At 39.9% G+C, this 119921-nt stretch overlaps 15 protein-coding genes and 1 pseudogene across 18 annotated transcripts; 8 read left to right on the top strand and 8 right to left on the bottom strand.

Annotated features, from left to right (window-relative positions):
- Window positions 1–3922: 3922 nt before the first annotated feature.
- Window positions 3923–6181, bottom strand: LOC137199984 (tripartite motif-containing protein 16-like). The gene has a single exon (XM_067614631.1). It carries the CDS (start codon window positions 6136–6138, stop codon window positions 4465–4467), a length of 1674 nt encoding a protein of 557 aa, XP_067470732.1. The 5' UTR covers window positions 6139–6181; the 3' UTR covers window positions 3923–4464.
- A 1820-nt stretch (window positions 6182–8001) lies between these two features.
- On the bottom strand, window positions 8002–10523 carry LOC137199987 (tripartite motif-containing protein 16-like). The gene is made up of 2 exons (XM_067614633.1): window positions 10074–10523; window positions 8002–9737 (listed from the first exon to the last, which is right to left on the bottom strand). The coding sequence occupies exons 1-2, from the start codon at window positions 10474–10476 to the stop codon at window positions 8467–8469; spliced, it is 1674 nt and encodes a 557-aa protein (XP_067470734.1). The 5' UTR covers window positions 10477–10523; the 3' UTR covers window positions 8002–8466.
- Window positions 10524–15011: 4488 nt separating this feature from the next.
- LOC137199985 (tripartite motif-containing protein 16-like) lies at window positions 15012–17298 on the bottom strand. Its single transcript, XM_067614632.1, has one exon. It carries the CDS (start codon window positions 17191–17193, stop codon window positions 15526–15528), a length of 1668 nt encoding a protein of 555 aa, XP_067470733.1. The 5' UTR covers window positions 17194–17298; the 3' UTR covers window positions 15012–15525.
- A 6160-nt stretch (window positions 17299–23458) lies between these two features.
- Window positions 23459–26084, bottom strand: LOC137200196 (tripartite motif-containing protein 16-like). The gene has a single exon (XM_067614838.1). It carries the CDS (start codon window positions 25995–25997, stop codon window positions 24243–24245), a length of 1755 nt encoding a protein of 584 aa, XP_067470939.1. The 5' UTR covers window positions 25998–26084; the 3' UTR covers window positions 23459–24242.
- A 1329-nt stretch (window positions 26085–27413) lies between these two features.
- On the top strand, window positions 27414–34584 carry yipf6 (Yip1 domain family, member 6). The gene is made up of 2 exons (XM_067615174.1): window positions 27414–27969; window positions 30119–34584. Exons 1-2 carry the CDS (start codon window positions 27631–27633, stop codon window positions 30464–30466), a joined length of 687 nt encoding a protein of 228 aa, XP_067471275.1. The 5' UTR covers window positions 27414–27630; the 3' UTR covers window positions 30467–34584.
- A 294-nt stretch (window positions 34585–34878) lies between these two features.
- On the top strand, window positions 34879–41431 carry LOC137200394 (uncharacterized). The gene is made up of 4 exons (XM_067615173.1): window positions 34879–36280; window positions 36745–36942; window positions 37948–38158; window positions 39130–41431. Exons 1-4 carry the CDS (start codon window positions 35575–35577, stop codon window positions 39380–39382), a joined length of 1368 nt encoding a protein of 455 aa, XP_067471274.1. The 5' UTR covers window positions 34879–35574; the 3' UTR covers window positions 39383–41431.
- Window positions 41432–42224: 793 nt separating this feature from the next.
- LOC137200393 (uncharacterized) lies at window positions 42225–61274 on the bottom strand. Of its 2 annotated transcripts, XR_010931951.1 has the most exons (20): window positions 60874–61274; window positions 59726–59849; window positions 58282–58418; window positions 57969–58138; window positions 56906–57098; window positions 55088–55353; window positions 54922–55007; window positions 54752–54813; window positions 54335–54573; window positions 52908–53097; window positions 52697–52738; window positions 52360–52480; window positions 51615–51756; window positions 51093–51248; window positions 50551–50686; window positions 48710–49332; window positions 47775–47892; window positions 46184–46253; window positions 43643–45474; window positions 42225–43577 (listed from the first exon to the last, which is right to left on the bottom strand). XR_010931951.1 is itself a non-coding variant. In XM_067615172.1 (19 exons), exons 2-19 carry the CDS (start codon window positions 59847–59849, stop codon window positions 45146–45148), a joined length of 3204 nt encoding a protein of 1067 aa, XP_067471273.1. In that variant the 5' UTR covers window positions 60874–61274; the 3' UTR covers window positions 42225–45145. The 2 variants fall into 2 exon arrangements, 1 of the variants encoding a protein (XP_067471273.1); XM_067615172.1 differs by having other exon boundaries at window positions 42225–45474.
- A 1875-nt stretch (window positions 61275–63149) lies between these two features.
- LOC137200396 (D-aminoacyl-tRNA deacylase 2-like) lies at window positions 63150–63727 on the bottom strand. Its single transcript, XM_067615175.1, has 2 exons — window positions 63497–63727; window positions 63150–63376 (listed from the first exon to the last, which is right to left on the bottom strand). The coding sequence occupies exons 1-2, from the start codon at window positions 63588–63590 to the stop codon at window positions 63150–63152; spliced, it is 321 nt and encodes a 106-aa protein (XP_067471276.1). The 5' UTR covers window positions 63591–63727.
- Window positions 63728–64918: 1191 nt separating this feature from the next.
- Window positions 64919–67352, top strand: LOC137200039 (tripartite motif-containing protein 16-like). The gene has a single exon (XM_067614713.1). The coding sequence runs from the start codon at window positions 64996–64998 to the stop codon at window positions 66664–66666; it is 1671 nt and encodes a 556-aa protein (XP_067470814.1). The 5' UTR covers window positions 64919–64995; the 3' UTR covers window positions 66667–67352.
- A 5261-nt stretch (window positions 67353–72613) lies between these two features.
- Window positions 72614–74880, top strand: LOC137200038 (tripartite motif-containing protein 16-like). Its single transcript, XM_067614712.1, has one exon. The coding sequence runs from the start codon at window positions 72630–72632 to the stop codon at window positions 74379–74381; it is 1752 nt and encodes a 583-aa protein (XP_067470813.1). The 5' UTR covers window positions 72614–72629; the 3' UTR covers window positions 74382–74880.
- Window positions 74881–80363: 5483 nt separating this feature from the next.
- LOC137200076 (tripartite motif-containing protein 16-like) lies at window positions 80364–82360 on the top strand. Its single transcript, XM_067614758.1, has one exon. The coding sequence runs from the start codon at window positions 80369–80371 to the stop codon at window positions 82040–82042; it is 1674 nt and encodes a 557-aa protein (XP_067470859.1). The 5' UTR covers window positions 80364–80368; the 3' UTR covers window positions 82043–82360.
- A 6269-nt stretch (window positions 82361–88629) lies between these two features.
- LOC137200107 (uncharacterized) lies at window positions 88630–97902 on the top strand. The gene is made up of 2 exons (XM_067614782.1): window positions 88630–90408; window positions 95574–97902. Exons 1-2 carry the CDS (start codon window positions 88759–88761, stop codon window positions 97311–97313), a joined length of 3390 nt encoding a protein of 1129 aa, XP_067470883.1. The 5' UTR covers window positions 88630–88758; the 3' UTR covers window positions 97314–97902.
- On the bottom strand, window positions 93822–94819 carry LOC137199672 (D-aminoacyl-tRNA deacylase 2-like). The gene is made up of 2 exons (XM_067614122.1): window positions 94617–94819; window positions 93822–94496 (listed from the first exon to the last, which is right to left on the bottom strand). Exons 1-2 carry the CDS (start codon window positions 94708–94710, stop codon window positions 94165–94167), a joined length of 426 nt encoding a protein of 141 aa, XP_067470223.1. The 5' UTR covers window positions 94711–94819; the 3' UTR covers window positions 93822–94164.
- Window positions 97903–100871: 2969 nt separating the features above from the next.
- On the bottom strand, window positions 100872–106397 carry dtd2 (D-aminoacyl-tRNA deacylase 2). Of its 3 annotated transcripts, none has more exons than XM_067614119.1 (4): window positions 106333–106397; window positions 106057–106249; window positions 101667–101736; window positions 100872–101546 (listed from the first exon to the last, which is right to left on the bottom strand). In XM_067614119.1, exons 2-4 carry the CDS (start codon window positions 106156–106158, stop codon window positions 101215–101217), a joined length of 504 nt encoding a protein of 167 aa, XP_067470220.1. In that variant the 5' UTR covers window positions 106159–106249; window positions 106333–106397; the 3' UTR covers window positions 100872–101214. The 3 variants fall into 3 exon arrangements, with proteins under 3 accessions (XP_067470220.1, XP_067470222.1, XP_067470219.1); XM_067614121.1 differs by having other exon boundaries at window positions 106324–106362; XM_067614118.1 differs by lacking the exon at window positions 106333–106397 and having other exon boundaries at window positions 106057–106316.
- On the top strand, window positions 102277–105053 carry LOC137199670 (tripartite motif-containing protein 16-like; annotated as a pseudogene).
- Window positions 106398–106999: 602 nt separating the features above from the next.
- On the top strand, window positions 107000–113114 carry nubpl (nucleotide binding protein-like). The gene is made up of 11 exons (XM_067614607.1): window positions 107000–107180; window positions 108648–108792; window positions 109167–109201; window positions 109958–110048; window positions 110217–110256; window positions 110385–110475; window positions 110577–110670; window positions 111603–111688; window positions 111969–112089; window positions 112488–112570; window positions 112752–113114. Exons 1-11 carry the CDS (start codon window positions 107052–107054, stop codon window positions 112812–112814), a joined length of 978 nt encoding a protein of 325 aa, XP_067470708.1. The 5' UTR covers window positions 107000–107051; the 3' UTR covers window positions 112815–113114.
- Window positions 113115–119921: the final 6807 nt, after the last annotated feature.

Below are 119921 nucleotides of genomic sequence, written 5' to 3'. Positions count from 1 at the left end.
ACAGTTAGCTAGTTTAGTCCAGTGGTTCCCAACCTAGGGGTCGGGCCCCTCCAAAGGGTCAGCAGATAAATCTGAGGGGTGGTGAGATGATTAATGGGAGAGGAAAGAAGAAAAAACAATGTTCTGATACACAAATCTGTTTTCAGTTTTTGGACTTTTTCTCTAATCTTTGATTTTTGCTGAAATATTGGATCATTTGAACATTTATTGAAATGAAAGCATGTGAGAAGTTTAGAGGGAAAAATCACTATTTGGTGGAGCTGTTAACAACTCATAGACATGTGAAATGTGACCCCGACTACACACTGCTTTTTGTAAGGCGTCAAAAGCCAAAAAGGTTGGAAACCACTGGTTTCATCTTTAACAATGTGTTGTATTTTAAAAGCTTGTTATATTATTCGTTGTGTCAAATCTTCATCTGAAAAGTAACTAAAGCTGTCAAATAAATGTAGTGGAGTAGAAAGTACAATATTTCCCTCTGAAATGTAGTGGAGTGGAAGTATAAAGTAGCATCACATGGAAATACTCAAGAAAAGTACAAGTACCTTACAATTGTACTCAAAAACAGTACTTGAGTAAATGTACTTAGTTCATTTCCAGCACTGGTCAGTACTTTGAATATCTGGGAGCTGTGAGTGATGGACTGTCATGATTTGCGGAGCAGGTGGACCCAAATGCAGAGACTTGGGAGGCACAAGGAACTGAAGAATATATTTATTCACCAAAACAGGAACAGGATACAGAAGTGCAGGCAGGAAACTAAATCAAACAAATGATCCAACAAAAACTGAACAGAAAACCAGGACTAAAAAAACTAAATGAACTAACGAGGAGATGAGGTGCAGGTGGGGAGATGGTTGGAGAAACTCCAGAGAGGGGGGCGAGGTCATGAAACAGGTGAACAGACAGGACATTGGGAACCAGGGAGGCAGCACTCAGGTTGGGTGGCCTGGGGGCTGAACAGGGGTGGAGCAAGACAGTTCAGGTGGGCGGCCCAGGGCCAGACAGAGTGAGAGCGAGAAGCCACCAGCAAGCAGTCTTAGACAAGCAGCCTGGGGCCAGGACCAAGGGAAAGCTGAGGACCTATGACAGGCAACCACAGGGCAGAGGCAATGGCTGAAGCTACTCTGCAGGACGAGCAGGAGTCGCTCGGGGAGGCGACTTGGGGTGTATGACAGATGGCCGGTGTCACTCAGGAGGGTGATCAGACATGGGGAGCCACTCTGAAGATTGGGTAGGGTGCTGGCAGCAATGGGAGAACCCCTCTGGAGGTCGGGCAGGGTGCTAGCAGCAATGGGAGAACCCCTCTGGAGGTTGGGCACTGTGCCGGCGGCAAAGGTGGAGCCCCTATGGAGGCTGATCTGGAGGTTGGGGATGAAGGCTAAGCCCCTCAGGAGGTCGACAGCGAAGGCAGGACCCCCCGGGAAGTTGACAGCAAAGGCTGGTCCCCTCGGGAAGTCGATGGCAAAGGCTGGGCCCCTTGGGGGGGTCGGGCAGTGTGCCGGCGGCAAAGGTGGAACCCCTCTGGGGGTCATTCAGAGGGCCGGCAGTGAAGGTGGAACCCCTCTGGAGGCTGATCTGGAGGTTGGTGATAAAGGCTAAGCCCCTCAGGAGGTTGACAGCGAAGGCTGGACCCCTTGGGAAGTCAACAGCAAAGGCTGGTCCCCTCGGGAAGGCAATGGTAAAGGCTGGGCCCCTCAGGAGGTCAACGGCGAAGCCAGAGGCCAGGAAGGGCAGCAGGCATCAGAAGACACGGCCGCAGGTCGGGGCAGGGGGCAGGAGAGGCAAACCGCTGGAGTGCAGAGCAGGAGGTGGGCAGCTGAGAATCTGACTTGGCGTTGGGGAAGATGATTGATTGACGATCTGGGAGGTCTGGCAGTGGGTTGTTAGAGACGGCCAACTGGAGGTCTGGCTGAGTGTTGGCGAAGATGGCCAAATGGAGGTCTAAAAAGTCTGGAAGATCTGGCAGGTCTAGAGGGTTTGGGAGGTCATTGGCTGGTGCACTGGGTAGTGGAGACATGGGGAGCTGAGCCACTGGGGGTGTAGCCAACTCTGGAGGAGGATCCAGCGGGGATGCTGCAGACTCAGGAGGCAGAGCCACTGGGAATCCAGGAAGTGGCCTTCTTGGGAAAGCTGGAATTGGGAAAACTTGGCAGCCAAAGGAAACATCTCAACAGGAACCAAAGAACCAGGGAATCCATGACTTCAGGCAGACAGGGACAGGACGGTTGCAGCTCAGGTCCAGGAGATTGCTGGGGCGGCCCAGCAGGAACAGGAGGTTGCTTGGGCTGGTGTGTGAGCTGAAAGCTGGGAACCAGGGGCTGAGTCTTTGTGACACTGGGGAGCAGAGGCTCTGTGGCGTTGGGGAACGGAGGCTCTGTGGTGCTGGGGAGCAGAGGAGTAACCTTGGTCCAGACAGACATGATGGCAAGGTGACCCAAGGAGAGGTTACGTTGTTGATGTTGATGCAGTTTGTCCTCATCAGCTGTCCTGCGTTGTTTTTAACACTATGTGGTGAAGCCAAAGACGTTTCTACAATCTGACTAACTAACTAACTAACTAATTACTTATAGCACTTTGACACCATTTACCATGATGAATGACAAGATACATTCTTATTATCATGGTGTTTTTTAATCGGCCTAAAAACATGTTTTTGACTAAAACTGCAGACAGACTGAGTGGAGGAGCTTTAACCTCCACTACATCCCTGGTTAGCAGGATGAAGGCGCCCTCTTGTGTCGTGCATCAGTTTTGAGATTTCAGTTGTTGACCTGCTGTGATGTTCACTGCAGGAAGACATGTAAAAACTCTACTTAGCCTTTGGCAGCTTCAAACAATATCAGTAAAGACAGGTTTTAATATATGTAATATCACACTGTGTCAGTTTGTTGACAGAAGTCACACCCTGTAACACTGACGCTGCATTCAGGTCACATGGGAAAGATGGGAGAGAAGAGTTTCCAGTCTGCAAATATTATTCACATCAGCTTTCAGGTTGTAAACAGAACTTGTGAATGTGAGATTTGATACTGCAGGCTGTGATTTCTCTGACTCCTTGAAATCTGAGTGACGGACATAGAAATACATGTGACCGGATCTGAATAATTATATGTTGTGTTTATAATTTAATCATTTTATAACTGGATTTGATGGAATCCACATGTTTAATTCAGTGTTGATGCTCAAATATGAGTTTTTTTAGTAAAAGCTGTAACACTCAGTGTTTGAGTGATGACTGAGAAAACAAACATCTATTATGGAGTCTTCACGGCTTCAAACTGGAGTGAACATGTTATTTCCTTCTGATGTGTATCATGATTGAACTGAACTCAGCATCTCATATGTGCAGAGTTTTGATCAAATGATTCCTGAATGACTTCTGCAGTAGAAAAGGTGGATTAATGTTACCCGTGATGGTGCAATAAATCAATCACAGCTGTCAGGAAACTAATCACCACTGTTTTAGATGCATTTCAATTGTCAATTAATTAGTTATCAATTAATATAAATAACAAAAACTCTTCAGCACAGCAGCAGTTTGTGGACTGAGAGATTACACCCTGAACAAAATCAGTCACAAGAAGTTTTAATCAAGTCTGGATTTAAACTTTACAAACTCGTCTTCATCCCTGAATGACACTTGAGAAAACTTAAGTACAAACTTGAGAACTAACTTCAACTAAATGCACAAAGAAAATCTTGTTTATAAAAGCAACAAGTGATAGAAAACTCTGCTCTTTTCTCTGTGACAAAGCTGCTTTAGTGAAGAAAACTGAAAGTTCAGAGACTGACTGACAAATGTTTGTCTGCTCTGAACATGAACTCTGTACTTTGAGGTGTTTCAGGAGGAAAACTGCCTCAAATAAACTCTCATTTTAGTTTCACATTTTCTCTAGAAGCTTTGAATGAGATCCTGAGATGAAGACAGAAGAAAATACTTTGCTCTCTGTTGAAAAAAAACATCTTTATTGATTATGTAAAGCTTCAGATTGTTCACACATACAATCAGTAAAGTCTGTTAAATGACTCTTGTTCAATAATTTCATGTTCAGATTCACTTCATCCACACAATCAGTTAGTTTAACCCAGAATGTCAGCTATGTACAAGAACATAATAAATGATTATTATCGTGATAATTACAGTTTGATTGTACATTTCTTTATGAATTTACAAAGTGATGAGAACAAAATATCTACCTAGTGAAGGTAAAAGACGTCATCATGAGCAGCGATAGCCTCCATGGATAAAAACACACAGCAAAAAGTGACATTTAAAAAAACTCAAAATATCAACAGAACAACAAATGAAAAGAAAAAAAGTGTTGATAATCCCAGTTTGATTGACAGCTGATCTCTGTGCAGTTCAGAAACACCACAGCAACGAGCTCTCAGAAACAATGGAGACAAAAACATGAAGAATTACAACAGAATCTGACACATGAAGTCTGAAATGACTTCTGTCTATTTGAGTTTACACAACTCAGCTGTGACTCCATCATATGAAAACCAAAGTCCAGCATAGAGAGGCTGAGTGAATGTGGTCTGGACTCTGTGGAGGAGAGTCATGGTTTCAGAGATGCTGTAGAAGGACAGAATACCTGCTCTGTGATCCAGGTACACTCCTATTCTGGAGGAACCAGGACCTGAGACGGGAGTTGAGATTTTGTTGAACCAAAATGTATAACTGTTAGTGTCACATCTTAAAGCCCAAGATTTGTCATTGAATCCAAATACACATTCATGCAAGCTTCCTGCTCTGCTGATATTCTTGTATGCGACTGCTACATCAACTGCTCCTCCTCTCCACTCCACCTCCCAGTAACAACGTCCAGTCAGACTCTCTCTACTCAGGGCCTGAGGATAATCAGTGAATCTGTCTGGATGACTAGAATAAGACTGTCGTTGACTCGTTCGTTCTGCTTTTCTGTTCCCATCAGATAATAACAGATATGTGTTTGCTGTGTTTGGATCCAGAGTGATTTCACATGAATATTTTAAGAACTCAGCTCTGGTCTTGGGTTCTGCTTCTGACAGTAAAACGTCCACTTCAGTCACTGTCAGTGAGATGTTTGTCCATTTCTCCCTCAGGATGTTCTGTAGTTGATCTCTGAGCTCTGACACAGCTGCTGTCACATCCTGAAAGTACCTCAGAGGACGGATATTGATGCTGGATGAGTCTGTAGGTTCACTGAGTTGTGACAGTGAGGGGTAGTTGTGTAGAAACTGGATGTGATCCTCTGTGTGTGAGAGCTGCTTCAGTTCAGCGTCTTTCCTCTTCAGCTCAGTGATCTCCTGCTCCAGCTTCTCCTGAAGCTCTTTGACTCGACTCACTTCAGTTTCCTGCTGGGATCTGATCTGCTGCTTCACATCAGAGCTTCTTTTCTGGATGAGACGGATCAGCTCAGTGAAGATCTTCTCACTGTCCTCCACTGCTTTATCAGCAGAGCGACTGACGGCCTTCACCTCCTGTTGAAGCACCTTCACATCTTTCTCTCTGTCCTGGATTCTCTGCTGGTTGTGTTGTCGACTCACCTCGAGCTCTCTCTGCCTCTCAGTCCTTTCTGCTGCAGCTGAGACTGTGTCGTGGCCTTTATGTTCATCCACAGAGCAGAGATAACAGATACTCTGCTGATCAGTACGGCAAAACATCTTCATCACCTCATCATGACGAGAGCAGATGTTCTCCTGGAGCTTCTCCGAGGGGTCGACCAGCTTGTGTTTTTTAAATTTACTTGATTCAAAGTGAGGTTGAAGGTGTTTCTCACAGTAAGAGGCCAGGCACTGCAGACAGGACTTGAGGGCTTTCAGCTTCCTCCCAGTGCAGACATCACAGGCCACATCTTCAGGTCCAGCATAGCAGTGATCAGCAGGAGCAGCTTGGAGTCCAGTCTTCTTCAGCTGCTCCACTAAAGCTGTAAACATGGTGCTTTTCACCAGGACAGGCCTCGGTGCGAAGGTCTGTCTGCACTGAGGGCAGCTGTAGATCTTCCTCTGATCCTCTCCATCCCAGAAATTTTTAATACAGCTCATGCAGTAGCTGTGTCCACAGGGAATAGTCACCGGATCCTTCAGTAGATCCAGACAGATCGAACAAGTGATTGTTTCTCGGTCCAGCTGATCTCCTTTCTGCGCCATTTCAGCTCTCAGTGGCAACGACTGTCTGAGTTTCACTTCCTGAGAAGTTGAACAGGTTTTACAGCTCTTTACATGTTGGTTACACCCATCTATAAACTGTAGATCTGAAGGGGAGGGAACAAGGAAATATGACCACAAAGTGGAGCTTGTTGTGTTAGAACAGGGAGGAGTTATCAGGACGAGGAGCAGCACCGTGAATTAAAACTGTGTTTCCTCATTTACAGTGAAGTCTCAGTTAAAACCTGCTCACCATCTGAAAACATTTTACCATTTAGTTGTAAAATACTTGTTGGCATGTCAGGGTTTGGTGATGCCTCCATATTCCTCTAACTCTTCTTTAAAATCAGATCAATTTCTATTTATTGGTTAAAAACAATTGACTGACAACAGGGAGTTATTACATTAAAATGTCATAAAATAATTTAATCGTTGTATCATCATTTTCTCACATGTTTAATAAACTTATCTGAAGCATTTTGGACTGTTTTTGAAATAAAAGCAAATAAAACCAGAGAGCTCATCTTATCCAGCAACACTCTGCTGATAAATATCAACATTTGACAGTCACATGATCCTCTATAGAAACTGTCAGCAGCAGTGGAAGAAGTACTCAGATCCTTTACTGCAGTAAAAGCACCAATACAGCAATGTAAAAATACTCCATTACAAGTAAAAGTCCTGCATGAATTCTACTATGAAGGCGCCCTCTTGTGTCGTGCATCAGTTTTCAGGTTTCAGTTGTTGACCTGCTGTGATGTTCACTGCAGGAAGACATGTAAAAACTCCACTGAGCCTTTGGCAGCTTCAAACAATATCAGTAAAGACAGGTTTTAATATATGTAATATCACACTGTGTCAGTTTGTTGACAGAAGTCACATCCTGTAACACTGACGCTGCATTCAGGTCACATGGGAAAGATGGGAGAGAAGAGTTTCCAGTCTGCAAATATTATTCACATCAGCTTTCAGGTTGTAAACAGAACTTGTGAATGTGAGATTTGACGCTGCAGGTTGTGATTTCTCTGACTTCTTGAAATCTGAGTGACTGACATAGAAATACATGTGACTAGATGTGAATAATTATATATTCAGTTTATAGTTTAAGCTGAGTTAAACTGAGCGTGAGCAATAAGACACTTTTATCAAGTGATGTACTCCTACTCACAGCAACGTGGAAAAGTGATGACTGATCACATGACTGATCACATGAAGGAATAACCAATCAGAAATATGGATTGACCCGACAACTACTGTATTGTACATTCTTTAAAAAAAACATCCTTACAGTTAACTCAGTGGTGAGTTATTCTGCAAGAACATATTTAATTATTAGTTTTATTTGTGTGAAATCATCAACTCTCTATGAATGAAAGGAAATTTGTTGAAATGGAAATAAAATGTGCTGCAGACGTTCTGCTGTTGGTAGACGAGGTGATCATGACCAACGATATTTAGTCCAATCAGACAGAAAACAGAGTTTCTGTCCTGCAGTCATCAAAGATCTACTCTGAACCTCTTTAACAGCATTAAAGCCAAAACTAGTTTGATCAACAGTTTTCATTCTTCTGTTTGTGTTTGTTAAAAGCAACAAGTGATAGAAAACTCTGCTCTTTTCTCTGTGACAAAGTTGCTTTAGTGAAGAAAGCTGAAAGTACAGAGACCGACTGACAAACGTTTGTCTGCTCTGAACATGAACTCTGTACTTTGTGGTGTTTCAGGAGGAAAACTGCCTCAAATAAACTCTCATTTTAGTTTCACATTTTCTCCAGAATCTTTGAATGAGATCCTGAGATGAAGACAGAAGAAAATACTTTGCTCACTGTTGAAAAAACATTTTATTGATTATGTAAAGCTTCAGATTATTCACACATCCAATCAGTAAAGTCTGTTCAAAGTCTGTTCAATGATTTCATGTTCAGATTCACTTCATCCACACAATCAGTTAGTTTAACCCAGAATGTCAGCTATGTACAATAATATAATAAATGATTATTATCATGATAATTACACTTTGATTTTGCATTTCTTTATGAATTTACAAACTGATGAGAACAAAATATCTACCTAGTGAAGGTAAAAGACGTCATCATCAGCAGCGATAGCCTCCATGGATAAAAACACAGCAAAAAGTGACATTTAAAGAAACTCAAAACATCAACAGAACAACAAATAAAAAGAAGAAAAAAGTGTTGATAATCCCAGTTTGATTGACAGCTGATCTCTGTGCAGTTCAGAAACACCACAGCAACGAGCTCTCAGAAACAATGGAGACAAAAACATGAAGAATTACAACAGAATCTGACACATGAAGTCTGAAATGACTTCTGTCTATTTGAGTTTACACAACTCAGCTGTGTCTCCATCATAATCAAGACCAAGTCCAGCATAGAGAGGCTGAGTGAATGTGGTCTGGACTCTGTGGAGGAGAGTCATTGTTTCAGAGACGCTGTAGAAGGACAGAATACCTGCACTGTGATCCAGGTACACTCCTACTCTGGAGGAACCAGGACCTGAGACGGGAGTTGAGATACTGTTGAACAAAAATTTATAACTGTTTGTGTCACAATATAGCATCCAGGATTTGTCACTGAATCCAAATGCACATTCATGCAAGTCTCCATCTCTGCTGATATTCTTGTATGCGACTGCTACAAAAATTGCTCCCCCTCTCCTCTCCACCTCCCAGTAACAACGTCCAGTCAGACTCTCTCTACTCAGGACCTGAGTCCAATCAGTGAATCTGTCTGGGTGACTAGAATAAGACTGTTGTTGACTCATGAATGTTGCTTTTCTGTTCCCATCAGATAATAACAGCTGTGTGTTTGCTGTGTTTGGATCCAGTGTGATTTCACATGAATATTTTAAGAATCCAGCTCTGGTCTTGGGTTCTGCTTCTGACAGTAAAAAGTCCACTTCAGTCACTGTCAGTGAGATGTTTGTCCATTTCTCCCTCAGGATGTCCTGTAGTTGATCTCTGAGCTCTGACACAGCTGCTGTCACATCCTCAAAGTAGCTCAGAGGACGGATATTGATGCTGGATGAGTCTGTAGGTTCACTGAGTTGTGACAGTGAGGGGTAGTTGTGTAGAAACTGGATGTGATCCTCTGTGTGTGAGAGCTGCTTCAGTTCAGCGTCTTTCCTCTTCAGCTCAGTGATCTCCTGCTCCAGCTTCTCCTGAAGCTCTTTGACTCGACTCACTTCAGTTTCCTGCTGGGATCTGATCTGCTGCTTCACATCAGAGCTTCTTTTCTGGATGAGACGGATCAGCTCAGTGAAGATCTTCTCACTGTCCTCCACTGCTTTATCAGCAGAGCGACTGACAGCCTCCACCTCCTGTTGAAGCAGCTTCACATCTTTCTCTCTGTCCTGGATTCTCTGCTGGATTTGTTGTCGACTCACCTCGAGCTCTCTCTGCCTCTCAGTCCTTTCTGCTGCAGCTGAGACTGTGTCGTGGCCTTTATGTTCCTCCACAGAGCAGAGATAACAGATACTCTGCTGATCAGTACGGCAGAACATCTTCATCACCTCACCATGACGAGAGCAGATGTTCTCCTGGAGCTTTTCCGAGGGGTCGACCAGCTTGTGTTTTTTAAATTGGCCTACATTGTAGTGAGGTTGGAGATGTTTCTCGCAATAAGTGATCAAACACTGCAGACAGGACTTGAGGGCTTTCAACCTCCTCCCAGTGCAGACATCACAGGCCACATCTTCAGGTCCAGCATAGTAGTGATCAGCAGGAGCAGCTTGGAGTCCAGTCTTCTTCAGCTGCTCCACTAAATCTGCTAACATGGTGTTTTTCACCAGGACAGGCCTCGGTGTGAAGGTCTGTCTGCACTGAGAGCAGCTGTAGATCTTCCTCTGATCCTGGAGGACAGGCCAGATGTTCTCCTGAAGCTTCTCCGAGGGGTCGACCAGCTTGTGTTTTTTAAATTTACTTGATTCAAAGTGAGGTTGAAGGTGTTTCTCGCAGTAAGAGACGAGACACTGCAGACAGGACTTGAGGGCTTTCAGCTTCCTCCCAGTGCAGAAATCACAGGCCACATCTTCAGGTCCAGCATAGCAGTGATCAGCAGGAGCAGCTTGGAGTCCAGTCTTCTTCAGCTGCTCCACTAAATCTGCTAACATGGTGTTTTTCACCAGGACAGGCCTCGGTGTGAAGGTCTGTCTGCACTGAGAGCAGCTGTAGATCTTCCTCTGATCCTCTCCATCCCAGAAGCCATTAATACAGCTCATGCAGTAGCTGTGTCCACAGGGAATAGTCACCGGATCCTTCAGTAGATCCAGACAGATCGAACAGCTGATTGTTTCTCGGTCCAGCTGATCTCCTTTCTGCGCCATTTCAGCTCTCAGTGGCAACGACTGTCTGAGTTTCACTTCCTGAGAAGTTGAACAGGTTTTACAGCTCTTTTACTGCATCACATGTTGGTTACACACATCTATAAACTGTAGATCTGAAGGGGAGGGAACAAGGAAATATGAGCACAGAGTAGAGCTTGTTGTGTTTGACAGAACAGGGAGGAGTTATCAGGACGAGGAGCAGCACTGTGAATTAAAACTGTGTTTCCTCCTTTACAGTGAAGTCTCAGTTCAAAGCTGCTCACCATCTGAAAACATTTTTGCATTTAGCTGTAAAATACTTGTTGACATGTCAGGGTTTGGTGATGCCTTCATATTTCTCTAACTCTTCCTTAAAATCAGATCAGTTTTTATTCATTTGTTTAAAACAATTGACTGACAACAGGGAGTTATTACACTAAAGTGTGATAAAATCATTAAATGGCTGTATCATCATTTTCTCACATATTTAATAACCTTCTTTGAAGCATTTTTGATTGTGTTTGAAATAAAAGCAGATAAAACCAGAGAGCTCATCTTATCCAGCAACACTCTGCTGATAAATGTTGACCTGACAGTCACATGATCCTCTGTAGAAACTGTCAGCAGCACCTAGCAGACCTAGAGGTCGGGCCCCTCCAAAGGGTCAGCAGATAAATCTGAGGGGTCGTGAGATGATTAATGGGAGAGGAAAGAAGAAAAAACAAAGTTCTGATACACAAATCTGTTTTCAGTTTTTGGACTTTTTCTCTAATCTTTGATTTTTGCTGAAATATTGGATCATTTGAACATTTATTGAAATGAAAGCATGTGAGAAGTTTAGAGGGAAAAATCACTATTTGGTGGAGCTGATAACAACTCATAGACATGTGAAATGTGACCCCGACTACACACTGCTTTTTGTAAGACGTCAAAAGCCAAAAAGGTTGGAAACCACTGGTTTCATCTTTAACAATGTGTTGTATTTTAAAAGCTTGTTATATTATCCATTGTGTCAAATCTTCATCTGAAAAGTAACTAAAGCTGTCAAATAAATGTAGTGGAGTAGAAAGTACAATATTTCCCTCTGAAATGTAGTGGAGTGGAAGTATAAAGTAGCATCAAATGGAAATACTCAAGAAAAGTACAAGTACCTTACACCTTGTACTCAAAAACAGAACTTGAGTAAATGTACTTAGTTCATTTCCAGCACTGGTCAGTACTTTGAATATCTGGGAGCTGTGAGTGATGGACTGTCACGATTTGCGGAGCAGGTGGACCCAAATGCAGAGACTTGGGAGGCACAAGGAACTGAAGAATATATTTATTCACCAAAACAGGAACAGGATACAGAAGTGCAGGCAGGAAACTAAATCAAACAAATGATCCAACAAAAACTGAACAGAAAACCAGGACTAAAAAAACTAAATGAACTAACGAGGAGATGAGGTGCAGGTGGGGAGATGGTTGGAGAAACTCCAGAGAAGGGGGCGAGGTCATGAAACAGAACAGACAGGACATTGGGAACCAGGGAGGCAGCACTCAGGTTGGGTGGCCTGGGGGCTGAACAGGGGTGGAGCAAGACAGTTCAGGTGGGCGGCCCAGGGCCAGACAGAGTGAGAGCGAGAAGCCACCAGCAAGCAGTCTTAGACAAGCAGCCTGGGGCCAGGACCAAGGGAAAGCTGAGGACCTATGACAGGCAACCACAGGGCAGAGGCAATGGCTGAAGCTACTCTGCAGGACGAGCAGGAGTCGCTCAGGGGGGCGACTAGGGGTGTATGACAGATGGCCGGTGTCACTCGGGAGGGTGATCAGACATGGGGAGCCACTCTGAAGATTGGGCAGGGAGCCGGCAGCAATGGGAGAACCCCTCTGGAGGTAAGGCAGGGTGCCAGCGACAAAGGCGGAACCCCTCTGGAGGTCAGGCAGTGTGCCAGCGGCAAAGGTGGAGCCCCTATGGAGGCTGATCTGAAGGTTGGGGATGAAGGCTAAGCCCCTCAGGAGGTCGACAGCGAAGGCAGGACCCCTCGGGAAGTTGACAGCAAAGGCTGGTCCCCTCGGGAAGTCGATCGCAAAGGCTGGGCCCCTTGGAGGGTCGGGCAGTGTGCCGGTGGCAAAGGTGGAACCCCTCTGGGGGTCGTGCAGAGGGCCAGAAGTAAAGGTGGAACCCCTCTGGAGGCTGATCTGGAGGTTGGTGATAAAGGCTAAGCCCCTCAGGAGGTTGACAGCGAAGGCTGGACCCCTTGGGAAGTCAACAGCAAAGGCTAAGCCCCTCGGGAAGTCAATGGTAAAGGGTGGGCCCCTCAGGAGGTCAACGGCGAAGCCAGAGGCCAGGAAGGGCAGCAGGCATCAGAAGACACGGCTGCAGGTCGGGGCAGGGGGCAGGAGAGGCAAACTGCTGGAGTGCAGAGCAGGAGGTGGGCAGCTGAGAATCTGACTTGGCGTTGGGGAAGATGATTGATTGATGATCTGGGAGGTCTGGCAGTGGGTCGTTAGAGACGGCCAACTGAAGGTCTGGCTGAGTGTTGGCGAAGATGGCCAAATGGAGGTCTAAAAAGTCTGGAAGATCTGGCAGGTCTAGAGGGTTTGGGAGGTCATTGGCTGGTGCACTGGGTAGTGGAGACATGGGGAGCTGAGCCACTGGGGGTGTAGCCAACTCTGGAGGAGGATCCAGCGGGGATGCTGCAGACTCAGGAGGCAGAGCCACTGGGAATCCAGGAAGTGGCCTTCTTGGGAAAGCTGGAATTGGGAAAACTTGGCAGCCAAAGGAAACATCTCAACAGGAACCAAAGAACCAGGGAATCCATGACTTCAGGCAGACAGGGACAGGACGGTTGCAGCTCAGGTCCAGGAGATTGCTGGGGCGGCCCAGCAGGAACAGGAGGTTGCTTGGGCTGGTGTGTGAGCTGAAAGCTGGGAACCAGGGGCTGAGTCTTTGTGACACTGGGGAGCAGAGGCTCTGTGGCGTTGGGGAACGGAGGCTCTGTGGTGCTGGGGAGCAGAGGAGTAACCTTGGTCCAGACAGACATGATGGCAAGGTGACCCAAGGAGAGGTTACGTTGTTGATGTTGATGCAGTTTGTCCTCATCAGCTGTCCTGCGTTGTTTTTAACACTATGTGGTGAAGCCAAAGACGTTTCTACAATCTGACTAACTAACTAACTAACTAATTACTTATAGCACTTTGACACCATTTACCATGATGAATGACAAGATACATTCTTATTATCATGGTGTTTTTTAATCGGCCTAAAAACATGTTTTTGACTAAAACTGCAGACAGACTGAGTGGAGGAGCTTTAACCTCCACTACATCCCTGGTTAGCAGGATGAAGGCGCCCTCTTGTGTCGTGCATCAGTTTTGAGATTTCAGTTGTTGACCTGCTGTGATGTTCACTGCAGGAAGACATGTAAAAACTCTACTTAGCCTTTGGCAGCTTCAAACAATATCAGTAAAGACAGGTTTTAATATATGTAATATCACACTGTGTCAGTTTGTTGACAGAAGTCACACCCTGTAACACTGACGCTGCATTCAGGTCACATGGGAAAGATGGGAGAGAAGAGTTTCCAGTCTGCAAATATTATTCACATCAGCTTTCAGGTTGTAAACAGAACTTGTGAATGTGAGATTTGATACTGCAGGCTGTGATTTCTCTGACTCCTTGAAATCTGAGTGACGGACATAGAAATACATGTGACCGGATCTGAATAATTATATGTTGTGTTTATAATTTAATCATTTTATAACTGGATTTGATGGAATCCACATGTGTTTAATTCAGTGTTGATGCTCAAATATGAGTTTTTTAGTAAAAGCTGTAACACTCAGTGTTTGAGTGATGACTGAGAAAACAAACATCTATTATGGAGTCTTCACGGCTTCAAACTGGAGTGAACATGTTATTTCCTTCTGATGTGTATCATGATTGAACTGAACTCAGCATCTCATATGTGCAGAGTTTTGATCAAATGATTCCTGAATGACTTCTGCAGTAGAAAAGGTGGATTAATGTTACCCGTGATGGTGCAATAAATCAATCACAGCTGTCAGGAAACTAATCACCACTGTTTTAGATGCATTTCAATTGTCAATTAATTAGTTATCAATTAATATAAATAACAAAAACTCTTCAGCACAGCAGCAGTTTGTGGACTGAGAGATTACACCCCAAACAAAATCAGTCACAAGAAATTTTAATCAAGTCTGGATTTAAACTTTACAAACTTGTCTTCATCTCTGAATGACACTTAGGAAAACTCTCGAGTACAAACTTCAGAATTAACTTCAACTAAATGCACAAAGAAAATCTTGTTTATAAAAGCAACAAGTGATAGAAAACTCTGCTCTTTTCTCCGTGACAAAGCTGCTTTAGTGAAGAAAGCTGAAAGTACAGAGACTGACTGACAAATGTTTGTCTGCTCTGAACATGAACTCTGTACTTTGTGGTGTTTTAGGAGGAAAACTGCCTCAAATAAACTCTCCTTTTAGTTTCACATTTTCTCTAGAAGCTTTGAATGAGATCCTGAGATGAAGACAGAAGAAAATACTTTGCTCTCTGTTGAAAAAAAACATCTTTATTGATTATGTAAAGCTTCAGATTGTTCACACATACAATCAGTAAAGTCTGTTAAATGACTCTTGTTCAATGATTTCATGTACAGATTCACTTCATCCACACAATCAGTTAGTTTAACCCAGAATGTCAGCTATGTACAAGAACATAATAAATGATTATTATCATGATAATTACAGTTTGAGTGTACATTTCTTTGTGAATTTACAAAGTGATGAGAACAAAATATCTACCTAGTGAAGGTAAAAGATGTCATCATGAGCAGTGATAGCCTCCATGGATAAAAACACACAGCAAAAAGTGACATTTAAAGAAACTCAAAACATCAACAGAACAACAAATGAAAAGAAAAAAAGTGTTGATAATCCCAGTTTGATTGACAGCTGATCTCTGTGCAGTTCAGAAACACCACAGCAACGAGCTCTCAGAAACAATGGAGACAAAAACATGAATAATTACAACAGAATCTGACACATGAAGTCTGAAATGACTTCTGTCTATTTCAGTTTACACAACTCAACTGTGACTCCAGACCCAAGACCAAGTCCAGAATAGAGAGGCTGAGTGAATGTGGTCTGGACTCTGTGGAGGAGAGTCATGGTTTCAGAGACGCTGTAGAAGGACAGAATACCTGCTCTGTGATCCAGGTACACTCCTACTCTGGAGGAACCAGGACCTGAGACAGGAGTTTTGATATTGTTGAACCAAAATATATAACTTTTAGTGCTACAATATAACATCCAGGATTTGTTATTGAGTCCAAATATACATTCATTCGGGCCTCCTGCTCTGCTGATATTCTTGTATGCGACTGCTATATGAACTCCCCCTCTCCACTCCACCTCCCAGTAACAACGTCCAGTCAGACTCTCTCTACTCAGGACCTGACTCCATCCAGTGAATCTGTCTGGGCGACTAGAATAAGACTGTTGTTGACTCATGAATGTTGCTTTTCTGTTCCCATCAGATAATAACAGCTTCTTGTTCGCTGTGTTTGGATCCAGTGTGATTTCACATGAATATTTTAAGAATCCAGCTCTGGTCTTGGGTTCTGTTTCTGACAGTAAAACGTCCACTTCAGTCACTGTCAGTGAGATGTTTGTCCATTTCTCCCTCAGGATGTCCTGTAGTTGATCTCTGAGCTCTGACACAGCTGCTGTCACATCCTCAAAGTATCTCAGAGGACGGATATTGATGCTGGATGAGTCTGTAGATGCACTGAGTTGTGACAGTGAAGGGTAGTTGTGTAGAAACTGGATGTGATCCTCTGTGTGTGAGAGCTGCTTCAGTTCAGCGTCTTTCCTCTTCAGCTCAAAGATCTCCTGCTCCAGCTTCTCCTGAAGCTCTTTGACTCGACTCACTTCGGTTTCCTGCTGGGATCTGATCTGCTGCTTCACATCAGAGCTTCTTTTCTGGAGGAGACGGATCAGCTCAGTGAAGATCTTCTCACTGTCCTTCACTGCTTTATTAGCAGAGCGACTGACGGCCTCCACCTCCTGTTGAAGCAGCTTCACATCTTTCTCTCTGTCCTGGATTCTCTGCTGGATTTGTTGTCGACTCACCTCGAGCTCTCTCTGCCTCTCAGTCCTTTCTGCTGCAGCTGAGACTGTGTTGTGGCCTTTATGTTCATCCACAGGGCAGAGATAACAGATACTCTGCTGATCAGTATGGCAGAACATCTTCATCACCTCATCATGACGAGAGCAGATGTTCTCCTGGAGATTCTCCGAGGGGTCGACCAGCTTGTGTTTTTTAAATTTACTTGATTCAAAGTGAGGCTGAAGGTGTTTCTCACAGTAAGAGACGAGACACACCAGACAGGACTTGAGGGCTTTCAGCTTCCTCCCAGTGCAGACATCACAGGCCACATCTTCAGGTCCAGCATAGCAGTGATCAGCAGGAGCAGCTTGGAGTCCAGTCTTCTTCAGCTGCTCCACTAAATCTGCTAACATGGTGTTTTTCATCAGGACAGGCCTCGGTGTGAAGGTCTGTCTGCACTGAGGGCAGCTGTAGATCTTCCTCTGATCCTCTCCATCCCAGAAGCCTTTAATACAGCTCATGCAGTAGCTGTGTCCACAGGGAATAGTCACCGGATCCTTCAGTAGATCCAGACAGATTGAACAGCTGATTATTTCTCGGTCCAGCTGATCTCCTTTCTGCGCCATTTCAGCTCTCAGTGGCAATGACTGTCTGAGTTTCACTTCCTGAGAAGTTGAACAGGATTGACAGCTCTTGTATTACATCAGATTTTTTTTACACCCATCTATAAACTGTATATCTGATGGGGAGGGAACAAGGCTGTAAGATGTTAATGGCATGTCAGGGTGTGCTGATGACTCCATATTTTTCTAATTCTTCCTTAAAATCAGATCCGTTTCTATTTATTGGTTAAAAATAGCTGACTGACAACAGGCAGTTATTACGCTTAAGTGTGATAAAATCATTTAATGGCTGTATCATCATTTTCTCACATATTTAATAAACTTCTTTGAAGCATTTTTGATTGTGTTTGAAATAAAAGCAGATAAAAGCAGAGAGCTCATCTTATCCAGCAACACTCTGCTGATAAATGTCGACCTTTGACAGTCACATGATCCTCTGTAGAAACTGTCAGCAGCAGCAGTGGAAGAAATATTAAGATCCTTTACTGCAGTAAAAGTACCAATACAGCAATATAAAAATACTCCATTACAAGTAAAAGTCCTGCATGAAAAATCCTACTTAAGTAAAAGTACATAAGTATTATGAGCTTGATGTACTTAAAGTATTGCAGTAAAAGTACATAAGTATTATGAGCTTGATGTACTTAAAGTATTGCAGTAAAAGTAGTGGTTTGGTCCCTCTGACTGATATATTATTATATATGACATCATTAGATTATTAATAGTGAAGCATCAGTGTTACAGCAGCATGTTACTGTTGTAGCTGCTGGAGGTGGAGCTAGTTTCAACTACTTTATATACACTTAGATAGTTTAGTCCAGCGGTTCCCAACCTAGGGGTCGGGGCCCTCCAAAGGGTCAGCAGATAAATCTGAGGGGTGGTGAGATGATTAATGGGAGAGGAAAGAAGAAAAAACAAAGTTCTGATACACAAATCTGTTTTCAGTTTTTGGACTTTTTCTCTAATCTTTGATTTTTGCTGAAATATTGGATCATTTGAACATTTATTGTAATGAAAGCATGTGAGAAGTTTAGAAGGAAAAATCACTATTTGGTGGAGCTGTTAACAACTCATAGACATGTGAAATGTGACCCTGACTACACACTGCTTTTTGTAAGACGTCAAAAGCCAAAAAGGTTGGAAACCACTGGTTTCATCTTTAACAATGTGTTGTATTTTAAAAGCTTGTTATATTATCCATTGTGTCAAATCTTCATCTGAAAAGTAACTAAAGCTGTCAAATAAATGTAGTGGAGTAGAAAGTACAATATTTCCCTCTGAAATGTAGTGAAGTGGAAGTATAAAGTAGCATCACATGGAAATACTCAAGTAAAGTACAAGTACTTCTAAACTGTACTAAAGTACATTACTTGAGTAAATGTATTTAGTTAAATTCCAGCGCTGATCAGTAGTTTTAAATATCTGGGAACTGTGAGTGATGGACACTTTATCTAAACAAAAAATACGATTATATTCATGTAGGAATTTGTGCAGTCAAATATCTTTATTATTTTATGGGGGAATTATGAGTCATTATTGTGCACAGCTCCAATATGAAATTATTCGTCCAGCGACATAACTCGTATTAGAGTAAGTATAATAATGGGGAAACAGTCCTCCATGTTGGCCACAAAAGAGAGGTCATTTAGAATTATGATTGTTATAAATCTTAATTATGATTTTGCAAAGGTTAAGTGAATGACATGCAAGCACAAGAAAACACCAACAAGTTCACTTTAATTACATACACATTCATTACTAATACTACACCTACAAGTACTAAACACTACAACTTTTACAGACAAGACACAACAGGAAAAGGGAAACTAGTACACAAGTCTATGGCTGGTGAATGATTTTCAGGACGCAACAAAACTTCTTCACACCCAAACTTGATCAAATGAATTCTTACAATTTTCCAGTTTTTTAGGCCTGTATAACAAAGACTTCATCAACTAAATGCACAAAGTAAATCTTGTTTGTTAAAAGTGTTATAAAATTCTGCTCTTTTCTCTGTGACAAAGCTGCTTTAGTGAAGAAAGCTGAAAGTACAGAGACTGACTGACAAACGTTTGTCTGCTCTGAACATGAACTCTGTACTTTGTGGTGTTTCAGGAGGAAAACTGCCTCAAATAAACTCTCATTTTAGTTTCACATTTTCTCTAGAATCTTTGAATGAGATCCTAAGATGAAGACAGAAGAAAATACTTTGCTCACCGTTGAAAAAACATTTTATTGATTATGTAAAGCTTCAGATTGTTCACACATCCAATCAGTAAAGTCTGTTAAATGACTCTTGTTCAATGATTTCATGTTCAGATTCACTTCATCCACACAATCAGTTAGTTTAACCCAGAATGTCAGCTATGTACAAGAACATAATAAATGATATCCTCATTAATTATTATCATGATAATTACAGTTTGATTTTGCATTTCTTTATGAATTTACAAAGTGATGAGAACAAAATATTTACCTAGTGAAGGTAAAAGACATCATCATGAGCAGTGATAGCCTCCATGGATAAAAACACAGCAAAAAGTGACATTTAAAGAAACTCAAAACATCAACAGAACAACAAATAAAAAGAAGAAAAAAGTGTTGATAATCCCAGTTTGATTGACAGCTGATCTCTGTGCAGCTCAGAAACACCACAGCAACGAGCTCTCAGAAACAATGGAGACAAAAACATGAAGAATTACAACAGAATCTGACACATGAAGTCTGAAATGACTTCTGTCTATTTGAGTTTACACAACTCAGCTGTGTCTCCATCATTATAAAGACCAAGTCCAGCATAGAGAGGCCGAGTGAATGCGGTCTGGACTCTGTGGAGGAGAGTCATGGTTTCAGAGACACTGTAGAAGGATAGAATACCTGCACTGTGATCCAGGTACACTCCTACTCTGGAGGAACCAGGACCTGAGACGCGAGTTGAGATACTGTTGAACCAATATATATAGCTGTTAGTGCCACAATACAACATCCAAGATTTGCCATTGAATCCAAATGCACTTTCAATCCCTGCTCTGCTGATATTCTTGTATGCGACTGCTACACGAACTTCTACCCCTCTCCACTCCACCTCCCAGTAACAACGTCCAGTCAGACTCTCTCTACTCAGGACCTGCCACCATCGAGTGAATCTGTCTGGGCGACTAGAATAAGACTGTCGTTGTCTCGTTAGCTCTGCTTTTCTGTTCCCCTCAGACAATAAGAGATCTGTGTTTGCTGTGTTTGGATTCAGTGTGATTTCACGTGAATATTTTAAGAACTCAGCTCTGGTCTTGGGTTCTGTTTCTGACACTAAAACGTCCACTTCAGTCCCTGTCAGTGAGATGTTTGTCCATTTCTCCCTCAGGATGTCCTGTAGTTGATCTCTGAGCTCTGACACAGCTGCTGTCACATCCTCAAAGTATCTCAGAGGACGGATATTGATGCTGGATGAGTCTGTAGATGCACTGAGTTGTGACAGTGAGGGGTAGTTGTGTAGAAACTGGTTGTGATCCTCTGTGTGTGAGAGCTGCTTCAGTTCAGCGTCTTTCCTCTTCAGCTCAGTGATCTCCTGCTCCAGCTTCTCCTGAAGCTCTTTGACTCGACTCACTTCAGTTTCCTGCTGGGATCTGATCTGCTGCTTCACATCAGAGCTTCTTTTCTGGATGAGATGGATCAGCTCAGTGAAGATCTTCTCACTGTCCTCCACTGCTTTATTAGCAGAGCGACTGACGGCCTCCACCTCCTGTTGAAGCAGCTTCACATTTTTCTCTCTGTCCTGGATTCTCTGTTGGATTTGTTGTCGACTCACCTCAAGCTCTCTCTGCCTCTCAATCCTTTCTGGCCTCGGTGTGAAGGTCTGTCTGCACTGAGGGCAGCTGGAGATCTTCCTCTGATCCTCTCCATCCCAGAAGCCTTTAATACAGCTCATGCAGTAGCTGTGTCCACAGGGAATAGTCTCCGGATCCTTCAGTAGATCCAGACAGATCGAACAGTTGATTGTTTCTCGGTCCAGCTGATCTCCTTTCTGCGCCATTTCAGCTCTCAGTGGCAACGACTGTCTGAGTTTCACTTACTGAGAAGTTGAAATAAGCCCGACAGCTCTTGTACTGCTTTACATGTTGGTTACACCCATCATCAAATTATAGATCTGAGGGGGAGGGAACAAGGAAATATGAACACATAGAGGAGCTTGTTGTGTTTGAAAGAACAGGGAAGTTTATCAGGATGAGGAGCAGCACTGTGAATTAAAACTGTTTCCTCATTTATAGTGAAGTCTCAGTTAAAACCTGCTCACCATCTGAAAATATTTTTGCATTTAGCTGTAAAATACTTGTTGGCATGTCAGGGTTTGGTGATGCCTCCATATTTCTCTAACTCTTCCTTAAAATCCGGTCAATTTCTATTTATTGGTTAAAAACAGCTTTATTGATCATTGTGAAGAAAATGATTCACATTAAAGCATCAAGGTGAAATAAAAGCTGCTTCAAACACACCGTGTTCAACTTGAACTTCAGTAGCTGTTAACACAAACTAAAATCACTGCAAAATAAACCAGAACGCAGTGAAAACTAAAGTCAAACCTCCAGTAAGTGAGGATCATAATCCAAACCACCAATGAAGACTTTAATAATAATTACTAATAAAGGCTTTAATTTCAGCTTTTTTTATTTAAAAAATGCAATCCTTAAGTGTGTGTAAAAGTTGGGCTGTCAGAGATGTTTCTTCTACACACAGACGCACCACAAGCTGCCATTTTATCTCCTGTGTTGTTTTCTTTGAATGCAAAGAATTTAAAATCCACAGACTCACACATTAACTGACTAAAGTCTGTTGACGATACAGCACTGGTGGGTTTGTAGAGTTAGTGAGGAAAGTATAGAAATGTTGGCCAAAAATATTGGTACCTTCCCACCTTTTTTAAAAAAAACTAAATTTCCTCTGTATTAGCACTGACAGAAGTATTTGGTATTCATCATTCTGTCTTTAACATTGAATATAACTGAAACTTTGCTTTTGATGTACAACATAACATATTATTTAACGCAATGAAACCAATGAAAATGTCATGGCTAAAATGCAGGTGGAAGAAGGCTGTTCGTGTTATATAGTTGATATGTGGCTAAAATGTAAGGGATCGATCAAATACTATTCCCAAATTCTTGATTGTATGGGTCTGAGAAATTGTGCAACCGTCAAGATTAATGTTTAAGTCTGTAAAAAACGATGTGAATCTAGCTGGACCAACGAGCAGCATTTCAGTCTTGTGTGCATTCAAATGCAGGAAATTATTGCACATCCAGTGATGGACTTCTGACAAACATGTCTCTAATTTAGCCAGCTGGGAGGAGTCACTGAATGTTACAGGAAGAGAGATTTGTGTTCACTGCAGGAAGACATGTAAAAACTCCACTGAGCCTTTGGCAGCTTCAAACAATATCAGTAAAGACAGATTTTAATATCTGTAATATCACACTGTGTCAGTTTGTTGACAGAAGTCACACCCTGTAACACTGACGCTGCATTCAGGTCACATGGGAAAGATGGGAGAGAAGAGTTTCCAGTCTGCAAATATTATTCACATCAGCTTTCAGGTTGTAAACAGAACTTGTGGATGTGAGATTTGATACTGCAGGCTGTGATTTCTCTGACTTCTTGAAATCTGAGTGACGGACATAGAAATACATGTGACCAGATGTGAATAATGATATGTTCAGTTTATAGTTTAATCATTTTATGTCTGGATTTGATGGAGTACACATGTGTTTAATTTAGTTTTGATATTAAAATATGAGTTTTTTAGTTAAAACTGTAACAGTGTTTGAGTGACGACTGAGAAAACTTCACCAAACATCTATTATGGAGTCTTCACGGCTTCAAACTGGAGTGAACATGTTATTTCCTTCTGATGTTCATTACGATTGAACTGAACTCAGCGTCTCATATGTGCAGAGTTTTGATCAAATGATTCCTGAATGACTTCTGCAGTAGAAAAGGTGGATTAATGTTACCCGTGATGGTGCAATAAATCAATCACAGCTGTCAGGAAACTAATCACCACTGTTTTAGATGCATTTCTTTGTTGCCAGTTAATATAAATGACAAAAACTCTTCAGCACAGCAGCAGTTTGTGGATTGAGAGATTAAACCTCGAACAAAATCAGTCACAAGAAGTTTTTATCAAGTCTGGATTTAAACTTTACAAACTTGTCTTCATCAAACTTCTCTGAACGACACTTAAGAAAAGTCTCGAGTACAAACTTGAGAACTAACTTCAACTAAATGCACAAAGAAAATCTTGTTTATAAAAGCAACAAGTGATAGAAAACTCTGCTCTTTTCTCTGTGACAAAGCTGCTTTAGTGAAGAAAGCTGAAAGTACAGAGACTGACTGACAAATGTTTGTCTGCTCTGAACATGAACTCTGTACTTTGTGGTGTTTCAGGAGGAAATCTGCCTCAAATAAACTCTCATTTTAGTTTCACATTTTTTCCAGAAGCTTTGAATGAGATCCTGAGATGAAGACAGAAGAAAATACTTTGCTCACTGTTGATAAAAAAACATCTTTATTGATTATGTAAAGCTTCAGATTGTTCACACATCCAATCAGTAAAGTCTGTTAAATGACTCTTGTTCAATGATTTCATGTTTAGATTCACTTCATCCACACAATCAGTTAGTTTAACCCAGAATGTCAGCTATGTACAAGAACATAATAAATGATTATTATCATGATAATTACAGTTTGAGTGTACATTTCTTTATGAATTTACAAAGTGATGAGAACAAAATATCTACCTAGTGAAGGTAAAAGACGTCATCATGAGCAGTGATAGCCTCCATGGATAAAAACACACAGTAAAAAGTGACATTTAAAGAAACTCAAAACATCAACAGAACAACAAATGAGAAGAAAAGTGTTGATAATCCCAGTTTGATTGACAGCTTATCTCTGTGCAGTTCAGAAACACCACAGCAACAAACTCTCAGAAACAATGGAGACAAAAACATGAAGCATTACAACAGAATCTGACACATGAAGTCTGAAATGACTTCTGTCTATTTGAGTTTACACAACTCAACTGTGTCTCCATAATTATAAGGCCGAAGTCCAGCATAGAGAGGCTGAGTGAATGTGGTCTGGACTCTGTGGAGGAGAGTCATGGTTTCAGAAACACTGTAGAAGGACAGAATACCTGCTCTGTGATCCAGGTACACTCCTACTCTGGAGGAACCAGGACCTGAGACGGAAGTTGAGATACGGTTGAACCAAAATTTATAACTGTTAGTGTCACAACGTAACATCCAAGATTTGTCATTGAGCCCAAATATACATTCATGCAAGGCTCCTGCTCTGCTGATATTCTTGTATGCAACTGCTACACCAACTGCTCTCCCTCTCCACTCCACCTCCCAGTAACAACGTCCAGTCAGACTCTCTCTACTCAGGACCTGAGGATAATCAGTGAATTTGTCTGAGTGACGAGAATAAGACTGTTGTTGACTTATTTGTTCTGCTTTTCTGTTCCCATCAGATAATAACAGCAGTGTGTTTGCTGTGTTTGGATCCAGAGTGATTTCACATGAATATTTTAAGAACTCAGCTCTGGTCATGGGTTCTGGTTCTGGCAGTAAAACGTCCACTTCAGTCACTGTCAGTGAGATGTTTGTCCATTTCTCTCTCAGGACGTCCTGTAGTTGATCTCTGAGCTCTGACACAGCTGCTGTCACATCCTCAAAGTATCTCAGAGGACGGATACTGATGCTGGATGAGTCTGTAGATGCACTGAGTTGTGACAGTGAGGGGTAGTTGTGTAGAAACTGGTTGTGATCCTCTGTGTGTGAGAGCTGCTTCAGTTCAGCGTCTTTCCTCTTCAGCTCAGTGATCTCCTGCTCCAGCTTCTCCTGAAGCTCTTTGACTCGACTCACTTCAGTTTCCTGCTGGGATCTGATCTGCTGCTTCACATCAGAGCTTCTTTTCTGGAGGAGACAGATCAGCTCAGTGAAGATCTTCTCACTGTCCTCCACTGCTTTATCAGCAGAGCGACTGACAGCCTCCACCTCCTGTTGAAGCAGCTTCACATCTTTCTCTCTGTCCTGGATTCTCTGCTGGATTTGTTGTCGACTCACCTCGAGCTCTCTCTGCCTCTCAGTCCTTTCTGCTGCAGCTGAGACTGTGTCGTGGCCTTTATGTTCATCCACAGAGCAGAGATAACAGATACTCTGCTGATCAGTACGGCAGAACATCTTCATCACCTCATCATGACGAGAGCAGATGTTCTCCTGGAGCTTCTCCGAGGGGTCGACCAGCTTGTGTTTTTTAAATTTACTTGATTCAAAGTGAGGTTGAAGGTGTTTCTCACAGTAAGAGACGAGACACTGCAGACAGGACTTGAGGGCTTTCAGCTTCCTCCCAGTGCAGAAATCACAGGCCACATCTTCAGGTCCAGCATAGCAGTGATCAGCAGGAGCAGCTTGGAGTCCAGTCTTCTTCAGCTGCTCCACTAAAGCTGCTAACATGGTGCTTTTCACCAGGACAGGCCTCGGTGTGAAGGTCTGTCTGCACTGAGGGCAGCTGTAGATCTTCCCCTGATCCTCTCCATCCCAGAAGCTTTTAATACAGCTCATGCAGTAGCTGTGTCCACAGGGAATAGTCACCGGATCTTTCAGTAGATCCAGACAGATCGAACAGCTGATTGTTTCTCGGTCCAGCTGAACTCCTTTCTCCGCCATTTCAGCTCTCAGTGGCAACGACTGTCTGAGTTTCACTTTCTCAGAAGGTGAAACAAGTTTGAGCTCTGATCTGAACAACATGTGTTCCTGCAGTGAATGCAGCCTGACATGTTGGTTAGACCCATCTGCAAACTGTAGATCTGAAGGGGAGGGAACAAGGAAATATGAGCACAGAGCGGAGCTTGTTGTGTTAGAAAGAACAGGGAGGAGTTATCAGGAGGAGGAGCGGCACTGTGAATTAAAACTGTGTTTTCTCATTCCTCACAGTGAAGTCTCAGTCAAAATTCACAAATAAATTAAGGAGAGAAGGAAAATACAAAAAATGCTCATAGCATTTATTCAGGGCTACAACTAAAAATAATTTTCATTACTGATTGATCAATTATTTTCTCGATCAATCAATTAGTTGTCAGAAAACGGTGAAAAATGTCGATCACTGCTTCCCAAAGCCCAAGATGATGTCCTAAAATATCTTGTTTTGTCCACAACCCAAATTCATTTAGTTTATTGTCATAGAGGACCAAAGAAATCAGAAAATATTCATGTAAAAGAAGCTGGAATCAAAGAATCTGGACATTTTTTACTTAAAAAATAACTCAAACTTTAATAGTTGGAAACTAATAAATTAATCATTGCAGCTCCAAATTTATTATCTTGTTATTTATTAGTAGCAATAGAAATAAATAAATAATGAAAGAGAATAAATAAAAAAATACATTGTGCAGGGTTTGATAAAGAAAGTGAAGTTAACTAGCAACCGTGAAATTTGAGACAAATATAGTTAAAAAGTGTGTGGTAGACGCGCACATACAAAAACCTTTAAAACAGGTGCAACAATATATAAAAGAAAAAAGAAAGTCTTCACACTGTAGCTTCTTTCTTTTCTTCTTTACACATATGTATTGACACTTTTATATAAGATGGTGATAGAATGGGTTTGACATCTTATGTGACTGTCATGTGACCAGAGCCTAAGATCTATTTTTAAATACAATCAATAAATACAATCAAGATGGCGACTATATATTTTGTTTTAGTTTAAAGAAGAGCTTTTTGCCCGAAACGTCACTTGTGAATTTCCCATTAAACTGCATCTAAGAAAAAGGTGTGCGGACTTTCTTTTTTCTTTTAAACAAATATAGTCAAAAATTAAGGGAGGAGACAAAATGAAAATAAAAAAGAATAAAGTGAAAATAAATTGCACTGTTATCGAGAGAATTAAATCAGTTGTTGAGTGTTAAGAGTCTGCTGATAGTAGTGTCTGATAGTTAAGAAATTACATTTTTTATTCATTAAGGCCAATAAAAATAAATCAATCAATAATAAAATGGAATAAATAACATAAAACATAAAATATACTGTGCATGAATTCCATAAAGAAAGTTCAGGGTTCACCAATAAAAAAAAATATCATTAAAAACACTTTTTTACGTTATTGTTTTTGTTGTTCCGAGTTCAGCAGCTGTACCTGAACGCAGCACACGGATGTGCGTGTCTTACGTCCTGCGGAAGTAAACAATCCTCAGCTGACGTGGAGCAGACGGACCTCAGCAGCAGTCAAACTGGATCAACCGGAGCTGAGTCCGCAGCTTTAGGGAATATTTGACGCTTCTGTCGCTGTGTTGTGGTGAAATACAGTAAACAGGTCGTGTTCGTGTTAGTTAAACTCCCGGAACAACTAACGGCTCGTTAAAACTTGTTTTTCCAGAGCACGATGGCGGCAGCGGAGGAGGCCAGCAGGCCGTTCGCCGGGCTGTCGGATGTCTCCATCTCGGAGGACATCCCGGTGGAGGGGGACATCGCCGTGCCCATCGGCTCATCTCGGCGGGAGGATGAGTTCTCCACGCTGGACGAGCCGGTGAAGGAGACCATCCTGCGGGACCTACGGGCGGTGGGGAACAAGTTCGTCCACGTACTGTACCCGCAGCGCAGCTCGGCGCTGCTGCGGGACTGGGACCTGTGGGGCCCGCTGCTGCTGTGCGTGACGCTGGCGCTGCTGCTGCAGGGCGGCGCGGCAGACAGCGACGAGCAGGGTGGCCCGCAGTTCGCCGAGGTACCCCTAACATTTATTTATCTCATTATTATCATTTCCAGTTAGTTTAAACGACGCTAAAGTTAGCATCTGATGTAGCAACTTGGTCCCTCCAGACGTGTTTTGAGATGTTTATAAAATACTTTGTATAATAATTTGTGTAATAGTGATAATTATATTGTAAAAATCCTTATAATTACATCTACTCAATTCCTCAATCTATAAATATGCAAATATATTCCATCTCAAAAGTTTTCCTGGTGGATACAATATATAATAAACTTTATTTATACATCACTTTTCTTTACAAAGTTACAAAGTGTTTAACAGAAAAGAAAAAATAATTTAAAGAACAGCAATTAAAGCAAAAGAACGATAATGAAACAGCAACACATCAAACATTCATAAAAGCTTTCTGATAAAAGAATGTTTTAAGAAATTTAAAAGACATTAAAGATGTTGCCTGTCTGATCTGAACAGGCAGTTTGTTCCACAGTCTGGGGCTCTGAGATGAAGAGACCCCCCAACTGTGAAGTCCATTCTCAGTGTTTGTTCACTGCAGGCTTCAAGTTTCCACATCACACTAGTGGAAGTTGAATATTGGACCAGAATTGGCTTCAAAACTAGTTGTGATGTCACAAATCGTGCTCGTAGGCCCCTTAAAATCACTTTCAATGAGCTCAGAGAAACTTTCCTCCATCAGCAGATGAAAGTCAAAACAAACTCATACAACATCCAACAACATCCAACGGTAGGAACACGAAGAAAAACATGTTTCTGAGTGGAGGACTTTATGTTAAACTAAGTTACAGTGCTATTTAAAGGACGGGTTCACCATGTTTCAAGTCTGTCTCAAAACAACAGTCAGGTTTTTATTTCATTTGCACACACATAAGACGGCATAAAATCTAGATAATAAAAATAAAAGATGTGACAGGGGAGGTGAAGTAAAACAGACCTGCCCTCGACTTCAGGAGAAAAATAAACATAATTTTGAAAAATACAATGAAAAAATAATAAGAAGCACATAAAATGAACAGGAAACAATCCAATAAAAACAAAGAAATATATGAGCGACAATGTGGAGAAAAATGAAAAAAATAGATCAAGAAATAATTATACATCATGAATTAAATGTGATGACAAATGCAATTATTTCCCTAACAATACCTATATATATATATATATATATATATATATATATATATATATATATATATATATATATATATATATATATATATATATATATATATATATATATATATATATATATATTATTATATCCATTAGAAAGCTGAACAATGAAGCTGTTTGAGTTTTAATCTATTTACTGCACAGTTGTGTATTATTGTGGACCAGAATGTGTACGTTCAAGTGCAATACTGACTGATAGTGAGTGAAATACTATTTAACTTGTTTTATTTAATTGGATGTCTAATTTATACACTTAACCACTTTTGCACATCTGGTTTTCACGTTTTTATTGTTTAAATTCTTTGAAATATGCTCAGCCACTTTACGGACCAGAGGTCATTGTGTTCTATCATTTGAGGAATAGTGTTTACTCTGAGTACTAGAGGTACAACAGTGTATTGTGTGTACTGTGTATTTTTCTACATGCAGCTGTACTCAAGTTTCTCTCTTAGACAATAAAGTGTATTTTATCTTATCTTAAGTCATTGTTTGATAAAAGTTGGTCGACATCTGTGTTTTTCTGCGTGTTTGAAACACGGCGCAGAGGCTGAATTTTCACATTTGAGAAGCTTCGACGAGAGAATAACTTATTCTAATTATCAAAATAGTTGCTTATTAATTTTCTGATGATTGATTAATCTGCACCCAATTATATTTTTTACTTGATTTCACCCGATCAGCCTCTCAAATGTGATAATTTCCTGTTTTTCTTCGTCACATATGACAGGAAATTGAATATCTTGAGGTTCTGGACTGTGGCTGCAACGATTAGTCAATTGACAGAAAATTACCGCCATGATCATCAATTTCTAATCAGTTAATCATGAAAATAATCGACAGATTAATCGATAATGAAAATGATCATTAGTTGCAGCTCTCCTCTAGATATTTTGAAGGTTGTCAGTAGTTATTGGACTTCATTGATCTCTGCTGACTCTGCACTCACTTGTTGAACTGAATTCTCTCGTCTCAGGTCTTCGTCATCGTCTGGTTCGGCTCCATCATCATCACCCTCAACTCCAAACTGCTGGGCGGCACCATCTCGTTCTTCCAGAGCCTGTGCGTGTTGGGATACTGCATCATGCCTCTGACGGTGGCCATGGCCGTGTGCCGGATCGTCCTGATCGGCGGCTCGGGCACGGTCAGCTTCGCCGTGCGGCTGGCGGTGGTCATTGCGTCCTTCAGCTGGTCCACCTTCGCCTCCACGGCCTTCCTCGCCGACAGCCAGCCGCCCAACCGCAAGGCGCTGGTGGTGTACCCGGTGTTCCTCTTCTACTTTGTGATCGGCTGGATGGTCCTGACGTTCTCGCCGTCGCAGTAGAAGGAAAAAAAACAGAAATACTGGATTTGAGTTTGAACTGACAGAAAAGAGTGACAGAACTCAAACCGACACCAGAATCTGCCTTTTGAACGAAGACGAATGACTACTGAACTGACTGTGAGTGTTTGTGGGCCTCTGATAAAGCATTTAGACTCATGGGACTCTTTCAGGGGGGGGGGCGGCGGCGGCCGCTTGTACATGGACTCAAAGAAGTCCAGCTGACGCCGCGCCGCAGACGGGGAGTGAAAAAGCTGATGAATATGTTCATATTTTTCCAGTTTGTCTCCTAAATATGTTTACGAGTTGTGCAAAATAAAAGTCTAAAGGCTTGTAAATAGAAAAAAAACGCTCAATGAATGTTTGAGGAGCAAATACCAGGGCTACTATTATTCTTTTCTTATTCACTCGGATGTGTTTGAAACCTCATACTGTCTGAAAAGCAAAAAAAAAACAAAAAAACAAACTAAATGAATGACAGCTTAACCCTGAATGTCCACTGGATGCAGCAGCTTGCATTTCAGAAGTAAACTTACTGAATATACGTTTGCAGCTCAAAAACGACAGAATAGGTCAATGACTCCCAAAAACGACATATATGAGTGTTTGCAGCGCCCTCTAGAGGACGGATGGGGACCAGAAGAACGACCATTTTTTAAAAATATAATGATGTTTTATGATGTGACGACACTGTGGTTAAGGTCTGGTTAGGTTTAGATACACTTGGTTAGGGAAAGATTGTAGTCGTGGCGACTCACGGTGTCTTTCGCCATCTCAGCGAACTATCCAGCCATCCGCCGTACCCGCGTCCTCCTCATGAGGAAGTCACCTTATGTCGACGTCACCTGAGCAGCGTCACTTCCTCCGGTCGTAATTACAACGTGAACGTAACTATAAGTCGTTTTTTGCCGGAGAGAATTTTCGACTTATTCTGTCGTTTTTTTCTGGTGAGGACGAGCTGTTTGTGTTTCATGTGGTAACAGATACTCTGTGGCTGTATTTTACTTATTTTAACGACCGAACGCAGCATGACGCTCATTTCTTATTTCTGTTTTTCCTGAATAGTTTATATTAGCGGAAGTAAAGCAGCAGCATCACTTCCTGCTGCGTCGCAAACTTCAGAGAAGAGTCAAATAAATATGAAGAGCCGAGAAATGAAACGCATCAGTAGATATTAGAACCACGTCATTTGTCAATAAATACAGACATTTATATACATTCATAAGTGAATTTCATGCTTCGGCAAAAAGACACCAGACGCACAAATAATTATAATTATCTTTATGTATAGAGCAAATTTCATATGAAAAGATGCAATACAATCTGCTTCACAGAACATAAAGAGAAATATGCAAGAAACAGGAACATAAAAAAACATTTGAGAGGATTTTAAAATGACTAGTAAATAAAATGACAATTACAACTGAAGGTGAAAACATAGTGAAAGTTTCAGTTGATTTAAAATTAAAACATGTTTTAGAAGTTGTCAGTGAGGCCGGTCGTGCATCACGTCGTGCATCACGTCGTGCATCAGTGGACATTTATAAGGCTGCAACTAATGATTCTTTTCATTATTGATTAATCAGCTGATTCTTGGTTAATCAATGAATCATTTGATCTTTATAACATCTGAAAACACTTAAAATAACTTTTTTTTCGTCCGACTAACAGTCTAAAACTCCCAAAACATGAAATTGACGAAACCATTAAGATGTTAAGATACTGTTAGAAGCTCAAACAAGCAAATGTTTGGATTTTTTTTATTTTAAATTTACTTTTTTTTACTTTAATACTTTAAATATTCGATCAATTATCAAAATAGTTGCTGATTAATTTTCTGTTGAATAATCAACTAACTATCGCAGCTCTAGATATTCTTGGTAGGTCGTCAGTCCTGCAAAGCCACATGTCCAGTGATCATGTGATCATCTGGGTTTATATTCACACACTACAGTCTGTGTTTTAGACGTTGTTGAGCATCATCACCAGCGTGTTGAGTCTGTGATGAAGAGTTATTTTGTATTTTCTCTTATTGTTTTTCTCTTGAGTTTAACTTTTCTTCTTCCAGAAATAAGCGAAGAAAAAGCCAGAACAAAGTGTCAGCTGCTTATTCTGACATATAAAAATATCAACTCAACCATTTAAACAGATTCACAGCAAATACAAACTACTGACTTCTTGTTTCTAGACGTCTCAGATTTTCATTCAGTGATTCGAGCAGAGTAATGAAGTGAAAACACAATAGTTACGTCTGATTATCAGGTTTCTTATTTCCTCTCGTTCGGGTGCGAAACGTTCTTTATGTGCGTGTTTTAGGGGGTCAGCTGACAGTCAGCTGTGGGGTTTTTTGCATCGTGTTAAAGTGAGAGAAAGAACTCGATGTGACGAGAGAAGAAACTTTCAAGATTCAAGAGCTTTATTGTCACATCAGCAGCAACACTGAAAGCAGCGAAATTTGGCTTCTTCAAGCTCTAATTCCAATTAGAGTATAAAAAAAAAGGAGCGAGAGAGACGAAGAAGATAAGAGAGAGGAGAAATAAAAATGTAAATATATAGAAATACACATTATAATGTATTGTACAATATTTGCAAATACCTAGCAGTGATGAGGTCAGAGCATCCTGTTAGGAGAGAAAAATAAGGAGAGATTTGTGATGATGAATTGCATCATTAAACACTCAGACTGGTGATTTCTCTACTAATCATTAGACTACTTTGTGTTTCTTCTTCCTGTAGAAAACTGCAGACGACATCAAGTCATGTCCGGGGGGGAAATCTGATCGCAGAAACAGTTTCTCAAACAGCTGCAAACAGATTTTAGTTTTCAATCCCTCAGAATCAACGAGCGAGAGATTATTGAGCTGCAGTTTTGCACCGATTTGTTAATAATCTGACCAGCAGACAATTATGGGTTTGAGTTTAGAGTTTAAGGGTGATTTTCTTTAGTTGGATGTAGGGACTTTATGATTATTTTTTAATGGATTAATCATTTGCCTAATTTAACATCAGAAAACAGTTAAAAACGTCCATCGCCATTGCTTGAAAACATGAGGGAATTACTGGGAAAATGGGGATATTTTCCACTGGTTCAGCAGCTGAGTCACATTAATCACAAAAAACAAACAGCCTTAAAAAATTATTTTAAAAAACGTAATGTTTCAGATCACAAGGTGATGTCATCAAATGTCCTTTTGTCTGAACAACAATCCAATAACAGTAAATATTAAATTTACTATAATGTTCAATAAAGCTGCAATAAGTTGATTAATTAATTAGTCAACGGACAGAAAATTAATTGGCAACTATTCTGACAATCACATAATCATTATAGTCATTTTTACAGCAATTAAGCTAAAAATTATCTAGTTTTAGCTTCTCAAATGTGACGATTTAATGCTTTTCTTTCTCATACTTCATGATAAACTGAATATCTTTTGGTTTTGGACTGTTTGGACTAAATAAGACGCTGGAAAAGTATAACAGCATTTTCACTATTTCTGACATTTTATTGACAAAACATTCATCAATAAAATAATTGACAGTTTTAATCGATAATGCAAATAATCATTAGTTGCAGCCCTACTGTTGAGACAAATTACAGCAGCAAGTTTTCTCATTTGAGACACTCGAACAGGAGAATGTTTGGATTTTTTTGCATGAAAAATGATTCGATTATCAAAATAGTGGCCGGTTAATTTTCGACTAATTGATTAATCGCTGCAGCTCTACTTCTAGCTCAACTTTTACTGTCATGATCCCAAAACCCACAACTGAATGATCACATTTCAGTGTGTTTTCATGATTAAAAGCAACAACTCTGCGCTCTCTGCAGGGTTAAAAAGGCATTCTGGGAATTGTAGGAACTGGTAGAAGGTGACAAAAGAAAATGACAAAAAATTACTTCTTTTTTTTTTTTTTTTTTTTTTTTTTACAAAGATTTCCCTTTGAATGAACTGAACTCAACAGACTGGTGATACTGCAGCAGTTTTGTCCTTAAAACGTCAAAGTTTCATCCTGATCTGGATGACGTTTGTTCTGTATTATTCTTCAACAACTCGTCTCTGTTCATGAATTATCTGTCCTTCGTGTTCTATTAAATCATTTTTGTTGATTTCCTTTAATTTATATTGTATTCATTTACATCAACAAATGAAAAGAATTAAAATATATTTGATCAGCGGTGATTACATGTTCTGTCATTTCAAGTCCACCTTTAGACTCTGCTGTTTATTTATTACCTGAATCATTTACATTATTTCACAGTTTCAATTCAGATTTCACTCCAGTTTTAAACTTGAAGAATATTTTATTAAAAACATGAAAATATTACAAAGATACAAAGAAAGGAAAAGATAAAAATAAATAAAATAATTTTATTTATTCTAGATGATTCCAAAAATACAATTATTGCCAAACATTTATCTTATGATACTTGTTGTTTTTCTGTAGCCTCATTTTTATGTTTTTTTTTAAATATGTAAAGTCTTGAAGGAAAAGAGTGGAGATAGTATTTTATAGTTTTTTTTTCTTTATTGAATGTACAGTGTGTAATTAACGCAATCAAACTAAGAGAAACTGTTTACATATCATATAAATTGTGATTCATTAGATTTTTTTGCTGGCAAACTTACAAATTCAATTAGGGATGCAGGGTTTTTTTTTATATGATATGATGGATAAGACGGAAAGGGTGCTACGGTGGCCGACATGGGTAAATTTTATATTAGGACTAGGATGTAATATGGAGGATAAAATGTAGCTGAGGGTGTTTGCGAAGGGTTTTTTCTAATTTTGAAGGGATTTAGATTGTAAATCTGTTGTCTGATCGACACTCCGGAGCAGAAGGTGGCGGTAAGCGCCAATGAGCTGGATGCAAACCGCCGTATTATTATTAGAAGAAGAAGAAGTTGAAACGTCTGCGTCATCAACGGCGCGACGGCTCCAAAAAGAGAGCGGCAGTGAGGCGTAAACATTAGCAAACTTTGCAAATAACAACAGGTTTAAATAACAGTGATAAATAAAGTCTGTAGAGGGAATTTACAGGTTATTTACATACAGCGGAAGCGCCTGTAAGTTGGGTGTGAGTGTGCAGGAGCGGCAGCGGGGATCTGATGGAGGAGCTGCCGCAGCTGCCGCCTGAACTTTGGGTTTATGTGTTCAGCTTCCTGAGCACCGAGGAGCGGCACGCGGTCCGCAGCTGCTGCCGCTCCCTGAAGGAGCTCATCGACCATCCGCCTCTGTGGAGGGAGCACACGGTGCTGCTGTCCAACCTCCGCCGCTACACCTACGGCTTCTGGGACACGCTGAACCGCCGCAGGCTGACCCGGGTAGCGGTACGGCACCTGCGGCGCAAAGAGTGGCGGCGGCTCGTTACGTTCCTGCCGTCGCTCACCGCAGTCGTGTTCGTAGACGGCGGCCGGCAGTATAAGCAGAAGTACCTGGACAACCTGGCGCGGTTCCCCGAGCTGAAGGACCTCGGGGTGCGGAACGCCACCTGGGACGAGCCCATGCTGAGTCCGGGTCTGACAGAGCAGCTGCGGGACCGGTTAACGCACCTGAGCGTGTGTAACGTGCGGCTGCCGTGCACGGTGCAGTTCATCCGCGCCGTGTCGCACCTGGTCAACCTGCGGCACCTGCTGTTCCATCAGCAGGGGGAGGGCTACGGGCTGGACACAGTGCGGCCGGTGCCCCGAGAGGTTTTCCACCACCTGCTGCTGAACTTGAAGAAGCTCAGACACCTGTCCTGGGGGATGAGGGGGGAGCCGCGGGAACCGCTGCCCGACGACTACATGAGCCCCCCGGACCCGGAGCAGCCAGGTCAGCCGGTACACCTGCCTGTCCTCCTGTCTGTCTTTCTTTTGTTACTTCAGGGACCGAACCAGCAGTTTTCCATGTTTCAGCCTACAGATAGTTTGATAAAGAGCTGAAACGACTAATCAGTTGATTATTTTTCTGCTGATTGACTAATTAATTAATCGTTTAAAGGGAAAGGTTCACAATTTTTGAGCTGCGGTGGCACAAGATATGTACTTGATTTGACTCATTTGGATGCCGAAGCTGAAGCTAACTATAAAAAGATGACTTCAGATATATTTTTAGATATATATTTTCTGTGTTGTAATTTCAGACAAATACTCTGATACACACATCTGTGATATGTTCAAATCATCTGATAACACATTCAACTTCCAGATATAATCCACAGTTTTGTTTTGTAATAAACATATAAGTCGAGCTTTGAAAAACCTCCGTCTCCTCCTCCTCCTTCTTCGGTTCCTCAGGAACGTACGGCGGCCCGGCGTTGACCAGTCTGGAGCTGGTGGATTACCCAGAAACCATCCTGCCTGAGAACGCTCTGAGGAGCCTGACCTCGCTCAGGTCGCTCACCGTCCGCTACAGGTACATCAGAGAGGGTCTGGATTGTCGCCTCGGGTCCTGGCTGAGTCCTCTGAACCAGCTGGAAACTCTCACCATCATCGGTCAGTCAGTCAGTGTTTACTTTGATGTGTGTGTGTGTGTTTTATTTATTTATTTATTTTTTACAAGACCACTTCCTGTTGAATCGAATAATTTGTGCTGAAAAACAGAACAAGAAAGAGTTAATTTCAAGCTGTTGGTCTGATTATGAGGACTCATGTGTATAATAGAGGCCGACTGCTCTCTAATATTTAATCATTTTATTGGTGTCACTTTTTTGAGGCAAGTTTAACACAAATATCAGATAAAGCCTTAAATATGTATGTATATCATTACTAAAAGTTAAAAAGTTCATCTGGTGTCCATCACAAATAAAGCTAGTTTTGTCATAAAGTAATCTGTCAATAATTGTTTCTATTAGAAATTAATTATTTAGTCTATAAACTGTCAGAAATGTGTGAAAACGTCCAACACAGCGTGTTTTACAGTCGATGAGTCTTCAGATGTTTTCTGTCCAACAGTCCAAAACTCAAAGATGTTCAGTTTACAATGAAAAAAACAGAGAAAACATCAAAGCTGGAACCAGAAAATCTTTTTCTTGATTTAAATACTGAAACTATCAATCAGTTATCAGAAATTGCTTCCAATTAATTCTGTGTCGATCTACTAAACGACTGTTCTTTCGTCTCTAATCACTGACATCATTCAGTATGTGAAAATAAGCAGAAATATGCATTTTAACATTAATATTTTGTGCGTTTTATAACAAGAAAGCGGTTGTTGGTGGTTTCTGAGCAGCTAGCATGAACTGATGACCACATTGACCTCATGAAACACCTTATTTGTAAAAACCTGATTTTCTTGTCTCTGTAATTATACTTGTACTGCATTATGAGAACAAAGCAGTTTAAGATGGAGATGTCCTGTATTTATGTCTCTGTTCCTTTTAAAACATTTTCTATTCTTTTAAATTTGTCATAATGCATTATGTAAAGGCTTGAATTGTCCCTGCGTATGAAACGTGCTACAAATAAACGTTCCTCTCTTGTTGTATGGTGTCCTCGCAGGTGGAAACTCTCTCGCTGCGTACACGACCACCATCCCGTCCAGTGTGACCAGGCTGACGCTGCGTGTCGCCATCACGCTGAAGGACATGGACTCCATCGCGCCTAAAGTCCCGGCGCTCGAGCACCTGGACATCGAGCAGAACCGCTCCAGCGGCAGCCTCTGCAGACGAATCCCCATGTTGTTTCCTCAACTCAGGACGCTCAGGATACGGTGAGCAGGACGGGGGGGAAAGTGAATTTACGGCTTTACGGAGCTTTATAGCGAGTTTCAGCTTGTTGTTTATCTGTCCGGCTGCAACTTTATTGTTTTGGTTCACTCTCAGCGCTCTCGTAGCGTCGCTTTGGGCTCTAAAAAGCCACTGTACACTACCTGCTCAGCACCAAACGGCAAGCAGCTAGCTAGCTGGTGAACATAGTGGAGCATTTAGCAGCTAAAGAGCCAGATATTTCCCTCAGGAGTTGGTAGAGAGCAGAAACAGAGCTAAAAGAGAGTGAATATTGGACTTACATTCACCAGGTGGACAGAAACACAACTCCAAATGAATTCACTGGATCCACATTCTCAAATAAGATTTTCTACTTTTAGTAGTCTTATATATTAATAAATTGAATATAATAATAGATTGAAGAATCATTAGTTGCAGCCTTACACCTGAAACTTTGGGGAAACAGCTTTGTATTGATGTGTTGTTCAGGTTTATACATATCTGTAGAGCTGCAACTAACAATTATTTTCATTATTAATATGTTGATTACTTTCTCAGTTAAATTTGTGATTTGATCTTTTTAAAATGTCAGAAAATAGTGAAAACGGTTGATCACTGTCTCTTAAAGCCCGAGATGCAACCTAAAATGTTTTGTTTTGTCCAGAACTCAAAGAAATTCAGTTTACTGTCACAGACGACTAGAAAAACCAGAAAATATTCACATTTTAAGAAGCTGGAACCAGAGAATTTGATCATTTTTGATCTTAAAAATGACTCAAAATGATTAATCAATTATCAAAATAGTCGGCGATTAATTTTGTGTTGTAATCGTTGCAGCTCTACGTATCAGGACTCCAGTGTTTCCTTGAAAAGAAGCAACAACATTAAAGTGTGTTTTCTCAGCCGTTGTGCTTCCTCAGATCAGTTCTTGTTGTGTTCATGCAGTTAAAATCTTCCTCTCTCTCTCGTCTCTCAGCTTTTTCCGTCGGGAGCCTGAGAAAGACCTGCTAAGCCTCCACCGGCTGCGTCACCTGGTGCAGCTGGAACTGCTGGTGGAGCGTTCGTTCATCCTGAGGGACTACCTGAACGGTCACCCTTGGCCCAGCCCCGGCGTTCAGGAGCTGATCAACCAGCTGCGAGAGCTGTCCGAAAACAGAATCAACGTCATCACTACGATGCGCCAGAGAAACCCGCTACGGGAGTGTGACTGCGTGTGGGAGGGGGACTGAGGGAGGCAGGGAGGGAGGGAGTCCAACTGTACACCGGGAAAGTATTTATTTCCTCCTGAAGCGAGAAGAGGACGGAGTCACGAGTCGGGAACAGACATAGAGATTTGCTGTTGTTGATGACAAGCGGTGCCACCTGTTTTCTGAGGGAAAAGGTATCAAGGCAGACGTCTGAATAAGGCGCAGTGAAGGTTTAAAATCCAGAATCTTATAAAAGATCCTGAACAAAATTATTATTGGATGTTAAACCTGAGACTTGACTTCCAGGTTTTGCTATGGAAGTAAGAAAACATCATTCGAAAACACATTTCTAAGTAAAAATGCAGCTTTGGAGCAGAACCTTCCTCTGCAGTATGTCACATGACTCGCTTCATGTGTTTAGATAAAGATGGGAGCATCTAATGTCGTAGTTTATTCAATATTTGTTTTTTTTTAGCTACTGTTAACAAAGATTGTTCCCAGTAAGTCCTAGAGGGTCGTGGGCTAAACGTCACGGCTCGACGGAGGAGACGAGTCCATGAGCGAGTTCAGACACGTGTGTAATAACAGCAGGACGGAGAGGAGCGAACGCTGTACAAGTCAGAGAGAAAGCTGAGTTTTACGGATGCAGATTAATCTAAATCACGACGACGGAAGCGGACGCTTTGTTTATTTTTGTTACAATCATGAAGGTTTCAACCGCTGCCGTAGTGGAGCCGAGTTGTCTTAGAATATAGAAAGTAACAGATGAAAGAAAGACAGGAAGTGATGCCATAACTCTCTAGAGGACTGGTTGAAGAGCTTTTGGCATGAAACTTCCTGAAAATGAAGGAATGTCTGCAAGCGACGCCACGTTTCAGGGTGCGTGTGAGGAGTTTGGTTACCAGGTGGGTGACAAACAAACAAACAAACAAATAGAGGTCCGGTTGCTAATGACGACCAGGTAAAAAAAAAAAAAAAAAACATTAACAGAGCTGGTGGTAAAATGCAAAATTTTATGAATATTATATTCCACTTCTGCCAAGTCTGTTCTGCTAGATGCTGCTAAATTCTACAAACTGCACCTTTACTGCCGATTGAAGGGAAAAAGGCAAAATGTAATTAATTTGTGAATTGAACCAGTATTTTTGTTTTTAAAAAGGGCAACTGAGAGCAGCAGAGCGGCGAGCGTCAAGTGTTGTCGGGCTGCAGCTAACGATTATTTTCATTATTGATTAATCTGTCGATTGTTTTCTCGATTAATAGATTAGTAAACAGAAAGCTAAAAAATATGGGGGGAAAAAATTGCATTTGCAGTTTCTCAGAGCGCACTGTGAAGTTTTTATGGCTGCAACAAATGATTCAGTTTGTTTTTTTGTTTTTTTTTTTAGATCAATTGATTAGTTATTTGGTTTGTAAAATGATAGAAAACGGTGAAATTTGTTTATCAGTGTTTCCTAAAGTCTAAGATGATGTCCTGAAATATCTTAATTAGTCGCGTCCAACAGTCCAAAACCTAAAGATATTCAGTTTACTGTCATAGAAACCTAAAGAAACCACAAAACATTGGTAGAATTTTGCCATTTTGGTAATTAATTTTCTTTCCGTTGACTAATTGATTAACCCTTGCAGTTCTAGAGGTTTTCAGTTTGCTTGTTTTGCTTGACTAACTGTCTAAAACCTTTAAAATATTCATTAAACTGTCAAATTATCAGCAAATTATCAGATTTTAGAAGCTGGAACCAAAGAACATTTGACATTTCTGCTTGAAAAAAATTACTGAAACGATTAATTGATTATCATAATAGTTGCTGATAATTTTTTTCTGTTGTGTTGTTGCACTTATGGAATTATTTCTGTGGAAATGAACTTTATACTGAATGAATCAAGAGAACGAGATGTTTTGAGTCTCTGTTGACTGGTTTTCTCTGCCAGAAAGACTTTTATTTTTCTACATGGTTTAAATCAACATCTATAGACAACGATACTGTCTATAAATGCACTTGTTGATACATAAATGTGTTTGTTTAAAGTTATTGACTGAATGGTTGTTTAGAAGTTGACTAATTAATTAAAAGTGACTCTAATCATGAATGTCTTTTGGTATTTTGTGTTTTTCTGTCTTTGGAAACAGTTGAGAGCAGATTTATCAGATTTCCAGAGAAGCCAGATGCTCGTTATTGACCCAGTTATTTATTCTGGGTACATCCCAGTTCTCTTGTTTGACCAGGAAGTCGTTCTGGTCCTACAGGCTTGGCGGGGGAGGGTGAGGGGTATTCAGTTGTTTGCAATCTGCAACCTCACCGCTAGATAACCACTAATAGGGAGCTTTTTCCCTATCTTTATTCAAGAGCGTGGTGTATCAATTTGAGAGCATAACTTATTGATTTGAATGAAGATGTTATGCGTATGAGTGTTACTGTTTTATCTAGATCATGATGAATTGTTCCTGTCTTGTACTGCAACTCTGTAACATCAGCAGACTTTATCAGCTGAGGTTAAAGGAAGTTCAGTGTTATATTTGTAAAGAGGAAGATGAAGAAATTAAAGTTCGTTGGAGGAAGGGTGAGACGTGTCATCTGGGGGTCAGTTGGGCAAGATGGCTCCTGGACAGGAGAACTGAAAACAGACATGATGTTATCTATAAGTCTGTATTTGATAGATTAAGAAAAGCTCTGTAATAAAACCCTGTTATAAGTGCTACACTGGGAGCCTTTTTCTTTGTAACCTCATCCTGCGTGTTGGTTTGTGAAACGCTCCTTCTTGTACAAGAAAATAACTTCAGAGGAATTTTTCTTTTTAACAAAAGACTTGAAAGAAGAGAACAGATTTATCAGAATAACTGACAGACAACACTGCTGTTATATGTAATAATTCAATAAATTCACACGTTTCAACAAATAGTTATTTAATATCAAGTTTCAGTTTGTTTCTCTCAGCTATACAATATAAACAATATGAACATAAGATAAAGTCTTCTAGGCTATTAAACAACACTGTTGGTTTTATTCAACACAGTACTGCTCTTATTTTAAAGGACAAGTTCACAGTATTTCAAATGTGTCTTAAACCAGCAGTCAGGTGTTCATAGTAACAGTGAAAGAGGTTTTCCTCGCTGTAATCATTCCTCTTGCTCGTACTGGATATTAAAAGATCCTTCAAATGTGCTTTCAATGGAAGTGATGGAGGCCAAAATCCACAGTGTGTCCACACAGTCATTTAAAAGTCTGTGTGTAGCTTATATTCAGCTTCATCAGTCTGAGTTAGTCATATCAAGTGGATATCTGACACATTTACAGTCTTTTTAGCATCAAATTCCCTCTTTGTGTTTCCTCGGACAGTATTTCCCTGTTGAGCTGCAGGTGGAAGTATAGTAACAAAAAGAGGAACTTTGGCACTAAAAAGACTGTAACGTTGAAAGATATCTACTTGATTTGACTCATTTGGACGCTGAAGCTTCATATTAGCTTCAGATAAACTTTTAAATACATTTTTTGCACAGAAGGAGGACTGTGATCACTTCCATTCTAAGGTCATTATGAAGGGATCTTCTAATGGTCAGTATGAACAGGAGGAATGATTACAGCAAGAAAAACAGGTTTCAATGTTCATTTGGGCTCCTGACTGTTGGTTTAAGACACACTTGAAAAACTGTGAACCCGTCCTTTAAGTTTCTTTTTGTCAGACTTCTGTTTTGAGAAAATTGTTCACAAATCCCATGAAAAGACCCAAAAAAACCCCACAATAGATTAATCTCTTTCTTCTATTTTGGCTCAATCCCAAACACAACAAATGTGGGTTCATTTCACCACTGAAAATAGTCCCGAACAGTCGCACTATTTCCTCATGTTTGTTTGTTAAAAACTACAGCGGCCAGCTGTTTTAAAAAGTTACTGAACCTTTTTAAAAAAATGAAATTATTCAGCATATTTGTAAGCTGATCTTCAGTAACGACCTTGGACCAAATCAAGAAAAAAAAGCCAAAAAATACTCTTAAAAAAAAAGGTCTAATACATTGATGGTTTTAGTGTTTTCTTGGGATTTTTTGACAATAAAAAAAATACTGAATAACGCCAGCCTTACCGTTTTAAGTGCGTAACACATTAACTGTGGCAGAAGCTTCAGTCAGTCTGGTTTAAAGTGCTTCTGTACATATTTTGGAGTCATCACTGAAAACGTACATGTTGTTACGTTCACGTTACATCATTTAAATTTAGACTTAGATGAATAAACATATCTGCTGACGGAGCTTTGCAGGCGTCTCCAAAGAGCCTCTAGATGCTGTGAACATTTCATGAAGTGGACAAAGTGCAAAGATTAAATTTACTCATGACCACCTTAAAGGATAGGTTCAGGTTTATTCAAGTCTGTCTTTATACAATACCGACGTGCCCATATGTACGTGGAAGTGAGTCTTGGTTTCTTTAACGATTCCTATTCTCCATACAGACCCTGAAGATCTATCTGAACGTTACTACACTCACAACCCACAGCCCTCGTTCCAAAGTCCAGCTGAAGCTAAAATGATGCTTCAGCTGTGTCATTGCCTCTTTTTGTTTGCCTGAACGTTCCTCGCTCAGCTGTGGCGGAGGGATACGTTCGGCTTTTACTACACAAGACGTGCTTCAAAGTAGCTCAAGTATTTTTACAGTCGGTATTTCTTGACACAGTAACAACCTGCTCCAACTATTTGAGTGTTTTTGTGCATGTGTGACATCTCAGAGTTGATCTCCAGCTCTCCTTGTCTTCTAGACCTCCTGGATTTGATAATAAGACATGAATATACTTCAGTCTGAGTTCATCTGATGCATTCCAGATATTTCCTTTAAGAGATGCTGAAAGGAGCGAGTTGTGGTTATGACATGTGACATGTTTTGTAACATGTGAAGAAAAAGATGGCTACACGTGACTACTAAATGTATCCCTCCCAGAAAAACAAAAAGAGGGAAGTTTGTACTGAAGACACTTTGGAAGCTACTAGAGTTGTCTCTCATCATGCATGGCAGGGTGACGTGTATTCTCATTTATATTCCTCTGTATTTATCTAGTTAGATATATTTTATTGTTATAGACCTACATACTTAACAAAATCATTACTTTTTGTTTCTTTCTTCAACACAGCCTCCTATGAGAAATATCATGTCTCCACCCGGTTACTGCAGTTAAAATCAAGCGAACCCGCAGAGCAGCCGCCCCACATTAAACTGATATAACTAACAGCCTACATGAGTCTCATATTTTACCTGTAAGAATCATGTTTTAATGCTGTTGTACATCATTTGTGGTGTGAAAACGTCAGATTTCCACTTTCCATGTTTACAGCCTGTTATGTTTCACGTTACTCTGTTTATAATTACGTGGCTTAAAAAAAAAAAAAGAAGGCAGCGGTTCGACTGACAAAAAGCGAGTCGACTCAGAGGCTTCTCGACTGATGCACCAACTCGGAGACTTTTAGGGGGGCGGCTCTAGAAGATACCGACTCGATTTAACCGACTCAGACAGCTGAAGCTTCGTATCATCTTCAGCTGAACTTTGGAACCAGGGCTGTGGATTTTGCCCCTCATTTCTTACAGTGTTTCTGGTTCAGAGAGCACAGCTTCAGGGTCAGCAGCAAACGACCAAGACTCATTTCAATGTACGTAAATGCATGTAAGTATTGTAGTAAGACAGACTTAAACACAAAAACAAAGTCCAGTTAGTTCAAGTCCAGGCCGAAGTGTAGATCTACAAATCTGGAGAAGCTCTTAATGAAACCGCTCATCCTGAGAACCTTTTTGCTTCCGTCCCGACATGATGTTCAGATGTAGCTCAGAACTCCAGCAGGATTGTCAGCGGTTCCAGCGAGTTGAGGGCGATCTCTTGTTTCTGGCCGTAGACTCCCTGCTCCACCTTCACGCCCGCCTTGGTGCACTTCGCCGAGCCGGACATGAACTCCCTGCAGGCGGACACCAGGTTCGAGAAGAGCTGGGCGCCCCACCACAGCTCACAGCCGCCCTTGAACTGCATCCGTCTCTTGGAAACTGGCTCCCCGAGCAGGGAGTCCTGGGGGATTAATAAAACGCTCCCGGGAAGGTCGAGGATGGACACAGTGTGTCCGGAGTCTTTTCGGAAAAATTTCGTGGTCATCAGACTGTTGGCTGTTGAGGAGATGATGCACTTATCAAAAACAAGTTACAAAAAGCTTTACAAAGACATAAAAACCCCAAAACACCAGAAAAAACTGGTATAAAATAATTAAATATGTTTAAAAATAATTAAAAACAAACATAATTACACTAAAACACAGAATGAAAATGTTTAAAACAGCAACAATTCAGGAAAATGCAACTTAATACTACTAAAATAATGTGTTTTTAAGATTTACACAAAGAGCTGGCTTTACCTCATTTTGACTTTTATCAGTTTTTACTGTTTAGACAGCGAAAATGCAGACTTAGATTAACTGTAATTAAATGTATTTAACTAGTACCATAAATTCTCAGAAATGTGATGTGGAGATGAATGAAGGTCAGCATGCATTCATAAAAGCTAAGAAAATGTTGAATTTAACTTGTAGAGAAGTGGATTTTTATCTCTTAAAAGATTCATCAACTGGTTGTTTTTCTAAAGTCTTGTTTGATTAAAAACAATTTATTTTTAATAATTTTACAAGTCTATAAAAATCATGAGTGAGATCTCTTGCATCCATGCAAAAAACACACATTTTCCTTCACTGAATTACATCTAAATATCAGTTTGCATGCTTGTATCTGGAAATAAGATAATCCTGTTATGATGTCCGAGGAATATTAACCAAATTAAAACATTTGGCTGCAGTCAGGTCTGCAGAGTAAAAACACATCTTACCCATTTCACATGTGACGTCCTCAGTGGCTCCGTGGAGGAAGCAAACATACACAACAATCCCCTCCTGGATCTGAGGACAGGAAAGATCTGCTGTTTACGTTAAATACAGAGACAATGTTGCTGCATCATGAACAGAATTATTACACCGCTAACTGAAGATGTGATAAATGTTGGGAAAATTGTGCATCTTAAATGTTTATTGTGACAAAACCAACATGAGCTACATCACCTGCCATATACTGTATATTCACCTGGATCACATATATACATAAAAGGTGTTTTTATGTTCCAACTGCTCCAAATTAATGTAAAGTATAATACTTAACTGAAGAGGTGTAATTATACACACATCACTCAGGTGCACGGCTATTAAAAAACAGAATAAATAAAGTAAAATACTTTTAAAAATCTGCATAATATTTTTGTCAGACTTACAGTAGCATGTTAGCAACTAGATATTAACATGCAAACATTTAGCCTGTAGCAGGCATGTTAGCGAGCCAACATTAGCATGTTAACATGCTAATGGCTCACATGCTAATATTTCATGTGTAAAGTTTTCAATGTTAGCTGTTAAAAATTGACAAATGGATAAAACATTTCATACACAGTAGATTTGCGATCAAAACTGGAGAAAATGTATCGCAGCTCTTTGTTCTAACAGTCTTTAACAAACACATTCAGACGTTCGAGTCCATTAATAAGAAACGTACATATCTGAGTAGATTTAAACTATATTTTAACTGTTGTTTTAAAAATTGTAAATTTAGCATTCAGCATTTAGCCTATTTCCTTCTGTATCTATACTGTCACTATTATACAAGGGTAAAATGCCCTAAAAATAATCCAAAAGAAAAAAAAAAGCTGTATATTTAGCATGTTATACTAACATGGTAACATTTAGTATGTTAGCATACCATATTAATTTAAGCACATTAGCATGCTACCTTGGTATTCAAATGAGGCTGCGAGGAATTTGATTATTAGAGGTATCCTATAATGAACTAAAATGTTGGACATTTTGACCTGTTGGTGGCGCTAGATAATAAATTAAGGGGATCACAAGAGTTATTAGGAGACATTGTCTGGGGACCACGAATACTAAATTTGTATTTTTACCAAATTTCATTGTAATCCATCCAATATTTGCTGACATATTTGGACAGATAGACGGCGTTCCCCAGCGCAGATGCATCCTTGGATCTGTTTTAGATATAATTAAGACACTGTGGCAACCTGCTGTTGGCTGGTCAGCGGTGCTCTTATAATTCACCTCACTGCTGGTTTTGTTCTAAGGCCAGTGTTTCTTTCTCTCCCTCCTGGCACTTGGTTATGTTGTAGCTTTGGTCCGTCTTCAGTTCTTTTCTTTATTTTGACCCTCATGCACCTCAAAACATTCACACACCATCTTCACACACTTCATGTTCTTTTGTAGTTTTGTTATGAATTTCATTAATCTAATTTTGCTTAATAAATTTCTTTGTTTAACTTTTGAAAACGGTGTCTCTCCCTCTTCGTCATGGCCTTACGAGCCAGGTTGTGACAACACTTGAACAAAAGAATGAACTAACAGACAAACGAACACTCCCACCTCGGCCCACTGAGCGTCGGCCCCGTCCAGCGCTGGTTTGATCTTGACCTTGGCTTGACTGCACTGCTGGATGACCGTCCGGGCCTGCAGCTTCCTGGGCCTCCGCAAGGAAGCAGAGCTGCTCACACAAACATATACAAGTGCTTTAAAATGCAGTAACACCACCACAGTACTAATATTACTAAAGCCCCATTTGGACAGGATTTATCTCTCCAGGGAAGGTGGGGAGTAATAATTACAGCTGCAATAACCGGCTGTTTTTCCAGTGAACTCGTTATTCCTACTTTAATTTAAATCCCATAATCTATGTAATGCTGCTTCTCCTTCTACTACAAAAATGTTTTTAGCAAATCTGATAGATGAAAACACCAACATATCAGCGTATTTGGGAACCAATATAATGACAGACCATCAGGAGAAAAAGACCCCATATAAGCTCATCAAACGTGCTGTTGTAATGTCAGCTACAGGTAGGTACTGCTGTTCTGTTTCAGACCCGTTTTTAGCCGATATTTGTTTATATTCTGGCAAATCCTCTCTGTACAAAGTCTGCTGAGTCAGCAGTTCCTGTTTGCAGTGCAGCCATGGATGTACAGACAACTATCACAGGATTACTTTGATGTCTAAATGGATTTAAGGAGGTTTATTGGCGACGGACATCTGAGATATTGAAATCCTAAGAAAGTGTAATGATATCAACATATGTTTCACGTCTGTGTGTTTAGATTTGACTGAGTTGTGATCTCGAGAAACAACTTTTGACTCTTCTTCACCTCACTTATTATCTCCCCCTGTAATGTTCATTCCATCCTATTGGGGCTTCGACACGTTAATTAACTAAAATAGAACTAAAAAGAAGAAAAATACAACCAAAAAAGTACATTTTAACATCTTAAAACCAACATCACAGTAGTCAGTAGTACTTTGTGTCGTACCTGTGCACCTCAGGAGGGGGTTTGGCTGTCTTTGCCGGAGAAGAGCCAGCGATGGTGAAGACGGGCCAGGGTTTGGTGCTCGGGGCCACCACAGGCTCCAGGCCACAGCTGGGACCCTTCTTAGCCGAAGAGTCTGCCTCCAGCTCCCTCCTCCTCTTCACCGGCCGCTGAATGACGCTGCAATGGCTCCGGGGTTGTGACGATATTTGCGACTGCGTCTTTGGAAGCTGAGACTTGTTTGTGGCTTGTGGAAGTTTCTGCTGTGTTTTGGGCTCAGCTGCAGGATGCGGTTCGGTGAGAGGTTTGGTGGCGTTGCCCTCCAGCCCCTCAGGCTGAATCTGAGAGCAGCTCGTTTCCTCCTGCTCCTGAGGTTGTTTCTGCTCCTCCGGCTGAGGTTTCACCTGAACCTGGATGCCGCTTTGGATCTGTGGCTGAACTTTTGAGCTGTTTGTCTGGACTTCAGACTGTGGAGGGTTGACTCTATTGACAGACCAGATCCTGGTCACAAAGGGGTTGTTCGGAGTTCTGGGTTGCAGGTTGATGGGAGTTCTTAGATGAAGGAGGATGGGAATTCTGGGCTCGGGGTTAATGGGAGTTACAGGCTGGGGGGACAAAGGTTTCTCCTGGGAGACAGGTGTTTGTTTAAAGACAGAAGAAGAAGAAGAAGGTATTTGTTTATTGACCTTATGCAACCTGCCCTTTTCTTTGTTTGCTCCAAAGTTGCACAGACTGTTATACATTTCTTAAAGTTAGAAACACACTTTGCACACATGCAGCACTGATATCGGATTAAAAAGACGATCTCTGGCGCAAAGTTATGTTTGCTGTTCATACTGGCTGTTAAAAGATCCTTGAAATGTGCTTTCAATGGAAGTGATGGAGGCCAAAATCCACAGTGTGTCCACACAGTCATTTAAAAGTCTGTGTGAAGCTTCTATTCAGCTTCAGCAGTCTGAGTTAGTCATATCAAGTGGATATCTGACACATTTACAGTCTTTTTAGCATCAAATTCCCTCTTTGTGTTTCCTCGGACAGTGTTTCCCTGTTGAGCTGCAGGTGGAAGTATAGTAACAAAAAGAGGAACTTTGGCACTAAAAAGACTGTAACGTTGAAAGATATCTACTTGATTTGACTCGTTTGGACGCTGAAGCTTCATATTAGCTTCAGATAAACTTTGAAATACATTTTTTGCACAGAAGGAGGACTGTGATCACTTCCATTGTAAGGTCATTATGAAGGGATCTTCTAATGGTCAGTATGAACAGGAGGAATGATTACAGCAAGAAAAACAGCTTTAATGTTTATTTGGGCTCCTGACTGTTGGTTTAAGACACACTTGAAAAATTGTGAACCCGTCCTTTAACTAGCTCACAACTAGCTCAAGTAGCTTTCTTTGTGTTGCTGCAACTGTTTAATTGTAAAAACTTTCCACAGCTCTGATGCTAACATACGGCACAATGATGCAGGTTATGAAGTTATTGACATTATTTGCATTCTTCGCCAATAATAACTAAAACACCACGACTTTGTTGGTCTGGAATCTGATTTATCGAAATAAATTAACATCTTTCCACCCAAATATGTACTATATTGTATCATATTTTATTTATAATATAATTTGTTTAATTTACATATTATAGATAGAATAGAAGTGTAAGATAGTGTGTGTGTGTGTGTGTGTGGTCTGTCATGGGCTACTTTTGGGGACAAATTTCAGACTAAAGACAAAAGCCGTGTCCCCAATCGGTAAAAAGCTGACCTAGGACAACACTGTGGCATGTGTGTGTGTGTGTGTGTGTGTGTGTGTGTGTTGTTCTGCTGGCTGAAGCTGAGAAACCCACCACTCCGTCCTCTGAATTCATCGCCGGCTGCCTCTCTGTGTCACCGTCACTCCCTCCGCCTTCATCATCATCACCGCCATCGTTCTCATCTTTGCCGTCATCATCATCATCGTCGTCGTCATCATCGTCCCTCTCACTGTAAAGACGCAGAGTGAGAGTGTGAGAGGCTGCACACACGGTGCTGCTGCTGTTACCAGTATTACTACTATTTCTGCTAACGTTAGGGCTGCAACTGACAATTATTTTCATGATCGATTTATCTGCCGATCTCTATATTATTAAATGCATTTACATTTATTTAATGGCCACTTTTTTTCTGGCTAACAGTCCAAAAACTTCAGATATTTAAAAAAAAACAGTAAATTATCACTCATGAGAAGATTGAACCAGAAAACGTCGTAACAGATTAATTTTCTGTCATTCGACTAATCGATTAATTGTTGCAGCTGTAGCTACCAATACTGCTCCTACTAACAACACGGTCATATGTCCCTGTTGTTTTTGACTTTTCACAATTCACTCAATGATAAAAAAACACACACCTTTCGACGTAATGGTGTATCTGTGGTGATCCCAGCGCCTCCTCTGACCCTCCTGCTTCCGTTTGGTCGTTTGGTTTCTTCCTCTTCCTCCTGCTGCACTGCGAACAGCTGTTGATCCACTGAACCACGTCAGGTCTCATGGTTTTCCAGAAGTACCTGCCAGAGATCAGGAGCTGTTTATTATAGAAACAACGTCATGACACTGAAGAAGAAGTTAAAGTGTGCTAAAGAGAAACAGATACCTGGAAGACTTTGCTCATAGTGAGAGAAAATAAAGTATGTTTTAAACTAAACAAGAATTAAAAACCTACATTATTAAAAGCTTTATCTGTTTAGTCTTTGCTTTCATAACCTTTAACAATGAGTCAAAAAAAAACAACAGAATGGTAAAGAACTGAATTAGCTCTGAGATTTTCGTGTGGTTTTTTACCCAACAAATACATTCATCTTGTATTTTAAAACAATACATCAAACCCAGATCTAATTCTGGCATCTTTAGTGACAGAGAAGATCCCCTCTCACCTCTCATTGAGCAGTCTGAGACACTTGTTGACGTCGAGGTGGTTCAGCTCGTTGTGATAGTCCATCAGGGCGGTTTCGACCTGCTGTCTGCTCCTCAGAACCAAACGCACTCGATCTCCCCGCATCATGTGGAGCTTGTCGTCTGGGAAAACCAGGGGGAGAGGCTGGAAGTTCACTTTACTGTTACCGTGAAAGGATTTAGTTGTTTCTTTTTACACTGTGTACAACTTGTAGTTGCGGTTTTGCTTTACAGGATTATAGTGTTTCTATTTCTGGGTGGATCTGCTGCTGTTTTAATTATCTGTATAGGTGTTTTTATTTATTATTTTCATATATACTGTATATTTCTTTGCTTTGATGTCCTTGACTGTTCATTGTCATCAGTGTGTTCCTGTGACCTGTGTGTTAATGTCTGTGTGCAAACCAGATATCCTCTGGGATAATAATAAAGTTGAAGTAGAAGGTTTGTGTCACATACAGAAAGAGGATACGTATTTCTGACCTCTTAGAGATAAGAGACTCTTATCTACATACTAAGAAGGAATAAAAGAATTGTCATTATAAGTAGCATTTGAACTGATAAGTATAGATATAACTGGTGGTGAGATGACAATAAAAGTCCTATATATCCTTGTATCCACCAATGAAAAACATACATGAAGAAAAACATACTTTTAGCACAGCTTTACTTCGGTTACTTTGGCATTTATTCAGAGTTTGCTGGGGGATTAAAGCTTATACGAACCTTTGATTGCAAACTTCTTGCAGAACCTCCTGAACGTGTTCTTCTCTACGTAACTCAGTCCAGGAGGATATTTGCGTTTGCTGAGGTAGAGCTCCACAGCGTCGTACTTGGCGAAATAGGCCTGCTCACACAGGAACAGATGAGAAAACATTATATGCAATACTCAGTACAGCTACTATGCTTTCATTAGAGACTATAAGCAAGTAAACGGTTGAAGGCATTTCAGTTTTGATTGGATTTCCACCTCTGGAGGCTCAGTAATCATTTTGTGATGTTTTTTGTACTGCTGCATGTTATATTTTGTCAAACTCCTGATATTCACCCACTCAGTACATACCTCCTCCACCACAGCAGGCTGGTTTGGACCTCTGGACTGAGTCTGTGTGGAAAAAAACAGAACTCAAACTCCTGTTTTCCTGTTTGTTTGACTGTTTACTTTATTTACAGGCACAAAATACAAATAAAGCTGAGTTGTACTGCACCACTACTGCCACTGACTGTTTACATATTCACATATTGAAGGATCAGATATCGAGTATGAATCTTACCGCTGAGTCGCTGTGGACCAGAAGTGACGGCACAGCGTCCGGGTGGATGGTGACCTTATCCCCACTGCGGTCGAAGCAGTCCTCCGTGAAATGGGTCGAACACACGGATGAGCGGAGCCGAGGATGCCAGTTGTGACGGCCGACAACCTTCAACCACTGAGCGAGCAGCGTCGCGTTGTGAAGAGGAAACCTGGAGGTAAAGATGGATGGAGTTAAGTATCACAGATGAAGTTATATTAAGTAATACAACACATAAACACGTTTGTCTTCACTGAGATAAAGATGGTTAAAGAGTAAATCCTGAAAATTTCTGTTATGGTGAATTTTGCAACCTATAGGCAATAAGCATGTTTTCAACACTACATTTACATGTGCAGGTATATAATAACATAAATCCCAAAGGCAAATAATAACTGAATCATTAATGAACTGAATAATGATAAGATATACAGTCTGTAGTATGAATAGCTCCACTCAACCTGGTCAAGGGCTTTTTCAGCATCACAGGATTATTTAGTAGATTATTTAGAATTAGAATAAAATGGTGGCTAAATTAGCTGCAGTCGTAGCTGGAGCTAATTTAGCTTAGTTTGGAGCAGATAAACCGTTTACAGCATTGAAATAAAAACGATTTATTAAAATGTTTTAAGGTAGATTTCAGTAAAAAATGTAAAACATTCAAGCTAAAAACATTTGACACAAATTTACTACAACAACAAACAATTAGATGATCATGTTTTTCTTTTCTCAGGTGTACTTTTATCAGATTTGAATTATTTTTGATGAGAGTTTAGTGTCATGTTGAAAACGGTGAGGAGAAAAGAGATTTGGACTTTGCATGATAAAAGCACATTATTGCCTAATTGTCATGTTTACACATTAAAGACAATTTAAACTTTTTACTTTTTGCTACAGAACAGAAATATGTTTGGTTTGTGGATGTAGCGAGGAAGCAATGGTTGGTTAGCCAAACAGCTAAGGCTAACGGTACACTACACAAACATTCACCAAACAATCACAAAAGTCATTACAAATAAATAATCAAACACAAAATGCATATCCAAGTATGTACCCTATGATTTATGAGAATAAGAGGAAGGCTAGCCATTATTTGACAAGTAAAACCTGATTTTTCATACGGGAAAGGTGGAGTTTCAAAGTTAACGTTGCTTAACTTTTTCCCTTAAATAAAAACTGAACACAAAAAAAATTAAAACAGAATAAAAATACTCTTCTACGGCACATAAAGACACTGAATACTCGTAAAATTTAGAAATCGTATGGATTATGGATGGATAATTTTAATCTCTGTGCTCATTTAGCTTTTAATCATTAATAAATCCAACTGACTCTGTGTTTAGACGTCTAGTTATTGAGATGAATGTATTATCTGCTTGTTGGAAGACTCTGTAGACATGGAGTCATACTTATGGAAGGTCAGGCCCAGGCCTCTCTCCACCGGCCCGCAGCAGTTGGTGCAGTTGTAGACGCTGCAGCGGAGCCATTTCCTCTTGGTCCTGTTGAGGCAGATGTGGCAGCTGGAGATCCAGCGGGCCAGGTCTCGGGTCATGCTGCTCCAGTAGAAGTGCTTACTGATCTCACGCTGGCAGATTCCCTGACCGTAGTGACCCTGGTTGTCGTGGAACTGCTGCAGGATGGAGTTTACCTGGGATCAAACGGCATCACGGTTGTCATTGGACTAACACATCTGACAATTTATCCTTCCAGACAGACTGTAGACAGCTGTGAGATCATAAAAATACATTAGACCAGCACACTTTTAGGTTCTGTAGCTGCGCGATGCTTAAAGAAGTTCAATTTGAACTTTAGTGAATCATCCAAACCTCGTCTCTGCTGCGTGGCACCCTGAGAGGAGGAGAGACTCGCGTGTACATCAGCACTCCATCTAAAACAGAAGAGAAATGTTTACAAGTTATTCCTAAATACATTTCAGCTTCATTAGATACTATGATTTGGATTTATTGAGGATTAAAGGAGGTGAATAAAACCTCACCTATCAGTCCAAAGCGCTTGGCCATCCTCTTCAGAGCACCTCTGCTTTTCTTGCTTTGCATCGGTAAGATCCTGTGGCTCAGATACCTGCAAAATACAAACATTTTAACACATGCTCACCTTAGTGAAAAGATGCAGCATGTAATAAATGTAAATATAAGTAAAACCTGGCGATCTGGTTGTAAGCCGCGAAGCTCGGCTCGATGACGGTCTTCCTCCTCTTGTCCTCCTTCACCGTCTGGATCGTCCTGGAGTCTGAATCGGTAGCCGGGAGGCAGTACTGGTGTTCCTGCAGTTCCACGGGTGTTTCAGAGTGATCGAAGGGCGGTTCAGATGGCTCTGTGGTTTCTGCGGCAGCTGCTGCTGCTGCCGAGGAGAGGAGGTCTTCAAGAGTGTTGGAATGAAGGAAGTCCTCGTCTGATGGGACACGTACCTGAAAACCGAGGATGATTATCTGAACAGGAAACAGGAGCTAACACAGATCCAAACTCTCTAAAGATCTGCACGAGAGGAGCAGATCAGAACCCCGTCCTGGAGTGAGAAGATGCGCTGAAAAGATAAAAACTCTTGACCTGCTGTGGTGACGCATTATGAAAATCTCACTCATAGTAGGACACATAAAAGGACATCATGCTATTAATCAAGATCTGTCATCCTTTAAAACTCTTTACAAACACAAATTTGGGATTTAATTGAAACTGGTGGCCAAAATATAAACCAGGGGTCAGCAATGAGTTCAACAATGGGCCAGTTTTTTTCAGCACTATTTACTGGGGGGCCAACATTTTACATGCACGGTGAAAACACAACCCAATAGGTTTTTAATATGTTTAGTTTGTTTATTTCTTTTAATTCATTTAAGAATAAACTTGATTTATAAAACAGGTTTAGGGTTGTATCTGAGGGCAGATGTCATCATTTCTATTAGTATGTGACAGCAAACAGATGCTGATTTGGTAAAAAAATGACTCATAAACATGAACATACATGACATTAGAAATGTAACCGAGTGTCCTGCTTCATTCGTGGTTGAAGGAAAGTACTGTTACTGACACAAATCTGTTCTGGTCAGATCGGCCAAATTATGTAAGTAAGTTTAAAAGAGGTTACATGAGTCTTGTGTTTACATTGTTATCTACTGTAGATTTATGAGGAATAATGTAAAAGATTTGATGTCATCTATAAAAGGGAAAACTTCAGCTTTCATTACGGGACCAAATATTGTGGTTGGATGGCCTATTTTTATATAAACTATGGGATTGTTACAATATCTGGGAGAGTCCCAGATTCGGAAAAACTCCCTAAAAAACGGCTAAAAATGGAATAAAGCTCAGGAAGAGCAACAGAGGAGGAATCCCTCTTCCAGCACAGACAGACATTAGCTGTTGTGTGTACAGAACAGACCAAGAAAGCAAAATTATAGAAATACTGCATGAAAAAACAGGATGACAAAATTAAAATGCTGTAACAGAGTTGTATTAAGTTACCTCTGATGAAAACCCAACATTTCCCACTGCTGCTGCTGCTTCACATCAAAAAAACTGGCCAAACATGACGTAGCTTTTTCACTCGGGGCATGCAACAAATTTGTCACTCAGCTTTGTCATCAAAAATGCATCTGTGCAGGCTGGACACCTCCAACTCCTCCGCAAGGTAACCAACTGCGGTTTTGTGTAAAAACTATGTGCAGCATGAAATCAGATTCAGTTGTAATTATTATTTACTGACTTCTTCATCAAAACAACATGAGCTTGTTTGGCTGAACTGTAAACAAACACACCAGCTGTTCTTCTGTTTAATCTCAATGAGTGTTTTCTGTAGTATTAAACCACACTAGCTGTTACCACGGTAACCATGGAAGTCAACCAGGATTTAATGTCTGTGTTTTGTTTTAAATTCTATATCTGATCCTCTCTGAACTTCACCCTCTACTCTAAAATAGACGCCTGTACATGGAGAAGAATATAAAATACATAAATCGTCACCTCGTCCTGCGCTGTCACAGGGATGATGGTGGGTACGGCGTCTGACGTCAGAGTCAGCTGACCCTCCTCCGTCAGCGTGAAGCAGGACGGCTCGAAGTGTCGGGAGCAGAGGCAGGAATTGATGCGCAGCGAGCCTTCGTCCCTCTGAGCCACCGCTAGCCACCTCCGCCGCCGCTCCGCCTCCTTTGGAAACCTGCAGGACAGAGGAAGAAGAAGAATTTAGTGTTAGAGACTCATTTACTTGCAAAAACAACATGTTTTAAATATAATTTCCCCTCTTAATTCATGTTCCCAAGAGGATGAATCTTTTATGATATCAGATTTTTCATCTAGCACCATCTACAGGTCAGAGTTTAAACTTTACTCAACCATTTAACTCTTTCACTGCACATATATTTATTTATGCACTACACAATTAAGATGCTCTATGTTTTTCTGTGTGCTGTGTGTGTATTTTATGAATTGAAATGACAATTAAATAGACGTGAAGACAGCAAACTTATTCCTGACAGGTGTATTTTGGGGAAAATCATCTTCATTGATTGTCAGAAAGTCAGATGTGCTCTAGTTTATTCTATAACATGAAAAAAATCCAAGTGTCTAAATATTTTTTTTAGATAATGACCAACAATGATACCTCCAACATCCACATATGAGAAAATTTCAATATGCCTTTTTTTTCTTTTTATACTGTAATAGAATAAATACTTTCATGTCTTATTCATTGATTGTTTTCCATAATTTTTGGGGACTTTCCTGATTGTACTCATTGTGTTGTATGTCATCTCTCTGGGAAGCACTTTGGTCAACATGTTCTCAAGAAATAAACTGATTTGATATGATTTAGTATCAATTGATAACTCACGCTATTTGCATAGCTGATCTTAAACAAGACCATAAATCTGACAGTTTAGACAAACAGCAACCATACAGAAAATAAATCCTTTCAATTGAGATAATTATCAGACAAAACTTGACACTTTTCTAGTAGTAAAAATCTAAGAAAAGTAATTTTTTCACAGTTTTTCCATCCATCAGACAACTCATGCATGTGGTTCCTGACCTGTGGAAGCTGAGCTCGGGGTAAACGTAGCTGGAGGAGTCGCAGCCGTAAGCCAGGCAGAACTGGACGGGCGGATCGGGGGGCTCGGCGGGACTTCGGCTCTGACAAACAGCACAAGCTTTGATCCAGGTCTTCACCGCCTCCGTCACTCCGACCCAGTAATACATCAGCTGGACAGAGGAAGATGTTGTTTCTAAACAGCACGCTCACCTTCACAGCAGATTTTTATATCTGTTCGCATCTTTAAATTTTCTTTTCATCGAAATGAGCTAAACTGTTTTGTTCTGTCAGTCACATGATCATCTAAACTCACCATTATCTCCTTTACTGCTCGAACCCGGCCGGCGTGGTTGTTGTTGTCATGGTAACGGGTCAGGATCTCCCTCACTTCCTCGTCGCTCCTGACGACCCGGAGGAGGCGACCTCGATAAGTTCGCCACAGACTGCCATCTAGAGGACACAGAGAGAGGAACGTTACTCTCTATGTTGCAGTTTACTGTCAGTGTGGCCCCCAATCTATAACAATAATCCATAATAATATTGTTAGGGAAATTATTGCATTAATCATATGACTGTGTGATCACCTATGTATGTGAAATCATATAAACTATGTGTTTAATCTATGTACGGAGGCTGAGTTCAGGTGTGTGTGAAGACAGTGGATGACTGTAAAACGACACCAATAGAGAAGAAACTTAATAAGCAACAGTTTGGTTTTTTTGGAAAGGTCATAGACAGACATTCATCTGTGGAAAGCTAACATAAAGAGAGCATGAACCCCACTCTGAGCGCATGAGAACAGCACATACTGGTAACCAGTGTGGCATTATTTTAACCAGTGTGGAGATTATTGTAAGCCAAAACTTGTCCTTGAAGGTTTGAGAACCTGTTGCCACAGCTGAGCACAGCCTTCCTTATCAAATCTTACCAAATAAGTAAACTTGTGTGATCACCTCTTTGGTATAAAATTGATCCTGTAATCTTGTTCACAGCCTCTCAATGTGTTTACATTTACCATTTTCTATTCCAGGATTTTAAATTTCACATTTTTCACTTGCAAATTGTAATTTCACAATATCAATTTGTCATTTCAATATCCAATTTCCCCCTCCCGGTGTCCTTTTTCTAATCAACATTTAATTTAGAGCTGCGACGATTAGTCAATTAATCAATTAGTCGACTGACAGCAAATTAATCTGCAACTATTTTGATAGTCTCATAATCGCTTTAATTATGTTTTAAGCAAATATGGCCCAAAAAAAGCTGTTTTTTCTTTCTCAAATATGATGATTTTATGCTTTTCTTTGTTATACATGATAGTTAACTAAATATCTTTGAGTTGGTCTGATAAAATAAGACATTTAAAGAAATTATAACGGGCATTTTCACCATTTTCTGACATTTTATAGACAAAACTGATTGATTAATTGAGAAAATAATCATCAGATAGCCTGTTTACTCCAGGTCCTAAAACAATAACAACTTATTTGTCATTTTCTCTTTTAATTTTCTTGTATAATTTCAATTCTAGTTAAATTAACCACCATGCAAAGTACAAAAAACATAATTTAATTAAAAAATAAGTAGCAATACTATGTTTTCTGTTACTTTTACCCATCTGAAGTAATTTTTACCATCTTATACGTTACTGTCTATCATCCAGTGACTTCAGATGTTACATTTTCTTCCCGTAACAAATGTTTTCTTGTGTTTAAGCAGCATCTGTGTGTCACCTGCCAGTGTAACTGATAAAGTACCTTTATAGATGAAGCGTTTGCTGGCAGCTCTGGTCACTTTCTTTGAGCTCTTTGATGCGTCTACAGGAAACGTTCCCGTCCGCACAAAAAGCTCCACTTTATCCAGGAAGTCAAAACAAGGCATCTGTGAGGAAACAGGTGAAAAACAGCTTTAAATCATCCACTTATACACACAAAAGGTCATATAATCAGTCAGACTCATGCATGCACTTGTTTATCAATGAATCAATTCATCATTTAGTCTTTAAAATATGAGAAAATACTCTAAAGTCCAATGTGACGTCTCCAGATTGCTTGCTTTATTAACAATTAGAGCTAGAACGATTAGTCAATTAACGGATAAGTTGACTGACTGAAAAATAATCTGCAACTCTTTGGATAATCAATTAATCTTTTAGCTATTTTTCAGCCAAAAACAACAAACTTTCCAAAGTTGCAGCTTCTCCAATATGATGATTTACTGCTTTTCTTTGTGTTCTGGACTGTTGGTCGGACAAAAACAATATATCTTAAGATATCATCTTGGGCTTTAGGAAATTATGATTTAACTATTTTCTGACATCTTGTTACTTAAACAATTAATTGACAAATCTGGAGACTAATCAATAATGAGAATAATCATTAGCTGAAGCCTTAACTTTATTTACAATGATATAAAACTGAGAAAAGCAACGAATCCTCACATTTGAGAAGCCAGAGACAGCAGATCATTGCTATTGTTGCTTGATAAACTATTTCATTAACTGATTAACTTTCTGTCTATTGACTAATCAATTCTTTCAGCTCTGAAAATAACTGTTAATAATTTTGGTAATCAATTAATTGTTTGTTATTTACATGAGCAAGAATTCTAAATTTGTGAAACTGTTGTTTAGTCAAAATAAACAAATTTGAGTTACATTTAATTACACTGAGCACTAGTAAATGATGGACATGTCATTATTGTAGACGGCTAAAGTCAATAAGCTTTCGATTAATTGATAAGATAAATGGTTAGATTAATCGATAATGAAAACAATGATTGATTTTCAGTCCTGAGTTATAAAGTATGTCTGTAGAAGCACACTAATACCAGAAAAATAACAATCTCTTCTCATAATACAAATCTATCTGTAGCTAAAGTTTGTCAACAGAAAACCGTTTCCCACCTCAGAACCTCTTTGGTCGGGTCAACACAAATCCTCGTTACACCGCCGGCGACTTTCAACGAATAAACGAGTTTAAACGCGTTATTTTACAACTTAAATAGTTACACAAATCGTTTATTTTCTGCCACTTCATTAGAATTTACAGAAAAAGTGCCCAAAGTAGCAGATTTAAGGGCAAACTAGAGGCTAAATGTGGAGTTTGGTGGCGTGCAGATTTAAGCTAACAGCAGCAACCGCGTGTGTTCCTGTCAATGGATTTTCAAAATAAAAGTTATATTTTTGTTAATTACATTTAAAGTTGAGATGAAATGAAAAACGTCTTTTTAACCCTTTTAGATCACATCCTCGGTCATAGTGTGCAATTGTTTAACAAAATATGTTTAAAAAAACAACAATTTCTTCATATTCTTATATCAAAATCCAATCATGTTCTCCTCCTGTGAAACAAAATATAAAGTGTTCTTATGTAGACTTGAATCAATCGATTCCAACCAATAATATCATGACATCTACACATCAATCAGTCTTCAACTTTTAGCAGTACAGAGCTAAGATTCATTATGACACGCCCACTTTTCACTGTTCTTGGAAATATATCACACTATGGAAGTTAGATACTCTCGAAATGCCGTTTCATCTGGACTTAGATCAACTAATATTAGAATCTATCAGAATAGCTTTATAAATATACAGCACTGTGTCAATGTTTTAGGCACTAGAAGTAAAATATTCCATCAATATTTTCTTGGCATACAGAAAACACTCTGCTTGGAACATTAATGTGTGTCTGATATATAGTTTTACACCAAAAATGTATAATTACCACATTGAATTTCTCAAAATGACATCTACTTCCTCTACCTCATTAAAAATTCCAGAAACCATATATATGCAAATATTTTTCATTTCAGAGGTTTAACAGCTGGACACAAGATGTCTCCTTCTTCCATTCTCAGTGTTTGTGCACTGGAGGTGTCAAGTTTCCATATCACACTTGTGTAAGTTGCATACTGGTCCACATTTAGCTTCCAAACTGGTTGTGATGTAACAAATCATGCTCATAGGCCTGCCCCTTAAAATCTGATTTTTTGTGAGCTTATTGAAACTTTCCACCTTCACCCTCTGCACAGTGAAACTCAAACATCCAACTGTAGGAACAAGAAGAAAAACATATTTTTGAGAGGAGGGGAGACAGCAGCAGTTCTCCTCGGTTCACCTGCACACAGTGTTTCAGGTACTTGGCAGGTCGGTTGTTCCTGCATCTTTGAGAAGTTGCCACAGTTCTTCTGTGGATTTCGGCGTCTCAGCTGCTTCTGTCTCTTCATGTTCCCAGACTGAATCCATGATGTTAAGATCAGAGACCATCTGTTGCTGAAGATAGTACTTTTTGACTCTGGCTGGATGTTTGGGCTCGCTGTCATGCTGCAGAATAACTTTGGGACAATCAGACGCCTCCCTGATGGTATGATGGATAAGAATCTTAACATCTAAAGTGCCTAAAACTTTGTGCCAGTAAAGAGTTTGGATACACTTTCCAAATGTGTAAAAATGTCACATTTCAAATTTTTTTCTTTTTTAAAATGACTGAAACTAATGTACATTTTGTCATTTTTATTCAACTGAGAGATGCTTTTCTGGCAACATTGTCTGACAACTTCTACATCACACAGGTTGCTCAGAAACATTATACAAAAAAATCTGTTGTTGTTAGATGTTGATTTTTATAAAAACTTTTTTTTATAATGTATTTTTCAATTTGTGCTTTTATTTTAGCGGAAAATGGACTAACAGGAAATCTTGTAGCTGTCACGTGCTGCTAACTTGACAGAAGGTCCGCCTTGACGCAGGTTATAAGAGCTGCTGTAACCCAAGCTAACTGAGACTGAATGCTGTTCACTTCCGGTTCCTAAAACACAGCTGGGCGCCTCCTGCTGGCTTGGAGGAGACATGAAATAATTATTGTTACTGTTTTGTGCACCTGCTGTATTAAAAATGTATGAATTTAAAATAATTGTAAGAAGATTTATATTTCCTTAAACTTAAAAGCCTGAAAGTTATAACACAAGTTAAATTTGCTAAAAGTTTATAACTGATTTTCCACATTAACCAACAAGTAAATTCTTAAACACAAGCTGTTATGCAGTCTAAAGGGTCTTGGAACCAAATAAATACATAAATAAAACACATAGATTGCACATTATTTCTATGGATCATGGTTGCCACTTGCTGCCTGCTGTTGGATCTCTGTAAATTAAAGAGTACAGTCTAGACCTGCTCTATGTGAAAATGACCTGAGATAACGTCTCGCACAGAGAGACGAAGGCGCTGTGGAGCCGCAGTCCGTCCTCTTTGCCGATGTTGTTGTGGTACTGCATGGCCTTGCCTTTGGCCTTCCCGCCCAGCGTGGCCTGAGGGACGATCAGCAAGCTGCCGGGAAGCTCCAACACCGAAACCATCTTCCCCGAGTCGGACTCACACAGCCGCAGGTTCAACAGTGTGGACACTGAACGGCAGAGACACACAGGGGAAGGATGCTTTACCTTTACATCTCATACTGAGTGGGTTTACAATGAGAGCAAAGAAGGAAGACATCTGTATCAAAAGGTTAAAAAAGGTCACTGACCCATCTTGGGCAGTATGTCGTCTGTCGCTCCTTTAAAGAAGCAGACGTAGATCACCATTCCTCTGTCGATCTGAGAGCAGAAACACAACAACATCAGTAAAAGCAACAGGATCTCTTTCAATTCTTGGTCCAGTTCTGTTACATCTACACACTTTCAGACATGTGGCTCATTGATGTGTTTCTAATAGTTTCTGGACAACAACGGAGGAATCAGATATATCAGGCTTTAGATACACACACAATACTTGTAATAGAAGGAAAAATATAGATTATTGCAAGCCTTATTCTTAAATATCTACTTGTTTTCTTTGGCTTTTTCTTCATTTTATACTTTAATATTTAGTGTTTCATACTCTTTATTTTCTTTGTCTTTTTATAAATTGTCTTCTCTGTCTTTTATTGCCCTCTTTCTCTTTTCTTCCTCCTGAAAAACACTGTGTAACATCTCATTTTAAAGGTGTTATATCAGTAAAGTTTGCTTGTTTTGTTGCTTTGTTTTAATCTTTTCCAGCACAGTAACTTATTTTTATTTTATATTCTTGCATGCTGTTAATATTTAATGTATTAATTGTTTTTGGTATTTTACTTTAATTTTCACCTTTAGAAAATATTAAATCCTGTATAATTTTATAATATGTTGCTTTTCCTCATTTGATTCCTTTCACTTTCCTTTTGGTTTTGGTTTATGGTAAACAATCCTGTCTGTGTTTAGAGGAATCATCTCTGACAGCCCAACCTTTGCACATACTTGAGGGTTGCATCTATTAAATAACAAAAAAACTGAAATCTAAGCCTTTATTAGTGATTATTATTAAAGTCTTTATTGGTGGTTTGGATTATGATCCTCACTGACTGGAGGTTTGACTTTAGTTTTCACTGCGTTCTGGTTTATTTTGCAGTAATTTTAGTTTGTGTTAACAGCTAATGAAGTTCAAGTTGAACACGGTGTGTTTGAAGCAGCTTTTATTTCACCTTGATGCTTTAATGTCAATCATTTTCTTCACAATGATCAATAAAGATTTAATACTGTACTGATAGGATGAAAATAAAACGCTGGAGTGTGATGTCTGTTGATTAATCAAATGTAAAAGACAAAAGTACATCCACTCTCTAGATTCATCAATTCATACTAATCAACAAATGAGGCATCACCAAACCCTGACATGTCAACAAGTATTTTACAACTAAATGTAAAAATGTTTTCAGATGGTGAGCAGGTTTTAACTGAGACTTCACTGTAAATGAGGAAACACAGTTTTAATTCACAGTGCTGCTCCTCGTCCCGATAACTCCTCCCTGTTCTTTCAAACACAACAAGCTCCACTCTGTGGTCATATTTCCTTGTTCCCTCCCCTTCAGATCTACAGATTGAGGATGGATTTAACCAACATGTCAGGCTGCATTCACTGCAGAAACACATGTTGTTCAGATCAGAGCTCAAACTTGTTTCACTTTCTAAGAAAGTGAAATTCAGACAGTTGTTGCAACTGAAAGCTGAAATGGCGCAGAGAGGAGTTCAACTGGACCGAGAAACAATCAGCTGTTCGATCTGTCTGGATCTACTGAAAGATCCGGTGACTATTCCCTGTGGACACAGCTACTGCATGAGCTGTATTAAAGGCTTCTGGAATGGAGAGGATCAGAGGAAGATCTACAGCTGCCCTCAGTGCAGACTGACCTTCACACCAAGGCCTGTCCTGATGAAAAACACCATGTTAGCAACTTTAGTGGAGCAGCTGAAGAAGACTGGACTCCAAGCTGCTCCTGCTGATCTCTGCTATGCTGGACCTGAAGATGTGGCCTGTGATGTCTGCACTGGGAGGAAGCTGAAAGCCCTCAAGTCCTGTCTGGTGTGTCTGGCCTCTTACTGTGAGAAACACCTTCAGTTTCATTATGAATCATCTACATTTAAAAAACACAAGCTGGTCGACCCCTCAGAGAAGCTCCAGGAGAACATCTGCTCTCGTCATGATGAGGTGATGAAGATGTTCTGCCGTACTGATCAGCAGAGTATCTGTTATCTCTGCTCTCTGGATGAACATAAAGGCCACGACACAGTCTCAGCTGCAGCAGAAAGGACTGAGAGGCAGAGAAAGATCGAGGTGAGTCGACAAAACATCCAGCAGAGAATCCAGGACAGAGAGAAAGATGTGAAGCTGCTTCAACAGGAGGTGGAGGCCGTCAGTCGCTCTGCTGATAAAGCAGTGAAGGACAGTGAGAAGATCTTCACTGAGTTGATCCGTCTCCTCCAGAAAAGAAGCTCTGATGTGAAGCAGCAGATCAGATCCCAGCAGGAAACCAAAGTGAGTCGAGTCAAAGAGCTTCAGGAGAAGCTGGAGCAGGAGATCACTGAGCTGAAGAGGAAAGACGCTGAACTGAAGCAGCTTTCACACACAGAGGATCACAACCAGTTTCTACACAACTACCCCTCACTGTCACAACTCAGTGCATCTACAGACTCATCCAGCATCAATATCCGTCCTCTGAGATACTTTGAGGATGTGATAGCAGCTGTGTCAGAGCTCAGTGATCAACTACAGGACATCCTGAGGGAGAAATGGACAAACATCTCACTGACAGGGACTGAAGTGGACATTTTACTGTCAGAACCAGAACCCAAGACCAGAGCTGGATTCTTAAAATATTCATGTGAAAGCACTCTGGATCCAAACACAGCAAACACATATCTGTTATTATCTGAGGGGAACAGAAAAGTAGAGCTAACGAGAGAAGAACAGTCTTATTCTAGTCACCCAGACAGATTCACTGATTATCCTCAGGTCCTGAGTAGAGAGAGTCTGACTGGACGTTGTTACTGGGAGGTGGAGAGGAGAGGGAGAGTTCATATAGCAGTCGCATACAAGAATATCAGCAGAACTAGAGTCTCGTATCAAAGTGCATTTGGACTCAATGACAAATCTTGGATGTTAGATTGTAACACTAACAGTTATAAATTTTGGTTCAACAACATCAGAACTTCTGTCTCAGGTCCTGGTTCCTCCAGAGTAGGAGTGTACCTGGATCACAGAGCAGGTATTCTGTCCTTCTACAGTGTCTCTGAAACCATGACTCTCCTCCACAGAGTCCAGACCACATTCACTCAGCCTCTCTATGCTGGACTTCGGCCTTATAATTATGGAGTCACAGCTGAGTTGTGTAAACTGAAATAGACAGAAGTCATTTCAGACTTCATGTGTCAGATTCTGTTGTAAATCTTTATGTTTTTGTCTCCATTGTTTCTGAGAGCTCGTTGCTGTGGTGTTTCTGAACTGCACAGAGATCAGCTGTCAATCAAACTGGGATTATCAACACTTTTTTTCTTTTCATTTGTTGTTCTGTTGATGTTTTCAGTTTCTTTAAATGTCACTTTTTGCTGTGTGTTTTTATCTGTGGAGGCTATCACTGCTCGTGATGACGTCTTTTACCTTCACTAGGTAGAAATTTTGTTCTCATCACTTTGTAAATTCACAAAGAAATGTTCAATAAAACTGTAATTATCATGATAATAATCATTTATTATGTTCTTGTACATAGCTTACATTCTGGGTTAAACTAACTGATTGTGTGGATGAAGTGAATCTGTACATGAAATCATTGAACAAGAGTCATTTAACAGACTTTACTGATTGGATGTGTGAACAATCTGAAGCTTTACATAATCAATAAAGTTTTTTTTTTCAACAGAGAGCAAAGTATTTTCTTCTGTCTTCATCTCAGGATCTCATTCAAAGCTTCTGGAGAAAATGTGAAACTAAAATGAGAGTTTATTTGAGGCAGTTTTCCTCCTGAAACACCACAAAGTACAGAGTTCATGTTCAGAGCAAACAAACGTTTGTCAGTCAGTCTCTGTACTCTCAGCTTTCTTCACTAAAGCAGCTTTGTCACAGAGAAAAGAGTAGAGTTTTCTATCACTTGTTGCTTTTATAAACAAGATTTTCTTTGTGCATTTAGTTGAAGTTAGTTCTCAAGTTTGTACTTAAGTTTTCTCAAGTGTCATTCAGCGATGAAGACGAGTTTGTAAAGTTTAAATCCAGACTTGATTAAAATTTCTTGTGACTGATTTTGTTCGAGGTTTAATCTCTCAGTCCACAAACTGCTGCTGTGCTGAAGAGTTTTTTGTCATTTATATTAATTGACAACAAAGAAATGCATCTAAAACAGTGGTGATTAGTTTCCTGACAGCTGTGATTGATTTATTGCACCATCACAGGTAACGTTACTCCACCTTTTCTACTAAAGAAGTCATTCAGGAATCATTTGATCAAAACTCTGCACATATGAGACGCTGAGTTCAGTTCAATCGTAATAAACATCAGAAGGAAACAACATGTTGACTCCAGTTTGAAGCCGTGAAGACTCCATAATAGAGTGTTAGTTTTTACTAAAAAACTAACTAAGCTAACTAAAACTATTTTAACATCAAAACTAAATTAAACACATGTGGACTCCATCAAATCCAGACATAAAATGATTAAACTGTAAACTGAACATATAATTATTCACATTTGGTCACATGTTTTTCTATGTCCCTCACTCAGATTTCAAGAAGTCAGAGAAATCACAGCCTGCAGCATCAAATCTCACATTCACAAGTTCTGTTTACAACCTGAAAGCTGATGTGAATAATATTTGCAAACTGGAAACTCTTCTCTCCCATCTTTCCCATGTGACCTGAATGCAGCGTCAGTGTTACAGGATGTGACTTCTGTCAACAAACTGACACAGTGTGATATTACATATATTAAACTGATATTGTTTGAAGCTGCCAAAGGCTCAGTGGAGTTTTTACATGTCTTCCTGCAGTGAACATCACAGCAGGTCAACAACTGAAATCTGAAAACTGATGCACGACACAAGAGGGCGCCTTCATCCTGCTAACCAGGGATGTAGTGGAGGTTAAAGCTCCTCCACTCGGTCTGTCTGCAGTTTTAGTCAAAAACATGTTTTTAGACCGATTAAAAAACACCATGATAATAAGAATGTATCCTGTCATTCATCATGGTAAATGGTGTCAAAGTGCTTTAAGTCATTAGTTAGTTAGTTAGTTAGTTAGTTAGTTAGTTAGTTAGTTAGTTAGTCAGTCAGATTGTGGAAATGTCTTTGGCTTCACCACATAGCGTTAAAAACAACACAGAACAGCTGATAGCGTTCTGTGTTGTCAACAAACAACATGATTTAAAAATATATATATAAATAAATACAGTGAAAATGAAATAAAATGGTAGATGGCTCGATGTTTGTGAAATCCTGAGCAGGATATGCATTCAGCACTCTAACTGCATTTGGAGGAAAGTACTCGCTGTACACAGTTTTTGGTGGCTCTTACTTGTCTATAGCGTCTCCCTGAGGGTAAAAACTCAAAGTGCAAAGAGTCGGAAGGATCATTTATAATCTGCAAATCTTTACTCTTTACATTTATTTCATGTTCCTCTCTTGGTTTCATCTGGAGCTTCTCTTTAATTTTACCAACTCCGTTTACTATTCACTGTTATTTCAGTTTGTTTGTGACGGTCAGATTTACAGATGATATGAGCAAGTTGAAAAATAAAATACTTTCCACCAGATTCTCGTACAGACGTGGCCGAAATTATGGATTGAACTGCATTTTATTAAAACAATGCACCATTCATTCTGAACAGTGCTGAAATTGAAATATATTTTATTATTAATGCATGTCTATGTTTGGTTTGCAGTGGAACAAAACAAACATGTTGTGAAAATAATGAATTCATGCTTATTCTACAAAGACATTCTAAAATAGCCCAGACGAAATTATTGGCACCTTTTAGAAGTTGTAAGAAATAATTGATATGTAGTGATACTTTAAGGAGACTATTGTGTTTTAATTAGTATCACAGATGTTTTCAATCTGAACCAATGCACCACAGCAGCCACACCATCGATTAACTTTTCCTCTGTGTGTCACTGATCTTTCGGTCTCCTCCTCGGCTCCATCATTATCTGATCACTCTCTGATTCAATTTAATGTTCATATGCTGTCCATTTCTCAATATCACTGCACCCCCCCCAAAAAGAGTTGCATTATTAATAAATCAGCCAGAGCAGCTCTAGAATCATCCCTACCCGATGGTCTCACAAAACTGAATAACTACCATGGCTCTCTGGACATCTTAACAAATAAATTCAATAGCACCTTAATAGGTGCGCTGGAAAACGTTCATCACCCCACTGAACCCCATGGTTCAATGATCCCACCTGGGCACTCAAACAGTCATGTAGAAACCTGGAGAAAAAATGGCCCAATACAACATTAGAAGTATTTTGCCAGGCCTGGAATGAATCATTGCTTAAATACAAATATGCCCTAATGCAAGCTTACTCTAATCTAAAATCAAACGTAACCCCAGATACCTATTCAACACTATGGATAAGCTCACTAAAACAACCCCACCCATACTGCTTCCTGCTTTACAGCCAAGGGTTTTAATAACTTTTTCATTGAAAAGATTGAGCAAATCAGGAATGACATTACTGGTAAGGCAGTGTCCCTCTCCTCTGATCCCTCTCACCCTCTACTTCCTTCTCATACTGATTTCCGAACCATCGCCACCTTTTTCAGTTTGATCTAGTTGATTCAAACACCCTCTCTCCAATTGTTACTAGCTCCAAACCAACCACATGTGTTTCTGGATCCCATCCCTGGTAACCTCATTAAAGACATGTTCACTGTGATTGTAAGCCCTCTTCTTGACATTTTCAAAAAGTCACTCAGTTCTGGTTTCGTTCCCACTGTTTTTAAAACAGCTATGGTTACTCCACTATTAAAAAGACCTAACCTTGACTCACAAACCCTTAACAATTTTAGGCCGATTTCAAACTTCCCATTCATGTCCAAATTATAAGAAAAGGAGGTTGGTAGTCAACTCATTGCACATCTATCCAGTAATAACCTTCTTGATGAGTTTCAGTCCGGTTTCAGACCCAAACACTCTACCAAATCTGCACAGACCAAGGTAACTAACGATCTATTAATTGCAATGGACTCAGATCTCTTATCTGTCTTGCTGTTACTCGATTTAAGTGCTTCCTTTGAAACCGTGGACCATGACACCCTCCTACAATGTCTTGAGAACCTTGTAGGCCTCAAGGGTCTGGCACTTTCTTGGTTTGGTTCATACTTGAGTAATAGCACACAAAGCATCACATACAATAACACTATGTCTTCCTGCTCTAAGATCAAACACGGTGTCCCACAGGGATCAGTACTCGGTCCACTTTTGTTCTGTGTTTAATTGCTGCCCTTGGGTCACATTTTCAAAAAACACAACATAATGTATCACTGCTACGCCGATGACACACAAATCTATCTTCCTGTAACATTCAGTGACTCCGCCCAGCTGGTTAAATTAGAGACATGTTTGTCAGAAGTCCATCACTGGATGTGCAATAATTTCCTTCATTTGAATGCACACAAGACCGAAATGCTGCTTGTTGGTCCAGCTAGATTCAAATCGCTTTTTACAGACTTAAAAATTAATCTTGATGGTTGCACAATTTCTCAGACCCATACAAACAAGAATTTGGGAATAGTATTTGATCCATCCCTTACATCTGAGCCACATATCGAGTATATAAAATGAACAGCCTTCTTCCACCTTCATTTTGGCCATGACATTTTCATTGGTTTTATTGTATTAAATAATCTTATGTTAATCGTTATGTTGTACTTCAAAAGCAAAGTTTCAGTTATATTCAATGTGAAATAAAGAATGATGGACACCAAATACTTCTGTCAGTTTCAACTTAATACAGAAAAAAATTAGTTTTCTTGAAAAAAGGTGGAAAAGTACCAATATTTTTGGTCATGTCTCTACAAATTTTCTATACTTTCCTCACTAACTCTACAAACCCACCAGTGCCATATTGTCAACAAACTTTAGTCAGTTTAAGTGTGAGTCTGTGGATTTTAAACTCTTTGTATTCAAAGAAAACACCACCGGAGATAAAATGGCAGCTTGTCTGTGTTTAGAGGAATCATCTCTGACAGCCCATCCTTTACAGACTCTTGAGGATTGCATCTTTTAAATAAAAAAGCTGAAATGAAAGCCTTTATTAGTGATTATTATTAAAGTCTTTATTGGTGGTTTGGATTATGATCCTCGCTGACTGGACATTTGACTTTAGTTTTCATTGTATTGGTTTATTTTGCATGAATAATTTTCTACACAATGATCAATAACGCTTTAATACTGTACTGATAGGATGAAAATTAAATCCTGGAGTGTGATTTCTGTTGATTATTGTGACAAAACTAAAAGGATGATATTAATCAAATGTAAAGAAACAAAAGTACATCCACTTTCTAGATTCATCAATTCATACTAATCAACAAATGAGCTCCATCAGCTGATCTGCTTCATTCATATAATAATATATCAGTCAGAGGGACCAAACCACTACTTTTACCGCACTACTTTAACTACATCAAGCTCATAATACTTATGTACTTTTACTGTAGTAGGATTTTTAATGCAGGACTTTTACTTGTAATGGAGTATTTTTACATTGCTGTATTGGTACTTTTACAACAGTAAAGGATCTGAATACTTCTTCCACTGCTGCTGCTGACAGTTTCTACAGAGGATCATGTGACTGTCAAAGGTCGACATTTAGCAGAGTGTTGCTGGATAAGATGAACTCTCTGGTTTTACCTGCTTTTATTTAAAAAACAGTCAAAAATGCTTTAAAGAAGTTTATTAAATATGCGAGAAAATGATGATACAACCATTAAATGATTTTATCACATTTTAGTGTAATAACTCCCTGTTGTCAGTCAATTGCTTTTAACCAATGAATAGAAATTAATCTGATTTTAAGGAAGAGTTAGAGAAATATAGAGGCATCATTACACCCTGACATGCAAACAAGTATTTTACAGTTAAATGCAAAAATATTGTCATATGCTGAGCAGGTTTTAACTGAGACTTCACTGTAAATGAGGAAACACAGTTTTAATTCACAGTGCTGCTCCTCGTCCTGATAACTCCTCCCTGTTCTTTCAAACACAACAAGCTCCACTCTGTGCTCATATTTCCTTGTTCCCTCCCCTTCAGATCTACAGTTTATAGATGGGTTTAACCAACATGTCGGGCTGCATTCACTGCAGGAACACATGTTGTTCAGATCAGAGCTCAAACTTGTTTCACCTTCTGAGAAAGTGAAACTCAGACAGTCGTTGCCACTGAGAGCTGAAATGGCGCAGAAAGGAGTTCAGCTGGACCGAGAAACAATCAGCTGTTCGATCTGTCTGGATCTACTGAAGGATCCGGTGACTATTCCCTGTGGACACAGTCACTGCATGAGCTGTATTAAAAGCTTCTGGGATGGAGAGGATCAGAGGAAGAGCTACAGCTGCCCTCAGTGCAGACAGACCTTCACACCGAGGCCTGTCCTGATGAAAAACACAATGTTAGCAGATTTAGTGGAGAAGCTGAAGAAGACTGGACTCCAAGCTGCTCCTGTTGATCACTACTATGCTGGACCTGAAGATGTGGCCTGTGATGTCTGCACTGGGAGGAAGCTGAAAGCCCTCAAGTCCTGTCTGCAGTGTCTTGTCTCTTACTGCGAGAAACACCTTCAACCTCACTTTGAGTCAAGTAAATTTAAAAAACACAAGCTGGTCGACCCCTCGGAGAAGCTCCAGGAGAACATCTGCTCTCGTCATGATGAGGTGATGAAGATGTTCTGCCGTACTGATCAGCAGAGTATCTGTTATCTCTGCTCTCTGGATGAACATAAAGGCCATGACACAGTCTCAGCTGCAGCAGAAAGGACTGAGAGGCAGAGAGAGCTCGAGGTGAGTCGACAACAAATCCAGCAAAGAATCCAGGACAGAGAGAAAGATGTGAAGCTGCTTCAACAGGACATGAATGCTGTCAATCGCTCTGCTAATAAAGCAGTGAAGGACAGTGGGAAGATCTTCACTGAGCTGATCCGTCTCATCCAGAAAAGAAGCTCTGATGTGAAGCAGCAGATCAGATCCCAGCAGGAAACTGAAGTGAGTCGAGTCAAAGAGCTTCAGGAGAAGCTGGAGCAGGAGATCACTGAGCTGAAGAGGAAAGACGCTGAACTGAAGCAGCTCTCACACACAGAGGATCACAACCAGTTTCTACACAACTACCCCTCACTGTCACAACTCAGTGCATCTACAGACTCATCCAGCATCAATATCCGTCCTCTGAGCTACTTTGAGGATGTGACAGCAGCTGTGTCAGAGCTCAGAGATCAACTACAGGACATCCTGAGGGAGAAATGGACAAACATCTCACTGACAGTGACTGAAGTGGACGTTTTACTGTCAGAACCAGAACCCAAGACCAGAGCTGGATTCTTAAAATATTCACGTGAAATCACACTGGATCCAAACACAGCAAACACACAGCTGTTATTATCTGATGGGAACAGAAAAGCAGAGCTAACGTGTCAACAACAGTCTTATTCTCGTCATCCAGACAGATTCACTAATTATTCTCAGGTCCTGAGTGGAGAGAGTCTGACTGGACGTTGTTACTGGGAGGTGGAGTGGAGAGGGAGAGGAGTTTGTGTAGCAGTCGCATACAAGAATATCAGCAGAGCAGGAGACTCGTATGAATGTGTATTTGGACTCAATGACAAATCTTGGATGTTAGATTGTGACTCTAACAGTTATACATTTTTGTTCAACAAAATCAAAACTCCCGTCTCAGGTCCTGGTTCCTCCAGAGTAGGAGTGTACCTGGATCACAGTGCAGGTATTCTGTCCTTCTACAGCATCTCTGAAACCATGACTCTCCTCCACAGAGTCCAGACCAGATTCACTCAGCCTCTCTATGCTGGGCTGTGGCCTTATTATGGAGTCACAGCTGAGTTGTGTAAACTGAAATAGACAGAAGTCATTTCAGACTTCATGTGTCAGATTCTGTTGTAAATCTTCATGTTTTTGTCTCCATTGTTTCTGAGAGTTCGTTGCTGTGGTGTTTCTGAACTGCACAGAGATCAGCTGTCAATCAAACTGGGATTATCAACACTTTTTTCTTTTCATTTGTTGTTCTGCTGATGTTTTGAGTTTCTTTAAATGTCACTTTTTGCTGTGTGTTTTTATCCATCACTGCTATCACTGCTCGTGATGACGTCTTTTACCTTCACTAGGTAGAAATTTTGTTCTCATCACTTTGTAAATTCACAAAGAAATGTTCAATCAAACTGTAATTATCATGATAATAATCATTTATTATGTTCTTGTACATAGCTGACATTCTGGGTTAAACTAACTGATTGTGTGGATGAAGTGAATCTGTACATGAAATCATTGAACAAGAGTCATTTAACAGACTTTACTGATTGGATGTGTGAACAATCTGAAGCTTTACATAATCAATAAAGTTTTTTTTTTCAACAGAGAGCAAAGTATTTTCTTCTGTCTTCATCTCAGGATCTCATTCAAAGCTTCTGGAGAAAATGTGAAACTAAAATGAGAGTTTATTTGAGGCAGTTTTCCTCCTGAAACACCACAAAGTACAGAGTTCATGTTCAGAGCAAACAAACGTTTGTCAGTCAGTCTCTGTACTCTCAGCTTTCTTCACTAAAGCAGCTTTGTCACAGAGAAAAGAGTAGAGTTTTCTATCACTTGTTGCTTTTATAAACAAGATTTTCTTTGTGCATTTAGTTGAAGTTAGTTCTCAAGTTTGTACTTAAGTTTTCTCAAGTGTCATTCAGCGATGAAGACGAGTTTGTAAAGTTTAAATCAAAACTTGATTAAAATTTCTTGTGACTGATTTTGTTCGAGGTTTAATCTCTCAGTCCACAAACTGCTGCTGTGCTGAAGAGTTTTTTGTCATTTATATTAATTGACAACAAAGAAATGCATCTAAAACAGTGGTGATTAGTTTCCTGACAGCTGTGATTGATTTATTGCACCATCACAGGTAACGTTAGTCCACCTTTTCTACTGCAGAAGTCATTCAGGAATCATTTGATCAAAACTCTGCACATATGAGACGCTGAGTTCAGTTCAATCGTAATAAACATCAGAAGGAAACAACATGTTGACTCCAGTTTGAAGCCGTGAAGACTCCATAATAGAGTGTTACAGTTTTTACTAAAAAACTAACTAAACTAACTAAAACTATTTTAACATCAAAACTAAATTAAACACATGTGGACTCCATCAAATACAGACATAAAATGATTAAACTGTAAACTGAACATATAATTATTCACATTTGGTCACATGTATTTCTATGTCCGTCACTCAGATTTCAAGAAGTCAGAGAAATCACAGCCTGCAGTATCAAATCTCACATTCACAAGTTCTGTTTACAACCTGAAAGCTGATGTGAATAATATTTGCAGACTGGAAAAAACTCTTCTCTCCCATCTTTCCCATGTGACCTGAATGCAGCGTCAGTGTTACAGGATGTGACTTCTGTCAACAAACTGACACAGTGTGATATTACAGATATTAAACTGATATTGTTTGAAGCTGCCAAAGGCTCAGTGGAGTTTTTACATGTCTTCCTGCAGTGAACATCACAGCAGGTCAACAACTGAAATCTGAAAACTGATGCACAACACAAGAGGGCGCCTTCATCCTGCTAACCAGGGATGTAGTGGAGGTTAAAGCTCCTCCACTCGGTCTGTCTGCAGTTTTAGTCAAAAACATGTTTTTAGACCGATTAAAAAACACCATGATAATAAGAATGTATCCTGTCATTCATCATGGTAAATGGTGTCAAAGTGCTTTAAGTCATTAGTTAGTTAGTTAGTTAGTTAGTTAGTTAGTTAGTCAGATTGTGGAAACGTCTTTGGCTTCACCACATAGTGTTAAAAACAACACAGAACAGCTGATAGCGTTCTGTGTTGTCAACAAACAACATGATTTAAAAATAAATATATAAATAAATACAGTAAAAATGAAATAAAATGGTAGACGGCTCGATGTTTGTGAAATCCTGAGCAGATATGCATTCAGCACTCTAACTGCATTTGGAGGAAAGTACTCGCTGTACACAGTTTTTGGTGGCTGTCACTTGTCTATAGTGTCTCCCTGAGGGTAAAAACTCAAAGTGCAAAGAGTCGGAAGGATCATTTATAATCTGCAAATCTTTGCTCTTTACATTTATTTCATGTTCCTCTCTTGGTTGCATCGAGAACTTCACTTTAATTTTACCAGCTCTGTTTACTATTCACTGTTATTTCAGTTTGTTTGTGACTGAATTGAATTGTATTTTACTAAAACAACGCACCATTTGCTCTGAACAGTGCTGAAATTGAAATATATTTTATTATTAATGCATGCCTATGTTTGGTTTGCAGTGGAACAAAACAAAAATGTTGTGAAAATAATGAATTCATGCTTATTCTACAAAGACATTCTAAAATAGCCCAGACAAAATTATTGGCACCCTTTAGAAGTTGTAAGAAATAAGAGATATGTAGTGATACTTTAAGGAGACTATTGTGTTTTAATTAGTATCACAGATGTTTTCAATCTGAACCAATGCACCACAGCAGCCACACCATCGATTAACTTTTCCTCTGTGTGTCACTGATCTTTCAGTCTCCTCCTCGGCTCCATCATTATCTGTTCACTCTCTGATTCACTTTAATGTTCATATGCTGTCCATTTCTCAATATCACTGCGCCCCCCCCCCAAAAAAAGAGTTGCATTATTAATAAATCAGCCAGGGCAGCTCTAGAATCATCCCTACCCGATGGTCTCACAAAACTGAATAACTACCATGGCTCTCTGGACATCTTAACAAATAAATTCAATAGCACCTTAATAGGTGCGCTGGAAAACGTTCATCACCCCACTGAACCCCATGGTTCAATGATCCCACCTGGGCACTCAAACAGTCATGTAGAAACCTGGAGAAAAAATGGCCCAATACAACATTAGAAGTGTTTTGCCAGGCCTGGAATGAATCATTGCTTAAATACAAATATGCCCTAATGCAAGCTTACTCTAATCTAAAATCAAATATAACCCCAGATACCTATTGAACACTATGGATAAGCTCACTAAAACAACCCCACCCATACTGCTTCCTGCTTTACAGCCAAGGGTTTTAATAACTTTTTCATTGAAAAGATTGAGCAAATCAGGAATGATATTACTGGTAAGGCAGTGTCCCTCTCCTCTGATCCCTCTCACCCTCTACTTCCTTCTCATACTGATTTCTGAACCATCAGCCACCTTTTTCAGTTTGATCTAGTTGATTCAAACACCCTCTCTCCAATTGTTACTAGCTCCAAACCAACAACATGTGTTTCTGGATCCCATCCCTGGTAACCTCATTAAAGACATGTTCACTGTGATTGGAAGCCCCCTTCTTGACATCATCAATAGATTTATTGAAAATGTTCTTGTGAATCACTTAGTTCTGGTTTCGTTCCCACTGCTTTTAAAACAGCTATGGTTACTCCACTATTAAAAAGTCCTAACTTTGACCCACAAACTCTTAACAATTTTAGGCTGATTTCAAACCTCCCATTCATGTCCAAATTATAAGAAAAGGTGGTTGGTAGTCAACTCATTGCCCATCTATCCAGTAATAACCTTCTTGATGAGTTTCAGTCCGATTTCAGACCCTCTACACTCTACGAAATCTGCATAGACCAAGGTAACTAACGATCTATTAATTGCAATGGACTCAGATCTCTTATCTGTCTTGCTGTTACTCGATTTAAGTGCTTCCTTTGAAACCGTGGACCACGACACCCTCCTACAACGTCTTGAGAACCTTGTAGGCCTCAAGGGTCTGGCACTTTCTTGGTTTGGTTCATACTTGAGTAATAGAACATCACAAACAATAACACTATGTCTTCCTGCGCTAAGATCAAACACGGTGTCCCACAGGGATCAGTGCTTGGTCCACTTTTGTTCTGTGTTTACTAGTGATACATTATGTTGTGTTTCAAAAAACACAACATAATGTATCACTGCTACGCCGATGAAACACAAATCTATCTTCCTGTAACATTCAGTGACTCCTCCCAGCTGGTTAAATTAGAGACATGTTTGTCAGAAGTCCATCACTGGATGTGCAATAATTTCCTTCATTTGAATGCACACAAGACTGAAATGCTGCTTGTTGGTCCAGCTAGATTCATTTTTACAGAATTAAAAATTAATCTTGATGGTTGCACAATTTCTCAGACCCATACAATCAAGAATTTGGGAATAGTATTTGATCCATCCCTTACATTTGAGCCACATATCGAGTATATAAAATGAACAGCCTTCTTCCACCTTCATTTTGGCCATGACATTTTCATTGGTTTTATTGTATTAAATAATCTTATGTTAATCGTTATGTCGTACTTCAAAAGCAAAGTTTCAGTTATATTCAATGTGAAATAAAGAATGATGGACACCAAATACTTCTGTCAGTTTCAACTTAATACAGAAAAAAAATAGTTTTCTTCAAAAAAGGTGGAAAAGTACCAATATTTTTGGTCATGTCTGTACAAATTTTCTATACTTTCCTCACTAACTCTACAAACCCACCAGTGCCGTATTGTCAACAGACTTTAGTCAGTTTAAGTGTGAGTCTGTGGATTTTAAACTCTTTGTATTCAAAGAAAACACCACCGGAGATAAAATGGTAGCTTGTCTGTGTTTAGAGGAATCATCTCTGACAGCCCAACCTTTACAGACTCTTGAGGATTGCATCTTTTAAATAAAAAAGCTGAAATGAAAGCCTTTATTAGTGATTATTATTAAAGTCTTTATTGGTGGTTTGGATTATGATCCTCGCTGACTGGACATTTGACTTTAGTTTTCATTGTATTGGTTTATTTTGCATGAATAATTTTCTACACAATGATCAATAACGCTTTAATACTGTACTGATAGGATGAAAATTAAATCCTGGAGTGTGATTTCTGTTGATTATTGTGACAAAACTAAAAGGATGATATTAATCAAACGTAAAGAAACAAAAGTACATCCACTTTCTAGATTCATCAATTCATACTAATCAACAAATGAGCTCCATCAGCTGATCTGCTTCATTCATATAATAATATATCAGTCAGAGGGACCAAACCACTACTTTTACCTCACTACTTTAACTACATCAAGCTCATAATACTTATGTACTTTTACTGTAGTAGGATTTTTAATGCAGGACTTTTACTTGTAATGGAGTATTTTTACATTGCTGTATTGGTACTTCTACAACAGTAAAGGATCTGAATACTTCTTCCACTGCTGCTGCTGACAGTTTCTACAGAGGATCATGTGACTGTCAAAGGTCGACATTTATCAGCAGAGTGCTGCTAGATAAGATTAGCTCTCTGGTTTTACCTGCTTTTATTTCAGAAACAGTCAAAAATGCTTCAAAGAAGTTTATTAAATATGCGAGAAAATGATGATACAGCCATTAAATGATTTTATCACATTTTAGTGTAATAACTCCCTGTTGTCAGTCAATTGCTTTTAACCAATGAATAGAAATTAATCTGATTTTAAGGAAGAGTTAGAGAAATATAGAGGCATCATTACACCCTGACATGCAAACAAGTATTTTACAGTTAAATGCAAAAATATTGTCAGATGGTGAGCAGGTTTTAACTGAGACTTCACTGTAAATGAGGAAACACAGTTTTAATTCACAGTGCTGCTCCTCGTCCTGATAACTCCTCCCTGTTCTTTCAAACACAACAAGCTCCACTCTGTGCTCATATTTCCTTGTTCCCTCCCCTTCAGAACTACAGTTTATAGATGGGTGTAACCAACATGTACAGCAGTACAAGAGCTGTCAGGCTGCATTCACTGCAGAAACACATGTTGTTCAGATCAGAGCTCAGACTTGTTTCACCTCTGAGAAAGTGAAACTCAGACAGTCGTTGCCACTGAGAGCCGAAATGGCGCAGAAAGGAGTTCAGCTGGACCGAGAAACAATCAGCTGTTCAATCTGTCTGGATCTACTGAAGGATCCGGTGACTATTCCCTGTGGACACAGTCACTGCATGAGCTGTATTAAAAGCTTCTGGGATGGAGAGGATCAGAGGAAGATCTACAGCTGCCCTCAGTGCAGACAGACCTTCACACCGAGGCCTGTCCTGATGAAAAACACCATGTTAGCAAATTTAGTAGAGAAGCTGAAGAAGACTGGACTCCAAGCTGCTCCTGCTGATCACTGCTATGCTGGACCTGAAGATGTGGCCTGTGATATCTGCACTGGGAGGAAGCTGAAAGCCCTCAAGTCCTGTCTGCAGTGTCTTGTCTCTTACTGCGAGAAACACCTTCAACCTCACTTTGAATCAAGTAAATTTAAAAAACACAAGCTGGTCAACCCCTCGGAGAAGCTCCAGGAGAACATCTGCTCTCGTCATGATGAGGTGATGAAGATGTTCTGCCGTACTGATCAGCAGAGTATCTGTTATCTCTGCTCTGTGGAGGAACATAAAGGCCACGACACAGTCTCAGCTGCAGCAGAAAGGACTGAGAGGCAGAGAGAGCTCGAGGTGAGTCGACAACAAATCCAGCAAAGAATCCAGGACAGAGAGAAAGATGTGAAGCTGCTTCAACAGGAGGTGGAGGCCGTCAGTCGCTCTGCTGATAAAGCAGTGGAGGACAATGAGAAGATCTTCACTGAGCTGATCCGTCTCCTCCAGAAAAGAAGCTCTGATGTGAAGCAGCAGATCAGATCCCAGCAGGAAACTGAAGTGAGTCGAGTCAAAGAGCTTCAGGAGAAGCTGGAGCAGGAGATCACTGAGCTGAAGAGGAAAGACGCTGAACTGAAGCAGCTCTCACACACAGAGGATCACAACCAGTTTCTACACAACTACCCCTCACTGTCACAACTCAGTACATCTACAGACTCATCCAGCATCAATATCTGTCCTCTGAGCTACTTTGAGGATGTGACAGCAGCTGTGTCAGAGCTCAGAGATCAACTACAGGACATCCTGAGGGAGAAATGGACAAACATCTCACTGGCAGTGACTGAAGAGGACGTTTTACTGTCAGAAGCAGAACCCAAGACCAGAGCTGGATTCTTAAAATATTCACGTGAAATCACACTGGATCCAAACACAGCAAACACAGATCTCTTATTATCTGATGGGAACAGAAAAGTAGAGCTAATGAGACAAAAACAGTCTTATTCTCGTCATCCAGACAGATTCACTGTATGGAGTCAGGTCCTGAGTAGAGAGAGTCTGACTGGACGTTGTTACTGGGAGGTGGAGTGGAGAGGGGGAGTAGTTGGTGTAGCAGTTGTATACAAGAATATCAGCAGAGCAGGAGACTTGAATAAATGTATATTTGGGCTCAATGACAAATCTTGGATGTTACGTTGTGACACTAACAGTTATACATTTTGGTTCAATAGCATCAAAACTCCCGTCTCAGGTCCTGGTTCCTCCAGAGTAGGAGTGTACCTGGATCACAGAGCAGGTATTCTGTCCTTCTACAGCGTCTCTGAAAGCATGACTCTCCTCCACAGAGTCCAGACCACATTCACTCAGCCTCTCTATGCTGGACTTTGGATTTATTCTAATGGAGTCACAGCTGAGTTGTGTAAACTGAAATAGACAGAAGTCATTTCAGACTTCATGTGTCAGATTCTGTTGTAATTCTTCATGTTTTTGTCATAATCATAAAAATCATAATTAAGATTTATAACAATCATAATTCTAATTGACCTCTCTTTTGTGGCCAACAAGGAGGACTATTCCCCCATTATTATACTTACTCTAATATGAGTTATGTCACTGGACGAATAATTTCATATTGGAGCTGTGCACAATAATGACTCACAATTCTGATATTTGACTGCACAAATTCCTACATAAATATAGTCGTATTTTTTGTTTAGATAAAGTGTCCATCACTCACCGCTCCCAGATATTTAAAACTACTGATCAGTGCTGGAATTTAACTAAATACATTTACTCAAGTAATGTACTTTAGTACAGTTTAGAAGTACTTGTACTTTACTTGAGTATATCCATGTGATGCTACTTTATACTTCCACTTCACTACATTTCAGAGGGAAATATTGTACTTTCTACTCCACTACATTTATTTGACAGCTTTAGTTACTTTTCAGATGAAGATTTGACACAATGGATAATATAACAAGCTTTTAAAATACAACACATTGTTAAAGATGAAACCAGTGGTTTCCAACCTTTTTGTCTTTTGACGTCTTACAAAAAGCAGTGTGTAGTCGGGGTCACATTTCACATGTCTATGAGTTGTTAACAGCTCCACCAAATAGTGATTTTTCCCTCTAAACTTCTCACATGCTTTCATTACAATAAATGTTCAAATGATCCAATATTTCAGCAAAAATCAAAGATTAGAGAAAAAGTCCAAAAACTGAAAACAGATTTGTGTATCAGAACTTTGTTTTTTCTTCTTTCCTCTCCCATTAATCATCTCACGACCCCTCAGATTTATCTACTGACCCTTTGGGGGGGCCCGACCCCTAGGTTGGGAACCACTGGACTAAACTAGCTAAGTGTATATAAAGTAGTGTAAACTAGCTCCACCTCCAGCAGCTACAACAGTAACATGCTGCTCTAACACTGATGCTTCACTATTAATAATCTAATGATGTCATATATAATAATATATCAGTCAGAGGGACCAAACCACTACTTTTACTGCAATACTTTAACTACATCAAGCTCATAATACTTTTAGTGTAAGAGGATTTTTCATGCAGGACTTTTACTTGTAATGGAGTATTTTTACATTGCTGTATTGGTACTTTTACAACAGTAAAGGATCTGAATACTTCTTCCACTGCTGCTGCTGACAGTTTCTACAGAGGATCATGTGACTGTCAAAGGTCGACATTTATCAGCAGAGTGTTGCTGGATAAGATGAGCTCTCTGGTTTTATTTGCTTTTATTTCAAACACAATCAAAAATGCTTCAAAGAAGGTTATTAAATATGTGAGAAAATGATGATACAGCCATTAAATGATTTTATCACACTTTAGTGTAATAACTCCCTGTTGTTAGTCAGCTGTTTTTAACCAATAAATAGAAATTGATCTAATTTTAAGGAAGAGTTAAAAAAAAAAATATGGAGGCATCAGCACACCCTGACATGCCATTAACATCATATTTCCTGGTTCCCTCCCCTTCAGATCCACAGTTTATAGATGGGTATAACCAACATGTGATGCAGTAAAAGAGCTATCAGGCTTATTTCAACTTCTCAGTAAGTGAAACTAAAACTAAAAACTCATCCTGAGGGAGAAATGGACAAACATCTCACTGACAGGGACTGAAGTGGACGTTTTACTGTCAGAAGCAGAACCCAAGACCAGAGCTGGATTCTTAAAATATTCACGTGAAATCACACTGGATCGAAAGACAGCACACACACTGCTGTTATTATCTGAGGGGAACAGAAGAGCAGAACAAATGAGTGAAGAACAGTCTTATTCTCGTCACCCAGACAGATTCACTGATTATGCTCAGGTCCTGAGTCGAGAGAGTCTGACTGGACGTTGTTACTGGGAGGTGAAGAGAAGATGGGGAGCAGTTAATGTAGCAGTCGCATACAAGAATATCAGAAGAGCAGGAGACTCAGATGAATGTGCATTTGGATTCAATGACAAATCTTGGATGTTCCGTTGTGACACTAACAGTTACACATTTTGGTTCAACAACATCAGAACTCCCGTCTCAGGTCCTGGTTCCTCCAGAGTAGGAGTGTACCTGGATCACAGAGCAGGTATTCTGTCCTTCTACAGCGTCTCTGAAACCATGACTCTCCTCCACAGAGTCCAGACCAGATTCACTCAGCCTCTCTATGCTGGACTTTGGCTTTGTTATGCTGGAGACACAGCTGAGTTGTGTAAACTCAAATAGACAGAAGTCATTTCAGACTTCATGTGTCAGATTCTGTTGTAATTCTTCATGTTTTTGTCTCCATTGTTTCTGAGAGCACGTTGCTGTGGTGTTTCTGAACTGCACAGAGATCAGCTGTCAATCAAACTGGGATTATCAACACTTTTTTCTTTTCATTTGTTGTTCTGTTGATGTTTTCAGTTTCTTTAAATGTCACTTTTTGCTGTGTGTTTTTATCCATGGAGGCTATCGCTGCTCATGATGACGTCTTTTACCTTCACTAGGTAGATATTTTGTTCTCATCACTTTGTAAATACATAAAGAAATGTACAATTAAACTGTAATTATCATGACAATAATCATTTATTATGTTCTTGTACATAGCTGACATTCTGGGTTAAACTAACTGATTGTGTGGATGAAGTGAATCTGAACATGAAATTATTGAACAAGAGTCATTTAACAGACTTTACTGATTGGATGTGTGAACAATCTGAAGCTTTACGTAATCAATAGAGATGTTTTTTTGTCAACAGTGAGCAAAGTATTTTCTTCTGTCTTCATCTCAGGATCTCATTCAAAACTTCTGGAGAAAATGTGAAACTAAAATGAGAGTTTATTTGAGGCAGTTTTCCTCCTGAAACACTACAAAGTACAAGATTTTTTTAAGAATGTACAATAAAGCAGATGTCGGGTCAATCCATATCTCTGACTGGCTGTTCCTTCATGTGATCAGTAACAGTGACTTTTCTACGTTGATGTGAGGATTACGTCACTCGATAAAAGTGTCTTATTGCTCACACTCAGCCAGAAACTCTTTCACGCTGAAGTTTGTACTTGAGAGTTTTCTTATGTCGTTCAGAGACGTTTGATGACGACGAGTTTGTAAATTTTAAATCCAGACTTGATTAAAACTTCTTGTGACTCATATTTGAACAACAGAGAAATCACAGCCTGCAGCATCAAATCTCACATTCACAAGTTCTGTTTACAACCTGAAAGCTGATGTGAATAATATTTGCAGACTGGAAACTCTTCTCTCCCATCTTTCCCATGTGACCTGAATGCAGCGTCAGTGTTACAGGGTGTGACTTCTGTCAACAAACTGACACAGTGTGATATTACATATATTAAACTGATATTGTTTGAAGCTGCCAAAGGCTCAGTGGAGTTTTTACATGTCTTCCTGCAGTGAACATCACAGCAGGTCAACAACTGAAATCTGAAAACTGATGCATGACACAAGAGGGCGCCTTCATCCTGCTAACCAGGGATGTAGTGGAGGTTAAAGCTCCTCCACTCGGTCTGTCTGCAGTTTTAGTCAAAAACATTTTTTTAGACCGATTAAAAAACACCATGATAATAAGAATACATCCTGTCATTCATCATGGTAAATGGTGTCATTGTGCTATAAGTCATTAGTTAGTCAGTTAGTTAGTTAGTTAGTTAGTTAGTTAGTCAGATAGTGGAAACGTCTTTGGCTTCACCACATAGTGTTAAAAACAACACAGAACAGCTGATAAGGAAAAAACAGCATCGATGAACAACATGATTTAAAAAATAAATAAATAAATAAATAAATACAGTAAAATGAAATAAAATGGTAGACGGCTCGATGTCTGTGAAATCCCGAGCAGGATATGCATTCAGCACTCTAACTGCATTTAGAGGAAAGTACTCGCTGTACACAGTTTTTGGTGGCTCTCACTTGTCTATAGCGTCTCCCTGAGGGTAAAAACTCAAAGTGCAAAGAGTCAGAAAGATCATTTATAATCTGCAAATCTTTGCTCTTTACATTTATTTCATGTTCCTCTCTTGGTTGCATCTGGAGCTTCACTTTAATTTTACCAGCTCCGTTTACTATTCACTGTTATTCCAGGTTGTTTGTGACGGTCAGATTTACAGACAATATGAGCAAGTTGAAAAATAAAATACTTTCCTCAACTCAAACTAACTGAGACTGAGTGCTGTTCACTTCCAGCTCCTAAAACACAGCTGTGCACCTCCTGCTGGCTTGGAGGAGACATTAAATGGTTTACTGTTACTGTTTTGTGCACCTCCTGCATTAAAAATATGAGTTTAAAATAATCGCAAGAAGATTTATATTTCTTTGAACTTAAAAGCCTGACAAATTAAACATAGTTTAATGTCTTGTATCATTTCTGAGGAATTTACACAATTTGTGCAACGTGTACTGAACTAGAACTGAACCTTCAAGGATGAATATAACACAAACAAACACCACAAAAACTTAGGCAACCACCAGATATTCTGAGGCGATAGAGGAGCTGTGTTTCTGCACCTTGCAGACATCCCTTGATTTCAATCTCAAATGTGAATAAGAAGTTTAAAAGTTTCATGTAGGTGACAGGTAAAGAAAAGGCCACTATTTTGTGTAAAGTCATGTAACATCAGCATGAAAGTGATAGATGTCCTGGAGATAGACGATATGTGGTAATACAAATAAGAGGAAGTTGTATACTTATAAAATGAAAAGCCAAGAGAGGCTCGGGGTCCGGTCCGGATCCTTTTTCTTTTTGCGGGACCTCCTTTTTCCTTTAGGCCTTTTGAGGGATCTCTTGGAGACTCTCTTTAGTCTTTGAGTTTTTACAAAGTTTTTGTATTTTACTTTTTGCATTCTTAGATTGCTTGCTTTGTAAAACCAAATAAGACTGGTTTGTATTTTTATACACTCCAACCAAAGTTCCTGACTTGTGCTGATCTCTGAGGTCCTCTGGTGTTCCTTTAAGGTGAGAAAAGACGCCTCCTTTGGGACAGGCTGACATTAGTTTTGAAATTATTTAGATTATAAATTATATTGAATTTTGCAGAGGTAATAGTTAATGCTGTTTATTGAGTGACAGAGTGGTAATGGTTCAGATTTAGTGACTGGGGTTATTACACTGCTGTACATGTTATAGAGGTATGATTTCAGTGCAGAACTAGGTTGAGTGACTTATAATTAGGTGTTTAATTGGCTAAACTGTTAGGGCCAGGGCTCTGAAGCTGCCCTATAAAACCGGGCGACACACAGAGTGGGCCTCCTCCAGAGATGTCCTTATAGAAGGCCATCTTGGAGAACTTTCAACCTCCAACAGCTATTTGCACCAATACACTTCGTTGTGACCCAGCTGTCAGGACATACTTGACTAGGTAGTGGTTCAATGACAGCTGGCGATTATAGAGGCCAGGCTGAATTTGGTTCCCTAAGCAAGGCTAGGACGGTCGTGCGTCTGTAGATTTTGGGAACTACGTTCGATACCCAGGTCAGAGGTAGAGGACAGCCGTCTGTCGGTGACTTATCCACACCGGCAGGGGTTGACTTGATATTAAAGCGTTGTCTTGGTAACCCAAAACTCAAATTTTGAATCTCAACAAGCAGATTTATATCATAAAGAAACAGTGATAGATTTCAAACTTACAAAATACAGTTTTTAATTACAAATGGATCCAACAGATATATAATCTTCAGAGACTGATGGTAGATATTTAGACATTATTAAAGATTCTGTCACACACACACAGTTGTTTTCACTTATTCTAATTACATTTTATCATAGTAGGAAAAATGCAGGTGTTACTAATAACATTAACGATGGCTTTGTTCTATTCAAGTATTCCAGTAATGACATTTTATATCATTTTGATATTGTTTTTTTTATTATTTACACCTGTGCTTTTCCTAATGTGACATGTCAAACTGTCTTCCAGGAACAAGGCTGATGTGTGACACAAATTCAAAGCTTCACGTCTCAGAACTCCATCAGATGTGTGTAAGGTCCGTTGGTGTCGAGCTTCAGCACTTGTCTGTTTCCATACGTCCCGTGTTTCACCGTCACCTCGGCTCCGGTCCCGGCTGAAGCGGCGGCTGCCGTCATCTCCTTCTCGCACAGAGAGACGAGAGACTGTAGAGCCGCAGTCCGTAATGTGAATCATTTTCTTCACAATGATCAATAAAGATTTAATACTGTACTGATAGGATGAAAATAAAACGCTGGAGTGTGATGTCTGTTGATTAATCAAATGTAAAAGACAAAAGTACATCCACTTTCTAGATTCATCAATTCATACTAATCAACAAATGAGGCATCACCAAACCCTGACATGTCAACAAGTATTTTACAACTAAATGTAAAAGTGTTTTCAGATGGTGAGCAGCTTTTAACTGAGACTTCACTGTAAATGAGGAAACACGCTTTTCATTCACAGTGCCGCTCCTCGTCCTGATAACTCCTCCCTGTTCTTTCAAACACAACAAGCTCCACTCTGTGGTCATATTTCCTTGTTCCCTCCCCTTCAGATCTACAGTTTGAGGATGGGTCTAACCAACATGTCAGGCTGCATTCACTGCAGAAACACATGTTGTTCAGATCAGAGCTCAAACCTGTTCAACTTCTCTGGAAGTGATTCTCAGACAGTCGTTGCCACTCAGAGCTGAAATGGCGGAGAAAGGAATTCAACTGGACCGAGAAACAATCAGCTGTTCGATCTGTCTGGATCTACTGAAGGATCCGGTGACTATTCCCTGTGGACACAGCTACTGCATGAACTGTATTAAAATCTTCTGGGATGGAAATTATCAGAGGAAGATCTACAGCTGCCCTCAGTGCAGACAGACCTTCACACCGAGGCCTGTCCTGATGAAAAACACCATGTTAGCAGATTTAGTGGAGCAGCTGAAGAAGACTGGACTCCAAGCTGCTCCTGTTGATCACTGCTATGCTGGACCTGAAGATGTGGCCTGTGATGTCTGCACTGGGAGGAAGCTGAAAGCCCTCAAGTCCTGTCTGCAGTGTCTCGTTTCTTACTGTGAGAAACACCTTCAACCTCACTTTGAATCAAGTAAATTTAAAAAACACAAGCTGGTCGACCCCTCGGAGAAGCTCCAGGAGAACATCTGCTCTCGTCATGATGAGGTGATGAAGACGTTCTGCCATACTGATCAGCAGAGTATCTGTTATCTCTGCCCTGACACAGTCTCAGCTGCAGCAGAAAGGACTGAGAGGCAGAGAGAGCTCGAGGTGAGTCGACAACAAATCCAGCAGAGAATCCAGGACAGAGAGAAAGATGTGAAGCTGCTTCAGCAGGAGGTGGAGGCCGTCAGTCGCTCTGCTGATAAAGCAGTGGAGGACAGTGAGAAGATCTTCACTGACCTGATCCGTCTCATCCAGAAAAGAAGCTCTGATGTGAAGCAGCAGATCAGATCCCAGCAGGAAACTGAAGTGAGTCGAGTCAAAGAGCTTCAGGAGAAGCTGGAGCAGGAGATCACTGAGCTGAAGAGGAAAGACGCTGAACTGAAGCAGCTCTCACACACAGAGGATCACAACCAGTTTCTACTCAACTACCCCTCACTGTCACAACTCAGTGCATCTACAGACTCATCCAGCATCAATATCCGTCCTCTGAGATACTTTGAGGATGTGACAGCAGCTGTGTCAGAGCTCAGAGATCAACTACAGGACATCCTGAGGGAGAAATGGACAAACATCTCACTGGCAGTGACTGAAGAGGACGTTTTAGTGTCAGAACCAGAACCCAAGACCAGAGCTGAGTTCTTAAAATATTCACGTGAAATCACACTGGATACAAACACAGCACACATGAAGCTGTTATTATCTGATGGGAACAGAAAAGCAGAGCTAACGAGACAACAACAGTCATATTCTCCTCATCCAGACAGATTCACTAGATATTTGCAGGTCCTGAGTAGAGAGAGTCTGACTGGACGTTGTTACTGGGAGGTGGAGAGGAGAGGGAGAGTAGTTTATGTAGCAGTCGCATACAAGAATATCAGCAGAGATGGACGCTTGCATGAATGTGCACTTGGATTCAATGACAAATCTTGGGCTTTATATTGTGACACTAACAGTTATACATTTTTGTTCAAAAGTATCTCAACTTCCGTCTCAGGTCCTGGTTCCTCCAGAGTAGGAGTGTACCTGGATCACAGAGCAGGTATTCTGTCCTTCTACAGAGTCTCTGAAACCATGACTCTCCTCCACAGAGTCCAGACCACATTCACTCAGCCTCTCTATGCTGGACTTCGGCTTTGTTATGATGGAGACACAGCTGAGTTGTGTAAACTCAAATAGACAGAAGTCATTTCAGACTTCATGTGTCAGATTCTGTTGTAATTCTTCATGTTTTTGTCTCCATTGTTTCTGAGAGCTCGTTGCTGTGGTGTTTCTGAACTGCACAGAGATCAGCTGTCAATCAAACTGGGATTATCAACACTTTTTTTCTTTTCATTTGTTGTTCTGTTGATGTTTTGAGTTTCTTTAAATGTCACTTTTTGCTGTGTGTTTTTATCCATGGAGGCTATCGCTGCTCATGATGACGTCTTTTACCTTCACTAGGTAGATATTTTGTTCTCATCACTTTGTAAATACATAAAGAAATGTACTCTCAAACTGTAATTGTCATGATAATAATCATTTATTATGTTCTTGTACATAGCTGACATTCTGGGTTAAACTAACTGATTGTGTGGATGAAGTGAATCTGTACATGAAATCATTGAACAAGAGTCATTTAACAGACTTTACTGATTGGACGTGTGAACAATCTGAAGCTTTACGTAATCAATAGAGATGTTTTTTTGTCAACAGTGAGCAAAGTATTTTCTTCTGTCTTCATCTCAGGATCTCATTCAAAGCTTCTGGAGAAAATGTGAAACTAAAATGAGAGTTTATTTGAGGCAGTTTTCCTCCTGAAACACCACAAAGTACAAGATTTTTTTAAAGAATGTACAATAAAGCAGATGTCGGGTCAATCCATATCTCTGACTGGCTGTTCCTTCATGTGATCAATCATGTGATCAGTAACAGTGACTTTTCTACGTTGATGTGAGTAGGATTACGTCACTTGATAAAAGTGTTTTATTGCTCACACTCAGCCAGAAACTCTTTCACGCTGAAGTTTGTACTTGAGAGTTTTCTTATGTCGTTCAGAGACGTTTGATGACGACGAGTTTGTAAATTTTAAATCCAGACTTGATTAAAACTTCTTGTGACTCATATTTGAACAACAGAGAAATCACAGCCTGCAGCATCAAATCTCACATTCACAAGTTCTGTTTACAACCTGAAAGCTGATGTGAATAATATTTGCAGACTGGAAAATCTTCTCTCCCATCTTTCCCATGTGACCTGAATGCAGCGTCAGTGTTACAGGATGTGACTTCTGTCAACAAACTGACACAGTGTGATATTACATATATTAAACTGATATTGTTTGAAGCTGCCAAAGACTCAGTGGAGTTTTTACATGTCTTCCTGCAGTGAACATCACAGCAGGTCAACAACTGAAATCTGAAAACTGATGCACGACACAAGAGGGCGCCTTCATCCTGCTAACCAGGGATGTAGTGGAGGTTAAAGCTCCTCCACTCAGTCTGTCTGCAGTTTTAGTGAAAAACATTTTTTTAGACCGATTAAAAAACACCATGATAATAAGAATGCATCCTGTGATTCATCATGGTAAATGGTGTCAAAGTGCTTTAAGTCATTAGTTACTTAGTTAGTTAGTTAGTTAGTTAGTTAGTTAATTAGTCAGATTGTGGAAACGTCTTTGGCTTCACCACAGTGTTAAAAAAAACACAGAACAGCTGATGAGGAAAAAACAGCATCAACAAACAACATGATTTGAAAATAAATAAATAAATAAATAAATACAGTAAAATGAAATAAAATGGTAGACGGCTCGATGTTTGTGAAATCCTGAGCAGGATATGCATTCAGCACTCTAACTACATTTGGAGGAAAGTACTCGCTGTACACAGTTTTTGGTGGTTCTTACTTGTCTATAGCGTCTCCCTGAGGGTAAAAACTCAAAGTGCAAAGTGTCGGAAGGATCATTTATAATCTGCAAATCTTTGCTCTTTACATTTATTTCATGTTCCTCTCTTGGTTGCATCTGGAGCTTCACTTTAATTTTACCAGCTCCGTTTACTATTCTCTGTTATTTCAGTTTGTTTGTGACAGTCAGATTTACAGACAATATGAGCAAGTTGAAAAGTAAAATACTTTCCTCAACTCAAACTAACTGAGACTGAGTGCTGTTCACTTCCAGCTCCTAAAACACAGCTGTGCGCCTCCTGCTGGCTTGGAGGAGACATTAAATGGTTTACTGTTACTGTTTTGTGCACCTCCTGCATTAAAAATATATGAGTTTAAAATAATCGCAAGAAGATTTATATTTCTTTGAACTTAAAAGCCTGACAAATTAAACATAGCTTAACGTCTTGCATCATTTCTGAGAAATTTACACAATTTGTGCAACGTGTACTGAACTAGAACTGAACCTTCAAGGATGAATATAACACAAAGAAACACCACAAAAACTTAGGCAACCACCAGATATTCTGAGGCGATAGAGGAGCTGTGTTTCTGCACCTTGCAGACATCCCTTGATTTCAATCTCAAATGTGAATAAAAAGTTTAAAAGTTTCATGTAGGTGACAGATAAAGAAAAGGCCACTATTTTGTGTAAAGTCATGTAACATCAGCATGAAAGTGATAGATGTCCTGGAGATAGACGATATGTGGTAATACAAATAAGAGGAAGTTGTATACTTATAAAATGAAAAGCCAAGAGAGGCTCGGGGTCCGTTCCGGTTCCTTTTTCTTTTTGCGGGACCTCCTTTTTCCTTTAGGCCTTTTGAGGGATCTCTTGGAGACTCTCTTTAGTCTTTGAGTTTTTACTAAGTTTTTGTATTTTACTTTTTGCATTCTTAGATTGCTTGCTTTGTAAAACCAAATAAAACTGGTTTGTATTTTTATACACTCCAACCAAAGTTCCTGACTTGTGCTCATCTCTGAGGTCCTCTGGTGTTCCTTTAAGGTGAGAAAAGACGCCTCCTTTGGGACAGGCTGACATTAGTTTTGAAATTAGTTAGATTATAAATTATATAGAATTTTGCAGAGGTAATAGTTAATGCTGTTTATTGAGTGACAGAGTGGTAATGGTTCAGATTTAGTGACTGGGGTTATTACACTGCTGTACATGTTATAGAGGTATGATTTCAGTGCAGAACTAGGTTGAGTGACTTATAATTAGGGGTTTAATTGGCTAAACTGTTAGGGCCAGGGCTCTGAAGCTGCCCTATAAAACCGGGCGACACACAGAGTGGGCCTCCTCCAGAGATGTCCTTACAGAAGGCCATCTTGGAGGACTTTCAAACCTCCAACAGCCATTTGCACCAATACACTTCGTTGTGACCCAACTGTCAGGACATGCTTGACTAGGTAGTGGTTCAATGACAGCTGGTGATTATAGAGGCCAGGCTGAATTTGGTTCCCTAAGCAAGGCTAGGACGGTCGTGCGTCTGTAGATTTTGGGAACTACGTTCGATACCCAGGTCAGAGGTAGAGGACAGCCGTCTGTCGGTGCCTTATCCACACCGGCAGGGGTTGACTTGATATTATAGCGTTGTCTTGGTAACCCAAAACTCAAATCTTGAATCTCAACAAACAGATTTATATCATAAAGAAACAGTGATATATTTCAAACTTACAAAATATAGTTTTTAATTACAAATGGATACAACAGATATATAATCTCCAGAGACTGATGGTAGATATTTAGACATTATTAAAGATTCTGTCACACACACACAGTTGTTTTCACTTATTCTAATTACATTTTATCATAGTAGGAAAAATGCAGGTGTTACTAATAACATTAACGATGGCTTTGTTCTATTCAAGTATTCCAGTCATGACATTTTATATCATTTTGATATTGTTTTTTTTTATTATTTACACCTGTGCTTTTCCTAATGTGACATGTCAAACTGTCTTCCAGGAAGAAGGCTGATGTGTGACACAAATTCAAAGCTTCACTTCTCAGAACTCCATCAGATGTGTGTAAGGTCCGTTGGTGTCGAGCTTCAGCACTTGTCTGTTTCCATACGTCCCGTGTTTCACCGTCACCTCGGCTCCGGTCCCGGCTGAAGCGGCGGCTGCCGTCATCTCCTTCTCGCACAGAGAGACGAAGGCGCTGTAGAGCCGCAGTCCGTCCTCTTTGCCGATGTTGTTGTGGTACTGCATGGCCTTGCCTTTGGCCTTCCCGCCCAGCGTGGCCTGAGGGACGATCAGCAGGCTGCCGGGAAGCTCCAACACCGAAACCATCTTCCCCGAGTCGGACTCACACAGCCGCAGGTTCAACAGTGTGGACACTGAACAGCAGAGACACACAGAGGAAGGATGCTTTACCTTTACATCTCATACTGAGTGGGTTTACAATGAGTGCAAAGAAGGAAGACATCTGTATTAAAAGGTTAAAAAAGGTCACTGACCCATCTTGGGCAGTATGTCGTCTGTCGCTCCTTTAAAGAAGCAGACGTAGATCACCATTCCTCTGTCGATCTGAGAGCAGAAACACAACAACATCAGTAAAAGCAACAGGATCTCTTTCAATTCTTGGTCCAGTTCTGTTACATCTACACACTTTCAGACATGTGGCTCATTGATGTGTTTCTAATAGTTTTTGGACAACAACGCAGGAATCAGATATATCAGGCTTTAGATACACACGCAATACTTGTTAGTAGATCAATTCATTGCTGGTTTGAGTCTTTCATGATGATATACTGATAGAAGGAAAAATATATCTTTCAAATAAAAAAAATGAAATTAAAGCCTTCATTGGTGATTATTAATAAAGTCTTTATTGGTGGTTTGGATTATGATCCTCACTGACTGGAGGTTTGACTTTAGTTTTCACTGCGTTGTGGTTTATTTTGCAGTAATTTTAGTTTGTGTTAACAGCTACTGAAGTTCAAGTTGAACACGATGTATTTGAAGCAGCTTTTATTTCACGTTGATGCTTTAATGTGAATCATTTTCTTCACAATGATCAATAAAGATTTAATACTGTAGTGATAGGATGAAAATAAAACGCTGGAGTGTGATGTCTGTTGATTAATCAAATGTAAAAGACAAAAGTACATCCACTCTCTAGATTCATCAATTCATACTAATCAACAAATGAGGTATCACCAAACCCTGACATGTCAACAAGTATTTTACAACTAAATGTAAAAATGTTTTCAGATGGTGAGCAGCTTTTAACTGAGACTTCACTGTAAATGAGGAAACACAGTTTTAATTCACAGTGCTGCTCCTCGTCCTGATAACTCCTCCCTGTTCTTTCAAACACAACAAGCTCCACTCTGTGGTCATATTTCCTTGTTCCCTCCCCTTCAGATCTACAGTTTATATATGGGTGTAACCAACATGTGATGCAGTAAAAGAGCTGTAAAACCTGTTCAACTTCTCAGAAAGTGAAACTCAGACAGTCGTTGCCACTGAGAGCTGAAATGGCGCAGAAAGGAGTTCAGCTGGACCGAGAAACAATCAGCTGTTCGATCTGTCTGGATCTACTGAAGGATCCGGTGACTATTCCCTGTGGACACAGCTACTGCATGAGCTGTATTAAAGGCTTCTGGGATGGAGAGGATCAGAGGAAGATCTACAGCTGCCCTCAGTGCAGACAGACCTTCACACCGAGGCCTGTCCTGGTGAAAAGCACCATGTTAGCAGCTTTAGTGGAGCAGCTGAAGAAGACTGGACTCCAAGCTGCTCCTGCTGATCACTGCTATGCTGGACCTGAAGATGTGGCCTGTGATGTCTGCACTGGGAGGAAGCTGAAAGCCCTCAAGTCCTGTCTGCAGTGTCTCGTCTCTTACTGCGAGAAACATCTCCAACCTCACTACAATGTAGGTCAATTTAAAAAACACAAGCTGGTCGACCCCTCGGAGAAGCTCCAGGAGAACATCTGCTCTCGTCATGATGAGGTGATGAAGATGTTCTGTCGTACTGATCAGCAGAGTATCTGTTATCTCTGCTCTGTGGAGGAACATAAAGGCCACGACACAGTCTCAGCTGCAGCAGAAAGGACTGAGAGGCAGAGAGAGCTCGAGGTGAGTCGACAACAAATCCAGCAAAGAATCCAGGACAGAGAGAAAGATGTGAAGCTGCTTCAACAGGAGGTGGAGGCCGTCAGTCGCTCTGCTGATAAAGCAGTGGAGGACAGTGAGAAGATCTTCACTGAGCTGATCCGTCTCCTCCAGAAAAGAAGCTCTGATGTGAAGCAGCAGATCAGATCCCAGCAGGACGCTGAAGTGAGTCGAGTCAAAGAGCTTCAGGAGAAGCTGGAGCAGGAGATCACTGAGCTGAAGAGGAAAGACGCTGAACTGAAGCAGCTCTCACACACAGAGGATCACATCCAGTTTCTACACAACTACCCCTCACTGTCACAACTCAGTGCATCTACAGACTCATCCAGCATCAATATCCGTCCTCTGAGATACTTTGAGGATGTGACAGCAGCTGTGTCAGAGCTCAGAGATCAACTACAGGACATCCTGAGGGAGAAATGGACAAACATCTCACTGACAGTGACTGAAGTGGACGTTTTACTGTCAGAAGCAGAACCCAAGACCAGAGCTGAGTTCTTAAAATATTTACGTGAAATCACACTGGATCCAAACACAGCAAACACAGAGCTGTTATTATCTGATGGGAACAGAAAAATAGAAAGAATTACTCAACAACAGTCTTATTCTCGTCACCCAGACAGATTCGCTAATTATCCTCAGGTCCTGAGCAGAGAGAGTCTGACTGGACGTTGTTACTGGGAGGTGGAGTGGAGAGGGAGAGGAGTTTATGTTGCAGTCGCATACAAGAATATCAGCAGAGCAGGGGGCTCAGATGAATGTGCATTTGGATTCAATGACAAATCTTGGATGTTAGATTGTGACACTAACAGTTATAAATTTTGGTTCAACGGTATCTCAACTCGGGTCTCAGGTCCTGGTTCCTCCAGAGTAGGAGTGTACCTGGATCACAGAGCAGGTATTCTGTCCTTCTACAGTGTCTCTGAAACCATGACTCTCCTCCACAGAGTCCAGACCACATTCACTCAGCCTCTCTATGCTGGACTTTGGTTTTGTTATGATGGAGACACAGCTGAGTTTTGTAAACTCAAATAGACAGAAGTCATTTCAGACTTCATGTGTCAGATTCTGTTGTAATTCTTCATGTTTTTGTCTCCATTGTTTCTGAGAGTTCGTTGCTGTGGTGTTTCTGAACTGCACAGAGATCAGCTGTCAATCAAACTGAGATTATCAACACTTTTTTTCTTTTCATTTGTTGTTCTGTTGATGTTTTGAGTTTCTTTAAATGTCACTTTTTACTGTGTGTTTTTATCCATGGAGGCTATCACTGCTCATGATGACGTCTTTTACCTTCACTAGGTAGATATTTTGTTCTAATCATTTTGTAAATTCATAAAGAAATGTACAATCAAACTGTAATTATCATGATGTTAATAATTTATTATGTTCTTGCACATAGCTGACATTCTGGGTTAAACTAACTGATTGTGTGGATGAAGTGAATCTGTACATGAAATCATTGAACAAGAGTCATTTAACAGACTTTACTGATTGGATGTGTGAACAATCTGAAGCTTTACATAATCAATAGAGATGTTTTTTTGTCAACAGTGAGCAAAGTATTTTCTTCTGTCTTCATCTCAGGATCTCATTCAAAGTTTCTGGAGAAAATGTGAAACTAAAATGAGAGTTTATTTGAGGCCGTTTTCCTCCTGAAACACCACAAAGTACAGAGTTCATGTTCAGAGCAGACAAACGTTTGTCAGTCAGTCTCTGAACTTTCAGCTTTCTTCACCAAAGCAGCTTTGTCACAGAGAAAAGAGCAGAGTTTTCTATCATTGTTGCTTTTATAAACAAGATTTTCTTTGTGCATTTAGTTGAAGTTAGTTCTCAAGTTTGTACTCGAGAGTTTTCTTAAGTGTCATTCAGAGATGACGACGAGTTTGTAAAGTTTAAATCCAGACTTGATTAAAACTTCTTATGACTGATTTTGTTCAGGGTGTAATCTCTCAGTCCACAAACTGCTGCTGTGCTGAAGAGTTTTTTCTCATTTATATTAATTGAGAACAAAGAAATGCATGTAAAACAGTGGTGATTAGTTTCCTGACAGCTTTGATTTATTGCACCATCACAGGTAACGTTACTCCACCTTTTCTACTGCAGAAGTCATTCAGGAATCATTTGATCAAAACTCTGCACATATGAGACGCTGAGTTCAGTTCAATCGTAATAAATATCAGAAGGAAATAACATGTTGACTCCAGTTTGAAGCCGTGAAGACTCCATAATAGATGTTTGGTGAAGTTTTCTCAGTCGTCACTCAAACACTGAGTGTTACAGTTTTTACTAAAAAACTAATATTTGACACTGAATTAAACACATGTGGATTCCATCAAGTCCAGTCATAAAATGATTAAATTATAAACACAACATATAATTATTCACATCTGGTCACATATATTTCTTTGCTGGTCACTCAAATCACAGCCTGCAGCATCAAATCTCACATTCACAAGTTCTGTTTACAACCTGAAAGCTTATGTGAATAATATTTGCAGACTGGAAACTCTTCTCTCCCATCTTTCCCATGTGACCCGAATGCAGCGTCAGTGTTACAGGATGTGACTTCTGTCAACAAACTGACACAGTGTGATATTACATATATTAAACTGATATTGTTTGAAGCTGCCAAAGGCTCAGTGGAGTTTTTACATGTCTTCCTGCAGTGAACATCACAACAGGTAAACAACTGAAATGTGAAAACTGATGCATGACACAAGAGGGCGCCTTCATCCTGCTAACCAGGGATGTAGTGGAGGTTAAAGCTCCTCCACTCAGTCTGTCTGCAGTTTTAGTCAAAAACATTTTTTTAGACCGATTAAAAAACACCATGATAATAGGAATACATCCTGTGTATTGTATTATAAGTGCAAAGTGTCGGAAGGATCATTTATAATCTGCAAATCTTTGCTCTTTACATTTATTTCATGTTCCTCTCTTGGTTGCATCTGGAGCTTCACTTTAATTTTACCAGCTCCGTTTACTATTCACTGTTATTTCAGTTTGTTTGTGACGGTCAGATTTACAGACGATATGAGCAAGTTGAAAAGTAAAATACTTTCCTCAACTCAAACTAACTGAGACTGAGTGCTGTTCACTTCCAGCTCCTAAAACACAGCTGTGCGCCTCCTGCTGGCTTGGAGGAGACATTAAATGGTTTACTGTTACTGTTTTGTGCACCTCCTGCATTAAAAATATATGAGTTTAAAACAATCGCAAGAAGATTTATATTTCTTTGAACTTAAAAGCCTGACAAATTAAACACAGTTTAATGTCTTGCATCATTCCTGAGGAATTTATACAATTTGTGCAACGTGTACTGAACTAGAACTGAACCTTCAAGGATGAATATAACACAAACAAACACCACAAAAACTTGGTGGCAACCACCAGATATTCTGAGGCGATAGAGGAGCTGTGTTTCTGCACTTTGCAGACATCCCTTGATTTCAATCTCAAATGTGAATAAGAAGTTTAAAAGTTTCATGTAGGTGACAGATAAAGAAAAGGCCACTATTTTGTGTAAAGTCATGTAACATCAGCATGAAAGTGATAGATGTCCTGGAGATGGACGATATGTGGTAATACAAATAAGAGGAAGTTGTATACTTATAAAATGAAAAGCCAAGAGAGGCTCGGGGTCCGGTCCGGATCCTTTTTCTTTTTGCGGGACCTCCTTTTTCCTTTAGGCCTTTTGAGGGATCTCTTGGAGACTCTCTTTAGTCTTTGAATTTTTACTAAGTTTTTGTATTTTACTTTTTGCATTCTTAGATTGCTTGCTTTGTAAAACCAAATAAATCTGGTTTGTATATTTTTATACACTCCAACCAAAGTTCCTGACTTGTGCTGATCTCTGAGGTCCTCTGGTGTTCCTTTAAGGTGAGAAAAGACGCCTCCTTTGGGACAGGCTGATATTAGTTTTGAAATGATTTAGATTATAAATTATATTGAATTTTGCAGAGGTAATAGTTAATGCTGTTTATTGAGTGACAGAGTGGTAATGGTTCAGATTTAGTGACTGGGGTTATTACACTGTTGTACATGTACAGAGGTATGATTTCAGTGCAGAACTAGGTTGAGTGACTTATAATTAGGGGTTTAATTGGCTAAACTGTTAGGGCCAGGGCTCTGAAGCTGCCCTATAAAACCGGGCGACACACAGAGTGGGCCTCCTCCAGAGATGTCCTTATAGAAGGCCATCTTGGAGGACTTTCAACCTCCAACAGCTATTTGCACCAATACACTTCGTTGTGACCCAGCTGTCAGGACATACTTGACTAGGTAGTGGTTCAATGACAGCTGGTGATTATAGAGGCCAGGCTGAATTTGGTTCCCTAAGCAAGGCTAGGACGGTCGTGCGTCTGTAGATTTTGGGAACTACGTTCGATACCCAGGTCAGAGGTAGAGGACAGCCATCTGTCGGTGACTTATCTACACCGGCAGGGGGTATCGGTTATCTGTAGGCAGATACCATTTCAGATGTTACACAAATAAAGTTGACTTGACTTGATATTAAAGCGTTGTCTTGGTAACCCAAAACTCAAATCTTGAATCTCAACAAGCAGATTTATATCATAAAGAAACAGTGATATATTTCAAACTTACAAAATACAGTTTTTAATTACAAATGGATCCAACAGATATATAATCTCCAGAGACTGATGGTAGATATTTAGACATTATTAAAGATTCTGTCACACACACACAGTTGTTTTCACTTATTCTAATTACATTTTATCATAGTAGGAAAAATGCAGGTGTTACTAATAACATTAACGATGGCTTTGTTCTATTCAAGTATTCCAGTCATGACATTTTATATCATTTTGATATTGTTTTTTTTTATTATTTACACCTGTGCTTTTCCTAATGTGACATGTCAAACTGTCTTCCAGGAAGAAGGCTGATGTGTGACACAAATTCAAAGCTTCACTTCTCAGAACTCCATCAGATGTGTGTAAGGTCCGTTGGTGTCGAGCTTCAGCACTTGTCTGTTTCCATACGTCCCGTGTTTCACCGTCACCTCGGCTCCGGTCCCGGCTGAAGCGGCGGCTGCCGTCATCTCCTTCTCGCACAGAGAGACGAAGGCGCTGTAGAGCCGCAGTCCGTCCTCTTTGCCGATGTTGTTGTGGTACTGCATGGCCTTGCCTTTGGCCTTCCCGCCCAGCGTGGCCTGAGGGACGATCAGCAGGCTGCCGGGAAGCTCCAACACAGAAACCATCTTCCCCGAGTCGGACTCACACAGCCGCAGGTTCAACAGTGTGGACACTGAACGGTAGAGACACACAGAGGAAGGATGCTTTACCTTTACATCTCATACTGAGTGGGTTTACAATGAGAGCAAAGAAGGACAACATCTGTATCAAAAGGTTAAAAAAGGTCACTGACCCATCTTGGGCAGTATGTCGTCTGTCGCTCCTTTAAAGAAGCAGACGTAGATCACCATTCCTCTGTCGATCTGAGAGCAGAAACACAACAACATCAGCAAAAGCAACAGGATCTCTTTCAATTCTTGGTCCAGTTCTGTTACATCTACACACTTTCAGACATGTGGCTCATTGATGTGTTTCTAATAGTTTCTGGACAACAACGGAGGAATCAGATATATCAGGCTTTAGATACACACACAATACTTGTTAGTAGATCAATTCATTGCTGGTTTGAGTCTTTCATGATGATATACTGATAGAGGGAAAAATATATCTTTTAAATTAAAAAATGAAATTAAAGCCTTTATTGGTGATTATTAATAAAGTCTTTCTTGGTGGTTTGGATTATGATCCTCACTGACTGGAGGTTTGACTTTAGTTTTCACTGCGTTCTGGTTTATTTTGCAGTAATTTTAGTTTGTGTTAACAGCTACTGAAGTTCAAGTTGAACACGGTGTGTTTGAAGCAGCTTTTATTTCACGTTGATGCTTTAATGTGAATCATTTTCTTCACAATGATCAATAAAGATTTAATACTGTACTGATAGGATGAAAATAAAACGCTGGAGTGTGATGTCTGTTGATTAATCAAATGTAAAAGACAAAAGTACATCCACTCTCTAGATTCATCAATTCATACTAATCAACAAATGAGGCATCACCAAACCCTGACATGTCAACAAGTATTTTACAGCTAAATGCAAAAATGTTTTCAGATGGTGAGCAGGTTTTAACTGAGACTTCACTGTAAATGAGGAAACACAGTTTTAATTCACAGTGCTGCTCCTCGTCCTGATAACTCCTCCCTGTTCTGTCAAACACAACAAGCTCCACTCTGTGCTCATATTTCCTTGTTCCCTCCCCTTCAGATCTACAGTTTATAGATGGGTGTAAACAACATGTGATGCAGTACAAGAGCTGTAAAACCTGCTCAACTTCTCAGTAAGTGAAACTCAGACAGTCGTTGCCACTGAGAGCTGAAATGGCGCAGAAAGGAGATCAGCTGGACCGAGAAACAATCAGCTGTTCGATCTGTCTGGATCTACTGAAGGATCCGGTGACTATTCCCTGTGGACACAGCTACTGCATGAGCTGTATTAATGGCTTCTGGGATGGAGAGGATCAGAGGAAGATCTACAGCTGCCCTCAGTGCAGACAGACCTTCACACCGAGGCCTGTCCTGGTGAAAAGCACCATGTTAGCAGCTTTAGTGGAGCAGCTGAAGAAGACTGGACTCCAAGCTGCTCCTGCTGATCACTGCTATGCTGGACCTGAAGATGTGGCCTGTGATGTCTGCACTGGGAGGAAGCTGAAAGCCCTCAAGTCCTGTCTGGTGTGTCTCGTCTCTTACTGTGAGAAACACCTTCAGCCTCACTTTGAATCAAGTAAATTTAAAAAACACAAGCTAGTCGACCCCTCGGAGAAGCTCCAGGAGAACATCTGCTCTCGTCATGATGAGGTGATGAAGATGTTCTGCCGTACTGATCAGCAGAGTATCTGTTATCTCTGCTCTGTGGATGAACATAAAGGCCACGACACAGTCTCAGCTGCAGCAGAAAGGACTGAGAGGCAGAGAGAGCTCGAGGTGAGTCGACAACAAATCCAGCAGAGAATCCAGGACAGAGAGAAAGATGTGAAGCTGCTTCAACAGGAGGTGAAGGCCGTCAGTCGCTCTGCTGATAAAGCAGTGGAGGACAGTGAGAAGATCTTCACTGAGCTGATCCGTCTCATCCAGAAAAGAAGCTCTGATGTGAAGCAGCAGATCAGATCCCAGCAGGAAACTGAAGTGAGTCGAGTCAAAGAGCTTCAGGAGAAGCTGGAGCAGGAGATCACTGAGCTGAAGAGGAAAGACGCTGAACTGAAGCAGCTCTCACACACAGAGGATCACAACCAGTTTCTACACAACTACCCCTCACTGTCACAACTCAGTACATCTACAGACTCATCCAGCATCAATATCCGTCCTCTGAGATACTTTGAGGATGTGACAGCAGCTGTGTCAGAGCTCAGAGATCAACTACAGGACATCCTGAGGGAGAAATGGACAAACATCTCACTGACAGTGACTGAAGTGGACGTTTTACTGTCAGAAGCAGAACCCAAGACCAGAGCTGGATTCTTAAAATATTCACGTGAAATCACACTGGATCCAAACACAGCAAACACACAGCTGTTATTATCTGATGGGAACAGAAAAGCAGAGCTAAGAGTCTTATTCTCGTCACCCAGACAGATTCACTGTATGTGGTGAGGTCATGAGTAGAGAGAGTCTGACTGGACGTTGTTACTGGGAGGTGGAGAGGAGAGGGGGAGTAGTTGGTGTAGCAGTCGCATACAAGAATATCAGCAGAACAGGAGGCTCAGATGAATGTGTATTTGGGCTCAATGACAAATCTTGGATGTTAGATTGTGACACTAACAGTTCTACATTTTGGTTCAACGGTATCTCAACTCCCGTCTCAGGTCCAGGTTCCTCCAGAGTAGGAGTGTACCTGGATCACAGAGCAGGTATTCTGTCCTTCTACAGAGTCTCTGAAACCATGACTCTCCTCCACAGAGTCCAGACCACATTCACTCAGCCTCTCTATGCTGGACTTCGGCCTTATAATTATGGAGACACAGCTGAGTTGTGTAAACTGAAATAGACAGAAGTCATTTCAGACTTCATGTGTCAGATTCTGTTGTAATTCTTCATGTTTTTGTCTCCATTGTTTCTGAGAGCTCGTTGCTGTGGTGTTTCTGAGCTGCACAGAGATCAGCTGTCAATCAAACTGGGATTATCAACACTTTTTTTCTTTTCATTTGTTGTTCTGTTGATGTTTTGAGTTTCTTTAAATGTCACTTTTTGCTGTGTGTTTTTATCCATGGAGACTATATCTGCTCATGATGTAAAGTTTAAATTCAGACTTGATTAAAACTTCTTGTGACTCATATTTGAACAACAGAGAAATCACAGCCTGCAGCATCAAATCTCACATTCACAAGTTCTGTTTACAACCTGAAAGCTGATGTGAATAATATTTGCAGACTGGAAACTCTTCTCTCCCATCTTTCCCATGTGACCTGAATGCAGCGTCAGTGTTACAGGATGTGACTTCTGTCAACAAACTGACACAGTGTGATATTACATATATTAAACTGATATTGTTTGAAGCTGCCAAAGGCTCAGTGGAGTTTTTACATGTCTTCCTGCAGTGAACATCACAGCAGGTCAACAACTGAAATGTGAAAACTGATGCACGACACAAGAGGGCGCCTTCATCCTGCTAACCAGGGATGTAGTGGAGGTTAAAGCTCCTCCACTCGGTCTGTCTGCAGTTTTAGTCAACAACATGTTTTTAGACCGATTAAAAAACACCATGATAATAAGAATACATCCTGTCATTCATCATGGTAAATGGTGTCAAAGTGCTTTAAGTCATTAGTTAGTTAGTTAGTTAGTTAGTTAGTTAGTTAGTTAGTCAGATTGTGGAAATGTCTTTGGCTTCACCACATAGTGTTAAAACCAACACAGGACAGCTGATGAGGACAAACAGCATCTACAAACAACATGATTTAAAAATAAATAAATAATCTAATAATTTGTTCGGCTTTTGACGTCTTACAAAAAGCAGTGTGTAGTCGGGATCACATTTCACATGTCTATGAGTTGTTAACAGCTCCACCAAATAGTGATTTTTCCCTCTAAACTTCTCACATGCTTTCATTTCAATAAATGTTCAAATGATCCAATATTTCAGCAAAAATCAAAGATTAGAGAAAAAGTCCAAAAACTGAAAACAGATTTGTGTATCAGAACTTTGTTTTTTCTTCTTTCCTCTCCCATTAATCATCTCACCACCCCTCAGATTTATCTGCTGACCCTTTGGAGGGGCCCGACCCCTAGGTTGGGAACCACTGGACTAAACTAGCTAACTGTATATAAAGTAGTGTAAACTAGCTCCACCTCCAGCAGCTACAACAGTAACATGCTGCTCTAACACTGATGCTTCACTATTAATAATCTAATGATGTCATATATAATAATATATCAGTCAGAGGGACCAAACCACTACTTTTACTGCAATACTTTAACTACATCAAGCTCATAATACTTATGTACTTTTACTGCAATACTTTAACTACATCAAGCTCATAATACTTATGCACTTTTACTGCAATACTTTAACTACATCAAGCTCATAATACTTATGTACTTTTACTGCAATACTTTAACTGATCAGTTCTTGTATATTCTTGTATTTAAAGTACATAAAATTCACATAATAATCAGAAACCACATCATCATTATCAACATTATTCAGATACCACAGAGTGTAATGAGACATAGGGAGCTGAGCCTCCTCTCACCTGGACGTACTGCGCCTCTGACAGCTGCTCTGCGGGTTTCACCTGCAGTCTGGCCTGCAGACACTGCTGCAGCACCGTACGAGCCACCGGAGCGTCTGTCATCTCTGTCCGCAGCAACGTTTCCTGTTTCACACACGCTGTGCAGAAGAAGCCTGCTCAATAGCCACAATGTGCAGTGTTTTCAATCAGACGCCTATAACAATAACGAGGTGGACGTTAAGAAAATGTTGAGTGAATGAATGGCAAAAGAGAAACAGTAACACTCACACAATTCACTTCCGTCTTGCATCAACTACAGATGTTCAGTTCTGCTCGGGGCTGCGCGTCTTTTTCGCAGCCGCATTTCTCTCCTTTATTTCTGTTTTTACTCATTTATTTGTTATTTGGATGGACTTTGTTTTGAGAATATAACGCTATTAAGGAGCGGAAGGGGTTTTATTCATCACACACATGCGCCCCTTTTTAAATACATTTTTATTAGCATTTCATAAGTAAATCACATTTTTGGGTATTCAAATCATACTTAAAAACTAATAACATAAGAATATGTGTCTCCCCTAAGTCAGGTCCTATAGTTTCTACACGCACACATACACACATCCCAGCCCAACCTCCAATTCACCAAAACCAAAGCACAACACAAGTACATTACATTACAATATTTAAATACAAAGAAGAAGAAAAAAAAAACACTCAACCTCGACATTCAAATGAAAAAGAAAAAGAAAGAAAACAAAGACCTTAACCTGAAATCCACATCCTAACTGGAAGCAGTCCTTGTTACTCCAAAAAACACAAAATAAATATAGAGATAAAATAAAAATGTGTCTGTATCTATATATATAAACATAAACACATTTTTATTTCTTTATCTATCTATCTATCTATCTATCTATCTATCTATCTATCTATCTATCTATCATCAAAACAAATATGCGTCCATTGCGCAGTGTTGAGGCGCATCAAGGCAGCGAGCTGAGACAAACCAGCTAAACATGGCTCAGTTCTCATACAGCAAACTGTCTCATTTCCTGAGAATATCCGTTAATAAATGTTCAGTTTTACGAACAGGGACAATAATAAAACACGGACCTGCCTGCTGTGTTCAGTTCGTACGTTGCCAGGTGAGATTAATGTCTGTTTCTCTGAATGCAACACAGCTCAATGGCAGTTTAAGCTAGCTAGCAGCTTCATGCTAACGTCAAGCTAGCTACGAAGGAAGAGCAAAACCGGAAATTATATTTGTATTTAAAATAAAAACGGTAATATATATAAACAAAAATATAGATCCAACACATCGTTTAATGAGTAGATATTATTTGTACTTGACAACATGTTGTTCTTGTCTCATGTTATGTAATATGTGTGTATTTTCGCTTTGATACGTTCATGTCTTTGAATACCAAACTCTTCTTTTAACCGTACAACCGGAAGTGGTTGTTGTATTCGTCCTAACTTGACTGGTATAAATAAAAGTCATATGTTATATTTAAACACAGATAGTGCAGCTCAAAGACTGTTACCAACCAGTAACTTGTTGTATAAATCTTACTAATAAGGTTTCGTTGAGCTGTTATTGTTATTTTTATTATTTTTTAATACCAAAACAGTGTAACAACAGCAATAATAATAGTAGTGCTACAGTAGAAGCAGTACTCAGTCTCTGAAAACTCCACTTTTTACCTGGCAAGCTTTATAAAAGGTTTATAAATTATAATAAATCACTTCATTTTGAGCCATTTTCTAAAAAATATTGTCCCAGCTTCTTAAATGTGAATATTTTCTGGTTTCTTTAGTCCTCTATGACAGTAAACTGAATATCTTTGGGTTATTTTAAGTTGCATCTTGGGCTTTGGGAAAGTATTCAACATTTTCTGACATTTTATACCAACAACTAATCAATGGACAGATTAATTGATAATGAAAACAATCGTTAGTTGCAGCCCTAATTTATAATAAGTTGGTAAATGGATTTTGTTCCAGATCTTCTGCAGACAAAACAAGAGTCAACACCAGTCTTACCAGAGACTTTGTTCTTATCAGTAGCCTTTAACTGATCTATAAATTATCAGTACATTTTTTGTTCATTATTAATAAAGCCAGGAGTTATAAACTCTTAATAAATGCTTAAGAGCCCAATCATCTCTGTGATTGGACTGAAAAATCTACAGTTTCTTACCAAACTTCTTGTTAAATTCTGTAAAGTTACATTTTTCTTTCTGACCAACAAACACACAGTGCTACTATTATATATCTGTGATGTTTTCTTAAATGTTTGGGACTACTGGTAAATACAGCATGAACATGATCCATCAAGCTCAATTTGTTTTGGTAAAAATCATTGTCATCTTTCATGGGAATATTTTTAAAGTATTTGGTCACTTTTTTTTCTACCAAACAACATTTTTACATGTGAAAAAGTCTTAAATTAGTTTTTTCTGGAACCTGCAGGAAGCCTCATGTTCACAGTAGATAATAAAGGAACAATAGTCTAACTGATGATAACAGTATCCAGGTTTTCCAGGAATAGAAACCAGCAACCTCCTTGACCTTTGTGTTATTTACATGTTGTTGTTGTTGTTGTGTCGCAGAGGTCGGGGGACACTAAGGCGTTACAGGAGAGACAGAAGCAGCAGATGGCCAGAGGTCTTCCCAAACAGAAGCCGATCACAGGTGTCAAACAGGTCATTGTTGTGGCTTCGGGGAAAGGTGGCGTTGGCAAATCCACCACGGCAGGTATGAACTTCCTCTTGTAAACGAATTAATGTCTTGGAGTTAATTCCTTTCCAGTCCTTTGATATATTTCTGCAAATTGTCTGTTTTGTCCACACTGTTGTGTGATTTAGTTTTGCCTCTTTTTTCTGTGGTAAATGTGTTTTAAGAAGTGTTTGATTGATCTTGAAATGCTGGTCGGCACTGATGCTCAGTGTGTTTCCAGGCAACAGTCTACTGGAAACAAAACAGATAAACTGGCTTTTGTAATAATGAATGAAAATGAAATTAAGTTTAATCTGCCAGAGCAAATGTAGTGAGGAGCTAATGTACATCTCAACCAGATAGTTGTCTTTAGTTGAAGGTGTTTAATGTGGGTTTTTTTTCTGTCTCTGCAGTGAATTTGGCTCTCGGACTGATGGCCAATGATCCAGTAAGGAATCTTCTTTCGCTCATGTCACATTTCTCCTTTTTGTTAGTTTAGTTTAGCTCAAAGCACCGCTGTAACTACGCACAGCTTCACAGTGTGTAAAGAGACTCTTCCTGTAGTTTTGTTTTTCCTCTGTAACGTCATCTGAAAGGATCATTTCTCAGTCAGATGTGGACTTTCATCAAAGCTTTGTTTTGTTTCCTACACTGCACCACATCTGTGAAGTTTAAATTGAAATATTCTGTTATTTTTGGTCTTATTATGCACATTACACACCATTACCTTTACACTACCTGCGCTGCCACTACTACCATAAGTTTTATTGCTCTATAACTCACATTATACGTTTAATATGCACATAATAAAAACTATTTGTATGTATAAATGTGACTGTATATTCCTTGTAGAAAAAAATGTAGTTTTTCCTTTTTCAATGTGTTCTTTAATGCTACTTTTATGTAAGTTGTTCTATATTATTGCCAGTTTTGCTGTTTTATTCTATTGTAATTTAAAATATTTGTAAATAAATTGTCTGTGTGTGTGAGGGGGCTACAACAGAATTTCATTGTGCAATCCTGTGTTGGATAATTACGAATAAAATGAACCTTAAACCTTGAAATACAGATGTAAAAATTCTTGCAAAATAAAGTCTAGTCTGATGTTTTTTTTTACATCAACTGCAGGTCTAATATCCTCTTCTTCTTCTTCTTCTTCTTCTTCGTCTTCTTCTTCTTCTTCTTCTGTTTCTTTCTCTCTCAGTCCAAGTCAGTCGGTCTGCTTGACGCCGACGTTTACGGTCCTTCAATTCCCAAACTGATGAACCTGAAGGGAAACCCGGAGCTCACTGACAGTACGGCACATTTTTAATCCTCCTCGCCCAAATTTCTAATTCTCATATATCCGTGTTTCAGTGGTTAATGTAGTGATCCTCCGAGAGAAGCTGTTATTAGCTGCTGATAGGTCTGATAAAACTTCTGTAACCGTGAAACTGCCCTGAACATTTTTCTCTTTCTTCCAGACAATCTGATGATCCCGCTCACCAACTACGGGATTCCCTGGTGAGTCCATCTATCCAGAACATTAGATCCTGTCTGTCTTATTCACCCATGAATTTTTTGCTAATAATTCATATGCTGTGACCTCTGACCCTTCTTTTTTTTTTTTTTTTTTTAAACTTCTCTCTCAGCATGTCGATGGGTTTCCTGGTGGAGGATGTGGCTCCCATCGTGTGGAGGGGGCTGATGGTGATGTCAGCGATAGAGAGACTGCTCAGACAGGTAAGAAGTTCTCTAACTGCTAATTGTACATTTCTGGCGGAATGGTGGACAATAAAGTTAGATTGAAGTGTGTGTGTGTGTGTGTGTGTGTGTGTGTGTAGGTGGACTGGGGATCGTTGGACTATCTGGTTGTCGACATGCCTCCTGGGACAGGAGACGTCCAGCTGTCAATCACCCAGAACATCCCAGTAGCAGGTAAATCACACACAAACAAACACACCGACACAGTGCTGCAGTATACTTGTTAGGGAACTCGTTAATATAACACAGGACATTTCTAATCCTTACATACCTCAACCTTAAACCTATTTCTAACCTTAAAGGACAGTTCCAGTATAAATCTTCACTCTCCACCTCTGTGGTAGAGATTGAAGAAATGAAACTCTGGCCAGTTGATGCAGCGAGCTACAACATCTAATTCAGGGAACTAATTTCTGTTTTCTATCATTTGGACTCAAACTCAAGCTCCGATATGCTTTGTTTTGCTAGAACTGCATCTCCTGAATCTCTGCAACGGCGGTGCAAAGTTAGCAAGAGTCAGAATGGACACAACTGTGAATATAGAGCTGTAACAAGTCGATTAATTGATTGACAGAAACTTAATCGCCATCTATTTTGACAATCGATTAATGGAGGGAGTCATTTTTTAAGAAAAAGATGTCAAAATTCTCTGATTCCAGCTTCTCAAATGTGAATACTTTCTGATTTATTTAGTCGTCTGTGACAGTAAACTGAATGTCTTTGTGTTGTGAACTGTTTATTGGGACAAAACAAGACATTTGAGGTCATCAGTCTTCACTCTTTCTCTCTTAACTCTCTTTAAAAGAGTCTAAAAAAATGTCCTTACTGACCAAAAAATGTCCCCAAATTGGTACAATACAATTAAAACAGACAGACAGGTTAGTGATGTTAAATTTGGACTCACTCGGTTTCAGAAGTCTCTAATTCTTAAATCGCTTCAATTTACCATTACAGATGAACATGTGAGGCTCTTTGTTGCAGGGATGTTCAACTGTACTGGCTTTAATCTGTTTTTCAGGTCACATTCTGTTCTAACTTCAGAGGTAGTTAAAACTGCTCCGTCTCTGTAAAGTCCTTTCACGTGTCCGTGTGTTGTTGTCGTGCAGGTGCGGTAATCGTGTCGACGCCGCAGGACATCGCTCTGCTGGACGCTCGCAGAGGAGCGGAGATGTTCAAGAAAGTTCACGTGCCGGTAATTTCTGTGTTTGTGTGAGTGTATAACATAAGTAGAGTTCCTGTGAGTGAAATAAGCTACAGTAGTAGATTAGAAGATGACTTTGACTCGCTGATTTACGAGCTAACACAGACGATCAAGTTTAGTCTATGTCAGAAATAGACAAAATATTGCATCAAGTAGTTTTTAATTTAAAATGCAATGACAAGTAATTGTACTGTAGGTCAGATTAATTTATCTTCAGACAGCAGGATGAAGTTGCAGGAAGGTGAAAATGTTGTGTTATTTTATTCTGAAGGTGCTCGGTCTGGTGCAGAACATGAGTGTCTTCCAGTGTCCCAACTGTAACCATCAGACTCACATCTTCGGCTCTGACGGGGCCCGAAACCTTGCAGACACTCTGGGAGTCAAGTTATTAGGTGAAAGATTACAGCTGCTTATTTAAAGGAGACATATTCTGCACATTTATATGCATGACTGACACTTATAAACTCCTTATTTATCTTATACTGGCCCTTTAATAGCTTTTAATAGCCGGTATGAACAGGAGGAAAACCTCTTTCACTGTTCATATGGACACCTGACTGTTGTTTTAAGACTTGAAAAATTGTGAACCCGTCCTTTAAAGCTCCTCTAGTCAATATTTCAATATTAATAATGGATCAAATGACTACTTGGACAGTATGTGAAAGGTGTTCCTTGTAGCTTTCACCCGATTTTCTGATCTGTTTCTACTTTAAAAAGTTAACAGCATACTTCCTGTTTAACAGAACAGCTGGATTAAGATATTTTGATGGATTACCCCTTTTCTCTCCAGGTGATGTTCCTCTGCATCTAAACATCAGAGAGATGTCAGACAGAGGACGGCCGGTGGTCGTCTCCTCCCCTGACAGCCCCGAGGTCTCTATTCTATTTTATTCCTGATATCTACATTCTTCTTTGTTTTTTGTTTTAATAAAAAGACACATTACTTTCAGCTACATGTAATGATGTACTGAGGTGTTGTTTACTTTGCTGTGTGTGTGTGTGTGTGTGTGTGTGTGTGTGTGTGTGTGTGTGTGTGTGCGTGTGCGCTCTCCAGGCCGAGGCGTACAAGAAGGTGGCGTCCGCTGTGGTCCAGAGACTAGAGGAGGTCAACACATGATTAACGGCTCCAACAGAAAGTCAGGACGTAGACTGGAAACATACATGAAGACGATCCACATGTGACATTACATGTTAAAACAGGCGCTTAGAAAACAAACAAACATACATATAAACACACGAAACACAAACAGAAACGCACAAACTTCTTTGCTGTCGTGACGCACAATAAGTTAAATCTAAAGCACTGCTATCAAAAGTACACACTGAGCATATACTGTGTATTTATACTGCAGTATTACTGAATAAATGTGATTCATTTAGTTATGTGATGATATTTAATAAAAAATAAGTTAAAGTCTGTCTGATTATCTGAATCTTTTTAAAAACTCTGCATAATCAAAAGGATAAGAGTAAGATATGTAAGTGCATAAAGTGAAACTGCATTACAGTGACAGTGAGATGTTATATTGTAAATGTCTTTATTCAGACCTGATGGTAAAACATTTTCAAGAGATCGTTTGAGATGTTTGAATTAGGAAACACAGTCGCAGTTACAGAGAAATCAAATGTACAGTTGTTGCGGTTACTATTATTTGATCCAGATGGACAGAATAGTTTTTAAGAATTCTGGAAATATGTTCAAAACTATCTTAAAATTAAGAGTTTTTCAAAGATTGTCAGGAAAAACAGTTTGTGTCTCTGTGTGTGACTTGAATGTGAGAATAATACATGATAGCAACAGATTAAGTGTTAAGTATTATTGCTCTTCACAGAGTTCTTGCAGTCAGGATAATAATAATAAATAATAAATTGTTGTTTTCCAGGTCTGGAAAGTCATGAGGAAAAATCATGCAGTGTTAGAACAGATGAAAGATCAACCCCTAATCTAATATCTTAAACATATGTGTATCTATTAAATATGTCAACTGGACCAGCACAGTTAAAACAGCGGAGTGAAGCATGTGTTTGTCTGCAGTTAAATATATTTTTATCTGGATGAAACGATGTTAAACTAGAACTGAGAAAGTAAAATTATGAAAATAACCTGAATGATTCTTTAATGTTGGAGGATTCACAGCACTGTGCAGTTTCATGAGCAAACAGCAGAGAGCGCTGATCACATATTAAATACAAAAAATCATGTTGTATTATTAGTCTGTGCATAAAATATCACAGTTTCTCTTTTTTTCAATCCACTCAGAACTCTGGAGAGATTCACTGTTGGAAAATAACTGAGTACATGTACTGAAGTTAAATTTTAGGTACTGTACTGTACTTGAATATATCCATTTTCTGCTAATTGATATGTTTCAGTATTTCAAATATTGTACTTTTTACTATGCTACATTTATTTGTTTTTGATACAAAGCTTATGACTAGTCTCTGAATCAGGGGTCAGCAATTAGGTTCAATCGTGGGCCAGTTTTTTAAAGTTCTCTGCCCTCTGGCGTTACCAATCATGGAAGCTCCAATGCAACCACGTCTGTCAGGTGACAGACGGATGAGTTGCATGGACCAGCCTGTCCCCCCTTTACAAAAAACCGTGGCACCCCACATGGCATTCTCGCTTTCTTCCCCCGTCGCAGCCGTCAAGGTAGTCATCGAGCGGCGTTGATATCTGTTGTCAAGGGTTGTCGCATCGTAGCAGACCTCATTCTAACCACTTACAGAACAAGCTAGCACGTTGAGGAGAGCTGTGTGTCCGTTACTGCTGCTAGCCGTTAAGTTTTTTAGCTAGCTATGGCAACCACCACATCCTCTAAGGGGAACGTTGGTGGCAGCAAGCTTAGGGACGTCAAGGTTAACCATCTCGGGGAAGGGACCCCCATACCAACTGCATCGCATGTATGGGAGTTGAGCATGCCCAGGCATTGCTCATGGACTCTGAGTCCTATGAGCACTGCTACACCATGCCCTTGAGGATTCTGGAGCGTCACTTACGAGTGTCAGCGGCTTTAAAAGCTGAACCCTGCCTTTCTGACACCGCAATAAAGCTCAAGGATACGCCGGCTTTGTCTAGCACTTGCTGGGGGGATATGGTGGAAGACTCAGCCCCATCTCACAGTGGGGAGGCTCTGAGAGTCGTGGACTGCAGCCCCCTGAGAGCCTGCAGGCTCATTCCAGGGGTATGGCCACTTCATGGACCCTGTTCAGGGGCATGTCTGTGAGTGACCTCTGTGCCACTGCTAGTTGGGCATCCCAACACACATTTATTTGGCTTTACTTCCAGGACATGACGGTACACTCAGGGTTCACGTTAACTGTGTGCTAGCCAATGGGGAGGGCTGGTTCGAGGTGTTTGAGAGAGAGCTTTTGGTTACCAGGGTAACCCCGGTTCTCTGAAAAGACAATGAGGTATCTCACAACTCTGTCCTGTTGCATGTGTAGGGTGGAAGAAATATTCTTGAGAATGCAGTGAGAGGCGCCACAGGCGTTTATAACTAAAAGTTATGTTTCCTGAAGCTGCCCCTCAGCAGACTTCTGGCAGCTCCGGAGGCAACTTAAACAAACTATAATAGGATTTCACTTCTTTTTCCTGTTCTTTACTCAAAATGACAACTCCTCAAATACATCTGTACATGTTGGAGTTGAAATCTGATCCAAAATTTGCAAGTGGACAACCCCGAACAGACAGCCGTTTGTGGAGATGCACAAACAATGTGACGTCAGTTCGATGGGGAAGTAGAGGTAACCTTGCAAACAAGCGCTCAGAGCAGATTGAAGCCCTGATTTCTGACTTGCATGTAGCATTTCTACATAAGTTCAACTCAAGTTTTAGAACTCTGACCATGTTTAACATCCGACGTTAGAACAGGATATAAACAACATGTCCCCTTTAATAGTTTTTGGACAACAACGGAGGTCTACAGCACAGAGGAATAAGATATATCAGGCTTTGGATATACACACAGTACTTTAAGGCCCCAGCGTGCTTCAGATGAAGTACTCGGTGCATTGTGGAGCTGTGTCTGACCCTGTTCACCTCCTCACAGTTCCCCAGATGTGAGGTTTGCAATTTGAAACTCTTGGTTCAGTTGGGTAGTGATCTGGTGACTGTGGAGGCCATAACACATGATTCACATCATTTTTATACCCAACCTGTTCAGTGAGGCCTTGTTCCCTTCATTCAGTATGTTTCTCCACTTAATTACTCATGTTTCTCCTTTAATATGTCCGCCATCTTTAAATCTCATGTTTCGAACAGGAAGGAGTCACACGACCACCTCTGGGGAGGAGTCAGAACTCATCGGGTCACTCCGGGTGTTTTTTTCACACAATCTTCGCCAGAAACTGTTGACCGCAGCTGTGAAATGTCTCACTGTGTAGGCGCAGAGCAACACACACACACACACACACACACACACACACAGAGGAGGGAAGGCTTCTTTGGAAAGGTGACAGGAATGAGCCGACAATAACTCGCCTCAGAAACTCTCAATTTTAGTCTTTTGTGTGTTTTTATGTGTGTGTGTGTGACTCAGACCACACTCTGATTCCTGGCTGGTGGTGTGACGGACTGGAATTTTGCCTTGAGGAGGGACGACCATGGAGACACACACACACACACACACACATACACACACACACACACACATATTCAAATATTTCCCAGATGACTCAAAGTCCACTTGATCTTGAACTTTTGGTTTTATACAACAAACACACCATTTCTCCTAAACTCTGAATAAAACTGAGGCAAGAAATCAGCCACACAGTTACAAACTACTACTTTTCCTCTTCAGATCCCCTCCAGACATGTTTTACGAAATTTAAAAAATATTCTGCTAGTAGTAATAATTTGTGTCTGATATGTTTTTTTCACCAAAAAGTTCAATACCTGGTGAAAAGTTCTTGTTTCTTGTTGAAAAGGAGGCTTCAAGTTTCCACGTCACACTTGTGTAAGTTGCATACTGGACCACGATTGGCTCCAAACTAATTGTGATGTCACAAATCATGCTCATAGGTACACACCTTAATATGAGAACAGATAAACTTTCCTCCTTCAACAGATGGAAACAAACTCTGCACATACATCATTCTGCACAGAGAACAACATCCAACTGAAGGAACAAGAAAAAAAGCACAAGTGGAGGAGGACTTCTGCCCTCTGCCTCTCTATAAAGTGGTTTTCATTGTTACTGTTGGAGTCATTTTTTCTGAATGGGATTGCTGATTACATGCCCACGCACATGTGAGTCACAGGAAATGACAGTAGATATTATACAGTATGCATACTTCACATAATGTGGAAGACAACATTCAATCAGAATTATCACTTTGAACTTTGTCCTCTTCGGTCTTATTTGTGAAAACAGTGTAACAGTGTAAACAGCAGCCACATGCATAAAACTCTTGTAGACTCATGACTTATACTGTGTGTACACACAAAGACAGAAATATGCAGACACATTCTTGTCGTCAGATTTATAAAGGCGTGTGTACACATGGTTCTGTTTCATAAATCTCATTCATTGAGCAACCGGGCGCACGTGTATGAGCCTCATTTCCACTCCCACAATTAGCCACAAATGGATGAAGACGCGCCCTTAACCAACCGTTTTCATATCAAAGCGCCGTCTGCTCCACCAGCTTGTAAACCTCTCAATGAAACAAACAGATTGTGTTGCATCAGTGACAGCAGGACACCTGTCATTACACGCGACCATTAGCACGGCTGTTCATGTCATTAATTCATCACACGGAGCTGTAAACCATCGTCGTAGGTGATATCTCAGAAATGTAATCAATGATTAGCTTGTAGCGCTCATATCTAAACCGACTTTACAAAGTGTGTCACAACTAAGGATAAAATTAAAAGAATATTAACAGCAAAATAAAATGTTGATTCATATGTAAATTAAAGAAATAATAATAATAAAAAAAGGAATTAATCAATGTAACCTTAATAAATATGCTTTTGATTGGCATTTTTGATTGGCATCTATGTAAATGCAAAAAAAAAAAAACTGGTTATCAACCTGAGCAAACAATATTTTACAAAAAGATTCTTTAAATTGCTTTAGAAAAACGTGTCTGCATCATCTAAAGAATGTGTAAGGTTCTTACCATACATTATGTTTTTATACATATAAATAATGGCGTATGCAGGTTTTTTGTACGTACACATCGTTTATGCATGTAGTTTTAAATGGTATTTGTATGGAGCTATTTCCCTATCTTTATTCAAGAGCATAGTATATCAATTTGAGACAATAATTTATTGATTTCACGTTCAAATTTTGTAATTTGTCCCTCAAAACCCCGCTGGCTGGGCGGGAGTGGATGAACCAAGTTAAAGAGTACCCGCCCGTACGGGACGTTCTGAGAAGTAAAGCGAACAAGCTCGCAAGGAGGCAGGGATCATTTCATTGGTCAACACTAAACCTGGCCTTCTATTGGTTGGGGGATTTTAACAGGGTTGTTGCACAAAAAATCCAAGAACAGAAGTTCCATGAGCGCGCAGAAGCAGCCTGAGTGCGAGGAGAAGAGCTGAAGCTGTGCAAGCAACATTATATTTGAGTACAAGCACACAATTTGAGCAGAAACAGAGCAAATCTAAACACAAGCAGAGGCTATTAGAGTGCAAGGGCAGGGTTTTGAGGGACAAATTACAAAATTTTAACGTGAGATCAATAAATTATGCTCTCAAATTAATATACCACGCTCTTGAATAAAGATAGGGAAATAGCTCCATATATTTGTTGCAGAGTTGCAGCTTGCACCATGTTTTCCGTTTGGAGCGAGGACCTTCCAGATAAGAAATGTTGCCTTTCACACTCTGGAAACAAGTCCTGCTGCCTCAGACTCAAGCTAACGCTAGCTTACTGGGAACACCGAGCGCTGCACACTTGGACTAACGTTAGCTTCTTTAGCTAAATTGTGCTAACATCATGTGCTAACACAGCTGTCAATCAACGCCCACACAGCAGACATCAAAGCTACTGTGAGTCTTCAAATCTTATTAACGGAGCAATAATTTCCAAAATTACCACCAGCAAACTCATTAGAGGGCCTGAATTTAGAGATCGAGACCAGAATGACTCCTAGCGGCTGTTGGTGGCACTTCAAGGTGGCTTCAAGCCGTGGTAGTTGCCGCTTGATCCGCATTTGCTGTTATCACCTGATGGCAAGTAGAGCTTGTATTTTCATAATAATAGTTTTATTACTTGGTATTAGAGCTGAAATGATTAGGTGACATGAATTAAGCAGCAACTTTTTTGATGTTTCCTCAATTGTGAGAATTGCTGCTTTTGAATATTTTGGGTTTTTGGACTGTCGGTCGAACAAAACATCACATTGAACATTGAGATCTATCCGACTTACTTTTTCTTTTTTCCATTTTCTGACATTGTATCAACAAAACAATCAATTATAATTAAAAGAAAAAGGAGTTGCAAGCCTCTTTTAGGTAAATAGTTGTTCACATGGTTGATTTTAAAAGGCAAAAAGAACGTAAACATCATCAAATAAACCCCCTCCGCAGTTTGTTCACTGTCAGAATCTCCAGTTCATCTTTTTAAGATATAAACCTGCAACTGAAGATGTCTGGCTGCTCAAGGCTGCTGGACTTTTGAAAAAATACAGATGCAACACACATTGACATACACACACACACACACACGACCTGATAATGTCGACCCATCATTCAGCATATTAATTCTACCTCCCTCTCCCGCTCTCCCTCTGCAGAGAATTGACATCAAACTCATTTAACCTTGCATCAGGAAGTCAATTGTATTTCAGCTCAGGAAGTGAACCAGACAGACAAGAGGAGAAGAGAGGAGAGAGGAGGAGAAGCTACGCTGACAGAGGAACATCCACACAGAAACATCATTTCTTGGATATTTTCATGTAAAATCATGTTCGTGCTGCCCAAGGAAGAGCACAAAACATGAACCACATTGCAATCCAGAGTAGCTGCCAGTACAAACCTTTTTGTGTTTTCTTTGTGCTAAGAAGTGTCTGTGTTTGAGCAATTTTTGAAAACGTCTCCCCTCCCCTCTTTTTTTGTTATTTTGACCTGTTTGGGAAGCTATTTTCCACTGTTTGATGTGAAATCATGTTCCTGCACCTGTACATTTTAATAACTCTTATTTGATTCATGCCTGTGTGGCTTGAATATACGACTAAATTGCAACACCAAAGAAGGAAACGTAATGCAGCC

Source organism: Thunnus thynnus, chromosome 16 (assembly GCF_963924715.1).
Source record: "Thunnus thynnus chromosome 16, fThuThy2.1, whole genome shotgun sequence".
Classification (NCBI taxonomy): Eukaryota; Metazoa; Chordata; class Actinopteri; order Scombriformes; family Scombridae; genus Thunnus; species Thunnus thynnus.
Note: the sequence above shows the minus strand (reverse complement) of the source record. Positions and strands in the feature narration are given on the sequence as shown.

Coding starts and splice junctions, on each gene's coding strand:
- LOC137200107 (XM_067614782.1), top strand. CDS start 88,759: ATGGCGGAGAAAGGAATTCAACTGGACCGAGAAACAATCAGCTGTTCG. Junction 90,409..95,573: donor CTGAGTTGTGTAAACTCAAA/TAGACAGAAGTC, acceptor ATGCAGTAAAAG/AGCTGTAAAACCTGTTCAAC.
- LOC137200038 (XM_067614712.1), top strand. CDS start 72,630: ATGTTGTTCAGATCAGAGCTCAAACTTGTTTCACCTTCTGAGAAAGTG.
- LOC137199985 (XM_067614632.1), bottom strand. CDS start 17,193: ATGGCGCAGAAAGGAGATCAGCTGGACCGAGAAATAATCAGCTGTTCA.
- LOC137200394 (XM_067615173.1), top strand. CDS start 35,575: ATGGAGGAGCTGCCGCAGCTGCCGCCTGAACTTTGGGTTTATGTGTTC. Junction 36,281..36,744: donor CCCGGACCCGGAGCAGCCAG/GTCAGCCGGTAC, acceptor TCGGTTCCTCAG/GAACGTACGGCGGCCCGGCG. Junction 36,943..37,947: donor GGAAACTCTCACCATCATCG/GTCAGTCAGTCA, acceptor GTGTCCTCGCAG/GTGGAAACTCTCTCGCTGCG.
- LOC137200393 (XM_067615172.1), bottom strand. CDS start 59,849: ATGCCTTGTTTTGACTTCCTGGATAAAGTGGAGCTTTTTGTGCGGACG. Junction 58,139..58,281: donor GAGCAGTAAAGGAGATAATG/GTGAGTTTAGAT, acceptor TCCTCTGTCCAG/CTGATGTATTACTGGGTCGG. Junction 49,333..50,550: donor TGAATTCAGAGGACGGAGTG/GTGGGTTTCTCA, acceptor CCTGTCTCCCAG/GAGAAACCTTTGTCCCCCCA.
- LOC137200196 (XM_067614838.1), bottom strand. CDS start 25,997: ATGTTGTTCAGATCAGAGCTCAAACTTGTTTCACCTTCTGAGAAAGTG.
- LOC137199672 (XM_067614122.1), bottom strand. CDS start 94,710: ATGTTGTTGTGTTTCTGCTCTCAGATCGACAGAGGAATGGTGATCTAC. Junction 94,497..94,616: donor CGACATACTGCCCAAGATGG/GTCAGTGACCTT, acceptor TCTGCTGTTCAG/TGTCCACACTGTTGAACCTG.
- LOC137199984 (XM_067614631.1), bottom strand. CDS start 6,138: ATGGCGCAGAAAGGAGATCAGCTGGACCGAGAAACAATCACTTGTTCG.
- LOC137199987 (XM_067614633.1), bottom strand. CDS start 10,476: ATGGCGCAGAAAGGAGATCAGCTGGACCGAGAAACAATCAGCTGTTCG. Junction 9,738..10,073: donor TCAACCTCACTTTGAATCAA/GTAAATTTAAAA, acceptor ACTACAATGTAG/GCCAATTTAAAAAACACAAG.
- LOC137200076 (XM_067614758.1), top strand. CDS start 80,369: ATGGCGCAGAAAGGAGTTCAGCTGGACCGAGAAACAATCAGCTGTTCA.
- LOC137200396 (XM_067615175.1), bottom strand. CDS start 63,590: ATGTTGTTGTGTTTCTGCTCTCAGATCGACAGAGGAATGGTGATCTAC. Junction 63,377..63,496: donor CGACATACTGCCCAAGATGG/GTCAGTGACCTT, acceptor TCTGCCGTTCAG/TGTCCACACTGTTGAACCTG.
- nubpl (XM_067614607.1), top strand. CDS start 107,052: ATGGCTCAGTTCTCATACAGCAAACTGTCTCATTTCCTGAGAATATCC. Junction 110,049..110,216: donor AAACCCGGAGCTCACTGACA/GTACGGCACATT, acceptor TCTTTCTTCCAG/ACAATCTGATGATCCCGCTC. Junction 110,671..111,602: donor CCAGAACATCCCAGTAGCAG/GTAAATCACACA, acceptor GTTGTCGTGCAG/GTGCGGTAATCGTGTCGACG.
- dtd2 (XM_067614119.1), bottom strand. CDS start 106,158: ATGACAGACGCTCCGGTGGCTCGTACGGTGCTGCAGCAGTGTCTGCAG. Junction 101,737..106,056: donor CAGAGGCGCAGTACGTCCAG/GTGAGAGGAGGC, acceptor TTCTGCTCTCAG/ATCGACAGAGGAATGGTGAT. Junction 101,547..101,666: donor CGACATACTGCCCAAGATGG/GTCAGTGACCTT, acceptor TCTACCGTTCAG/TGTCCACACTGTTGAACCTG.
- LOC137200039 (XM_067614713.1), top strand. CDS start 64,996: ATGGCGCAGAGAGGAGTTCAACTGGACCGAGAAACAATCAGCTGTTCG.
- yipf6 (XM_067615174.1), top strand. CDS start 27,631: ATGGCGGCAGCGGAGGAGGCCAGCAGGCCGTTCGCCGGGCTGTCGGAT. Junction 27,970..30,118: donor GTGGCCCGCAGTTCGCCGAG/GTACCCCTAACA, acceptor CTCTCGTCTCAG/GTCTTCGTCATCGTCTGGTT.